Genomic DNA, 144179 nt, shown 5'->3' with positions numbered 1-144179 from the left:
AAATCTGCTGCTTCTGGCTGAACATAAAAGCCAGCCTCCCCTCAGACGGGGATGCCTGGGATGTCATTATCTCCTGCACTAGTATTTTATACACCACACAGAATGTAATCCTGATGACTGTGATTAATTCTTGAAAAATGATAACATGCAGAAAACAAACTTTCAGTTGCTTGTTTTGATCATCATAACATTCTTACTTCACAAAAATGTCTGTTTCCTGAGCAATAAGGTACTTTCAGTGGTGATAAGAAAGAGCTGAGAAAGCTGGGATTGTTGGGAAAATGTCAGAACAATCAGTAATTGAAACAGAGATGGTGAATTTTGTGTTGCTGTGCCAGAAGAGCAGTCTGTTGCCAGATAGTCAGTGATTTCCAAGAATCAAATCAACCTCAAATTCAGGTTAAACTGACAGAACAATAACACACCAACTGAATAACTATGGTTTAATGAGCACCAAAATAATGTTTGTCAATGGATGAATTCAGTTGTTTTTGCATTTTGACTTGTTCACTTCATTTTTTTGATACTGATACTTAATAGGAACAGCTTCAAATAATAAGCACAGGAAAAGGTCAGAATCTTTAAATTAATCCTCACCTTTTTGCGTTGTCGAGTAGGATGAGCATGCTGGCGCCGCCGTCATCCTGAAAACTCTCGTAGTGATGGCGATCGGCGTTCCCAATAAGATAATCAAAGATGGCAGTGTCGATGACGTCTAGTAACCTCGGGCCTGCGTCGTACGGAGGCATCTTCTTCACTGCGTCACAGTAGCTCTCATCGTACTCCCACCTGGATGTGAGAACAGGCACAGAAATCCAGTGAAATCACAGGAAAATCTATGTGGTTCATACTCAACTGTGTGCAGCTAGAAATGACAAAACTCTAGAAATACCTGCTTCAGGTTAATATGTAGGTGTAGGTGTGCGTGACAGAAAGATGCTAATTCATTTTTTGTAAGAGTGTGGTTTTAGTGTGGTGTCAAAGCTGAAAAGTAAATGAAAGGTCTAAGTGAATTTTACTTGTTCTGTAAGGAAAAAAAACAACAACATGTAGTTACATCAATATTTGTTTAATATATACGAGTTTGCTGATGTTGAGTAATTATAGTTATTTTACATAATCTTGACTTTCTGTGCTAATTGAAAAGCTGATGATGTTTGGAGCACTCAGGGGGCATCATCATTACTGCTGAGCTGAGCAGGGTCTTCCAATAACAGCTGCTCTGTGAACATATTGAGCTTCAGCTCAGCAGGAGCTCCGTCCTCTGACAAGAATCCAAACCTGATTCGAACAGTCGTTCTGTCTCTCATTGCCATGTGATATATACATCTGCTTAGTATTTAACCCTTTAACCCCTGAGACAGTATTCCAGGTAAATGTGCTGCTGTGAGTATGTGTTTGTGTTCCTTTTCTTCTGTGGTTTTGTTTCACTGTGTGGGTCAAAACAGGGTGGAATAACAGAAAAAGACAGAGAGGAATTGAAGTTTGACAGGTTTTTACTAAAATAAAGCATTCAGAATGTACATCAATAAGAGATTTAGGGATGTTTAACATCAACTGTTAATTGCAATGCACTGAACAACAACATCTGGCCAAATAGTTTTTGTTTTAGGGCTCTTTTTGTCTAAATCGGTCCATCTGCTTTTTGGCACCTGGTTGAACTCCAAAAAGCAGTTACACTTGATATAAATTGATATATTTGATACATATTTTCATTGATATATATTCTTATTTATTTGATCTTTTTTTTCTGTAGCATTATCATTATTAGTTGTTTTTTTCTTGTGGATGTATTTTGTATTTTTATTTACATGTATACTCTCTATACACCTTGCTTGTTTGTAACTTGTTGTATTGGTTAAAAGAAAAAATCTCAATAAATACATGTTTAAAAAAAAAAGCAGTTATAGGATCAAAACCCGGAAAAAACACAGTAAAAAAAAAAAAATAAAAGGAAAATCGCCACAACACTGCAAACAACAGTAAAAGCAAAAAACAACAAGGAAAATGGTGTAAAAAACAAACAAACCCAAACCATCTATTTTTATAGCAAGTCAGTCTCACTCACTGTTCTGCGTTTTGGCCCCCATTACACAGGCAGTGGGGGGGTACACTGAGCATGTTCAGATGTCTATGGATAGCACAAGGTCTATTCTATGAGCACGTTTCGAAATTTGAGCAAATGGTTGAAGTTTTAGAAACATTTAAAATAAATCACACAGACAGAACGAGCACCACAGACACGTCAGGGGTTGAAGGGTTAATATTTAATGGGCACTGGGTGAGCGTGATTTGTTGTGATCAGGACAAGTGTTCCTTCATGGTGCCATGATAATACGCTCATAGTTTGCATCTACATTAAATCATCTCTATGTAAAGTACTCACCATAGTCTAACATTCAGGGGATTTGATGACAAAAGGAGTCGAAATCAGAGCAAATTTTTTTAGATCGTACTGTGTCCACCTGTGAATGTTTGTCAGATCTCTCAAATAACACATTCACCTTTGTGTGTGATGAACTGTTGAACAACCTTAGCAGCACTTGAGATGAAACTACATTACATTATATTGCATCAGCCTGAGAGGGGGTGGGGGGTGGGGTGATAATCTTGCCAAAGGATCAAATGACTATCGTCTGCGGTGGAATCCAAACTGAACCAGTATTTTTTCATCTTGCATTAAATGTAGGACAGTTAGAATCTACCTGTTTCTGTGTGTCATGGTTGTGTGATGATGTGTATTGACTGAATTGAGATGTTAGGAGACACAGTCATGACTCTACCATCTGTGTTAATTTACGTTCAGTGTGTTCTGTACGAAAAGGTGAAACCAAAAACAATACATTCAGTTATAAATTTGTTATAAAGAGTTTAGTGAATGTACAACACAAAGGATCCACGATTTGACTATGAAATTCAAGCACTTTTAAGGGTCATTTTCAAATTTTTCCAGCACAGCACCTTATCACTGGGGTAAAATACATATCTACAAAAATACATATCCTCATGATTATTTTTTTCACTTTTTTTTTTGATCAAGATCTTTTTTAATGAAGTTTTCTCAATATAATACAAGTGCAGTGCTGAATGGTCCTTACAGAAATCTAAAGTAAGCATGGGTGTAAATCAATCGCAGCTAGCACCATAGAAAAAAACAAAACAAAAAACAAACCCAGAGCAAAACAAAGCAAAACAGAGCAAACAACAAACTGTACATAAAATAATCCCTCCTCAGTCATTACCAGTGCACTAGAAACAATAAAGGATCACTATCACGACAGAAACCTGTGACAGGAGTAAGTACAGAGTAAGCAGCGTCGGTAAACTGCACCTAAAAGTCAAGTATTTACAGGGTCTGGAATGTTTTTAGGAAGGTTTTTTTTTTTTTTCCCACTTTTTATCATGATGTACATAGTATTATGCTACATACATCTAAAATTATGTTTCATAATAGCAAAAAGTTTAGAAATTAAAGAAGAGCACAAAGTTTTATCCAACAAAAGGGAACCCACTTGGTGTTCTTCAGACACACTCACACCAAGACAAAGATTAAGAAAAAAACGTACCTGGAGTCAACCTGAGAACACCCAGTAACTTTCTTTTTTGACATAAAGTTTTATTTTTCAAAATGAATCATCTCTCTGTAAGTAGCTTTGACTTGACCTCTAACCTGGCAGAGTTAATGTTAAAAATAAATAGATCATCACAGAGTTATAATTGCAAGCACTTTCAAGCATTTAAACTAAAATTTAAGCACTTTTCAGCCCGTGAAAACACATTGAAATTCAAGCATTTTCAAGGATTTCAAACACCTGTATGAACCCTGTATGAATTGTTGAATCATTTCACACTGACATTTTTGCAAAATTTATTCAAAAGCTAGAAGAAACACTAAAATCTAGTCATGAAAGAAGCCAAAACCTAACAGTAACAGGTTTTCCTGTCCGCGAGCGGTACTTCTGTGATAGTTTCAGATTAACTACACACAGTACAGGTGACTACAGCCAACCAGGGTCTAATGTGTCCTGTTACAGTTTCACAATGAACAGGGGACATTTTTCCTATCATAAATCATTCTGAACACTGGGTTTACATAATTCACTAAAGTGTTTGTATGAACCCGGGCTCAGTGCACATCAGATATCTATATTCATGTTCTTACTGTACGTTAAAGTGGATTAACTCAACATTTTAGTGCTGACAGACTTTAGAGAATTACTATAAACTCACAAATATACTAACTTCTGTGCATTAAGCAATACTGACACTGTTATTTAATACATTCTATTTATCCATTTATTTAAGATTTTAGACCTTAAGGGACAGATTATATGAAAAACAGAAGGTAACCTCTACAACAATGACAAACTGTATAATTTTTTTGTTTTTTCTAACTTGTCTTGTCCAGCATCATAACAGCAGAATGGTAGTCTGGCTGGCTTTTGGTGCTGAACAAATTTGATTTGCCAAAGGAAACTTCATAAAGTATATGAAGCTCCCCTTGATATTCTACTGTCTTTATTATGAGTTTTGCTGAACCACATTTCAATGCCGAACCTGACATGAGCAAGAAAGAAGAAGGTGGCGAAGACCCTCACAAGAATATATCAACAATACCAACAGTAACAACCATGGTGATAATCATAATGGTAACAATAACTACTAACTGAGCAAACTGGGCAGAAGAGAAAGGAAAGAAAAAACCCAAAACAAAACAAACAAAATTACAATAAAATAAAATAAAATACATAACACCTATTAAATGATGAATATAAGAAAAGAAAGCATGAACAGAATATCATACACACCGTCTGCCCAAATAATACCAGTAACAAATCCACACATCAGTTGTTCACATTAATCTGCTGTAACAGAGTGAGAGGAACAAAGAGGGCCCTAAGGCCTGGCCAACCAGCAGACACCACAGAGGGGGGGGGATCCAGCCCCCCCCTCCCAAGAGGTGACAGTGCACCCGCCCCGAAGATGGTCAACGGGGGCCTCAGCCAGAAGCCCCACAGCAGCTGAGCACAGGCCCCAGGGGGTCAGGGACGCCAGCCGCTACACCCCCGCCAGGGGCCGGCCACCCAGGGGCAAGCAAGACGCTGATCCCAAAGCCCCACGAGCCACCCGTCCCCCCGGGCAGGGGTCCCACCCAGCACACCAGGAGCTCAGGCCAGTCCAGACAGACACCCGCCGTGGGCCAGTGCACACCCCGATGCCATGGCCAAGCACTCCAGGGGCCCGAAGGCCTGCCCCCCTATCCCTGCCCCCCGTCCCACCAACCCCAGTCCACAAACCGCACACCCCCCCAGTCCCCCACACACCCACACAAGCATATGCACACACACTCACTGACACCCAGACACACTCACCACCCATCCCACATGTTCGGCCATTCACACACTCACAAACACCTCCACCCATGCCCATACACCCACCTACCCACATGCACGCCCACACCTACATGTACACACACACCCACACATGTACCCACAACCATCCACAGCTCCCCACACCCACCTACGCACACACCTGCCTGCACCAGGCACACGTATCCGGACTGCCGCCACTCCTCAGGCAGCAAGCAGCACCGCTGCGAGTCCCCCCAAGGCGTGGCAGCCGAGCACAGCCCCAGCGCCAACTGGAGCCCAGAGCAGCAACACCAGCCGCCAGGAACCCCACCGTGGTCCACCACCCCACCAGCAACCACCACACCCCCTATGCCCGCACACACACATCTTTCCTGGTTCCAACACGTCCTGCAGTGGGCAAGAGGACAGCCAGTTTAACCCTCCCCCCGACCGCAATCCCCATGTGCACACGTCATTCATCAGAAGGCAGCACCCCCCCCCAGCAATGCAGCCAGCCAAGTCCCAAGCCAATGGACCAACCCCCACCTCCCCCCGGGGCCCCCCGCCCCAGATGGCATCCAGGAAACAGGGGTGTGGGAAGACCCCCCCGCCCCCCCACTTAACAGTGCTGTGAAGTGTGAGGTGTGTATGCAAGCAGTTAAAATTGAGGAGCAGAAACTGCGCACCGCAGAGGGTGATGTCACACGGCCACTCTGGGTACCCAGTGATCCAGCAACAGTATAAGTGACTACAGCCAACCAAGGTTATAATTGTTAATGAAAACTAACGAAATGACGAAAACCAGAATTGTAAAAACATTTTCGTTAACTGAAATAAATAAAACTATAATTAAAAGAAAAAAACGATAACTAACTGAAACTGTCTTGTGTGCTTATAAAACTAACTAAAACTATAAAAATTATGGATGAAATTCCCTTCGTTTTCGTCTTTGTCAATGTCCGATTGATATGAAATCGATTTATTTCCCTCAAGCAATTTTAGCTAGCAGCACCGTATGATATTTAATGGTCCATCACTTCTTGTCACTTGTCGTTTAGAGTTGTCTCTTCGTCCCCACTCTACCTGGAAACATGGAAACTAAAGTTGGGAGAAAGCAGCAGAATCCTGTATGGGATTTATCTGAATTCGACCGCGAAGAAGATAAAAGATATAAAAAAACTAAAACTAAACTAAAACTAAGCCTTTAGTAAATAACAAAAACTAATAAAAACTAGCAAATCTGCTCTAAAACCTAATTAAAACTAACTGATAAATAAAACTAAACTATAATGAAAAATCCAAAACTATTATAACCTTGCAGCCAACCAGGGTCTATCATGTCCTGTTACAGTTTCACAATGAACAGGAGACATTTTTCCTATCATAAATCATTCTGAACACTGGGTTTACACAATTCACCAAAGTGTTTGTATGAACCCGGGCTCAGTGCACATCAGATATCTGTATTCATGTTGTTACTGCACATAAAAGTGGATTAACTCAACATTTCAGTGCTGACAGACTTCAAAGAATTACTATAAACTCACAAATATTCTCACTTCTATGCATTAAGCAATACTGGCACTGTTATTTATTACATTCTATTTATCCATTTATTTAAGATTTTAGATCGTAAGGGACAGATTATATGAAAAATAAAAGACAACTTCTAAAACAATGACAAACTGTATAATTACTTAAACATGTACATGCTCAAAACCTAAATCCCAATGTTCTTGTTTCAGAATCATATAATGCCCCTCACCTCAAGTAAAGGGAAGCTCAACTTGATGGTAATTACATTTTTTTCAACAGTAAAATGACAAAATTAATCACGACGCCTACACAGACTGGAATACCATTTGATGAAGGTGTGATGTGTGGTGACCGAAAACTGTTAACAGCTATAATTAAATGGGTTGCATGACATCAGAGGCGATATTCAGGAGTTCTAGCCGTTGACACAAAGTTCATGTGAAACCAAGTAAACTTTTATTTACTTTTGAAGTCTATGAAGTGGACCGTTCTATTACTGCTGACCTGCTGTACACCGACTGTAGGACAGAATGGGATGAGCAAAAGTTGGGGCAATATTTGTTCCAATTCTCTGTATAATGAGCGCGACATTATATTCGTATTTACAAAAAAAAAAAAAAAGTCTGAAAAGGATCAGAACAGACACATATTCTAATCATCAATTAATACATTGATGAAAATACAGGAATGAGGTTACCTACCAACAGTCTGTTCACAGAAAACTCAGACAAACAGATTCAAGAACGGTTTTCATGCTAAAACCATAGCTGTACTTAATACAAATAAACTGAATATTCTTAGAACTCACAGTGTAATGCTGATCAGGATCAATACCTGCACAATGTGTGTGTGTGTTTGCCTTTTTTATTACTGTTTTTCTTTTTTTTATTTATAGTATTACATCTAATTTTTATATTTTTATGTGTGTTATGACCCTATGTATGTTTTCTGTTTAGTGTGTGTGTGTTCTCTCCCGTCCTGTAGATGTGCTGTGCCCTTTTTTTGTCTGTCTTAATTTTTTTGTAGGAAGCTGCTGATTGGTGGAGCGTGATTTGTCCGGCCCCTTCAAAAATGGCACTGACCTTCCAGTTCGTTCTCTCTCTTGCTTCCTGCCAGCTTCCAACCTTGTGTTCCTGTGTATGGTCGTCAGTCTTCGTGCTTTCGTGTGATACTTCGTTTGTATATAGTTGTAAATAGAGTTTTTATAAATTGATCCTTTTTCTGGTAGGGGAGGTTGGCCTTTTTTTTGTTTGTTTCACTTTTTCTCCTGTTTTTGGTTAGGGCGTTTAGGTTAGTTTTCTGTATTTTATTTCGTGCATTTATTTTGGATTAGGTAATTTAGTTTGAACCTTGTGGAAGACTTTTTGTTTGTTGTTTTAGCCGAACCCTCCCCTAACCCTCCTTTAGTTGCTGAAAATAAATATTGTGAACCTTAGTTTTTGACTGATGTGTGTGCTTGGGAGCTGGGAGGGGACAAAGAAGAGCACATTATGTTCACCCTGGTAAACCCCTAGGCTGGGGCGTAACATATGTATGCTCTTTTCTGTTCATTCTCCTTAACCCATAAGACCAAGTGCTACTTTTGCGGCAGTTCCAACTTATTTTTTTCTCTACATTTAACTTTTCTTAAAGGTGTGGGAGACTTTTGTGACCAATTTTTCATCAAATCTGTCCAACCCCAGTCATACCCTGAGTATCACAAATCCGTAATTATTATTACCTCCGCCAAGGAGGTTATGTTTTTGCCAGGGTTTGTTTGTTTGTTTGTTTGTCTGTCTGTTTGTTTGTCTGTCCGTTAGTGTGCAACATAACTCAAAAAGTTAAGGACAGATTTGGATGAAATTTTCAGGGTTTGTTGGAAATGGGATAAGGAAGAGATGATTAAATTTTGGTGGTGATCGGGGGTGGGGGGGGGGGGCACTGATCGTTAGTGTGCAACATAACTCAAAAAGTTCTGGACAGATTTGGATGAAATTTTCAGGGTTTGTTGGAAATGGGATAAGGAAGGAATGATTAAATTTTGGTGGTGATCGGGGGTGGGAGGGCCCACGGGGGTGGGGGGGTGGGGGGGCACTGATCGTTACTGTGCAACATAACTCAAAAAGTTCTGGACAGATTTGGATGAAATTTTCAGGGTTTGCTGGAAATGGGATAAGGAAGAAATGATTAAATTTTGGTGGTGATCGGGGTGGGGGGGCCCACGGGGGGGGGGGCACTGATCGTTAGTGTGCAACATAAGTCAAAAAGTTATGGACAGATTTGGATGAAATTTTCAGGGTTTGTTGGAAATGGGATAAGGAAGAAATGATTAAATTTTGGTGGTGATCGGGGGGGGGGGGGGGGCCTGATCATTAGTGTGCAACATAACTCAAAAAGTTCTGGACAGATTTGGATGAAATTTTCAGGGTTTGTTGGAAATGGGATAAGGAAGAAATGATTAAATTTTGGTGGTGATCGGGGGTGGGGGGGCCCACGGGGGGGGGGGCACTGATCAGCCTTGGCGGAGGTCTGCGCTCTCCGAGTGCTTCTAGTTCTTTCTGTGATCACTCACCTGAATCTCTTGCATCACGGTGAACAATTTCGAAGTGCCATCCACCATAAACAAACCATGTGTTTACAAATAGAGCTGGGAGGTCACTCGGGCGTCTTTGGAATTTTGTCGTGACATGCATTGTGGGAAACGAAGGCTTGTGTAGATGCCTGACAGCGGCAGCTGCTGCAGACATGACGCGGAAACGGCAGGAGCTCCCTTCCCTCTACGCATATTCCTCAAGCCGTTTGAGCATCGTGTTTGTTTCATCCATATAACATATGGTTGCGCTGCCGCTGACATGCAGCTGTGTGAAACTCCCTTTCCCACAATGCATGTCGCGACAAAATTCCGAAGATGCCCGAGTAACCACCTGGCTCTGTTTGTAAACACATGGTTTGTTTATGGTGGATGGCACTTCGAAATTGTTCACCGTAATGCAAGAGATTCAGGTGAGTAATCACAGAAAGACTTACAGATTCGTGATACTTAGGCTATGACTGAGGTTTTACAGATCTGATGAAAAATTGGTCACGAAAGTCTCCTGCATCTTTAAGTGACTGATCACTATTTAGGCTATTGTAATGTTATCCTCTGTATTTTGCATTTTTTCAGTATAAATCATGTATTTTCCTATATTTAATTCACTGATCACGTAGATGTTCATAAAAGCTCAGAGTCAGTTCAAGGTTATTTGATCAAATCAGAGAAAAATGAGGAAAAATGGACCTTTTCAGTAAAATATGTCATTAACTGAATATAAACCAAGTGTCTCCATCCACTGTCATTGATCAAACTCCATGGGTTTTACTGGTGAATCAATGTTGTAGAAGATGACGGTGTTTCTATGTTCACTACGGAGCCTCTGAACATCCAAATGGGTCATATCAGATGACCATGAAAAGATGAATAACTGCATTTTGCACCAATTATTTACATGTACTAATATGATTAGTGGATCAACAGGTATTAAACATTTTAGATCAGTAGATGCTTTTGGTCAGTGGATGTTTGGGTCTTTATGGGTTAAGGACAGCGTTCTCAGTTTTGTTGTACATGTGCAATGACAATAAAGACATTGATTTATTCATTCATTTCATCACATAATCCACAAGAATCACATCCCTGGTGAATACAGTTTCTGGAATAACGTAAACTTTTGGACTTTGAAAACATCACAACAAAATACTTAAAATGTAACTTGTGGAATGAATTAATGCCAAGTCCAACTCAAACCCAATGATTTCACATAGATGGACTTTGGGCTTAAACTTGAACATTTAAAGTCGGTGACATTTCAGTTAACATTTAGTAACGGATGGTTTTACCAGAAAAAGTCACTCCTCTGCTGCCCACGCTGGAACTAGCATGGTTAGTTAAGCGTCATCACTCAGGCATCAAGTGTTAAATGCTCACAGGATACACCAACCACAGTGACCTCCCCCACCCACTCCTCCAATCAGCCTGTGATGCTCAGCACCACAGTGCCGCCATAAACATCACACTTACCTGGCCAGTTTCCCCTCCCTGTAAGTGCGCCCCCAGGGGTGTCTGTGTTTCTGCAGAGGCCAGACGTCTGGAAGCCACAGGGTTAATGAGCCTTCCATGATCTCTCCCTCTGCACACGCTGGCTCGCTCTCCCGACAGTAGTAACACTTACCATAGAAACATGTGTTATTACCTGGAAACAAAAAAGAAAGAGTCCCAATGAATATTTATCCATAACATTCTATCAATGACTTGATTTGATACAGATGCAAACATGTGGCTGTGAGGAGGTAACACATGAAGCTGCCCATTATATTTTTATATGTTCTATACGTACTATTTCTACTTTTAAATATTCAAAAATGACCTATAATGATCATTATAGTGATTAGAATAAAGAGCTCTGAAGTTATGGCAAAGACACCAATGTATTCAGGGTTCGCACACATTTTTCAAGGTCAAATTCAAGCAAATGGTCATTTTCTAATTTTTCCAGCACAGCACCTTATCAGTGGGGTAAAATACACATTCACAGGAATACATAGTGTATTTTCCGGACTATAAGCTGCTACTTTTTTCTCATGCTTTGAACCCTGCAGCTTATACAACGATGTGGCTCAAGTATAGATTTTTACAGGATAACGGCCTCCAGGGGGCACTCTAGCAGGAAGCCCAAAAGTGAGACAGACGGGTGGAAGAGGTGATGTGCAGAGGAGAAGTTTTAAGCTTAACTTTTAACAGTCATTTTGCGTGTCATGCACAAACCCTCATCATGGAAAACACACGAAGAAATGCATAGGATGCAGCTTTTAAGTTAAAAGCAATCAATCTGGCTGTCCAAGAAGGAAACAGAGCTGCATCACGGAAGTGCCATTGAGAGCGACAACGGAAGAGAGACTGAGAAGGTGTGTGACGGAGCCTTTCTGAGCCTGTTCAACAGACACTGAAGAAGACCACTTCAGTGGTTTCAGTGCGCAGAAGGAAGATGAAGACAGCGATCAATGACTTTTCTGTTTTTTTTAACCAGCCGTGTTCCTGCCGTTTTACTGCTGCGTTACAGGCACTGTTTGAAAAAAGCAGTTAAGGTATATAAATAAACATTTAAATAATCTTTCTGTTTACCATCTCTCTGTGTATATATCTCATGTTACAACGTGGACACCTGCGGCTTATAGTCAGGTGAGGCCTATATATGTACAAATATTTTTTTCTTTTAAAATTTGGTGGGTGCAGCTTATATTCAGGTGCGCTCTATAGTCTGGAAAATACAGTATACTAATTTTCATATTTTTTCACTTTTTACCACAAAGATGTTCATAGCATAATACAATGTACATCTAACATCATGTTTCATAATAATTGCAAAAAGGTTTAGAAATTAAAGGAAAACACAAAGTATTATCCAAAAAAGGGAAGCCACTAGATGTTCTTCAGACACACTCGTACCAAGACAAAGATTAAGATAAAAATGTACCTGGAGTCAACCTGAGAAGATCTGGGAATTTTCTTTTTTGACATAAAATTTTATTTTTCAAAATGTATTACCTCTCTGTAAGTAGCTTTGGCATGACATCTAACCTGGTAGAGTTAATATCAAAAATGAATTTAAAAAAAAAATAAATCTCATCACAGAGTTATAATTGCTGACACTTCCAAGCACTTAAACTAAAATTCAAGCACTTTTAAGACCTTAAAAACACAACATTGAAATTCCAGCATTTTCAAGCACCCGCACGAACCCTGTGTATTGGACTGTACAGATATGTCCCGAAAAGATTCACAACCTCGGCCCACAGATTTATGTGACCACAAGAGGGAGTAGTGAGTCATCCTGCTGGGGCGATGTGGCCTTTGAGCAAAGAACAAGATGGGATGAGAACTGCTAAGGAACAACTTTTACAGTAAAAGAAAGTGACAAAGTCACAAAGTGAAAAAAGCTAGAAGCACTATTGTTTTCACCACTGGACACAGCTCTAAATGAAAAGAATGGAGTTTAATGATGAAATCACAGCATTTCTTCCACATGGGTGAGTTTCATAATGAGACTTATGAAGGTATTAAATTATTCTATGGTGTTATCATGTTTGAAAAGTTTGCTGTTTGTTGAACTATGGTTCAGACTGAACTGTCACAGTATTGACCTTGTTTTGACAATTCCAAACAGATCTTTAGTGCAGTTACTGACAACACAAACTGTACAGAAAACAGAGGTGATTTGTGGTTTTACTGTGGCTGTTTTGTGTCTAAACAGAGCTATACTAACAGAGCTGAAATGTAAACTATCAGCTGACAAAAAGATTATAAGACAGTGTTATTTTGACCGCCTGTAAAAGTAACCTGCTATACGTTTTTGGTTGAACAACACTTGATGATACCATAATACAGATGTGTGTAAACAATGACCTTCATACTTTATTCACTGAGTGATACATTCTGTGGATACATAGTGTTAATTCATTGGTGGTTTTGGTCCTGAGTGTGTTCTAGTAATTGACATCCCCCATGCAACAGAATTTGGAAAGTCAATACTACATAGAACCCATTAAAGTGAATAAACATCACACAGATTGTGAACGTTGTTAAGAATAAATGCAATTAATACTGTTCCTTTTAATAAATTCAGTTGGACATAGTGACTAATACTCAAACACACAGGATATATCAGCCATTTTCCTCACTTCCTCTGTCTCCTTCATGGACAGACTGCAAAAAGAAGCACAAAGTATAAGTGGCTGTTTCTCTTTGGAAAATTGTAACAAGTCCTTATCCTTTATCCACCAGCACTAGTGAATACAAATGTGTGACTAATAACTAGTATTTTGATGTTGGACACTGGGTTCTTTCCTTTAGGAGGTGACCGTCTGTGACATAACTTTGGCAATTTATGCACTGTTTTGGAAAGCCGATATTTGATCAGTAGTAAAAATGTTATAAGACATTTGATCAGGCACCTGTGTGGGCAGCACTTGAAGTTCAATAAATGTTAAAAGAGTACTATGTGTATGTGTATTAATAATTTCATTCATATTGCTGCCTAAAAATCTTAATTATGTGAGTGTTTCAATTGTATTCTATGGTCAATGTGCTTTAAAAAATAAAAAATAAAAATTGGTCTTAAATATTGTCCTCAAAAATCGGCTGTACATATCAGCCATTGACTGACCAAATTTTAAAAATCAGCATCAGCCTTAGAACACCCACATCAGTCAACCTCTACTCAGAATGGGTGGATGAAATAACAAGAGCACTGTCAAACACAGAAACAGCAGGACTGAAATAAAGAACAGGTCTGGAATGTCGACAAAAGCTCATATGTCAATGAGTGTTATGGGAGTGAGGGTAATGAGATCAGTCATAAGAGCTGTTAGAGTATCCTGACATCAACAGTAGGGTAGAAAAAGAAGAGGGAATGAATTAATAAATGAAAGAAAGAAAATGGGGGGGGGGCACATCCTCAAAAACAGTGTCTGCTTAATGTCTTCTCATAAAAAGGATTATTTATGGTAAATATCATTGCCTTGGTTTTATATAGAAATCCTCCTGTTCATAAGCCTCATTGTGAAACGAAGATGACACTTTGTTTTGGGATACAAGTAGTTCCACACACAACACACTCTTTTCTTCCTTCTGTTCAAATATGAGGAAAAACCCCTCCAGAAAAGCCCCGTCTCTGAAAAACATAGAGGAAACTTCAGAAATAGTCACAGAGGAGGAATCCTTCTTCCCAGGAAAGTGCGCATCTCTTATACTTCAATATAACTATATGGTCATACGTATATATGTATGTACTACTACTACTACTACTACACAACGTGAATAATGAGATAAGATAGCAACAGAATGAAAACAAACATTTACATGGAACTCAAAGTATTTCTGTGTTTTCTAAATAGGCAACACTTTATTTTACTTTTACTTTTAGTAGTGAAGATTTTGCATCATAGCCAGTGTAACCTTCATTTTCAAGACCCAAAAGTCATCCTGACAACATCATCCTGAGGTACTGTAAACCCTCTGAGAACAAACAGCCCTGAGTTGTAGGTCCACATCTACAACTTGTGATGGTTGACAGTAATGTATAAGAGGCTAAGACCTCTCAGCATACATCGCCTATCTACTTCAGGTCTGGTGTACTCCACCTTTAAGTAAATATTGCAAATGCTCATGAAATATGAAATGCACAGTCTTCAGCCACACAATCAAACTTTTACTTACTATCACCGTTTTGTAGTGAAGGTCAAAATCTCACCGACGGGTATTTCAAAATTAGAACAAATAAATTCTAAAACTCATGCATGACTAAAAACAAAATACAAAAATGTGTTTTTGGGTGAACATGCCCTTTGAAGTGTTTATTTATCCACCACTCATGCTGAGAAGTAGATGATACATTTGTGTAGCTGCCTGTGCTACTGTAACAGGGTTTGTTATTCTATCCACAAGCTGTAAACCATGATTTCAGAGTCTGTTGTAGAAATGAGTCACAATCAGCCGAATACAGATTGGCGGGAAGCAGCAACTTTAATAAACTAGAAAAAATTTACAGGAACACATCAAATTTGCAGCGTATACAACATGTGAGTGGTCTGAAAGCAGTACAGTGTTTCATAAAGGCTAAAAACAAACATATATTTTATAATGTTTGACCGCCTCAGGGAAATGAAGTTGGACATATAATGGTTTGATGGTTTATAATCATGCTGCTTTCTCTTATGAGACCTTAACATCTAATATTGAAAACTGTAAGACCTGACTTGAAACTGCCTAATTTTAAGTGGGTTGGCGAAAAAATTAATTCTGTACTTATTGTCATTCAGACAAAGAAAAGAGATGGTGAAAAAAAAAAAGAAACTGGAAATGTCTAAATGACATCAACAGTGGCCTGGCATGAAACCCTACTATTGCACAACTACCACTTTTGTCATTAGACCTTGTTTCTCCACCAATATCAAACTACTGGTTTTTATTACAGGCCCCCAGTGACCTCACCTGGATTATTTTCACACTTTGGAATGCTCAAAGGCTTCGGTGACCTAAGATAATCCGAGCTGCGTTACAGTGCCACACCTTCATCAAACAGGACTTGACAGTTCACATCCTGAGTGTGTTGTTTGAGAAAAACCAGAAGGAAAGGTAGAGAAGCCGAATGAAACAGAGAATGAGATTGAGAGAAAACCAACATCAGAATGAAACACAAAAGTGGACAGATGAGTAAAAAGAAAGGGAAACTATTCATATCGTAATAGCACATCCTCACCACTGGAAATGTGGAAACTCGTTAAAGTAAATGTCATGGTCATTCTTAATATGTGATATGATCTGGGTTTTAGAGGAATGTACAGATTGTGTCATGCAACAAAAAACAAAGTTGTCAATACTTAACTTACAGCATTTTGTTGCGTTTTGAGTTGTCAGCATCAATGTTGCTTTTCTATTGACTTTATAAGTTTTACTCTCCATTTTACATCTTCATTTCTATATCGTAATTATTCTTTTATCTATTTGTTTACTTCTTTGTATTTTATGCATTATCCGTTTTATCTTATTGTACAGTGTCCTTGGGTGTCTTGAAAGGCACTTATAAATAAAACTTCTTATTATTATATTCTAAGTCTCTTTATAGTCACTATTTAGCAACTGTCTGCGCTACAGTGATTAGTTTTTGACTGCTTTAACCTGCAGAGCTTGTTCATTGTGATGTTTTTCACATGGTTCCTACAGGTTTCTTCAAGTTACATTTAAGACTTTTAAGACCTTTTTAAGACTACTTAGAACAGAATTTAATGCCCATTTCAAAAATCATTCCCAAAATCACCTTTCTCAGGTGAAGTGTGGATGACAAACGGCTAGACGTGTGTTGGGCTGAATGTTCTGTGATCATTTCTCACCGGGGGCTGCAAAGTTGAGCAATAACTGGTTCCTAATTTCAGTATAAATTGTTGGGTTGAAACGGGTGGAACTGAGTAGACTAACATTACTTTCTTTGCAGCTTGGACATTTAAACACAATACAGCCAACAAGTTTATGGCAACATATCTAAAGACCTACCATATCAAATTTAATAAATTTAAAAGACTTTTTAAGGTATTAAATGCAGATTTGCAAATTCAAGACTTTTAACACTTTTTAACACCCTGTAGGAACCCTGTTTTCAGGTGACCAAGAAATAATGACGAAGAAATGATTAATCCAGAGAGTGAAGAATTACTGAAAGTCTATGATTTGCTGAATTCCAATGAGCGGGGAGTCAGATTTAGCAGAAGCTTGAGAGTTTTGTTTAGAGTGTAAAATCATTTTCAGTTGCTTCATGATGGCTACTGTCAAAATATTAAATATGATACAAAATGAGCAAAAGGCCAAGGTTCTACTCAGATAATAACTACAAAAATCCATTACACTACAGCCTGGGTAATCAGGGGAAAACTTACATCCAAGAGGTGAGACAAATTGTAATTCAGACTGTGGATCAGGATTTTATCTCAAAAGGTCATCATACGACTTTTTTAGAGGTAGTTGTAGTAACAGTGGTCTACATCCCTGAGGAGAACCAGGGCGGAGAGAACTTCATCTCAGTCCAATTTGTGTCTGCTGACTACCCTGTCCCCATTTAAAGACCTCATCCCTGAAATGTGTCAGAGCACGAAAGGTGAGGGGGGTTCTTACCTTGCGTGAGGAAGGTGCTCAGCAGCTGGTCTGTGGCAACAGGCTTGATCTCAGTGCGCAGATTTACATATCTGCCCACAACCAGAGGTGCTCTTCTGAACCCCAGGATCCTGCAGCAGACAGAAGCATTGGGACATGTTATTACAGTTCTGCCTCAGTAACAGGACCAAACAGGGTGTGATACAAAATAATATTCACATGATTACACACCTATCCAGATGAAAAGCTGCCACTTCTGCATTATGCCTGTCATAGCCTGCGTAAGGCTCGCCCTCGACTACATAGTCTCTGCTATATCTACGGGATGATGAAAGGGACAAATATCAGAAAGCCACAAAATTCAAGTTTGTCAGCCTTTAACTTAAGGATGTGTGTGAGAAACAGCCAATTTTTATTGATGCATCTCACCTCTTGGGCTTGAAGACCACTTTCTGTCCCCCGTCAAGCACAAGTAAAGCTTTCAGCTGTGTGCCTTTGTAGCCTACATCTGCTCGTTCTATCCTGGCAGTGCTGAGGGAGGTGAGAACAGCAGCCAGCTCAGGGGTCTCCTCAGGGTACACCTCTCTGGGGCCCACCCACTGACTTGCTATCTCCCACGGGGACTGGAGCGTGTGGGTAAGGCGAGCTCCCCGAGACAGAGAAAGGCCAGCTTCCATCTAACAAAAGGGGGGTGGGGGGTGGGTGACAATTTTGTGCATAATGGACCAAAATGAACATGTCTGCAACACTCAAACATAAGACTGTACTAACAGCTGCCATTTACAGAGTTGTACAACACACATTTTCCATTTAGTCAACAGCTTAGATCTTTATTTTGCCATTGCCTGTGACCACTACCAGGTAACCAAACCCCTACCTTACGAAATGCTCGGAGGTCCCTGCGGCTGGCTGCAGATCCCTCACCTCCATCAAGGAGGAAGATCTTGGCCAGGCCCAGCAGGAGGAGTACGGCACACAGCACCACCATGCGCTGTTTGAGCTTCATCTCCACACCGACCGGCCTCGACCCCCTCACCCAACGCTGTGTGTTTCCCCCGCAGCGATTCCCCCTCACCCCTGATTCATGGCCCCTGCGAAGCCCTTTTGCCTGCCCGCTCCGTCAGACAGACAGACTTTTCAGAAGGTGTAGATCTTTGCTGCCTTTGTCTAAAGCTGCAATCTGAGCAAACAGGCAGTCACCTGAAAAGACAGAGCAAGAAGATGAAATCAGAGGAGGCTGGGGGGACTGAAGAGGAGCTGAGAGAGATCTACGCAGGGAAAGGAAGAGAGAGATGAAAAGTGTACGGTCAATAATATGCAGACAGAAAACTAATTGATTTTCTGCCTCTTTAGCTTGTATCCCCTCAGGACAGACAATGACCCAGTACTGCAGCACAGATGAAGCCTGTCTGACATAACCCGGAATGACAAAGTCCAGTATAGGTGTGTGCGTTTAGAGCAAAGTTTGCACTGGCATACATTCAATACACAACACTAAGTGCTACTAAATCTGCATTTACAGTTAGGGTAGCTCTTTCGCTAACAGACTGGATTATTAAAGACAGAAATAAATACACTATTTGACAAAAAGTGTCAGGGCAATTAAAAAAAAACAACAAAAAAAAACCACATATTTAATTGCTGAACATGACATCCCAAACTTCAGGAATGCTGTTTAAGCCTCAGCTCTTGCTTTTAATAAGATCGTGGAACTTGATTACAGGGATCTTTGCTCACATTCCACCACAAATTCAGGCAGATCAGGCTTGGCCACTGGTCTGCCTTCATGTTTGTCCCAAAGGTGCTGGATGGGGCTGAGGTCAGAGAGCTGTGTAGGCCAGTTCAGTTTTCCACAGCACACAGGGGAAACCATTTCCTTATTGATTAGGCTTCATTCACAGAGGCACTCCCATGAAGAAACAGCATCTTTTTTTTTTTTTTTGCAGGCTGTTAGAAGCACACTGTTGTCATTACAAGCTGCAACACTCAGACTTCCCTATAATTACACATTTTAGATCTAAACCTAACCACCAGCTGCACACCAGTGCTAGAAGGAAGTGCAGGATCTGGAGTGTCCATATAGAGTGGAGCCTGTTTGTGCACAGATCACTGATGGGGATGACGGACATGGAGTCCTGCGGTGGTGCAGAGGGGGTCAGATGAGGTGGTGGACCCAGCACCAGCACCTTGCCTTCACAGTCTAACCTTGCAACAGGGAGACACACACTCTACTAACCTCAAATCTTCCTCATAAACTCGATGCCATGCAAATTCAGCAGATAAAACACGCTTTTCAGCCAGCTGCATCCTTTTACACGCTTTTGCCTTAAACGCTGAGAGACAGAAGAGTTAACATTCATTAGCATTACCGAAATCTGATCAAACTAGCTACCGACATTAGCAGGCTACACTGCTGTAAGTAATGACCACTGGAGACAGCTCAGCCGACAGGGCTCTGGCCACGCAGGCATATGCCTCTGCCACACAATCAGTCTTTCATTGCGTTTCTGCCGTTTTCACACCGGCGTGAAAACGGCTGGAGAGCAATAACCGCATGAAACCCACCTTAAAACCACCCAACGGCGGACCTACACAGATGTAGCCTGCTAGCTTCGCTCGAGCATTATTAGCATTACCATGTAAACACCACTGCAGCGCCGGAGTTGCATCTTCCAGCGAGTAGATAGTTGTTTTAGCCAACCGCTGGACACCTTACTGGGTAGGTTAGCTTAACTGAAGCAGCCTGCTAGCTTACAGTACGTCGTCTGTTGTGTTTACTGTTTACCCACCGAACCCCACTTACCTTCCGCCGTTCACCCCGGGACAAACAGGCTTCCAACTGTCCGTAAACTGGTCAGATAAACAGAATGTTGTTAATTTGTCCCGTTGCTAAAAGTCGCGATGGTTTTGCCATTTTCTGGATCTCCTCAGAGGTTCCCTTTCCTCCGCCCTTTTCCTTCGATTCCTTCTCTGGTGTGTGTGTGTGTGTGTCCACTTCCGACATACTTCCCCCTCCTGCACGTGCTCCACCCGGACACCAGGTGGCAGTGTGGGACCGTGAGTACGACACATGAATACGTAAAGCAAGTTTTAATGGAAACACTTATGGTTTAGAACATAGGTGTCAAACATGCGGCCCGGGGGCCAAATCCGGCCCGCCAAACGGTCCAGTCTGGCCCTTGGGATGAATTTGTGAAATGCAAAAATTACACAAAGATATTAACAATCCTTTTAGTTCAGGTTCCACATTCAGACCAATTCAATCTCAAGTGGGTCCAACCAGTAAAATACTATCATAATAACATATAAATAATGACAACTCCAAATGTTTCTCTTTGGAAATGTAAGTATTTTCATGTATTTACACTTAAAGTATAATATTGCCAAAAAATGTGAATAACCTGAAATATCTTAGGAGAAGTAAGTACAGTCTACTCTCGTTAAACCGCCCGCCATTATACCGCCATTTTCACTCACCGCCGACCAAAACCATTGCACAAAAATCCCCAATGCATTATTACCTCCGCCAAGGAGGTTATGTTTTTGCCAGGGTTTGTTTGTCTGTCTGTCTGTCTGTTTGTTTGTCTGTCCATTAGTGTGCAACATAACTCAAAAAGTTATGGACAGATTTTGATGAAATTTTCAGGATTTGTTGGAAATAGGATAAGGAAGAAATGATTAAATTTTGGTGGTGATCGGGGGTGGGGGGGCCCACTGATCAGCCTTGGCGGAGGTCTGCGCTCTCTGAGTGCTTCTAGTTCAATTAGCTACCGCCATTTCCGCCTATCGCCATCCGCCAGCCCAGTTCCATGCACAAACAACACTTATACCATTGATTTCCCGACCGTTATACCACCAGCGTGATTGCCATCGAGTACACATAAATTTTAACAATGCACTGAAACAAACGCGCCAGACGCTGATCGCGACAAGCTACGAGTAGGTCTACGGAACGGCCACCGTTCATTTATCGCAGAACACTCAGTAGGTCAGGATGTCGGGAAGAGGACGTGGGATTAAGCCAAAGCCTCAAGATGATGGGGTGTCATTTCCCGACACGGTATAATAATGCTTAAAATGTTTCCCCACTTTAAATGATCCCTTACAACATAACAGAATCAAGATTTATTTAGAAACGCAATCAGAACGGGTTAACGGAGGCAGCATAGACATCATATAGTAAAGACATGCACATTATGGACGCAACCCGTTGTAACGCCATTTTCGCTATACCGCCAATTTGGCCGTGAACAGAAGTTGGCGGTATAACGAGAGTAGACTGTACAATTTTACCAATATTCTACCTGTTACTCAATGTTTTGTGTGTTTGTAGATCCACTGTGATCTATAAGTTATAATGTACATGTGTAAATAATAAACTGAGGCAGAATATTGTTAAAATTACACTTATTTTTGTCAGTTTGTTCATGTTATTCACATCTTTTGAAAGGATAGTTTGTAGATGTAAACCTTTTCCTAATGTAAATGACCTTTTTTCACTTTAGAACATAGAGAAAATTTCAGTTGACATTATTTATATATTATTACGTTATTATTTTAGTAGTTTGGCCCACTTCAGATCAAATTTAGCCGAATCTGGCCCCTGAACTAAAATGAGTTTGACACCCTTGGTTTAGAATTAAGCACATTTAAGGAGAGAGATGCCTGAGGTCACAGGTGTCAAACATACCCGCCAAAGGTTCCAATCAGCCCCCGGGATGAATTTGTGAAATGCAAAATATTACACTGAAGTTAACAATCAAGGATGTCAAAATCATTTTAGTTGAGGTTCCACATACAAATTTGGTCTCAAGTGCAATACCATCATAATAACCTATAATGACAACTCCAAATTTTTCTCTTTTAGAGTAAAAACGTAAAATTACATGAAAATGTTCACATTTAGTAACTATGCTTTCACCAAAAATGTGAATAAATTGAACAAATATAAACAAAATGAAATGTCTGAAGAGAAGTAAACATAATTTGACCAATATTCTGCCTGTTACTACATGTTTAGTGTATTTGTAGATCCACTATGTTGTAATAATGCAAATGTATATATGATAAACTGAGGCCTAATATTGTTAAAATTGCACTTGCATTTCTTGAGACATTTCAGGTTGTTCGTGTTATTCAGTTTTAATGAAACTTTGTAGATGTAAACACTTTCATAATGTAATTTTACTTTTTTTTTTCCATTGCTATTATTTAACTGGCCCACTTCACATCATATTGGGCTGAATGTGGCTCTTGAACTAAAATGAGTTTGACACCCCTGCCTTAGTTCCTCTCTATTTACATCTTAATAAAAAAAAATTAATTCAATACAGTATCTGTTCAACGTGACCCCATGATAGTCTGCTCTTCAAGTATTATTTCTGCACTGTTTTCCCACATCAGCCATCCTTAATGTATACTTTCTTACTCTAAAATATTTTTATTGACATTTCATTTAATTATCAAATGTCCAAAGCATTAATGGAAACATTTTAGGACACTACTCACAGTTGTCCAGTAAGTATTTCCAAACCTTAAGGTCAGCTTAATGAATAAATAAATGAAGTGAAGTTTCCTAAAGCGTAATTAAAAACATTTACAGTAATACAGGTCTATTTATTTTTTGTTTACATCGATCAGCTCTAACATTCTGACAGGCTGTTATAGGTGGTAATAACAGTCATTCCAATGGGATATTTCACTGGGTTGGATATATTTGGCAGCAACTGAACATTTATTGAAGCTGATGTTTTGGAAGCAGCAGAATGAACAACATAAGGAACTGAGTGACTTTGACAAGGACCATATTGTAACAGTGATGACTGGGTCAGAGCATCTCCAAGACTGCAGGTCCTGTTGGGTGCTCCTGGTCTGCAGAGGTTAGTACTGACCAAAAATGGACTACAGAAGGATATCCTAATCTCGCGATAATTGAGGATCTCTAGGTGTTGGACAAATATAACCCAATCCATGGAGGTCCACTTGTCTACTTCAAGGACTTCAAGAAACTGCTGCTAACATGTTTGTCCAGATACCACAGCACACTTTCAGAGGGTTTGGTAGAGTCTAGGCTTCAGGTCAGAGCTGTTTTTGTAGAAAAAATTCAACAGGTGGTAATAATGTTCTGCTCTCAGATGCTCAGTTTGTTGAGTTCTAGTTGTTCTTTGAATACTTTTGGGAAGTACCAACCCTACACTCCTACACTGGGAATGAACAAGATCTGACCCAGTGATCTGACCTTCAGAATTTCTCCCTTGTTAATGTTGCTCATATCCCTACTCTTATCCATTTTTCTGTTTCTAACTCAACTTGGGGACCCACCCACTGACAGGTCAAATTGTAATGAGATAATTAACATTAATACCACTTTGTCTGTCGGTGGTCAGACTGTTAAGGCTGACTGACATATTTATGTAATGAAGCTGGATAGTGTATGCAGAATCAGCTTTCAAAGTCATCCCTATTTCTCTGCAGAAACTAACAAAAGAACTGGAAGTGTCAGTGGTACTTAACTATGTAATTAAAGATGCAAAACATGATTACTCATTGGCATGCAAACTCATTCCTCATACTGCAAATGACAAACAGGAAACACTTAAACAATGAGCATGAATCAAATGTGTGGAGTAAAAAAAGGCAGAGTGTTTATTGGTTCTCAGTCTTCACACCTGGCAGCGCATCACTCAGCAGTAGAGGTCACAGCGCTGGCCACAGTCATGACATGGGTAGGCAGAGACAGACACACACATACACAGCAAGGTAGAGGGTGAAGGTTAAAGGTCATATGCATCACCCTCGTCGCCCGCAATGACTTAAAGGTTGTTGATGTCCTTGGTAAACAGTGACTGATGCCTGTCCAGTGCAGATAGGGCGGCGCACAGGAGGCACAGACTCACACTGGTCTCATGTTTTCACCAAATCAGTCGACAAACACATTGCATAACCACACTGAAATCCCCCCTCTCATCTCAACTGCTGAACATTTTTTCATGACCGTTAAAAAGATTTCAGACGGCAGGTTCAAAGCAGTTAATACAGGGTAAATTGTGCATTTGTAGACAGTATGGTCAATATACAGGAAACAACACACACTCTGATTGAACTCAGACAAAACCATGGCATCAAGTTTCCCTGCAATAACCAATAATGATCCCCAATGAAAGGTTGCCACTGTGAATTTTCCATTGTCATAGAACTCGAGGCTTCTGACAATCACTGGGTCATTATGTTTGCACAGATTTTCATTGTCCTTGAAATCCGGTTAAAACCACAAAACATTCCCAAGTTTAAAAAGTTTCCATTATTTTGACCGTACGCTGTACAAAATAAACAGATAAAACAGAAAATGATGTAAACTCTGCTTGTAATGAGGAAAACCTCATAAAAAGCGCTTGACACATGGGTCATTCTGCAGAGAAAGAAGACCTTTACCCTCAAATAACTTCAAATAAAGCTTACAAGATGCCCAAGTTACATCTCTTGTCATCTGTTGTTTTTTTTTTCTAAGTAAATAAACTGAGAGGGAAATGTGGAGAAGGGTTTGTTTACGTCTTGGCTACTTCCATCAACTCTTCTCAGGTTCTGGAATATGAGAAATTTATTGGTGACTGTGCGTTTGCTTCACCTTTTTTCCTGACATCTCGTGTTGTCACTGATAGCTGGTTACAGTACACTTGTCTAAATATGTCACAGAAGATTCCATCCAACATCTGTACATACACACAATTAAACAATATTTTAACCCCTTTCTGTCTCACCCATTTCATTCACAAAATGTGCTTCACTTCATTTTTTTCCACTTCATGCAACATCTGCTCCATTATGCACACAAAGCTCTCCCAGGGCCCACTTTCACCGACACGGACGAGTGCAGCTTTCACTTTTTATCTGCCTCTCAAGTCCTTCCTTGTTTCCACTTCAGCATCCGGCCAGCGTGGAGTCCTAGCACGAGCTGGCGGTCAGTCACACCGATGATTAGGTAGGCGGTTACCCCACTGCTCAGCAGTGACGGCAGCCTCGAGGGATTGCCAGTCAGGGATCTGACTTGAATTACAATGTTTAAAAAAATAGGAGTATGCACAGGCACCCAAATGCATACACATACTTTAACAACCGCATTGTGCCAGTCTTTGGCTTTCTCATTCATTCATCCACAGGATCGTCCACTACTCCACAATTATATACAAAAGGAGAATCTAATGGTCATGAAACCGAGTCTCAGTTTGTGATCTTTATCTTGCCATCCCTTGTTAAATTTGAATAGCTGTTTACTGTGTAGAGGATCGTGTTTATGCATGAGTGGTGTAAAGGCCCACACAGTCTTCCCTTTGGAAAATTAATATTAACTTAAAAGAGGACTGACTGTGTCTGTGGATGCAAACAGAGGTGCAGTGCAGCACATTAGTGGGGAATCTGTTGCTCAGAGTACAGATATGTTAACCTCTCAATCCCATCACTATTTATCAACAGTCTAGAAACTCCTCTAAGCTTCACAGATCCCAGTGACAGGTAGGATATCTGTTTCAAATCAGGTAGATGAAGTACATGTTGAAGGATTGTAATGTTGGGTAAAAGATTGTGTAAACATTCAATGTAAACAGGTCTTTTAAAAAGGTTAGAATTTGTTTACTGTTAGAGGTAAAAAGTGCCCCATTATTGTCATAACTAATGCTGTCCTGATCAGCTTTGTTCATTTTGATAGAATTTGCTCCCAACAAAAACAAAACACCATTATCTGGTGTACTCTGAAACTCAGTGGAAACTGTAAATCATGCTTACACCTTATTCTGCCGGCTGTGCCCTTTCTAACATTTCGTCAACTTGAAGAATAAAACCATGACAGTGGCATCACTTGGCACCAGTTATAATTAAGGTGCTTTTGCTCTAAACCAGATGTAAATTAGTTAGGGTCTATAGGTGAGCTCAGTCCTACAATACAACAGAATAAGGGGAAAAAATAATATCTAAAAGTACATAAAACACTCAACTGCTCCAAAAAAAAGGGAGGGGAAAAAGTAACATGAAACAAAAATGTAACATTTACAAGTAACAGACAAAATTATATTGACGTGCAATCATCTACCACACTGTAATACTGTGAACTGCACCATCCCTCCCAAAATAGGAAACAAAAAACTAACAACACAAAATATAAACAAGATTAAAACAGGCTCTGTATGGCTCCAGGTAGCTTTGAAAAGTCTATCTCTAACCACATTAAGCAACAAAAAGGAGATAAAATCATGTCCGGAGTTCTCTTCGCTCGCTCTCATTGGGCTCTTTCACAGTTTCAAGTCTTTAGTGTTTTCGTGTTTGTCAATGTGGCGAACCGAGTGTTACTTTTGTAAGCTGATGGCAGCCAACTGAGAGCAGACAACACTGGAGAACGTTTGAGGAACACAAAAGTACGAAGGTGTAAAAAGGAGTAACAATAAACTGTGATCATGTCTTAGCTTAGATTTCTGGGATAATCGTACCTATGTGGAAAACAGACAAGACTCCTGTCATGTAAGCAAATGTTTAGGCCTTCGTTCCCCGTCCCCTCCTCAGTTTTATAAAGACACACACATACGTACAGACCACTTAGCGAATATATGACAAAAAGGGGATTAGGTTCTGTAATAAAAACTAGACACATTCAGGATGTGTGGGGATAGTTTCTGCTGGAATCGATTGCAAATCAGAGCCCTTATGTTTACAACAATGCAATCAAATAGCCTGTGTGTGAGAGTGCAAGTGTGTGGTTACGTAAAGAATCCCGTGGCTCCCAAAAACTCAAGTGAATGATGACACAAAGTCTGTGATTAGAGTGTGAACTGAGTCGCAAATTAAGTATAAAAAAAGTTATTAAACCCTCCAAAGTCCAGAGGGGTTAGTCCAGTTTGAGTGTGCACGTTGTTGGCATTGAATTAATTTTGTACGTCTGTACGACTAAAAAGCAGAGAAAAATCCTGCATTTGAGCATGGTGGGTACACACGTAAAAATAGTTGACCTCCTAAAAAGAAAAAAAAGTTATTTATGTCCATCCACGGACAGTCTGGGAGAGAGAAGACGAGAGGTCAAATGGCTCTACTGAAGTGCTGAACAGCGAAAACAAAAGACACTAAGAGCAAATTGGAGACAAAGCAGTGGTTGCAGGTCCTTGTTCAGTAGTCAGTACAGCCACAACAGTCACTTTATCCTCACAGTCGCATTTGTTTTTCTTTCACACACGCGTACAAGCACACACAGGGTACTCTGGTTAAGGCAGTGGTGACAGGTGAGGCTGCAGTGAGGCCAGGGCTTGAATCGGACAATTGGCGGTCAGGGCTCATGGCAGTGAAAGCTCCCACTACTGAGTCAATACTCTTCCTCGTCTCTCCTTTGCTGTTCTTCTCCTTCAGCACCAGTCACTCAAATGACATCAGATTGGCTGGCACCTGGGAACGAGAGCGTGACGTGTAAAGTGTAACATTCAACCCTGTGTGTCTGAGCGTGTGTGTGTGGGTGTTAATGCGGCTCTGTACCTGTTGCCTGTTGCTCTGACAGGCAGCGCTCAAATGCTTGAACCAAAGCAAAGCGTTCATTCTGTTCCCTGCCTGGTACTTGTAGGTGTTTCCTAGGCAACGGAGACAAAACAGAGTGAGATGCCAACTCTTTCATTTCCACCTGCTTTCTCTAGACTCTGGAAAGATGGCTCAAGTCTTGCCTTTGGCTAGCCCAAGAAAAAAAAAAAAAAAACACACAACCACAGTGGAAAGGTTCAGGACACAGTGAGCTACGTGTGCACATAAAGGACTGAGGTGTAAACATGAAGAATGCCAGATATAACAGCATGAACTCGCATACATATGGTTTGAAAGGCAACACTTGTCACAAACTTAAAAAAGACTGTGTGTGTTTAAGTTTATGACGAGTGTTACCTTTTAAAGCTACTTTCATGCTCTTTGTAATTTGCCCCTCGGGGACAAATAAAGTGTGTTGAATTTAAGTGAGTAGTTAACAAGTAAGAAGACAACATTATAGTCATGACTGTCTATTCTGCACAGTTGACACTGGACTCACTTTTGTGTGTGCACCATTTTTTTTGGTTTGACTGTTTTTATTCTTATATTTTTATTCTTGACTGTTCAAAATTGACGTGTGTATTTTACTTGAGCACCTTACAGAACGTAAAACCAGATTTTCTTGCACTATACAATGGTATTTTGCAATGACAAAAAAGCTTATCTCATTCTATTCTATTCTATTCTATTCTATTCTATGCACATAAAAATTCCACTATCATTCTAACAATATTTGGAAACAGGCAGATGTCATGTAAATATAATATTTTATTTGGTTATTCTGAATTAAACCTTTTCTGATTCAGACATGTGGGACATGCCAGCATTATTCTGGTTTTATGGGGATTCTTCAGACATGTATAAAGCACATTTAGAATCTTAATCTAGTTTGTGTGATTTATGGCAGGTTGCAACACACAGCCCCTGTTTTCGCTCAGCTGGAATAAAGACAAAGATCCTCTCTGGTAGAGATGGATGCTCCACAGATAACTCCAAATGTCTTCTTTGGAAGGAGAAACACACATACTGTTCAAGTTTATGAAAGAGGATATCATATGAGAAAATGTATAGTAGACGGTCTGCTAAATATGGAAAACTCAAAGAAAAAACACAATTACTATATTGGAGTAAGCACCACTGTGTGTAAACAGGAATGTTGGTGGAATTTTCATCTTCATTAATCATGTAAACAGCTTATTAAGTTTTAAAGAGTTTTATCATTGTCAGAATAAGGGGAAAAACTTGCTAATTGAAAATTACGTGCATATAAATGTTGTTAGGGAGACTGTTCAACTGGATAGGTAAAATGTAAATGTCAGTTAATTATTATTTCGAAACTGGTAATTACTTTTTATTTCCATTTTATCTCATTAGTATTTGTTTTTTGGTTTTAGTTGAATTTTACATTTGTATCTGTATTTATATTTTGAAGAATTAGATTAGGTTTTGTTTAGATTTTATTTCGTGTCGGCTACATAGTTTAGGTTTTTTTAGGTATTATGAACGAGGCTTTCATTTGTAGAAGCTGTAAAAGGTGGAATGAAAGAATGCATGACATGATTTGCAATATCATGGTTTAATGTGCAAAGCTGTTTCATCCTTGGCAAACTGCTGACCCCCAACAGAGCTCGGTAATTAGCACCTGGAGCTAAATTAAAAATTAAACTTTAAATAGTCCGCATTCTGCCAATTTACTCGCAGAAAAAAATTTTCACACACTAAAGAAGCTTAAATAAAGATGTGCACCTTGTAAAACTTTTTGAGGAAACACACACTTAGATTAAATAAGCTCGTTTGTGTGTGTGCGGGGTCCACTGATAGGAAAAACAAAGTTAATTTTACCTGCAACTTGGTTTAATTTCATTTCGTGTTACAATATTTATTGCATTTATCCATTTCCATGTTTTTTAATACTTCTCTTTTAAACAGTTCTTTCCCCGTGAATTTTAATCCTAGTTTTACTTTTTATTCCATCTGTTTCCAAAGTAACGGCCCTTCCATTAAGTTGGTCATTTCTGTTTCATACGATAAGGGCAGAGTGTGTTTGTGTGTTTGCAGGTCAGCCTCACCGTGCTCGGAGTCTGTCAGCAAGAACACATCTGGATGCTCAGGATCGTCTGCCATCATAGCCATTAGCCCCACCACACACACACTCTTACTGGACGTCGACTTGAACTGGGCAGAGCACAGTAGAAATAGTCAGTTTCTGTCTCACATGGACTTGAAGGAATCTAAATTCTACTTCATCTCAAGCTGAAACCAAAGAGGAAGGAATGTTAACACAAGATGTGTGCGTGTGTGTTGTGTGTGTGTGTAATCTTTCGGTCTCGCCTATAAGCCTGCATGAGCGCACCACACGGTTCTCATTAGCTCGTGAGTGACACACAGGACTGCAGTGATGTCATTGGTCTCATTATTCAATGAGTGCTACCATCTGTGTGTCCCCCCGCTGTGCCAGACCCCCTCCAGCCCCCTCCTCTCACAGACTGAGACGCATGCACATGAACACACACGCATTACATCTTGCATTTACTATCTTTCCCATATCCATTGTCCCTACTGTTTCATTCCTCCATCCTTTCTCTTCCTATTTTGTGCTCTGAGCTCCTGTAAATGTTTCTGCAAATGGACCCTTCAAATCCATGCTGTGTAAGTAGTCCCATGCAAAAACACTCAGAGACAGATACACAGTCAGCGCACTCCATTTGTTTTTAAATTATCCTCTAATTATAAGAAAATGTTTGATTTCATATCCTGTAGCTTGAACAGACTGATCTCATCAGCATTTTGGTTATCTTTCCAATTCCCCTAGTGTAAACATACTTTAAAACACACACACACACACACACACACACACACACACACACACTACAAACAAATTCACAAAGGCGTTTCAACCTGTGATCATTTTGTAATTAAACCTGCTAAGAATGCGGAAGAAATTGCTATCAGATGTCAGGTTCTGTCTCCATTGAAAACCAGGTTAGTCTCAGGGTTATGTGGTACATTTATGTCTTAAACTGCAGTTAACAACTAGAAGCACTCGGAGAGCGCAGACCTCCGCCAAGGCTGATCAGTGGCCCCCCCCCGTGGGCCCCCCACCCCCGATCACCACCAAAATTTAATAATTTCTTCCTTATCCCATTTCCAACAAACCCTGAAAATTTCATCCAAATCTGTCCATAACTTTTTGAGTTATGTTGCACACTAACGGACAGACAAACAAACAAACAAACAAACAAACAAACAGACAAACAAACAAACAAACAAACCCTGGCAAAAACATAACCTCCTTGGTGGAGGTAATAAATGTAAAGGTCTCAATGATAAACATCACACCCACTATAATTTCTATAATGGCTGCCATAACTGTGCCATTCGTGTTTGTGTGAAACAGGTATGGAAGGAGTGAGTGGGTATAGTGGGGGTGTAGACCAGTGGAAGTAAGTGTGACTTACATGTTTTCTTTCGGTGGCCTTCAGGGACTTGGCAGGGTAGTAGTAGAGCTGAGTTCCGCATAGAGCAACCCAGTATTTGGTCCAAGACGCCACCTAGAGGCCCAGAAGTGAAACCCAATCACACATTACACATAAACCAGTGAGAGATTATTTTTTGATAAGATTCTAATGGTTACCGAATGATCCTCAACTGAGACAAATAAAATGAATAAAGATTAAAAAGTAAACAGACAAGAAGAGAGGTGGAAAGGTTTTGTTCATTTTGTTCATATTTGGTTTGGCAATGAACAAGCAATAATGAGGACAAAGAATGCAAAAGGCTTTGAATCTATATATCTGAAAAAATGGCCAGATTGGGAAAATATTTAGATATTGTTACTCCATCAAACAGGCTTGTAAATCACCCACATTACCTCTGACAGTTTGAAGTTATCTTAACTGAATAAAGATCTCCAAAATTGTTTCCAGCAATAACAGAATATGATCATCTCAGAGCAAATGTAAAAGAGGTTTAAGAGGCATGGGAGAAAAAAAGTGAACATTGCCTGAGAGGAAAGACATTACACAGACTATAAGAAACAAAGAGATGTTCTGTATAAAGAGTCTCTGAGGCTCTATCTGCAGCCTACGAGCCTTTATTTCCCATCTGCACAGAGGATATGTACGGACACCACATGTGCAGTTGTGTTCATATGTATATGTGGGATATGTGTGTGTGAGTCTCACAGTTGGTTTCTTGCCCTCCTTGAGCACAGTCTTTCTTCTCAGTACACCCTGGACTGTGACTGCTCCAGGATACAAGTGAACCGCTAACTCTTCTGACTCAGCTGAGCTGCAACAGGAGGACAAAGACAAGCATTACACGATGTATGCACAAATATACACACCGTAAAATACACACATCTCAGAAGAGCATTAGTAAAGGCAGACACAACCTGCAAGGCCGCCTAAACTATGCTCTGCGAACGAGAGCATTTCTATATTTTCATCTTTTTCTGCTTCGATTCGAAAATCTGACAGATCATTTGCACTATTAGCTGCAGAACGGAGAGCAGTGATGGACAAGATGGCGTGCAGATTGTGTCTGTCTGGAGGATCAGAGCAGGAAGCCCAGTGCAGGAGCCTAAAAAGCCTGGTGGAAAGAAAGGCAGGAGAGAGACCCAACTCTAACCGCAAGGGACGTCTAATATGCAACATCCATGAGAATTGGCTGTAATAATCCTGAAGAGTTCTGTTCCTCTACCTTAGGAATAAAGTTGTAACACATGGAGCTGTGACTGTGGAAACTAATTTTTTAGCTCCAAGCTGTGAAGTGTCTTGGAAATTTATCATAAGAAGACTAAGTAGAATATAAATTCAATGTTTATATGTGTATGCGTGTGTGTGTGTGTGTGTGTGTGATGCAAACATGCAAGGAATTCAGGAAAGCAAAAGGCAGATTATAGGCTGATAATATGTGGCAAAAGGTGATTATCAGCCTAAACCACAACACACTTTACCCTTCACCTGATACTGTGATTTCACCCACTGACACACACACACAGATTATCCCAGCAGTACACGCACACACGCTCTCTAAGCACCAGCACGCGGCAACCCTCGGCGGGGACTGAGAGCCGTGAAGTGAGGATGAGAAAGGGTTCGGTTCAGGTCAGGTTTGTTCGGCTTGGAGTGTGTATACCTGCTGGGCCTCAGGACTCCTCTGTAGGGGATGCGGGCCACACGGGTCACTGGGCCCAGAGAGTGATAGAACCGAGTCCTGTTCAGAATAGGATAAGATAGGATAGAATAGGGGGGGCACGGAACACTGTTAGGGCTGTATGGGTGTTGGTTTTTCATCGTTTTCTTCCCTTCAAGTTGCATGGATTAGGGCTGGATGGAGGAGCGGTCATCTTCTACATGGTTAGTGGGGTTATTGACTAATTAGTTGACAATGTTATTCAGCAGAGTAAAGGAATGGTGTTTTGAAAAGAGATTTAGAGGATTCTTTGGGTTTTACTTCTAGGACTTGCTGAAGAGTTGCTGGCACAGGTGGACTACTGGTTAGGGGAAAATGGTAAGCGCTTAATTCATTTCAGGCTGCCTGAGAAGCAGAAGCATTTTTATAAATTCAGTAAAAGCTGAGAGCAGCAGTAGAGAGATGAGGGCATGACGGCCTTGGCTGCAAGGCAACAAGCAAGGCTGGACATGGTGTACGTGTCAGTTTTAATGGCAGATTGTTTTGCACAGCTGTGCCTTGAAGCTAAAGCTTTTCAAATATACAATGGGATCAGGAAGGATGGTATTATATGATTCTTTGCATGTAGATGTGATGAGAAAACACAGATGGACAATGTCAAGTTTTGGGCTAACCTCTCAAAAGCTGGCCAGGACACCTCTTCACTGAGCTCCGAACCTTCACTGCTCCCTGTGAACAAACAAAAATCATGCAAAAACAAATCTATGGCATGTCTTTGGAAAACTAAGAACAGAGCACCATGTCAGGATTGATGTTGTATGTCTGCGTCTTACCAAGTGAAATGCCACTGGACAGTGTTGAGCTCTCTGCTTGTCCCCTGGTTGGACTGTGGCTCTCCATCACACTATCATCTAACAGGTGGCGAGAACCGGCATTGGGGAACGTAGCACTTTTGAACTCTACCGTGTTCATCTTATGGATAAAACTATGTAGATATATGGACCAAAGAGAGAGAAAAACAGGGGGTTGAAGATTTTGGCTGTCTTTAAAAACTTCTGATTTTGTCTTTATATCCCACATTAAAAAATGTTAATCATATCCATGTTTGGCATATTTTTTTCCATCATAATTTCACCTATAAGATCTAATAATTATTCTTAAACCTACTTTTATAACATACTGGTTCCCAAAATATAAAAAAATCATCAAATCCATATAGAAAAACTACATCATTTATTCCACTTAAAACCACAAACATGTTCAATGAACCATTCAAGAACTTTGAGTAAACATAAATTGCAAATATGAATATGTAAAATGTAATATTTTTGTACTATCAAATTAAAACTATCATATCTCTAGTTTTATATGGTCTATCAACATCAAACAAAAATAGGAAGAGAGTTTCCAATCTGCACTTTTGAGTATATTGAAATAACTGTCCAGGCAATGTAGTTTTTTTGTTGTGGAGCTTTGAAATCATCCGGTGGTCTGATCACGCCGGTGTGAACATAGACCATGGAAGGTTAATGTGATAAATACAGGGCGTCTACAGATATCAAAACACTTACATGTATTATACCTTATAGATTTTTAAGATATTTTTTGCACACATTTCAGAATTAGTTTTTCACCACGCTGCATGAGAGAACAAGTGGCAATAACAAGAAAATATAAATAAATAAATAGGAGAATAAAGTGTCCTCAGACTGAACTTTACACACAACAGTTGTGCAGTAATAGAGAAGAGCACTTTCACAAAGAATGAATTGACAAAAAGCAGTTAAAAGTCAGACAAAATTAATCAGATCAAAGTTTGTGGCCATTAAAACCTGCCAAATTAATATTTAAGACAATTTAATGACTAACACCTAATATTAATAAAAAACAAAATCATTAAACATTTTTAACTTTTGAAGAACATGCAGACACCCTGAAATACTTTTCTGTAACACTCACTAATGAAAACATGTCTATGCTTTATTACTATAAAACCAAACCCAGACTGACTTGTAGCCAAGGCTGTGACACTTCCTGTGTCCATAGGGCAGCAGGTTCCTGGGAGATGGAGGTGTTGCTGGAACTTTGGTTCCTTCAGCTGCAACCACACATTTACGGCCACAGAGAGGAGATGCCGACGCTTCCTGGCCTGTCGATACAGGTGGGAGGAAGAGATAAAGAGATGAGACATAGGTTAATGCTGCTGTAGTTCTATATTCAACACCTTCTTAACATCCAGACTGCCACTCACCGGCGAGATCCTCTTTGGAGGCATTTGCTCGTGGTGTGCTGGTGCCTGGTTCAATCTTCTGTGACAACCTAAAACAACAACATTAAATTGGCTGGAGTTTATCCAAGTATTGACTGAATCCACAGGGATTCTTTAACTTTTGCCTTACTTGTAATTGTCATCCTCCACAAACTTCTGCAGCTCCTCGATATACCTGACTGAGTTGAGATACTTCTGTATATGAGGCAACACTGGGATGTCTGGGAAAGGATAAAAAGGACACAGAGCAAGTGAAAAAATAAGACTTTAGGACCTTCCTTTGGACACTGACTGTCCACTTGTAGTCTTCACCTCATGGACAGCTCTGACACCTACTGAAATCTTTACTTACTGAAAACTTTAATGAACTGGCAATCTTTGTAGTTATTTTGTTGTCTTGTTTTGATCCATGTTTGGACCATGTCTACTGTGTCCTGTCTGTACTTGTATTTTATATTATCAACAAAAATCCTTAAAAATATATTTAAATAAATAAATAAGCACAACTTACAAATACAACATTGGCCCCTCCTACTCACTGATATCCTGCCTACCCAGGGATTAATTTAGAATTTTGAGTTAAAGATAATTGGGAACTAGATTAAACTAAAAATTTCTGTCCTTTTTGGGCAGTTCAGTCAAACCACGACAAACATTATTCTGCAGAAGTCTTAACTTTTAATCTGATCGCACTTTGTCTGCCAAATTGGGTGAATAGTTTTTCAAAAAATTGGTTGGAGGAAAAAAGAAAAAAATTCAAAAAATTGAAATTTAGTCATTAAACTGTCAAATTTGAAAATAATTGGGGGAATAGTCTTCGAGAAATCAGTTAGACAAAATCTCAGACAGAATTCCTGGTAAATATTATTTATACCCCTACATATGGGCAAGTGGGGGCATCAAGAGTATGAATAACCATCAATTACAGTATGTCGGGATCATGCATATGAATTTAACAAAAAAAGTGATACTTCTACTGCTGAGTGACTTTAAACTCTTCCTTTTGGTGGTGTGTAGGTCAGATACAGAAGAGCACTGGCTTGGTAAAAAACCTATCTTGTATTTTGTTTCAACATCGTCAATTGATAATTTTACTTGGAGAAATAGAGGATATCCAAAAAGATTTGCTTGCTAATACAAGAGCTTCCCACAAGTTGAATTTAACACTTGTAAGAAAGTCATGAACGCAATCTCAGACATATTCCACATCCATACAGGAAGACAGATATAAAAGAAAACCAGCATCCCCAAATTACATTCACAGTAAATGAATGCATTCACATTCATTTCTGACTTCCCTTGCACTTACCCACATCAGAACAGAGTAACTTTCATAGAAACAATTTTAACATATTTACTCTAGATATAACTTTATTTTCCCTCCATGTATATGGGATGCAGTTTTTACTAGTGTTCTGGTTTCCATGTTGATTCTATTTTGTTACAGAGGGATCAATTCAAATGCCTCCATAAAACACAATTAGAAGCAGAAAAGGGATTAATGCAACTTTAAATTAATGTTTGCTTCAAAGTCCAACCAGAAAGACCTGCCAAAATTCTAATTTCTTTTGAAATAATGAGATTTTAGACTCTAAAGACCAGCAGAAACAGCAAATATGGTGTGGTGTGTTTATTAAAACCAGTGTGTGCATGTAAACTCACCATAAGTACAGGATCTCTGCAAGTCTGATATGATTCTGAGAAGATTGTTCATCAGGTTTGATCTCTGTTCGTTCTCCAGTATGCTGCCAGTGGAGGGGTAAGCGGAGTCTATGTATGTCAGATCAGACAGGTACATCCCTAAAAAGAAGAGCAGCAGATAGGAAAAAAATGCAAGTGTAAGTTCAAAGTAGGATAGACAGACTCTCTACTCATCCTTCAGTCAGTCACGCTCCCCAGATCGAGTCAAATCAGGAGAGAGTGTACCGTATTTGCCAAAGGTGTGACCTAAACACTAGTGGGGAACACAAGGTTTTATTTTTTCTGACCAAACACTGAGAGGTCCGCTAATTACAAAGCAAACATGTAGGCACAGTCAGGACTCGGACATAGTAAAAGGGCCAGATTTCCTTGAAGGCATGATGCAAGTGTTAAACAGCTGTGGGTTTCTGACTGTGAAGACTCGCTGGTAATTACAGACTGCTTGTTTCGTATCACACAGGCCAAAGTAGACAAGCATTAAAATCCTGCGCTGTCCTATTTGCATATATTTTGCTCAAATTCAAACAGATTTTTTTGGGCTAAATCTCCTCCCTGTGGATCTAAATGAGTGCCTTGCGCCTGATCATTTCAGCCTTTTTACCTCAAGGACACCTCCACCCCCCCCGTCTTCCTTCACTATGTCTCAAGTCTCATCTCTCTTTTGGCAGACTTGGACCACGGCTGAGATCCTTAGTCTCTCATTACATAAATATTAACGTTAAGAGACAAACCCGGGAGCAGCTTCCCACCGTTCTGAAAAGAGGGATTAACGAGCTTCAAACGTGACCTGATGGTGTACCTCCCCTTCTACACTCCTCTTTCCACCTCATTCTCTTGCTCGATGATCATTTCACACGCCAGCACCAAGATTGAGTGCAGATGTAGGAAAAGTTATCACACAGTAGACTACATGACACCCATAACCCACGCAACGCCACTCCCCCCTCATTCTTGGAAACCTGTGCTTCATTCCCAGATGTGTTCACATCACACACACACACACACACACACACACACACCCACACACACACACACACACACACACACACACATTTACAACCGTGGATTCAGAGGCTAAACACAGATGTAAAAACAAGCTATGACAACAGCGTTGCAGGACCAGATCCAGCAGATAAAAGGCCAAAATCTCTTCTTCCTCAAGATGCCATACACACAAACACAACACCATCTGATTAGAATCAAGAGAGAAAGGCTGAGAGCAGTTTACAAGCTTTTGGAGTCACAGCTGTAAGGCGGAAAGTGAGAGATGTGGAGATGAAGAGGAAGAGAAGGATCTCAAAGCTCAACTGCTATAGCTGTTCCTCTGTGAGTATGTCAGGGATAACAGCAGTTAGTCATGCACAAATCTATACAGACTGGAACAGCCACAGAAAGATGCATCCAGAGAAACTTGTGGTCGCTCATAGGGCTGGTCAGAATAATAAAAATATCAATGTATTCACAACTATGTTACAGAGAAGACATGAAAAATGACTATATATGGAAATGTACAATATTGGCTATGCAGGGTAACATCCAATTGTTCTAAATTTTACGACCATCCTCCAAGAGTCGGGGTCTGCTCCAGGTTTCTGCCTGTTAACGGAAGTTTTTCCCTCACCACTGTCACCAAGTGTTTGCTGGAGGATTCTGCTGGTGTCTGTGAATTGGCCTCAAGAGTCTGGTTTAAAGCTATACCGTATGATGTGGCATTTTTACACTTTCTTTTGTCATCTTAAAATGCTCCTAATAAGTGTGTGTCAACTAAAATGTAAAAGAAATCCGCCAGGTATTGAAACTCAAAATGTTTAATTCTCATATATTTCTGATAAAAGTCTGACCCAATCATTTTAGTCGGTCCGAATAAAATAATTGGCCGAAACTGACTGAGCCTCCTGTCAATCATCCATTACAGCCATCCAGCATCCGATCTATTATCGCTGTCTCACATCCGATATGTGTACCTCTGAATCTGACACTTCACTGGTGCTGCTTCTCCTGTCACTGACCACAGTCTCCTGTCTAGGATGTGTTTGGATAGAACTGACATGCACATGTGGAAGGGAAAAAAACTGATTTATGAACAGAAACAACAACCGAGGGGCACAAACGGGAGTCTGATTAGTGAAAGATGGAAGATAAAAGTCCGGAAGTCAGCTGTGCTGGACTGAACAGGTCTGCATAAAGCTCAGCTTTATGACGGTGGGACTCATACAGGTACATGTACATGGTGTCACACATGTAAGATGATGTAGGATGATAATTGTATGGACTATGAAACCTCAATGTCCACGGAAAATTCGCGGAGGCCGCGCGTTCAACAGTGCGCACGCCCATCCCCTGGGCACTGCAGTGAGACACTGACCCAGTACTGCACAGACCAGGTCTACTGATGGAACAGGAGCGCGGGCCCACGGCAGGTGGATGATGCATCTGATACTGAGGGAGGGGTCCGCGGACACGCCAAAACGGACCGGACCTCCACCTGTGCTTCCTCCTCCGTCGTGCATCATCGTGCATCACATGAGAGGAGGAGAGAGGAGGAGGAGCCTCAGTGCTCAGGCAGAGGGAAGGGGGTGGGGCTTTGAAGGGAGGCGGGTTGTCATGTTCAAACTTTTACTAAGTGCTGTGAGAAATGCCACATCGGTAGGTATAACTTTAAGCCAGGTTTAAATGTAAAGCGTCATGAAATAACTTTATTATGATGTGGAGCTATATAAATAAAACTTGATTGATTGATGAAAACAGTTCCATTTCCAGAGGGATGACATTCAAGTGTTGTGTGACAGTACACTGGTTAAACGTCACAACTCAAAACAACAGCATGACACATTATTTCACCACGTAAAGAGCATCTTGCAGCACAGTTTGCTGAGTTAGTAAAACAGAAAGAGAGGAGAGACTTTTTTTTAAAGATGGTTTGGTTCAGAAACAAATTACCTTAATAGCAGTACTGTAAACTACTCACAGCTGTATTTATCTTTTGTAAAATATCACTTAAAGTAACTCACAAAAGTCAACACGTTTCTGTAAATATAATCACAACTGTTTACTCTTTAATGACCATCAATGCATCTATCAAGTTTCTTGGGAACGGAAATCATTTCTGAAGGGCAAGGGTGATGAATACATTTTTGCTTTTATCCACACTGTTGTCCATAAAGTTGAAATAATTTTGTTTTCAGGACACACTCTTCTTTTTATTCATATGTGTGGTATTATTTACACACACATGCAATCATTTCAAACTGAGTTCTTGCAGAATCAGTATGCAATGATTACCCACTGAGTTCCAGTTATACTTTATCTATCAAGAAGAAATTACAATGTCAAAATCACTTCATGAGAGGAGGTAAAAAATAAATGAATTAATCAATTAATTAATAAACACACACAATTATTATTGATATATTAAAAATATTAACATTTATGGGCAACAGTGTAGACAAACAGTACACTGTATGGTGTTATAAGTAAACACTGACACTGTATTAAGGTTTTTATCTTATATCTCATCATTTGTGTTAGGCATATCAAGTTGAGAATAATCAATTCAGATTAATCACTTAAATGTTTAGTTCAGCAGTTCTCCAATCTGTTGGTAATATCCTATGAAATTAAACGTGGTGAAAAAGTGAACAACTGCTGCCAATAACAATGTCCTTGACCTTGAGCGTGTCACACCTTGAGATATTTTAATAAATAACATGATGATAAGTAGCATGTAAAGTGACTGAAGAGTCCCATACAAGTTCAACCACACCTGGAGCAAAGATTTAGTAGCAATCACACCACAAATTACATCTGTCTATCTGTGTCCTCTGTCTGCCCTCTCATACTCTGCTAAAGCTCAACAGGAAGCTGCTCAGAAAGCTCAGCAGCATTACAATCAGTTCTTACTGTTGCAAAAGGAGAAGGCAAGGAAACAGAGGATTAAGGGCCACTACCAGGAACCTGATCAAAGAAATTACAGAAGAATGGGTTAAAATTAGATGGGTGTGCACTCCACTCAGCAACAAACAATCCTCAGTCCAAACAGGCCACCTTTACTCTTCTTCTCTGAGGCCATTGTTGGGAAACTTAATGAGGCAGTCCTGTTATTCTCTTCTTCTGTTTTTTTTTTCCATCAGAGTGACATCAGAGGTAGGCTGGGCCACTCCAAAAAAACAGAAGAAAAAAACCCCTCAGCAATCTCCAACTCCACACCCTCATCCCCCTTCTCCTCCCCTCTCGTCCTCATTTCCCTCCCTCCCTCCCCTAACCTCCCCATCCTTTGTGAAAAACTCAAGGCATCAGTTGTCAGAGCTCAGTCTGTTCAAGTGGCCGGCTTTTGAACCATGCCCCAGCCTGAGCCCTAGGGCAGCCGAGTCCACGGACAGAAGGAGCACATCACTGGGACTTAGGCCTCGACAGAAGACTTCATAGTGCTGACTTCTGGCTGCGGGACAGAGTGGAGAGTTGGTGGGAAAAGGACAGTACCTCAGAGTGGAGGCAAAAGACTTGGAGAAAGAGACCAGAGAGATGAGTCCTGAGCACTGCCGGTCTGGGAAGACACAGTACATACACAGGTGAAACTATAACTGCAGGAAACACACCCCCACCACTGGTAACTAAAAGGTAAATGTTGCCTCAGTTCAACTTGTTTCCCAATTACTTTTCAGACTGTATGTGTTGTGTGTGTGCTTCTGCAAGACTGCATGTGTGTGCGTATGTATAAGTGTGTGTCTGAGCAGCTGCGAGGACTCTGGCTGAGAGGTTGGAGAGGTTAGGACGTTTCGTGACTGGAGGCTCCGTCTGCAGACAGAAACATTTAGCAATGCCTCTTTGGCTTTCCTCTGTGTCCAAAGGCTGGATAGTGATATACTACGAACAGCATGCTGAGGACGGTATAGAGTGTTTGCAGCTGAACACATGTGGAAGATATGAGTTCAGGTTGGGTATGAGTGGTGTATAGAATGACATTTGGTCTGATCATTTTGTTTTTTTCACTGTGCAGGCTACAATCTGGAAGCATAACAGCACAATATAAAACTCACTCACTCGTATATAAACTATTATTCAGTGATTGACATTTGACTTTTTCTACTATTTGTATCTAAGAAAAAATAAGCCAAAACAACTTTTATACTTGATCTAAAAAGAACTGTACACCCTACCTGCAGTGAAAGAGAAAGCTAAATACATAAAGGGAAAAAAGTGACAAGGGAGAAAAGTAGGACAACATCAGAGCCGAGCTGAGCATTCCAGCAAAACACTCGAGGGGAGACTGATCTGATCAGATGGAGAGATTTGAGATCTGGAGCCAGCCTTGTATATTTTTCTTGGCTTTTGGTTTCCTAATAGAGCACCATCTGACAGGGTGTGCAGGGATGGAGCTGAGTTAACCTGGTGGAATGAGGGTTAGATCAATAATATCGGTCCTAATGAGGTGCTGACATGTCTCTTAGCACATGCCCCATGTCTCATGCGGAGTTCATGAGATCTTATACGGAGATAAACACAAAATGTATTGTAGTTTGTTGTTTCTTTGAAGAGAACAAACTGTTTCAGAGAGGACATCAACCCTATTCACAGGCTTAATAGAGAAAAAAAAGCTAAATGATACAACATAATCCAACCCTAACCACATCCTCTATCAAATATATTCCATGGACAGAACACGCTTCAGTCACAACCTTGCCGTCACAGCGAAGGCTTTGAACACTAACAACATCAATCTGGTGCACTTCCATATCACCAAGTCTCAATTATCTTCAAATGTTTTCACTTACATCCTGGTGTGCTGGTTGGATCTGTGGAAACTATTCTGTTCGCTACAAAGCCACATCTGTGAAAGCTGTAAACGACTGCGAGAAGGACGACCGTACAAGTCATTCACACACACACACACACGCACATGCACAAAGACCTTCAAAAAGCAAGAAGGAAAATGAGGAACTGGCAAAAGTCTAAGAAAACATTTCATGAGCTTGCTCGTTTTTCAAAAAAGTGATAAATCATAAAATCAATAATTCAGTCACAAAAAGAAGAGAATGTTAAGAGGAGAAAGGAGCAGCTGTCTGAGGAATATCCAGAACATTCTGTGCTGGAGCGGCAGTATTTGGCCTTTGAGTTCACCTGAAACTCAGGCATATGGTGACAGGTCCGCAAGAAACCTTTTCTCTGGGTCATTACCACTAACCCGGACATAAACGAACCGTTCTCTTAACCCTCACCCCAGACGATAAATCCCTATAGAAAATCTGTTTGATGTCGCTCCTATTTAAAGTTTTTAAAACCCCTTGGACAAGCCTATAAATAGTGATCAGGTAGTGCGTGGACGGCTGTCAGAGCCAGTTAAACGCTGCCCTCCCCCAGCTGTCCCGTCACAGACTATGTTGTAACCCAGCAGGAGATTGATGGCTCACTCAGCCGGCACCAACTAACTGCGGTTTTGGGGCGATGGGCATGTGGCCAGTCACATCTTACAGTTTAACCCCAGGCTGTATGTCGACTCTTCACAGACACAGATGTCTGTGGACAACTGAGCTGATCTTATCGGTCAAACAGAGCCACTTATAGAAAGCAGTCACACAGATAAGACATACAGGAACCCCCTCCATACAGACAGCACTATGCCGACCACATGTGCCTAAATCCAACCACAGCAAACCTAGAAAAAATGACCTCTTCAACTCAAATAAAATCTGTAGCCACATGCAGGCCTTCTGCAAGATTTAACAAACTAAACTGTAGAATTTCAGACCATTTTTAAAGTCATTATGAAAACAATTACACACATTTTTCACATCCACAGTGGCAATAAATACAGGAAAACCACAGTCCTGGTATGTATTATGTGTAATGTAAAATTATTTATTCACATGTATGATTACACCTTTCAATCTCACTGAACTTTCATTTAGCACATTAGATAAACAGGACAGAAAAAACTTAATCCTTCTACTTCAAGAACTGGCTTTCTTCCTTAATATTTTTTTCATGAGTTGGCCCGCAGAGCAGGCTGTGCTAGTGTTAGTGATAAGTTTCGTGCTGATTTCATAAATTAATTCTGTCACTGTACAATTAATACGTCCCCCCCCCCCCCCCCCCCAAAAAAAACCCTTTTGTTAGACTGAAGTAAATGAAACTTCATAAAAGTTATGTAAACTTTACAGTCCAATCAAATTTATACTAGAAAATAAGATTAGAACATAAGACACCCTGAACATACATAACTGTCTGTAGAGTTAAATTTGTAAAAATGAAACGCCAAGGAGAAAAAGAAAAGGCAAATTTCAAAGAAAGGTCTTGTTTATAACAGCAGGGTGAAACTCAGTGAGAATCCTCCTAATGAGAGCTTGGACACAGTTGAGTGGACAGGTCACCATAGGTTGGAGGAGGGCATCCAGAAGGTCAAGCCAAACAGACGAGAAAAGTATTAAGTACGTTGAGCCAGTGAGCAGCAAGTGTGTATGTTGTGTATGAGCGTGTGTGCGTTCTTCCATGTTGATTCTACTAATAGAAAGCATGTGCAGCCAGAGGTACGGGTTTAAGGTGAGGGTGACCCGGAGGAGAAAATAAACACCAAGAAAGAATCAGAGTAGCTACTAGTTCTATTGCAAATCCACACCATCCTGCCAAACAAACACCATAAACATACTAATTGCTCATCCTTCCTGGCTCTCCTCTTTCACCTGATCCTCCTCCAGTTCTGTCCTTGTGATTGAACCCTGGAGAGGCAGCAGGGGTTTCTTCAAAGCAGAGTCAACTTTAAGGTTAATTCAGTATGAGGGGAAAACTCACCTGAATAGCCAAATGTGCATCTGATCCACCAGCTTAGGTAATAATGCACCTACTGGGGTCAACTCTGGTTTGCGATGATGTCAACTGCTACTGCTAAATATTGATATTATGTTAAGTGCAGAAAAAGGAGGTTTAGATGACGAGGGGCCAGCTGTGTATTTATTCTAGGCACGGAGGAGGTGAGGGGATGAGTCATGAAGTGATTGAAGAGAGTGTTGGGGGAGTTAAGGGTTCCTTATCTTGACAAGGTATGACAGACACATAAAAGAGAGAAGGCCCAGTGCAAACTGCGGACACCCCAAGCGCAACAACGGTGTGTTTGGGCATTTGTGTTTGTGTGTGGCGTGTAAAAGAGGAAGCTTGAGCACCGCTTTTTCCACAAAGGCCGATTGATTTCTGGGTCTGATGTGAGGGGAGGTGGGGGGGGTGTAGAGGAAGGGTGGGGCTGCACCCTAATCCTGCACACTCACAGAGGAACCTCATATGGAGACCTCTGACCCCAACATCAGCCCACATGTTTAGAGTTTCACTACAGAAGAGGGGAAAACAGATGGGGGCCACGGGGGCCTCAGGGGTTTGGGGGGCTCACTCTTTAATAATACGCATCATGAAGCTAGACCAGTCGGTAGGAAAGAAACCATGAGGGCGGGCCCTTATCTCCCAAACGCCTTAATCTCAACATGTCTTTGTTTTCCCTCCTCATCATTCATTTACATTCATTGTCCTTATGTTTTTTGATGCTAGTTCATTGCACTTTACTTTTGCTTTTATATTTGCTTTGCTATGCCTGCTTGAAAGATGCTTGAATCACTATCTCGTTTTTTATACAATGACAATAAAGTACTGAATTGAATCGATTCATTTTTAACCACAGAGGAAAGGGAAGGACCAGATCAAGTCTTGCCTACAGAGAAATTTCTATTCTACCATTTTCATCTGCTTTTAATGAACAGAATACAATTACAAATATAAAACTATTTTCTTTCCGTTGTAGTAGCAGTAGTTAATCATCATCAAGATTTCTTTAATTTTCTTGATGAGGCTTTAATGAGATTTCCTGGTTTTTATAGTGCTGGTTTCAGTATACATGGATTCTCCTCTTATTGTTCTTAATTGTTTCAAATGTCTGCTTTTTATGACTTTCCTTTACATGCTGTGTTCACCTTTACAGCCCCTGTCCTCGATAACAGCATCACACTGTGCTTTTTGTGCCCACTGATTTTTACGTCTTCTGATTTCAGCCTTTAAACCTTCTTCATAATTCACGTAACTCAGCTTCACGGACACAACAGTGGCTGATGACATCTTGTATAGATGAAAGACAGGAAGGAAGTGCGTCCCTGGCTGCGCTCTAACAGCAGGACTGGCTGAGCTCCATGTTATCGTGTTAAACAGTGCTGCGTTTATTGATGCTCGGTTCCTCGCCTCCAAATCTTCTGCTGTCCTGTGCTCATCTCCATTTTTGTTTTCTTTACTCTCCTCTCTGGCTCTTAGTTCTGACCGGTGATGGATGTGTTGGTGTGTTTCGGGGCATATTGGACTTGCTGTGGGAAAGTCTGAGGGCCAGATGGGAGACTGGAAGCTAGGGATTTTAAGGCTGGGAAATACATTGGCTAAGAAAACATAAATATATTTTGTCCAAGTCTTTTTTCTCCCCCCACTTCTTGAACTGTAATCCATCAGGCAACAAACTGACACATCGCAATTGGTAAATCACAGCAAGAGACATGCTGCAACCGGGTTCTATGAAACCCACACAAAACGGTCAAAAGATACTCCTGGCAGTAACACCGTCTCAATCCACATTTTACACCTCTCCCTGTCTCTGGCTCATCCTCGTTACCATGAACGGTCCCACACACACTACTAAATACATTAGCAGATCATATCAACAGACTCACACTTGTTTAGCACCTTTTTCAGCCAATTTGTGCTACCGCTTTCACAGACTAGCTGTGAAGTATTTTCTTGTTATGAAAACACACATAAGGATGGTAAATCTGACGACAACTGGATTTATCTGATTCAATCCTTGTCTCTACCTGACTGGATCCATTCACTTCTCCATGGCAGCAGTTTGTGTGGTATATTAATCTGTTTATTTTGGACCTCATCACAAAATTGGGCTCGTGTTCAAAGACAGCTTCTGGCAAATGCAGAGTAACCTGAGGCCACGAGTATGACATATGCCTGTCTCTCTAAGGTAAAAGCCAACATTCATTACACTGTTACCTAATGAGGCAAAACATAATTTTCCTGTCTAGTGGTAGCATTAGCATCTGTCCTCCTTAATGAGTTCTCTGGTCATTTCCCCTCTTAGGGCATGCAGAATTATTTACTCCTACATGCAGGAACAACCATTAATGTGCAATATCAGTGCCCACAAAGTCCGACAAAAAACAGTCTTTCACAGAGGAGGTGTGCAGGGAGCTGACGTAATTAAAGCAAACTGAAAAAGCCATTCAGCTGTGGACATTATCAAGGCAACAAGGGAGAGTATATGCAATAGTGAAGGGCTGACAGTATGGCCCACAGTACAGTGGATTTGTAGGAAAATACAAATAAAAGTAAATAAATCCAGATTAGTTGTTTATTAGATGAAACAACCAAACCTTCTGCTGAGGTCAACACCTGCATGGAGCGCTACAGTTTCAGACGAGGACTCTAATGAAACAGTTAACGGTCTGAACAGATCAGCAGAAGCAGAACAGCTATTTTAAAGTTGCTCCAACCATCAAAACAGTGAAAGTATTGTGTCTTGTTCGATGAAAATAATTCCTGGCAAACTATTCAGTGTTTAGTTAGAAGGACAAAGGAAGAAGGTTAAAGAATGTGTCCCAGGGCTGCTCTCATTACAGTTGTGAAATTATCATTTTATCAAAACAAACGGAGGCAAACAGTGGGGAGTGAGGACAATTAAAAAGTGGCATATGTCTCTCGATTATTAATAACTATTAGTGGGGTGAGGACCCAGCAGCGCACTTAGGAAGACATATGAAGCTCACACTGTGGCCAAAATACGGTCCTCAGCAAAAACCTTTTGTTCCATGCAAAGCCATCACCAGTTTAACAGCAGGACTAAGCCAACATAAATTTGGCGAGTTCTACCCATATTAAGTGGATATGGAAAAAGGGGTTCTTTCTTTTATCACATTAGCTTGACTTACAGCCCATTAATCTCATAGTTCTGTGCTATCTCCTGTCTAAATGATTTAGTGATAGCCTAAAAATCATGAAGAGGGAAAAAAGGAGAGTGATATGAGGAAAATGAGGTATAAGAAACAACAAGGGGAAAGGGTGAAATCTGACATGTTAGAGAAATATATAGGAATGGGAGTATGGTGTCAGGACTCTCTTCAGGATGCTGGGATGGAACGGTGACCCACCTCCAGTCCTATTTATCTCCATTTTTAAAAACCCCTATGGTCTGTGCTATCCTTAAATCTCTGTGATTTGCTCACCCTGTACAGCCTGTCACCTGTACTTTGCCTGTTCTGTCTCTGTAGCATCTCTAAACCGATATTAATGCTTGGAAACTAGACAAAGCATCAACATTAGCTGTCATCGGCGTAATGGCCTCTTCCATCTGTTGAATCTGTTTGTAGGGCTGCAACTATTTTAAAAGCTGTACTGAAATGATACATGAAATTGACATTTACCGCATAGGGACGTGATGGTGATGAATGTAATGTAAATGTAATCGCTATAACATAGGCTTTATAAATACAATGTATGTAAACTGACTGAGTGGACAGATTTTTTCCTCCAACAAAAAACTATGTCGAGGCACATTCGCAAATGTAAAAAATGTTCTCCCACAGGTGAGCACTTTATGTTTTCTGCTCAATAGCCTCCATATTCCCGGGCCTTTCGCAGTATTTGGTTTCGGTTTGTTGAGGAAGAAAAAAAAGGAGCCGCTCTGCTTGTTCTGAGGAAACACTGTAAAACCTTGTACCTTCACGACACACTGGTGACCTCTCCATGTTCCCTGGAATGTCTTTGATCTGCTGTGGTTCCATGAAAAGAGACTAGGCCCCTCATACTTAGAACCACCACCCAAAAGGAAAAATGGGGCTGAAATAGACAGGAAACGGAAAGACGAGAGGGAATGAAGGACACTGAGAAGGCAGAGATGGAAAAATGAAAGAAGTGGCAGCTGATGGATGAGCTGTAAAGTTGCCTGATGTAATCATAACCCCCTCCACCCCCACCTCCAAGTTTTTCTGAAGGGGGTTTTCAAGCAGGACTGGACGATAATGCTGAATAATCTTTGAGGCTCACAGAAAAAGCAGACAGACGCTCATACTTTGGATGTGAAGACGCACTCGAGGGCTGATCCCACTGATGCTGCTGCTAAAGCCATTAGCAGCTCTCACTGAGGTCAGCAAGGATACAGTACCTGGTAACGCTGTCATAGACACCGGCTGCTGGAAAAACACATGACCATGAAAATGAATAACGTCTCCGGATAGCCGTGCACTCAGTATTCAATCATATGGACGTACACACAAGCCACCACATCGCATTAAGTCTGCACACACACTCTACTGATCTGCAATATTAGCTACAGGATAACGCTGTCGCCTCTCGACATTGTTCCAAGTGACAGAATTGCCAGAATTCCTGAAGAACCACAGTGGCGTCATAAGGGAGACACACGGGGCCTGAGTTTCAGGGTGGAGGTAAAGACTTAATGATGTGGCACTGAGCAAAGCCCAAATGTGAACAGAGGAGGAGAAGTGGATTAAGCGGACTAGAGAGCCTTAGCTTTGCATAGGCTAAGGCCAGTGTGTTAAAGGGAGCAGTGTGTATGTGCTGTGCTGATGCATTGATGAGAAACAGAACTGGAATCAGCACGGATAAGAACAGGGAGATGGAGAACGGGGGCAACTCCTTAAATTAGACATGGCTGAAAAGAAAGCATACATTATTTTATGCTTTCATTTCACAATCCTGTGTGTCTTTCAACTGAAACACTAATATTATCGCCTACTAAACATTCCTGTTATATGTATGGAACCATGTATAGCAGTGGGAGCTCAACCATAAGTGTATTTATCCTGTGTTACAGGAGTCTGCATGGGAATATGAAGTCCGTGTGTACTGAGGAAAGAGCTGTAAATAGGTGACACTGCAGTAAAGGAAAGGAGGTTATTGACACATTTGTTCAATTCTAGGACTAAAATTCTCACTGAAACTTAAGATCTAATTCCTACACTTGTTTTCTTTCTTAACTGACGGGCTTCTGGGTAGACTGGGAAGCACTCGCCCAGCTCAATTAAATGTCAAACTGAAAGTGAATAAAGTTTTATCAACATAGAGATGATTGTTTACAAATTTATAGTGAATTAATTAATCATTTGCATGTTTTCAGGATCTTGTTGGAGTAAAAGAGTGTGGGCGGGCGTTGAACTTTTAGCTGCCCTGTTTTCTTGTTAGTGAAAATTTAGTTAGCCTGCTCACGACGGTCTGACAGAAAAACTGTACTTTCTCCCTCTGAGAAAAAAAAACAACAAAACTTGGCAGAATTCATGGAAGAATATGGCCAATGTGGTCCACGGTCCAATGGTGGTCCAGTCTTTCTGTTCAGCTCCATAACACTTTCTGTGCTGAACTGGTATCTCCAGAGACTTAATTATTTTGCACAATCCATCTAAAAAAAAGTACACATTTTAAAGTTTAAAATGTGTAAGTTTAAACGTAACTTTTGATGCATAAGAAATAACTGAAATGACCCAAACCTAAACTTTATTTTGATCTCACTGTAAGGTTTGGTGAAATATAATCTACATGGTTTAACTGGGTTTATAAATGAATCCTGGTGGGTGCAACCCTCACCTTACTGCATATTCTAGACATGTCCAGAAGTGGCTTAATAATACTGCAGTTGGAAACACTTTCATAATGTATGAAAAGATCACCATTCATGCCCGTCTTGATAGAATTTCATGTACATAGAGGTGGTAGTGATTCACCTCGCCTTTGTATAAAAAAACCCCATCATTTAGAATACGCTCATCCAAAATAGATGTGTGTAAAGTAATCATCAAAGCAGGTATGACAGATAAAGCACACCAGCAGCAACGTATCAGACCTCTTACTGGGGGGGGAAAACCAACAAGACCTCAGAGGAATGGGGTGTATGTCAGCAGGGAAACTAAATCAGACAGAAAGCAGACTTCATCCTGTTGGCTGGAAAGAAAAAAAATTGTTCTTACTTTACTTTCAATCTTTCCACACAAACAACCCAATATGAAACAATGGCCTGACAAGCCTTACAACTGCACAGAGTGAACTAACTCAAAATTAAAATTACTGATTGTCTGTGTATTTATTTGAGGACATGTCAATTACTTTTTCATTAAAACTCATATGGTACTAATTTCCTTTGCTCTGGAAAATCATATAGTCAACACCCTATCTATATACACTGACAAAGAAGTGGCTGTTTCTGAGTCTTAACTACTATGGTCTTGTATTTTCAGCAAAGCCTGGGGGGGATTTGGAGAAAGCACCAGTAGCTGTCCATCTATCCATTGAACCAGCGAGCAGCGATGCAGGGGCTGATGTGGAGCCTGTGCACCCTACTCTGCCTCTCCGTCTGGGAACAAAGTTACTGTAGGAGTTCCAGGGAAATCCAAAGAACCAAAGAGCCTTCTCTTCACAGGAGGAAGAGAGCTCCTCAGGACCCTGACGCTAAAAAGTGCTCCTATACCTTCCTGGTACCCGAGCAGAGAATCACAGGTTCAAAAAACAGTTTCTTTTAGTAAAACCTCTTTCGTCTTCATTTCCAATGGATTTAACTGTCTTGATGTCATGTTTTTCTATGTAACCTCCTTAATAATTCATGTCTGTCATCAGGTCCAATTTGTGCCAGCACAACGGGCCCTGAGCCAGACAAGGACAGAGTGACCCGTATGGACATTGCAGATGTGCGGGAGGTGCTCAACAAACAGCGGCGTGAGATTGAGACGCTGCAGCTGGTGGTGGATGTGGATGGTAACTTGGTGAATGAGATGAAGCTTCTAAGGAAAGAGAGCCGAAACATGAACTCCAGGGTGACCCAGCTCTATATGCAGCTGCTGCATGAGATCATCAGGAAGAGAGACAACTCTCTGGAGCTGGCCCAGCTGGAGAACCGTGTCCTCAACGTGACCTCGGAGATGATGCGACTAGCTTCCAGGTACAAGGAATTGGAGGCCCGTTTTGCCAACATGGCCGGGGTGGTCAACAATCAGTCCATTCTCATCAGTGCGCTGGAGGAGCAGTGTCTGCGGACCCTGGGGCGCAGTGAACTCCCTGCTGTACCCCCTCTGGTACAGGTGGTGCCTCAGAATATACCGGTTAACAGTCGTTTCACCAATGAGATACAGCGAGTCAATAACAATCGCGCCTTTCCCCGAGGATCTCGCATGGACTCCCCTACTGCAAGCCCATTTGGAATCGAGCCTCCTCCTCCACAGGGAACCCTCACATCAGACGGTATGTACCAACAGGGGACCAGGGGAACGTAACAACTCAGGGATCCATTGAGGTTTTAGGAGGTAGAGGTAGGGCTCAATAAGCTTAAAAAAATAACTTTGTCTCTGCCAAGCAAGTTAACCAATAATTTAAATTAATTTACATAATTGTGCAAACAATTACTTGACTGAAATAACTAATTTTATTCAACAGCTGGTACTGCTAACACACAGTTGGCTCATCCTTGGCATTGCTAAAAAGGCAGTGGAATCATACATTCCTATGAACTGGCAGCCTGCATTGAGCATGTGTATTAATTAGTAGAACGTAGATGAAATCTCATTGAATAGCATTAAAATGACTTAGTGTCTAATGCAAGGCATATGTGAGTCTAGATAGGTGTAATGCATAGAAAAGGAAAGACAATGCCTTGTCAAACACACTACAAAAAATCCCAGAACATAACAGTAAGAAAATGATCAAGGATCATGAGACTTATTAGTATTTTTCTCACAAAGATAGCAGACATTGACTAATTCCAACATGTGAGAAGTATCAGCCTTAATATGAGACCAATTTGTAAGGGTACTGCTAATGCTGGCTCCGAAAAAATTAGTCAGGGCCGCAGTATTTTGACTGGTGGTTTGACTACAGCGGGGAACGCTGGCAGAGGTTATGCAACCAGATGTGAAGAGGATAAAATCACTCATAACATCCCGCAGACAGAAGGAAGATTTTTTTTGTTGTTTGTATTTTTTACAAAAGCCTTTTTGATTTGTGACAAGGTGATATGATGACATACTCTATACCTGCAGTACATTTTTATATTCTTTGATGTTTACTGAAGAAAGTTCATGGAATGAATGTTTCATGCATTTGCTGTTCTATTTAATACTAAAACCTCTAGTCAAATGCATTTTCAACTCTGGTTAAAGATGTTTTCGGTGTTGCTGTTTGCCCTAACCTGGCTCCTTAGTATCCTTGGGCATAAACATACTTAATGCATAATGGCCCTGGTTGTTTAATGAATAGAGCAGCAAGTGTGGTATATTAAAACGGCCTCCAGAGACACAAAAAGCAAGTAAAGATATGGAGGATGTGGTTATGGATGCTAAGTGGCAAGGGCTCAAACTATGAGAAATAAGTGTTCTCATGGCTATTTTTAGCAGTGTATAATAATTCTCCTGCTACCTCTAATGCATTATAATGCCTCTTCAGACTTGAGAGTTCAAGTACAAACTCTCTGACTGCATATCCCATACTACAGCTGATATATTCAGTGTACAGCTCCTGCTTTATCAAAGTGCCTCTTAGCTTTTTTCTTCTTCTACAATGGCTGAAACAAAGCTGTAGATCTGGACAAGTCCCAGCAATAAATGAAGAAAATAACAAAAAACCTGGGATGGAATCAGTTTTACCATAGTGGCCGTCATAAAATTATGTTTCATCATTTAATTGTGAAGAAAATTGTCTAGATATAAATGTGCTGCAATGAATCCATTAGCTCTAACAAGAATAATCACCTTTCTCTGTTCAGTGAATTGGGAGGTACTTCACTTTTCGCCTTTACTTTCTATTAAAGTAGCACTTAGAAGTATATCGGATTAATTTATCTTTTCTAGGACTAAGCTGTGTATCTAAATCCACCAGGGAAATACATAAAACTTAAAACCTGCTCACTAAAAGGCCAAAAGCACAATATGGTATAGTTTGACCATTTCAAAACCATTACTGCTTCATTTGAAACACACTTACACACACATTTAAAGTCCTGACAGAAATATAGCCCTACGCTGGACTGTTTTAGAGGTATCTGAACTGAAGCAGTACGCTCAGCTGAGAAAACCATCTTCTGTAGACCGCTGGTCCTTGGAGGCTCCCACACAATACCTGGGTTCATACCACTTTGACTTATATGTTCACTCATGGGAAAACAGGAAAAATGTTTCCCTTGTGTGGGTTTAAGATCACCATCCTTAGTTTTAGGTGCAATGCCTCTGCATGGCTTCATTTGAAAGCCAATTCCTCTTGAATATTAATATAGTGACTTAAGCTCAGATATGTTTGCTTAACTTTGGACGATCCCAGCAAAAAGAATTGGTTTTCCAGAGAATGTGACCACAATGATACCCTCAAAACATGGGGTCTATGTTCTTTCTCCTTTTTTCTCTTGTTTGCTGTCAGCAGCCTCCAGAATAATGATGATGACTTTTGCATATGAGATAAAAAACACACACATATCAATGTCAATTTGTAACACAGCATGGTATAGTTGTCAAGGGGACAAGATTTGTTTGTAAAACAGGACAGGCAGTTTTTAGTACAATCATGATTCAGTAACAAAAATAAAGTTAATAAATCTATAATACCGTTAAGTTCCATAGTAACACCTTTTTACTTGTGAGTACAATTCATTTCAACATTTTATTTCCCTTTGGACTATTATTTTTGTCTTTTATGATGGAAAGATAGATAAATTTAAGAGGATTAGGAATACCATACTACAAATTCCTTTACAATATGATGTTGATCTGATGCAATGTGACTTTGATGTGGTGAAAGAGTATCATAATTAGTCAAATAATATAAATAACCCCCGACACAGATTCCTTCCATTCTGCTTCATTCTCATAACCCCAGGTCCCTTTAAGGACTGTTACCAGGTGCGACAGGCAGGTCACACCACCAGTGGGATGTATCTGCTGAGGGCAGACGGCAGTGAGCGGCTGATCCAAGCCTGGTGTGAACATGGTCTGGACAACGGAGGATGGACGGTTTTGCAAAGGAGGAGAGACGGCTCTGTTAACTTCTTTCGGAACTGGGAGAACTACAAGGTGAGTCCAGGGATTCTCACAAACACACAATTTAAGATGGAAATGGCAGGGTTTAGTAAGATAAGTGAACCATGAGAAAAATCAGATTATTGTTTAATTCAAACAGCCAAAATATCTTTTACACAAAGACTTAACCATAATCACAGCTCTTCCTAAGTGACCCTCAGTTCATTTTGGGGCCACAAAGCCAGCACTTCCCTCATCAGTGTAAACAGCTTAACTGTGGATTTCCTCACACTGAAGTTAGAGCCAAGAACTCAAGCCAGGGATCCACATACAAATAAATGCAATCAGAGAGCGGTGGTGGGCTCTTTTCTCAACCCTACTGGAAATTACCCCTTCATTCTCCTCAATCCCACTTCAGCCTTTGCTATTGACATGAGATCCAGGACCAAACAGAGACAGAATCACATGGATACATAGGTTGACTGAAAAAGGCCTCCATTTTCTCTGTGTTAACCATGAAAAGGTGTGAGATTTCCACTCTGTCCCAAATTACATCTAGAAATCAATACTTGGACACTAGTTGGATCAGTGACAGGAAGCTTTGCACTCATTGGCTGCATTCAACTCTGTCCAGTCTGAGCCAAATCACCACAACCCCTGCCATCTGGCAAATTCGTTTTCAGTGAGAAACCGCAGCTCACAACCTTAAAGAATTATCATCTCAATAGGAAACAGATTTCATCCCCTTTTACATGACTGCAATCGCTAGGCTCCTTTAAACTCAGCGTTCTGTTAAGCAATCATCTTACCTTCACTGAGCTTTACCGCTTGGATTTTTGGATGATTTATTTTCACTCATGCAGAATAAAATCATGTAAAGACCATAGCCATCAATATAATGGACAAAGTGCAATATATCTATCACTGTCACTGCTGCTGCTGCCTCACACATACTACCTCAACATTCATTCACCCCGTGCAATACAATCATTCCCACATGTAATATATATATATCCATCTGTGAATATTAATCATCCTATGCACTATGATTATTCTGTATATATTCAACCATCCTGTGCAATATGTTTTTTTTTATATTCTCAATTTTATCCTTTTATCTTCATATTTGTATATAAAGCTAACTGCACTGTCTTGTAGAACTCATCATCGCTTCATTGATGCCAAGCTTACGTGCAGCAGCTCTATTTCTTTCTTCGTCAGCTGGATTGATCGTTAGCCCAGAAAACATAAATTAGCCGCATCATTTTAGAGCTGCGGGATCACAGTGTGTGGAAAATAGTAGCGGCTTATTGACCGGAAATTACAGTAATTACCTGTTTGCACTGAAACAGGAGAAGCTCTGCAATCTCGTTATACATTCAGTATAATGACAATTAAGGGCATTCTATTCTATTCTATTCAGACAGACATCACCTGTTGGCCAAATCAGAGTGTCCTGTAACTCAGATTAAGTCTTCACTTTGTTGGTCTGCACTACAGTGGGATGGCATTTTAACTTAAAACTGTCCCCCCCCCGCCCCTACAGAGAGGCTTTGGTAACATTGATGGTGAGCACTGGCTGGGGCTCGACAACATCTACAACCTGGGAAAACAGGGCGACTATAAGCTGATGATAGAGCTGGAAGACTGGACGGGGAAGAAAGTGTACGCCGAATACAGCAGCTTCCGTCTGGAGTCTGAGAGTGAGGGCTATCGCCTGAGGCTGGGCACCTACCAGGGCAACGCAGGGGACTCCTTCAGCAGTCACAACGGCAAACACTTCACCACACTAGACCGAGACAAGGACGCCTTTTCTGGTAAGGCCATGTACTGACTATATATTAGTACTAATTTTTACTTTGTACTACTGGTATGAGTACTTCTAGTTCTTTTTAATTCTAATTTTAACCACAAGAAAATGACAGTATATGCTACAGTACAAGTGAGTTCCTCTGCATTTTCATACATTGACTATACAAAAATATAACCATTAACCATTATATTATTAACCATTAAATTATTATTATTTACCATGTTGTTTGGACTTTGTATGGCGGCTATTTTGGTCAGGTCTCCATTGCAAAAGAGATTCCTAATCTCAATGTGACTTCCTGGTTAAATGAAGGTAAAATAAAATTTAAAAATATATTATTATTATTATTATTATTATTATTATTATTATTATTATATATATCTATTTATTACAAAGTGGTTTAATTTTAGCTTCATCTCTGCTCTTTTATATTTAGGCCAGAACCTCAATGATTAATCAATTAGCTATCAAGTATTAAATTACTCAATGAATATTTTGATATGCAATACATGTAATTTTAAAACAAAATATGAATATTTTCTAGCTCCTTTCCTTCTCTGTGAACTAAACTGAATTATTCTAGGTTGTAGACCAACCAAGATATTTCAAGACATCTTTTACTTTGAGAGTCACTTTTTCCACCATTTTCTGACCTTTTATAAATCAAACAATTAATCCATAAGATAAGCAAAAAATTTGACCACATCAAACATCAAGGCATTTTTTGATACTCAGTAGTATTTTAGCAATCTGGTCAGTACCATGAGTTTGGAACTCTCTCTCCCAGCAGTTATGTAACAGAATGCTTTTGTTTTCTATTTCACTGATGTTGTGCCTGTTTCACTAGGTAACTGTGCCCACTTCCATAAGGGTGGCTGGTGGTACAACGCTTGTGGCCAGACCAACCTGAATGGTGTTTGGTACAGTGGGGGAGTTTACCGCAGCAAATTTCAGGATGGAATCTTCTGGGCGGATTACGGAGGAGGTTTCTATTCCCTCAAGTCAGTTCGTCTGATGATCCGACCGATCGACTAAAACCTCTGACCCTGGATCCCTCCTGAGGATCCTCACACTCCTTCCTTATTATTATCTACACATCAATAAATCCATGACTACGAAGGAAGAGACGGTGGCATGTGTTTATGGCCAGACAATAAACACTCCCACAGTCTGCACAGTGGCTCTCTGGAGTCGACTAACTGAGATGGAGATTGATGGCATTGCCTCTTGAAGTAACTGCTCTCCTGAGTCTGGACAGTAATAGCCCATCAAGCTCTCTGGGACCAATCAGTATAAGTCTTAACTGTCCTGTTTTACTTACTCTTGTTGAAACTCAGTATGCAATAAAGGGAAATGGTCATTTACTAAAGACATGAGATTTCTTCTGAGCAGCTAATGGCGACTTGTTGAACTTAGCAATACCCGTTCCAGGGGGATGTACTGGGATGTTTAGCCTAATGTCCATGAAAAATGATCCAATTTAAATTTGTGTTGCCAATTACAATAGTGGACACCCAAACGGCTGGAAGACAGGCCTTGTTAAACTAACTTCTGGGGTCTTCTATGACCCCCAAAGAACATGAACTCATGCAACAATGTGCTGTCCAATGTGCAAATGGCTGAGATGGCTTTGGTATGTAAATATCTTTGGCTTTATTTGTGAAAGTTAATTTAAGAGGTGTGATTCTACTCAGGCCAAATGTTCACAATGTTGTCACTCTTGCCATTCTCTGTTATTTATCAGTGTATTTATGGAAAATGTAGTCTGGGGGCATTTTGTATTTTAGCCCTGAAATTTACAATTCTAATCTTTTTTTTTTTTTAATCCCATTAAAGTCATTAAAACACATGAACAGAACACACACATGCACACACAAATCCAGTGTCCAGTGGTGTCTAGTTTACTAGATGATGGGGATATGCACTGCCAATTTTCATCCAAGTCAAATTAAACTCTTTTGTAAACGTTGGATTGTCTTTTACTCTTAACTCACTCTTATTGTCTGAAGGACAGAAAAATGAGTGGTTTGAGCCCCTTTTCGATGGAATATTTCCATCAGGATTATAAACTTTATATGATTAACCCTGACCTGTTGCATGATACAATGGATGGATGGAAATAATTTAAGTTTCTCTGATCTGATTTAATATGGACTAGTAAAGGCTATAGGGATTCAATAATTACAAAGAATGAGCAGAATAGAAATGACCACATTGTGTTGTATTTAAAAATCACATTCACTGAGTATTGGAAGGAACAAGGCAGAGATAAGTACTCCTTAGAAAAAGAAGGAATGCCAGGGGAAAAAACAGAAACAAAGGGAACTAAATCAAGTTAAAGGCAAAAAACAACATTCAGCAAGGAACACTTTAAAAAGAAGAATCAGAGAAACAGTGGTGGTAATAAAAGGTAAGACACATACAGGGAACAGGAGGGTAACATTCCTTCCACATAAAAATGTTAAGCTTTTCTTATCCTAAAAAACGTGCATATACTCTACAATATGGTTCTCGTCTGGAGCACTCCCCCTGAGGAGCAGTAAGTCAGAACAGAAATGGGAATCTAACACAAACACACACACACAAAACTCTTTTAAGCTCACACTATTGCGAGACACATTGAGCCAACCAAGACTGGCAAGTGGGCTTGCTGTCAGATATATAAAATACTGTGCATCCATGCAGTCCAAGAGTCCAAGTTAGATCAGACCGGTCAGACTGGCAGTCACAGAAATCAATAAATACATGACAGGCTCAAAAAAATGTACAAACAGAGGAGCCTCATTTGGCTTCTCTGTTTGACACCCAGGGCATCTTACCCCTGGTGCTGTTTATGTCCCTCTACTTTCACAAAACTAAAGCATGTTGGAGCCGAAAGGACCCTAGGGCCTCTTTCTGGTCCTTTGCAGAGAAAATGCTGACACAGCATCTATTTAATAAGCACCATTAAATTATACTGGTGCTATTATAAATACTAATAAGCTCTTGCTCAGTAATATGCCGCTCAGATTAGGCTGACACTCAACTCTCTTACACCCGTCTCAGTCGATGTTTCAGCTACATCTTTTGCACACATGTATTATGAGAGACAGTTTTCATTTTAACTACTGCAACTTTACAACAGGTACCATTGTAGGCCTTAAATCAACGTTTCTCTTGATACTTTAGTAACTATACGGGTGTGTGTAATGTTAAACCCTTTCTAGAAGCACAACAGAACATATCTGAACCAGCTTAGTGTAGAAACTAATGAATGACTGCACCTCCTTCTCTTACGTGGATGGTTTAGGCAAGGTGAAAGCAGAACAGTTTAAATCATGTGTGTTTTGTCATGGTGGAGCCATGCGTTTCTGTGGGCTCTTTGTCTCTTACATGATTAGCTTGAAAACAGGAACAGGTTCATCTGAACATATAACAGGGCAGTACTGTGGGGAGCACAGACAGGAGAGGGCTGTGTCTGCCAGGGTGTAATAGCAGGTCAGGGTTCACACAATCTCTCACACACACAATTTAGAACAAATGTATCACTGTGGAAAAACTAAAGCACGGTGACTGTGTGGCTGACACTGGGCTCTTTCTTCAACCTTGTTATCACCAGAGATAACCATCACACCCTCAAAGACGCAAATACAGCAAAGACAGAGAAATGTGAGACAGAAATGACAAAACTGTTACAAATACACGGTGTAAAAATCTAATCTCTTGTGGCATATTTTGTACACAGAAAAAACACACATGGTAATTTTAACCCTCTGCTGTGGGTTGAGATTCAATTTACACCTCGACCAGAGAGGGGAAACGCACCAGAGCAATCTTATAGTCATTACACACACACCCAACACTTACACTGGGAGTGATGCTCTGGAACGAATGCTGTGGTTTTGATTCTTCAGCTCATTCATTTTCGTTTAATCTCAGGGGAATTTGTAGATTTACGTTCAAGGGGGATGTCCGAGAAGAAGAGAGTGGCGATTTCTCCCCTGTGTGCCAACTTGGCTCAGCGTAACCCTGGGATAGCCAGCTGGTTACACATCTCACATCCTCATGCATCACTCACAGGACCGAAAACTGAAAGGAAACACCATCTCATTCGCTTTCCCAGACACAACACGAACAAAGAAAAGAAAAAGCAAAAGCAAAAAAAAAAAAAAAAAAAGACCCCTCATCCTTTAAATGGTAACCGAATGGAAAGTATTTCCCTTTTATTTACACACACAATGACGACATACAGTCAAACTGGGTAATGTGTGCCATTTCACAGCATTAGCTATGCATTTGTCTCACAGTCTGTTATTACTTCAAAACTTCCATGACGGAGTGTGATGGGAAAATGGGTGGCTAAAGGTTTCTTTAACTACTAACAGATTCTTGTACATTGTGTTTGTGCTTAAGTCTCTGTTTGTTTCTATAAACTTTGTCTAAGTTTGAATCACACCGCAGTAGCTATGATACGAGCCGGATGGTCATAAAATAAGAAAAAAAAAAATCCATGGAATCAAAGAATTTTTTGTCATCCAGTCATCATCAAGTCAAAACAAGAACAAACAGTGCAACAACAAAACCATCCACATGCACAATGGTTTCACATCAGGGTGAGTGGTTTCCCTCACTAATCTCACGCAGGGACCTGTGTGATTTCAAACTCTGGAAGCTATTGTGATGCCAAGCTGCTTATTGGGAAAAACAGCAAGGTAACAGATGATAAAACTTGACAGTCTAAAGAGTCTGGTTCCTGGGTTAATGAAGTGAGGAAAACAAAACCCTTCAGTGGGTTTCTTTAAGCCCAGATGCCTTTCATTAGATTAACCTTCAGCCCTTCAACATGAGTCTAAAGATAAGGGTTTGACAGGGAGAACGTAAGAGCATCCTGGTGTCTGTGGTCCGTGTAAGTGTGTGTATGTGTATGTGTGTGTTATGTTACCTAGGTATGGTATACAAGAGACCATGCTCTGGCTGCTTATGTAGTCTCTCAGACGTTTATAGTTGTCTTCTTTGGACATCAGGTAGTCAAGACGATCAAACGTCGCCTTGTCCTTCCGACTCAGTAACTATGAGGTAAAGAGGGAAAGAAAAGTGGTAAAGTGAAACCAATAAATCCAAACACACACCTACAACAGGCAATATAAATGAACTGCTGACTTGAAGACAGGTCTTTTCAGTCATTGTTCAGGACACTGGCATATGTTTATTTTAAAAGTGTGTTAAAATACTGCTTAATTGACAGCTGAAGTCATGTAGATATAGTCAGTAGTATCACAATAAAATGCAGAATTTAACTGCAAAACAAGCTGCAAACAGACAACAAATATAGCCTGTAATTCATTATCTTGTATTGTGTTGAATTCATAGCTGGTAGTCAAGGCTGATGACTTGTTTTCTTCCAGAAAAAGTCAAGTTGCATGCGCAAAACTTAACAGGGAAAGACACACTTACGTGTAAGACCCAAGAAAACATTGGTGTCTGCATGATAGTCTCTTACAGTCTCCGTTTCTGTTTCCAGATACAACATACCCCCAGAGTTTACAGACTAAAACAGGTCAGCAGCCTTTTCCTGATGACTCCATTTCCTATGCATCTTAAAATACTTGAGTGTTTAGTGTAGACACTAGTTCTAAACATGACAAATGTTAAATGTTTTAAAAGAATGACATATTAGTGTAGACGTAGCCACAGTATCACTGGATTTGTGTTACTTTTAATGCTATAGCAATGTTGCTAATGCTGTGTATATACTTCTCCCTTCAGTTAAGATCTAGTAGGTAAGAAGACTTTATTAAATATTACCTGCCCAGCACATCTACTGCCAAGACACTATTCTACAAGAAATGTGACAATGGCAGAAAGCCATAATAAAATCTGTCAAGATCATATGCCCCAATGTGTTTTTGTGCCGGTCTGCCCCTCTGTCTTCATGGCAGGTGCATTTTTTCATGTCCAGCAACAGCCTTCCCCGACTGGGTAAAGAATCCTCTGTGGTTTAGCGGATCTGAGAAATTTCCACCATTACATCAGAGCATCATTATGCTATTATGTAAGCTCTACAATTCCAATGAAAACACTGAAACAGTTTGGTTGTCCTTCACACGTTTGGAAGACGGACACTGATACTTGATTTCCGGTATAAATTGAATAATGACTTCAAAATGTCCCCATTACCCATGATGTGCTGAGATCTGAATTATGCTTAGACATTTCCCTGAGGCATGACTTACAACAGTAGGAAATGTCTGATTTTGTTTAGTAATACTGTCCACAGGGACTGGAGTTTGTGTCAGTGTTCTAAATGTATTTGTTTCCCTGCATTCATGTCAAGTACACTGTCAGTTGTGTGATAGTTTTGATTAACTTTTGTATCTGGTGTTCCAGTACAAATCCTTAACATCCCTGTTTATTGATGTCACTGTGATAATAAATTCAGTTTGTCTCAAAGTGGGCTTTAAATACTCACCGCCCATGTTTTGGTAAGTCTGAAGATGGGAGCACTCTGTAATCCTGACACCACGGCCATGACTGCATGGAGGTTGTTCATGTCACACAATTTCTATAAAAGATATGAATGGAAATATCAGATGAGTACAAACAATCATATAGAAATGATGACTATGTCAGACTGTGCAGTGTGTGACTGTACCTTGGCAGTGCGAATGTAAAGACTCAGCACCTCAGCCCTGATCTTCAACGTCTGCGCATGAAGGATCTCTCGAACCACCCAAAAACTTGTCTAGATAAAACACACAGATTACAACAATAAGCAAGACTTAAAAACTCCCCGAAAGCAGGCCCAACTCTGCAGTATTGGGAGCAAAACACAAAATTGATGAAACGGAAAACTTTATATTGAATATGTCACATTCTTCAAAGTGCAATAAGGATTTCAGGTATGTTGAAAGATAAACAGGGAGTCCTTCCTTGTTAAATCTCCAGACATTGAGTAGAGAGCCAAGACCTTCAGACAGTGGAGACAACTCTGGCTGAAACCAGAATCTAGCAGAGAAGGGGAGCATAGGGCAGACTGCAAACGGGAACGCTCCATTAGAGCCCATTAGAAATGAGCTCCAGAGGAAAACAAGAGCTTCAGAGAAAAATCCACTGGATTTCAACTGATTACACAACAGATAAACACAATAACTCCTAATATGTCAAGCGAGAGAGGAGGAGGAGGTGGACGTGTGCATGTGTATGTTCAGAGTACTTGGCCAGACTAAGAGTGATGTCGGAAATGTGACTCTTTAGGGAGAATACTGGAAAACCCAAGTTCTGATTACACATACACACACAGAGACAAGTCAGTGAATCAATCAGTGTTTAAGCTCTTGGGAGAGAGGCGATGGAAAGAGGAAAAGAAGAGTGAGAGAAGAGAGGAGGTAATGGGAGGGGAAGTTAGCTTCAACGCTGCGGGGCTCTGAGGGTTTTCAAAGCCCACAGCTGTCTGCACATTGTGTCCTGATAAGACTGTCTGAGGCCGACTGACCATCAGCGCTTTTACTTTTTTCCTTCCCTCTGTTTCTCAATTACTATCTTTGCTCCGTGACAGTTCCTAGTTCCTCTGTCCTGTTGGGCTTTGGTGTGTGTTTAATCGTGGTTTTTCCAGTGTGGTCAGCACTCCAACACTAAATACAGCAGACCACAGGGTGTGCTCTTTGTATCTATAAATTAACAGTGTGTATGAGTGGGTATGTGTATCTATGTCTACATTCCTGATGTACACAATGCTAACCTACAGCTGGCTCTGCAGGATTCTTTCCTGGAACCAGCCTTAAGACTTGTTTTTATTTCAGGGAAGTGGTGAAGAGCTGCAGAGTGAGGAAATAAATTCATCCAGCTCCTCTCTTACCTTCTTGCCATCCCTCTACCAAACATCATGGAATTTATACAGGTAAGGTATCTCAAGCAAACAAAGCCATATGTGTTTAATTTTCACTATTCACAAAGAGCAGTCTGTAGAGATAATGACCGAGTGATGAAAATGGACAGAGGGGACTAAGACACATAGATGATGAACCTTGACCTCTACTGGCTTGGACTTTAATTACATCTTTGCCCTGAAACAGTTCCCTTACTGGAAGCAGCAGCTCCCAATTGGATGATAAAAAGGGAAATGTTGTCACACTTACCTTCCACTTCAGTTCACTGCAGATTTAGCCATTTTAGTGACTGTAAACTTCAGTCCAGTACATGCTGCAGTTTCAAATCGCTTTACTTCAGGGCTCTGACTTTATATCTGAGGTCAATTTGGACAAAGCATGTCTCTCAAATTCACAGTACCAGTGGGACTCATTACAGCATGTATCCCCTAACTGCTCTGAACACCAGAATGGTGATCTCACACAAGTTTGATGGCAGTGCTCCACATCAGTACATCCACAAGTGTGTGTATGTGATGGCGGGGGATGGAGGGCCAGTGTAGACAAGGTTCTGTCATTACAAACCCCATATTATGTCCTGCAGCTCATCTTTGGAACTGTGTTTATGAGTGTATCAAGGCCTCCAGATGGAGCTGTAAGGCCCCAGTGCTTCAATAATCAGAACTAAGCAGAAGCAGATAGATCCAACCACATGCTGATACAGCTGTGGGTCACCTCATTTATTAACAATGGGAAGAACAGGATGGGACGGATTTAAAGATGTGGCCAAAGATAGGGAATTGTCTATTCACAAGTACAAAAAAAACCAACAGCAGTAAGACAGTCGGATCCCATCGTGTGTAGGCTTTAAGAAGTTGCCTTTGTAGTTCTACATAACCTTATCCTTAAGTTTTTGACACTTTTTTTTTAGCATTCTTCGAGCATTTGCTATTGATCTGTCTGAACCCATTCATTCTGGACTATGAAGAACAACTCTGACTTGTTGATGTGTTTCTTCAAACTAATCACAATTGTTGTGACCCACAGGATGCAACAACAGTGCAAGTGTAAAGAGAGTGTTCCACCAAATGGGTGTTACCCATCAGCCCTTGCTGCTTCATGTAGCATAGAAGGAAAAATACAGGTAGTAAAAGGAAGGAAAATGCTGACTGAAACCGACAACCAGTGGCAAAACTATTGAAACAGAAGACAACCTGTGACAGTCTGCCCTTATCTATATTTATTATTGCCCCTTAGATATTACGCTAATACGAATCATAATTTCTTCCCTGGCTTCGTCAACTGTTTTTACTCATTACACTGATTCCATGTCTCCTGTTGTGGAGAGAATATATAATCCACCATTGAAACTGCAGTATATTCTTGAATACACTGTAATTTCACAGCTAGACACCACTAAATCCTGCACGCACTGCACCCAAAGCAATACTTCTCACCCTCTTCTTTCAGGCAGGTAGGTGAGCCTACAGTGGGCACTGAAAGCTAAAGTACAAGGTACCAACAGTCCTTATTCTCAGGTGGTTATGCACTAATAAAAACATAATTATTAATATAATATACCATTTCTACACAGAGACACTAAATCCAAGGCACCACACCTTTAATGGTCTCACAGTTTCATCGGAAGATTACAGTCAAGGGCCTTTGTTTTACTTCTTTGTCTCTGCACAGAACCTAGTAAAACCACTCATTACCTGAAATCGTTGCCTTCTGCGATACAGAATGGCCAGTCCTCTTCTACATAACTGGCTCCTAGAGCGTTGTGCCAGGGAAACGAGTGAAGGAAGAGGAATATGGCTTCATCCCATACTAAGGAGCTTTGTGGGACTCTTCCTCCTTCCAATCCAAGTCCCATTATCCAAAAGCTCATTTTCCTTGGCTCCTAAATGCTGAGTGTGTGCAGCTAACATCTTGAATCACCGTTTAGGATCTGCTATACATGGACAAAGTTTCCACTGAAACACATTCTTGTTAGATCATCTCATATTTATTCTGGAGGGCAGTAAAGTGGGTCTTAAAGAAAACCTGGCAAAAACACTTTAAGGGGCTTAAAGGGCATGGCTACCCCTTACATCATTACCCACAACTTCCTGTTGATGATTTCATATGGTACTTAGGGAGGACGCCTTGCACTCTTCAGTACATACTGTAGGTACATCGGAAATTGTTCCAACAAACATGAGAAAAGCCATGAGTAAAGTCTCTAATGACGGAACAAAGGACCAGCTGAGGACATTCTGCTGCAAAAAACATAGTTTCCTTTCAGATCCCTTTCACCTGGGACTATTAATGATGTATACGACTAGTAGGGAGGAGGCATGGAGATTATTATTTGCTGCCATGACAAACAAGGCTGCAAAAACAACCTTCTCTGAGAGAGGGGTGATGATTTGGTACTTGGAGGCGGAAGACATGATGGAAAGAGGAGCCGCAATCTCTCCATTCCTAGCTCGCCAAAACTCATAAATCTTTAACTCTGCAAAAGGGACTATATCCTTTCCCTTTATGATTTTTGTGGGAGACACGTTAATGAGAAACAAGCAAAAACAGTGCATTTCTCACCTGGTTGAACCTGCGAGTGAAGGCCACCACATTTGGAGCAGAGCTGTGCTTTTCCTTTTTATTCCAGCCACAGCTGGACAGCTCCTGAAATAGAAAACAAATGAGGATGTTTGCATTATGCACAGAGCAACAGTGTGTTTTACATACATCGACATTTTTACGAAATGTACTTAACAGCCTACTCAAAGGTCAGCCTGAGGGAAATGGAAAGGAGGTAAGGAGGAAGGTAAGAATAGCTGGAGAGGGAATGAGGGTTTGATCCAGTTAAAAGTTCAGATGGATTAATGGATAGTTACAAAAACAAAAACAGAAAAGGCAATAAAGGAACACATTCTGTCTTCATTGCAAAGTTCAACAACCACAAGATCCTTTTCATTTCATTAAAAGGTAACAGTTGAAGCTTTAACATTAGTTGTGGTGATGCTGAGAAACATTCTGATGAAAGGCTTCCTCTAAAATTTTGGACACGGGAATTCTATGAGCTGAGGGGTGGGAGGGAAGTAGTTGAAGTGTAAAAAGTACTAATACCAAAATTAAACCAAAATGGTAGTGGATTGATTTATGAATTTCTGGTTTGACCAAAAGATTGAATTCATTACAGTACAACTATCAATCAGAACATAGTAAGGGTCAAATAACAGCAAAAAAGAAAAAAAACAAACACTGGCACAGACAATGTGTTCATTCAACTTGTAATCATCAAATTAAGAATCTCAGGACTGTGACAAATACTGGTCTTACAAAGTCTAAGTGAGCATCACAGCAGCAGTGTGGGTAATAATCTCAGATCCCTTTTAAAATGATACTCATTTTTTAAAAAAGGGATTTGAAAAATCCCACCAACACACAAATCTCCTCTCGTTCTGAGTGCCAGGCTGGACTCAGTTTGGCCTTGTCTGCTGTCCTCAGAATGAGGTAAAGATGAAAGACCACACAGACACAGAAAAGGGAACCCAGACCCTCCTTTGGCCCCTGTAGGCTGTCCGGCAGCCAGGGACACTGACGTAACAGAAGGAAAAATGTTGTGCAAGCTCTCCTAATCCCTGCCAGCCCTGCCTGCTTGGGCTACAATATGAACAGCTGAATCAGGCAACGGTTCCCCCACATAAAACCCCTCATGAGACTGTCAGTCTGGAAGCAACGACTTCCACCCACTGCTTCCACCTCCCTAAACCTAGACTGTATTGGGACAGGTCCTTGTAAAAAGACGCCATGCTCATTCAAAGTTGTGTCTACAGTGTATACATTACGTGAGCAAATGTGTTTGAGGCAGCCAGCGGGGTTAAATAGGCAGCCTATCAAATACAGATACTAAAAGCAGACATTCATGAGCGGGTGGGGTGATTCCTGTGGGTTCTGAATAAGAATTGGGATATACGATAGCCAAAAAAGTGGATAGTGGGGTAGGACAGGGTTAACATTTTAGAAAGGAATTCTGAGAGGACAGAGTTTAGCAGCCAATCTCCTCCTCTCTCCTCCTGATTTTTCAAGACAGCCAGGATACAGAGGTAGGAGGTTCTGACCCATCTCACCAAGGAGAACCCATTGTTTATTTAACGTCTGTCCTTTTTAAATAAGCGCTTCCCTTTTTCCTGCCATCGTGTCAATCATCCTCCCCTACACCTTTCACACGGTTGCTGATGATTCTTCAACCAGGACGTTCCATAGTCAGTGGGAGCTGGGCATGTTTGTGAGTGTCACAGCTCAGACCTACAGCTGACCACCCAGGTAGGTAAGTCCTTCATCGTGCGTGTTCTTCACTCACCAAGACCACAATATTTCAACAATCTACCCTGAATCATCAACACCAGACCACCTGGACCCGTTTTCTGATGCCACTCAACCAGTCTATCTATTCATTTTAACTCAGCTTGAAGTAGAGCCTTGAGGCTATGTACATACTATTGTTTCTCTGTTGCTGCGTAATGTCCACAGTCCAGCTGCCTCGTGTGCATTAAAGCAGCAGGGATCCCACAGGCTCTCCAGAAACTATTAAGGATTTATTTCCTTTACTTTCCTAGTGCCTTTATAGTCTCGTTTCACACTCAGGCATCACAAACTACAGTCAACACTTAGAAATCTGACAACAGTTGAGTCTGAGGAGGACGGCTTTGACGAGGCAGCTCTGGCAAGCAGAGGGTTTTAAACGCTGCAGTAAAAAACGTGCAGTAAAAAGCCTGCTTGGCCAAACCACCGCCAGCCTGTCATTTCCACATGCTGGTCTGGCTGGGCAGCATTTTCATTAAAACACAGTCCAAAGGGGCTTCTAGAAACTGGCTGTGTGCACATATGGTGAAAAAGGAGGGCTTCAAGGAAAACTGAAGGCTGCTAACCTTAAATGTACCTGAAGTTTAACTTACCTATCATGTATTTCATTATACATTCACTAAAACTAAGTGTGGAGCGTCTTCTGCTTCACAAATACACTGCGAGATGTATTATACAAAGAGCACGACAGATAACCAGCTGCAGCTAAGCCACACATTAGGATGACCTCATCTGAGATACCAGAGCCATTATTCTTGTTTTTATCTACATTGTAAACAGAAAACTCAAGTATTAGGATCCTAGATAAAATATTAAGGAGGCCATAGGCCAGGATAGGAAGAGGTGATGAAGATAGATGTAAGGGAGAAATAAGAGGGATGATGGTGAAGGGAGGAAGGAATAGTGAGTGATAAGTTGGCTCTAAGTTGATACTCAGGATAAAGATTAAGTGAGAATGATAGGAAGGAGTGCAATGGAAATTCTGCATAGATCTGTTACTAATCGGTACATCCACACAGACAAAAGGAATCCTGAACTAGCTCCCAGGAAATAGCAAAATTGCAGTGCCTGTAGTGTAGCAGATTTACATGTTTTCTTGTATTCAGGTAGAAAAAAAGGAAAAGGCTCATTAAATGCATGCTTGTTTCAGTCAGACGGATCCAGACTATTAACTCTGACCAACAACGTCTCCTTACCTTTCTGTGCACACGATGGAAAGAATTACTATTGTAGGATTTCTCTTAGGACATGTACTATATGCGATTCTGACTGAAGTACAGGCCAGCTGTCAACACTGGTAAAAACCAAGCTCAGACTGATGCACAGGCCAAATTTAGCCTGCAGATCCCATTGGCTAGACGAGTTCAGTATACGAAAAAAAGGGGTTCAGGTGAGTCAGGTCAAAAAATGACAAAGCAGCATCCTAAATTATAAATAGCGGTGTTCTGGTCTATTGTGTGCAGGTTTGTATTTCCCAAACATGCACATATGCACACAGACTACAGGGCACAGGTCCTCTTCTGCCCTGACTGTCAATAATCTGATTACTGAACAATACAACACTCATATGAAGGGCCCACAGCCTTCAATCCAGCATGAGTACTCAACAAAAACAACATGCCACTGGTAGTGAAAGCTAATCTCATGGACACATCTGGGGAGTTTAGCTGCTCTGACCTGCCCCTGTTTGAAAGTCTGGTAAGGCACACAGACTAATTAATGTGGATTTTGTGAGACAGACCATCTACAACAAAACAAAAAGAGAAGGGGAAAAAAAAACACAAAGTATGTGTATGTCAAACTATCAGGAAAGTCCTGGAATAGGCTCCACAAATAACATCACAACCAATGTGGACAAGCAGCCTCAACAGGTCAGTAGATGTGGAAATACAAGACAAAGTTGCTGGTTTATCAGGTTCTATCAGTTTCAGGTGGTTGATTAATGAATGTTGGGGCGGCGCAGGTTGGTTTTCTAAACAGGTCAGACTGATGCAGATATAAAAAAAAAAGCCTTGTTCTGAGCACCAATACAGGCTAGGTACTTAGTCTTTGTCAAGCTTAACTTCCTCAAGATATTTCAGAATATCATATAATCTAAACAACTACTTCTGAAAGAAGAATAAATATACATAAACTGGGACAAAGGAAAAACCAACAAAATGTTTTGTATTTGTTATTGTAATTTTTTGTTATTGTCATAGTGTTTGTCAACTGCCCAGTTCTTCTATTGTGTTGTTAATTTTTAAATTTTTTGTATTTATTATTTGTAATTTTTGTCATTATAATGTTATTTCTTCTAACCTGCCAGGAGTGTGGATGGAAAGTAGCCTTTGGGTATTCTGGCATATTTTACATTTACATGTACATTAATATGCACTGTCCCTTTAAATAAATAAAAATATATTAAATGGCTTATTAATGTGCACCACTGTATACCATCACAAGTCTGACTTGCACTGGGTAATTTGGTGTAAAGATGTATAAAACCCTTATTTTCCAAAGATATAGTAACAATGAATGGGAGTACAAAAGTAATAGTTATTGATTGTAATCGTTTGGTTTTTTTTTAATTTACTGACTGACCTATTCTTGTTATGGACTGTGTACATTAGCTGATTGGCCAAGTCATGTAAAACTGGGGTAAGACAATATCAATTTGCTTCTTCCTACTCTTTTTAAGCCATAAAGTATTGTTAAGCCACAATGAAAGTTACACATTTGTTTCTCTTTTTGGTTGATTTATTTCCATATATTGGAGTGTCCTGTTTAAATTGGTAATTTCTTTTGCCTACTTATATTTGAAATAAAGTCTGTCTATCTATCGGACCTAGAGATGATCCCTTATGGGTGTACGCGTCATCTTCTTGGGAAGAGATCAATCCCAGCAGGTTCTTCCTCTGAATTTGTTGCTTGTCCGTACATATAAACTCTTCTTGTGATAGGATACAACAACATACTGTTTGATGGATTTCCACTGGCAACTTTTCAGACATTGAAGCTCATACTTCAAAACAAACCCTTCTTTGACAAGGGGATCTGTTTTTTGTCTATGCTGTCAAAATACCACTTTCTTCACCTCTCAGAATGATAAATCAGTATTTGCCATCACACTGACAGACTCGTGTAGGAGAGGTTCCCTTCTGTGTTTGTTGTGCAGCAATCATCGTCCAGTGCCAACTCTAGGAAAATAACATGTGCAGACCCCCGCAGAGATCTCCTGCGCAACATTTTATGACTCTGTAACAGTGGCTGTTTGTGACAGAAACATAATATTTTGAATCATCTATTTTTTGCTCACAATGAAGGCTGGAAAACATTAAGACTACAGGGGGGAGACAGGCCTGAATATATGAAACATTACCTGCCTTCGACTCCATGACTCACTTTAACTCTGTTGGGAGAGTTTCTGCAGTGGGTGCTCAGACTTCTGAGGAGCTGACATACTTGTCAGTGGTATGCAAAATGCAATCTGATAACTATTCCCTATGAGCTGAAATAAATCTTGCCAGCCAAAGCCACTAAATTACTCACTGGCTGTTGTCATGACTGTGTGTACAAACAAATGCAGCCCCCTCCTCCCTGAGTCCCTCCTCATCACTCAGTCTCGCTGTTCTTTTCAGCCGTCATTCCATAAACTTTCATAACATCCATCAGCAGCTTTATGCCTGATCATGAAATTAGAAATAACCTACAAAAAAGAAAAGGACGAACAAAGAAAAACAGCTTTACAAAGACTAAATCTACACTTTCTCTACATATACATCATGCTACTCTCTTCCTTTTATGTTGATAGTATGGTGAGTATCTAACAATCTAACTCACTTTTAATAACACAAATAGCATCGTAAATTTTAAAAATGAGGACGATTCGGCCACAAGACCTTGTATCTGCCTCCTTCTCCCGCTCCATGATCCATCCTGTCATTTTAATGGCATGTTACTATGCAAACCAAGAGCCAAGAAATAGAGTGTCAGCTGGGGACTGCAGATTAAACATTCGTCTGCTCTGCAAAGATTATTTACACTGAAAAAAAAAAAAAAAAAAAAAAAAAAAAAAAAAAACCTAAAAACTTCTGGTGTTTTAATCAGTTATACGTGTAGTCCAAACAGACTTGCTGAAGATTCACAACTCAACAAATCAGCGGTCAGTTGTCTCGCCATCTTTTTGGACTCAGACATGAACCATGAGTATTATCCAGGAAATAAATTAGTAGTCTGATGCACAGCAAAGTCTTACGATCCGTTACTTATATATTATCAGAAACAGATGTATGTAAATTCTGTGTTTCTCTCTAGAACAGTGTGCCTGTGCTTTTGAACCAGACTGTCTTGTGGCCTTTCAAACAACTTTTGTAATCACAAATGTGACTTTACGATGAAATAAGTGGGTTATTTAGAATTATCTGCCTCTCCGTTATATTGGTTTTCGTCATATATATCCAGAGTGTCTGAGAAAGGCGAAGAGTGAATGTAAACTATGCTTCCTGTTCCATCTCCTCACACTCTTTGCCATCTCCTTCACAGTTCTCATGTATTATTTTATTACTTATGTGATAGACAGTTGTCTTTTCTTCTTCTTCCAGAAGATTTGGCCACAACTTTCAGGCTCCTCTCCATACATCTGCTCCATGTCAGTGTTGGAATGATGATCTGTTCTGCTGTGATGTTGTTTGGGGCAATTGTTAAGGCGCATGCCAGACTGTGTCGTACGCACATGTAAAAATGTTGTAAACACAAGTACACATAACAGTATTTGGACGTTCAGTCACTCTCACTACAGCTTTCCCTTCCTACCCACACATTATATTGAGACAGTTATGATGTGTTTATGGAGAACGGAAAAATTAAATCCTAAACACAGATACTACCAAGCCAAGTCATAGCTAGTTTATGGTCATTTCAGATATTTTAAGTTGTTATGGAAATGACTACAGTTTTGGAAGAACAGCAAAACACAGTCATTTTGGAGCTGAAACTGATCCGAAACAGGACATCTGTACAATTACACTGAAAGACAAACTTGGTTTAGCTACGGTTGCTCCATTACAAGGAAATTCAGAGACCTGGCAACATTTTAAATCAACGCAACCGCAATCTAGGAACACTGAGGAGTAACTTATTGGAAAATTTGATCCTTCCTTGTTTGTTATTATTCAAGAAGGAAAAATATGTCTACTAGAAACAAGGTGAGGAACATCTGGAGCCCAGCTACACATTATTAAAAGAACAAAATTCCAAACTGGATATATCTACGCAGATGTTCACACCATCATATTATTACAATAAATGAGAATTACAACATATGACATCATGGAAATGTATCCTTCAATCTCTATCCCCTTTTCACTCCCCTTCTCTACTAAAAGTAAACAATACTAGGAATATCAAAATATTTTTCCATAATAATATGCCTTTTCTCTCCAATTATATTCAAATTGTTTGCCATTTATCAGCGCACACTGCTTTTTAACTGCCATATGTTGCTAAATGGCATTTAAAGGGTGCTCAAATTCTGAAAATGGGCCATATGTCAATAAAAATATTATTGCACAACTCAAGGATTTGACCACATTATTCAATATTTTCCTATTCAGGCAGTTTACAAAGTGAAACAGCAGGCGAGCACCAGCACATGCACAGATTCACACACCTGCTTTTCACATCATGTGTCTGTGAAGAGACTGACAGCACTGGAAACTCTAGTTGAGTTCAGTTTAGTCAAGGCTTTTTTCTTGACAAGGATTTTGAGAAAAGCACTGTGAGAGCAGGAAAAGCCTCTCTAGCTCACTCTGTCCCTGCCAGGCCGCCGCTGGGTCACTGTGCATACGACACACTTGCTTGCTCTCGCCCTCCAGCATTCATCTCCTCATCAGCCCGCCCACTGACTTTCAGCCGATGTGCACACAAAACACCTTTCCGATTGCCCCCATTTGCTGTCCTTCCCCCGCATTTTCCTTATTGACACTGTAACTCCCTCCACAAATGTCATCTTGAAACTTTGGTAATAACTGAAACTGCGTTCACACCCACCTGACCCTGTAAATCTCCACCTGAAGCATTATTTTCCAAATTACTACATCGGCACTACATGGATGGATGTGTTTCATTAAGCGTATAAACCCCGCTTAGTTGGTCAGTCAGTCAACCTGTAGCCTCCAAATCATTCAAGCCAGACTGAACACAGCAGCATGTTTGCATTTGTAAATCCCCCAGTAACCTCTGTGTGAACCTGTCCAAGTGCAGTTAAGGCAACAAGGAAGGAGTCCAGACAATGTCAGAGACTTTCGCCCTAGTTAAGACACTGTAATACTGCAAAGACAAAATCTTATCAGAACTCCCCAGAGCACTCAATGTCAGTGTTTTTTTACGAACAATTCAAAGTCTGAATGATCTACAAAACACGTTTTTATCAGAGAGGATTTTATTGAAAATGAATTGAAAAATGGTCTTGGTTATGATGTAAGGTTAGGTCTTGCCAGATGTGTGTGTGCTGTTAGTTTAGTGAGTGTTGTACATGCAATACCAAGAGTCAAAACTGTACCACACTGCACCAAGTTGTGGTTTATATACTGCTTTTATAAGCCCACAGTGGCCAACCTTAAACACAGGTTACACAAGGCTGCTGTCAGAAAAGGCCAAAGGAGAAAAGACATGGGATCATGCTGACTTTCATTGAAGTAATGGATAAGGTGCTCAAGACTGAGCGAGACAGATTCTTTTTTATGTAACTGTGACATGAGGCTCTGCGTGGGAGCTCTGATCATGGCTGCTAATAGCACAGCGTGGTGGAGAATATCAACTGCACAGAAAATTTAGGAAAAAAAGGGAACAGAAAGAGAGAGGGATAGAGAGGGAAAATTCATTTACAGATATAGAGTATATACATACACATGTAAACACATACACTAACAGTACAGTGGGTTTTCCCTTGGCTTATTTCTGTCCACAATAATGAACATTTGTTTTGTGTGGCACCATTTCACATCTAATAGAATGTTTCACATTGTCACTTAAAACTGCCTCTACAACAGCAAAACATAATGTTAAAAAAACTACCCAGAACAATTTAATTCCAGTCTGTGCATCTAATGTAAAAACAAAAACAACAAAAAAAACAAAACATATACAACACCATATATGTGTGTGTCTATGTGTGTGTATATATATATATATATATATATATATATATATATATATAAGCTTTCACTTATCTACAGATTGGCTGCTCACCTCTGGCTGGATGGCTTTAAACACAGGAGCATCCATGAGGGTAATTTGGCCCTGGAAAAAGATAATATAACCTGTTAGAACAGCTGAATTCAGATTAGCCCACACTGATAGAATAGCTTTTGACCCAATATCCAAGTTACCAAACTGCCAAATGGTTCAGTAACTCTTACACATTATAACAGTCATAAATATCCATTTTCTGTCCATTAGGTTTAATGTAGAAACATTAAAGAAGACAGACAGTGCCCTCTTGTGGTTGAACAGAACAGACTAATGCTACACATTAAACTGTAAAATCTGTGTGTCTGGTTTATCTTAATCACTATGAGACAACCTATAAAAAGCAAAACAAAACTAGGGCTCAAACTGAAATATGAGTCCAGCTGGTTCAGAAGTGCTGTGGAAACTTTGTGCAGGACCAGCCAGAGGAAATCCATCACTGCCTGCTTAGTACTGCCAAACATCATCAATTATTACTGATCTAAACTCTGACCCCATTTCCTCCTCCATCATTCCATCTCCTCTTCTCTCAAGTCAGCACCAGCCCATTTGTGCTAACTGAACATTTCAGTTTTTCTCCATATGCTCAAACATGCAGGAAGACTGACAAACACATAAATATAACTCACTGCATATTCTTCAGGAGTGACCTTCAGCACGTCGAACACAACAGCATCAAAGCTCTTCTTCAGCTCTGAAGAGCCCTTATCACTGAGAGACTCTGAGCTGCTGCTCTTCTGTGCAAAAAAAGATGATGGGGAACAAGATTGAATAGATGTATGGTTAAGAAGGTTGTCAGCTGAGAGGAGGCACTGTGCATGGTGAAGTGGTTAAACGGTTTGAGTGACACTTTAACAAAAGCTATGAATAACTGGGGAAAACTTACTGTCAAGTGTTTTTTTTCAGAACTGGACTAAACTACATGGCTTCTAAAGCTGTGGTGAGGTGGAAGGAGCTCACCTCAGAGACTGTTGCAGCAGTGGTGGTGATGCTTGATTGGCCATTAGGGAGGTCCATCATTCCCACACCATCTAACTCTAGCGCATGAGACCAGTCATCATCCTCAGCAGCAGCAAAGCCCACCTGGCCCTCTGGAAACACACATAATATGCTACAGTGAGTCCATTTGCACCACATGCTGACTATTACCACTTGCATTCACAGCAGATGGATCACTTTTCTTGTGACTATAGCACCACCTACTGGCTGAAAGCTCTCGTGGCTTATTCTCAGGTTGCTTCATGGCTGTTGTATATAACGTTGATTAGTTCGACTACTGAATTCTGTTCCCCTTCATAAAATGTGTTATGAACTTGAGGTGAAGGTCAGAGTGCTGACAGGTTGAGTCGAAGGCCCAGCAGGCCTGTGCACGCCATATGGACGCACACTTCCACAGCCTGTCACTTATTCCACACATGAGAGGACAGACAGAGCTTAAGCTGAGCATTAGGAAGAGATCTCCTGTGACAGGGGTTTGGAGAAAGCACCTGTCAATTAGAGCCATAAACAGATTACACTCAATGTGAGAGTAGGTCTTACTGCCACTCAATGACAGTGTGGACTGTCCTTACCAACAAACTACTACTACAGAAAGGATGTCGAGCAGTACACTCAGCAAAACACAGATGGGAAAACAGTGATCACACATGCGAGACTCTGTGTCTAACAGATAAAATGCTATTTTCACTGACAGATGTCTTGTTAGGAGGGTATTTTAACTCTCATGTACTAAGTAATTCTTTGAGACTCTTTGACTAAATATGAGACAGTCATGAAAAATAAGGAGCTGCTTTGAATATTGAAGGTCCCCAAAGGCATGTCTTATCTAATTGACAATGCAGGACAGTGTTTTTTTATATTCAGTGATATCATTTTTTTTAATATTATATTAAGTGTGTATGCGTGTTAGAACCCATGGTTCCCCATGGGTCACACACTAGTCTAATATAAGACCATTACACAGCCTTTTAAAGTTGTGTAAATTATCTTTGTGAGATAAAACAAAAATGCAACTGTTAATTCACGTACAACATTATATAATATAAGACTATTCTATCATGTGTATATCAATGTTATATCATTGATATACCGGTTCCGATAGTCGAACCTCGGATCCAGGAGGAACAGTGCGGTTTTCGTCCCGGTCGCGGAACGCTGGACCAGCTCTATACTCTCCATCGGGTGCTCGAGGGTTCATGGGAGTTCGCCCAACCAGTCCACATGTGTTTTGTGGATCTGGAGAAGGCGTTCGACCGTGTCCCTCGTGGTATCCTGTGGGGGGTGCTTCGGGAGTATGGGATCCGGGGCCCTTTGCTAAGGGCAGTCCGGTCCTTGTATGACCGAAGCAGGAGCCTGGTTCGTATTGCCGGCAGTAAGTCAGACCTGTTCCAGGTGCACGTTGGTCTCCGGCAGGGCAGCCCTTTGTCACCGGTTCTGTTCATTATTTTTATGGACAGAATTTCTAGGCACAGCCAGGGGCCGGAGGGGGGTCCGGTTTGGGACCACAGGATTTCATCTCTGCTTTTTGCGGACGACGTTGTCCTGTTGGCCTCATCGAACCTGGACCTTCAGCGTGCCCTGGGGCGGTTTGCAGCCGAGTGTGAAGCAAGCGGGATGAGGATCAGCACCTCCAAATCCGAGGCCATGGTTCTCGACCGGAAAAAGGTGGTTTGCCCTCTCCAGGTTGGTGGGGAGTCTTTGCCCCAAGTGGAGGAGTTCAAGTATCTTGGGGTCTTGCTCACGAGAGAGGGAAGGATGGAGCGTGAGATTGACAGACCTCGGGGAAGACCCAGGACACGTTGGAGAGACTATGTCTCTCGGCTGGCCTGGGAACGTCTCGGGGGTCCCCCCGGAAGAGCTGGAGGAGGTGTCTGGGGAGAGGGAAGTCTGGGCATCCCTGGTTAGACTGTTACCCCCGCGACCTGGCCCCGGATAAGCGGTGGATAATGGATGGATGGATATCATTGATATCTCGGTTATTAGCGATATATCGAATGTCTGCTTTTTTTTTTAGCCCCCAGAATCGGCATCGGCCCCAAAAATCCCATAGCGGTTGGGCTCTAATGCGTGTATCCATCTGTCTTTTTGTCTGGCTCAAGTCTCAGATCGAAATGGCTTGTGCTTTAAGAACCATTAGCTTCCTTGAGGTTGCGTTCTGCTGAGCTGAACGCAAACAACACTACATCATGTTAGCCTCTCTCACATTGTTTGACAGCAGTCTATAATTGCACAGGAAGCAATTGCTTGGCTGTGTTTACAAGTCTAATCTGTCTGTTATTTAGAGAGTTACAACATGCACAATTACTTTTCCACTCATGCATTGCACTGTTGTCCTGCAAAACAACTCATATGATAAAGTCTTTCACAGTGTTTTATTGTTTCATGTAAAGCATATTTAACTGTCCCCATGAATAAAACAGGCTACGCAAATAAAGTTGCCTTGCCTTACAATAAAAATGGCAATGAGTCTGGGGTCAGTGCTGGAGGTTGACTGATAGCAGTTTATTAAATAAATAAAAGGTAGTTTAGCAGGAAAGGCTGTTGCTTACTCACAGAACCAGACAACAAAATCTGTCATATGAGAAAGGAATTACTTTCTTTTTATTTTATTTATTTTTCCTTTTCAGGACATTAAGCATTGTTAAAGAGCCACAATAAACTTGCTATACATTTGTGTGATATTTGTTTCTTTTTTGGTTTATTTATTTCCATATATTGGAGTGACCTTTAAATCTGGAATTTTCTTTTGCTTACTTATGTTCAAAATAAAGTCTATCTATCTACAGGGTGGGGAAGCAAAATTTACAATATTTTGAGGCAGGGATTGAAAGACAGTGTATGACCAATTAGTTTATCGAAAGTCATGAGAATTTATTTGCCACAAGAAAATTTACATAATAGAAAATGTTTTTATTCTATGTGTTCCTCCTCCTTTCTCAATAACCTGCCTTCACACGCTTCCTGAAACTTGCGCAAGTGTTCCTCAAATATTCAGGTGACAACTTCTCCCATTCTTCTTTAATAGTATCTTCCAGACTTTCTCATAATAGTTTTGCTCAGTCATTCTCTTCTTTACATTATAAACAGTCTTTATGGACACTCCAACTATTTTTGAAATCTCCTTTGATGTGACGAGTGCATTCAGCAAATCACACACTCTTTGACGTTTGCTTTCCTGATTACTCATATGGGCAAAAGTTTCTGAAAAGGTATGGATAATAGTGTTAGGTATGATTATGACATCAATATATGTTTGGTTTCAAAACAATTGACGTAGTGCTTGCAGAGAAAAAACAACTAAATGTTCATTGTAAATTTTGCTTCCCCACCCTGTATATGTGTAATATGGCAATGAAAAGGACAGTTTATTTTGACATGTGGAAGACTGTTATGAAATGCAGTTTATTTTGAAGTGTAATACTGCTATGAAATGTTTATTATTTGCTGAGTTCATTTTCAATGTGGACAGAGTTTATTTTGTTATTATGTATAATATTTTTTCATTTTGTGCAGGACTGGTTAGAATTCATTCTGAAATGTGTAAGATTTGTTAAGTTACTTTGCGGAACTGACGTGGGACTTTATGGTAAGTAGAAAAAGATGGGGTAAGGGGGCAGGAGTATATAAGTTGAACTTCAGCCCACTCATTTTCAAATGTTTTTTTTTTTTTTTTCCCTCCACATTTTTCCTTGTTTTTGGTTTTAAATGGTAATATTCAAAATAAAATAAACAAACTTTGGCTTTATTAACTGAACATTTGAGGTACTAAATATCTAGAAAAAATAATAAAAATAAAATCTGGATAACTGAATGTCAATCAGCTTATTAATCAAGGTTCATTTACTGTCATTCATTGAATGTAGCACATGAAAGAACTAAATGTGTACTCAGGTCCTAGCAATAAGGTAAGAAATAGGAGCACAAAATCTAGATTTGAGCAAACCACCTTCAATAATTTAGGAGAGAATGATATTTGTTTTTTAAGTTATCATTTTCTTTAAAAGTCTGGTTTCGACCAGTGATATATGTAAGGTGTCCTGAGATAACTTTTATGATTTGGTGCTATATACATAAAAACTGACAGATTGATTTTTTTTTTATATATACAATATTTCTATATCATCATTATTATTATTATTATTATTATTATTATTATTATTATTATTATTATTATTATTATTATTATTATTATTATTATATTATCTATTTAAATGTCCATAGTTCCAAAATGCTGTTTAGCTTTTGCCTTTGAGAGCCAAGTCAATGATATTTTGTCAAAGGCCCCATTAGTGCACATTAATCAACTAAAGCCATAACAGCCAAAATGTCCATTTCAAATGTGTACACCTGACCATAAGTATTCATTTAAAGGGGTCATGTTTTGCTAAACCCACTTTTATTAGTCTCTGGTACATTTATTTGTGTATTTGGAACCTAATAGTTCAAAAAGTTTGAATTTGAAGCCTCCAGGTTCTAGAAAGCTACCTTTATATTAATTCCAGCAAAAATCAAGTGGATTTCTACAACCCGTTTTAATTCCTGCTTAATTTGTCTATACCTAGTTACATCATGAGATTTGCACATATAAGGTCAAGACTTCAGACGAACATTTCTCCGAGTACGACATAACTGTTTGTACACAACAGCGGTTGTAGTCCATACTGAAAATATGTCCACACTTCAAGCCGATTTCCTAAAATGTTCAGTTGTTGGTTGAACGGGACAGAGCAGCACAGCCAACAACCTGGAGGAGGTGAGGTGTGAAGTGGCTCATGTGCATTTAAAGGGCCAGCGCTCAAAACAACCTTTCTGGTGTCATTACTCAGAAATAGGGTTGAAGATGGACCTGTGGAGTTGAATTAATGAAGAATTCAGACCCAAGCATAGCATTTACAGTTTATGAAGACCACAGGGAAATGTTTTAAATGCATAATTCCATTTTTAAAAAAAAAGCTAAATATCACTCCTTTAAAAGCAGTGTCCTCAGTAACTAGCATGTGTCTATTATTTTACAGTAACTCTTCTACAGTCCACTCCACTGTAACGTTATGTTCTCAGCCACTCATCCGTGTTCAGATGAGGATGTACTTACCAGTTGTGTGTCAGATGTGCATAGTGCAGGACTTGAGGTCAGCCTGTTGTTCTGTCGTCGTCTATACAGTCCTGTATTTCTCTGAGATTGACTCCTGCCGTCTGTGTGAAAGTGAACAGAACAAAAGAAAAGAGGGGGAGGGAGACGATGAGATTTTTGAGAACATGAGGAAAGCCCACACACCCATGAGTTTCAAACTAAATTCAATAACTCATCTGATTTCATTTGAAAGTGTTAAACAGATCACCAACATTAATGAGGTTGTTACTGTTAAACATAAATATGATCAATTCCTGGTAAAACTGCCTTCACACATGCAACCAGCAGAGCTTTTTCACTAGACCACAGACCACAAAATCGATGCCAGTAGGACATTTTATAAATTATTTGGATCAGTTAGTTGCCAATGGTTAACATTACACTTCTTAGCTGAAACTGAAGACTTTGGGGAACTTCGGGGAATAGCTGACAAAAATATTTTTTAAAAATGCACCCAGATTTCTTAGAAACCATCAGATATTAAGTTACTCTGATGTTCAGTGATCAAGATTTATCTACTATTTGCTGTTTAATTATTTAGGTATTTATTACTTTGACTTACACATGCAGGTCATCACATATCAAATTAATTCCCACATAGTGATGTTGATGGTCGATGAATTTATTCAGAATTTAGAATACCCTTTATTGTCATTGCGTGTACAATGAAATTAGGAGTGCTACTCCAGTCAGTGCAACGATATTAATAAAACACCAGTACCTCAGAAAACAAGAATAGGGCAAAATAAAATTACAAAAAGTAAAAACAAGACAAGAAAATAAAATTTTACCAAAGTAAAATAAGAGTAGAGCTAGTTAGAATAAAAAAATAAAAAAGACACACGATATTTACAATATTAACAGTATGTGACAGTATGTCTACAATAACAATATTAACAGTATGTATTACCTATGAAAACAGTACGTATATCTATGAACTCAAGTCTATATACAGGGTGTCCCATAAGTCTCCATATATAGAAGACATAATACATTCCATACATATATGGTTCTAACATGTATTTCTTTATATTTCTTCTTTATAGTTCTTCAGCAGACATGCATTGAAATGTGTTCCTGACAAAATGGCAGTCATATAGAGCATATTATATAAATAAAAATGGTTTATGTCAAGAAACGTTTATTTTTCCTATGTATGGAGACTTATGGGACACCCTGTAGAAATACCGCATTTATGTTAAATAAATAAATACATATTGAATAAAATATTGCATTGTTGCAGAACAGAAGATTATTGCATGACTTACTGCACATAATTCACATTTTGCAGGGTTATTGCACATTAATGGAAGTGATTGTATGAGGATACATTGAAGGAAGTGATTGTACGTTGATAACTGATGAACAGTTTTTCTTATCAGTCAGGTCAGCCTCTACATACTATATCAGCTGCACTGCCAAAAGTGAAAGCACTGATGTTCATGTAATGATTTATTATATTACTACTTTCCTTTCTTTTTCAACTGAATCTAAATTACAACAATCACAGCACATTACCTCAAACAAATCTGTTGTATATTATTAACTTGAAGGTTTCAAGTCCAACATGAAAACTGTGCAGAAGTCTGCATTTGAGTTTGTTTTCTTGTTACATGCACTGAAAACAACAACTGATTCAAGAATACTCTGTCTTTACTACGCCATACAAAAAGGAGATACCTTCACAATCACTGTATGTCAACTACTTACATCTTGCAGTAAAGGTCTTAATTTTCCATGATTTTCAGAGAGCAAAACATCAGTTAATCAAATTAATTCTATATTATTCAGCTGTGGAATTATTTATAACACTGAATCATAAGTAGTAATAAATCACTTTAAAGAAATTTTACATTAAATCAGCCACAGTGCCCAAAATAGACACTTTTTTCAGTAAAGGCTGATATTACATGGCTCACATTAGCCAGTAGGTGTCTCACTACACTAAGAAATGATAGCCTGCCCTGGACTCTGTGGGACTGAGATTAGCTGCAGACAAATGCTGCATGCTGGCAGACAGCAGTTGGCCTTTATCCATCAGGTAGAGGCTAAGATCGTCTCATCCCAGTTGGGCTCTTATCATGTGGTTAGGGGTACAAAGCACATGGGGAGAACAAACAGTGGATACGATTACCATTGAACACAATAAACTTTAAACCCTTGCAGCATTCTTTCATGCAGAGCTCATACTCGCCCAAGAAAACAGTTTCACTTGTGTAGAGTGTAAAGCAGTGTCTCTGTGAAGTTAAATGCAAGACTAAAAACAAGCCTACACTGTGTCTGAGCAGCTTATTGAGAAAAGTCCCAGCCCATCCTAGAAAACATGACCTCCCAACTTTACAGGTTTTATGACAGCCACACCTATGGAACTTCAAAAAGATGAGGAGAGACGATCACCTTGTCTTGTGATTACTACCCTGCCTATCCATGACCAGAGCTCCCAGTGGAAGAATCCAACCCTCTGCCTCTGCAAACATCCACATTCACCTCATCTGACAGCCAGCTCTAATGTGTTGTTTTTGGTGATACAATTATGCATGGTTGAGGGCTTTGCTTGCTGAAGTTCAGGTTTGGGGAATGGCCTACAGTGGGAAAATGTTGAGTTACTGCCTGACCAAATTTCAGCATCACAGTGATAAGAGTTTGTAATAGACTACTGAGTTTAAGGGAGGAAGCAGTATTATAAAAGAAGAATGACAGAAAGTGGAAGGATTCGTGTTGGAGCATGTCAGGGAGGATATGTCACTGTAAAGCTAAATGTGACTCATCATAGCAGGTGCTGTTGAATCAGGCCTCTCTGCTTGCTCTGCCTCCTCTATTCATGTTCCCAGGCTACTATTCAACATTCATTCGCATGCTGCAGTTCAAACAAAAGCACTGGCTTCCTAAGAGGCAGAGGCCTCGCAACTGAGGAGCACAATGAATATTACCAAGTGTTTTTGTACCGCTGTGCACATTTGTGCAAATCTTAACACAGTATGTGGAGTGGGTGTGTCTGTGTCATGTTTATCCTGCTTATCTCCCATCTCTTTATTTCACACCATAACTTCAATAAACTGAAGAAATTTCTGACATCCTCATCCTCTTCCATCCATAGTAACATCAGAATATTCTTAACCTGTGAAATGCACAGGATAATTTCAGCAACACCAATTATTAAGCAGCAGGGCATATTTCTCACCACACACACACACACACACACGGAGTGTAACATGATTGTGGCTGATAACTCAATGCTTTTTAAAACTTCATTATCTTAAATAACATACTTGTCTTTCTTTGCACAACATAAGTTATATTAGCTGGTTTTCCACTAGTACACATTGTGTCACAGATTTTACTGGATAATGAAATGTGGATCATTTATTATTTTATAGTGGTCATGATAAAACTGCAACAACGTGACACGGATGGACCGGTGTAGGGGAAACACTGGCTTTCATACAGATCACCAGACTGCTCTGAGCCTTAATCTCATTTACTTTTGTACATGTACACATGTTTACTTTTTGCTCCATCTGTCTTAGCACGAGGTGCAAGCTACAGTACAGGCACATACACACAGAGGATTAGTGTGTTTTGTATGTGTAGCCAAAGTTTGTGTGTCCCTTTACAGCACTGAACCCCAAGTGTGATCAGGAAAAAGTCACAAGCTGTGAGACTGTGAATAAAGGACCAGACGTGAGATTTGTGTAACATTCAGCACTAACAGAGTGTTGGGTGATTTCAACAGTTTGGACAACTCTGCCAGTCCCTGCCAGCAGCGCTGCTGGCCTCTCCTCGACTCTTAAACAGGCCTGAAAGCGTCGCTTCTCAATCTGTTCCCACTGTTCACAAGAGGAAAAGAAATGATCATCTCCTTCAAGCTCAGCACAACTCAAAGATAAACCTAATTCATTCAAAACAGTCCAGGTCTGCTGAGCGGAGTTCAGTGATGTCCATCTAATTTGTATATGACAATGTCCAGTGAAACATCACAAAGGACAAAGACACTAGAGATAGTGATCATCTTATGGTTTACCCCAGGGGTTCCCAAAGTGGGGTATGCGTACCCCAGGGGTACTTGAAATTTTTTGGGAAAAATACATTAAATAAGGGTGTATTCACACCTACTTCATTTGGTCCATATAAAATGGACCAGAGTTCGTTTCCCCAGAAAGTCCGGACTTTTTTTTTTTTTTTTTAGGTGTGAATACAAATATGCGAACTCTGATTCGAATCAAACAGGTGGACCGAGACAACCTCTTCTAGGGGCTTCCAAACGGACTCTGGACCGGTTCACTTCTGGTGTGAATATAACTGGCCTCGGAGCTGAAACAAACCAAGGAATGTTGCGCCTTTTTGTGCTTGACAAGCCACTGTAGCCGCTGGAAATAGCCGAGGTTCGCGGGTGGTCAGAGCTAATAGCAGCCGCCATGAGCCGTGGACAGACGTGGAGCAATGAGGAAACTGAATGTCTCATTGACATTTGGTCAGATGCCCATATTATGAAACTGGTTCCAAATGAGCTTTTCTTGACAGTTAACATTATTTTTGTAAATTTGTGTCTGTGAAAATAGAATACATATTCCGAAAATGATTACTGTATGTAGGACCACCACGTTTGTTTTTATCAACACTGGCTGTCTCTGATTCACCCCGCCCACGACTTTTCTGTCCAATGCCAGCACAGTTCGTCACACGCATGCTTCTGTTCACGCATTTTGGTCAACTAGCAGAAAGTGTAATGAGAATGCAATCCAACCCAAATGAAAAAAATAAAGTCCACATTCGATCCGAATCAAATAAGCGGACCAAAGGACTTTTCAGGTGTGAATACATCCCAAGTCATCATGTACCAAATACAAAATAAATAATGAGATTTAATGCTGAAATGTAAAACAAAATACATTCATATAATAGTAGCTAAAGTAGCTAAGTAATTATTTTTTGTTGATGAAAGATTAATTTATTAATTAATTTACTTTTAAATCTGTGTTTTTATATATCTATTACAGTTAAGTATATGTTTGTTTACAAAGTTTTGAAAATATAAACAGACACCTTTGGCACAGGAACAAAATGCTGAAGTGAGAGCTGGGGGGTACTTGGGTAAACCACTGGTCTACCCCAAGCTTTCCCTCAAACTTTTAAAAGTTTCATTAAAAATAATCTAGTGTAAATTAATTACTTAATTTCTACTGGGTTGTAAAAGGTTGTTTTTTTCTTCACTAAATTGGGTGCAAGGAGGTATTATTAAACTTACTTAAGGGAGCTATAATGCTCTAAATGAATTTAATTACTCATAAATGTCCACCTATTCTATAACATATGTATGATCTGAAGGAACTTTATGTCTGAAATTCATACACATAAGAAATAAGTTTGGGATTATCCTACTTATTGCATAACTTTTTACTACAAACTCAATCATTTGACAAAGCATATTGATATGAAAAAATATTTAGGCTACCTGATGTGAATGTTCAACTACTGTTGTCCATTAGGTTCCATTTGGAACTGCATAGCATACATTAATAATAGAGTACAGAAGGTGGTTGGTGACAAATCAGAATCAACAATTTCAAAGGCAAATAATAAATAGTAAAAAAAATATTCAGTAAATATATTCTCCGTGTTATAGCAGAGACTCTAAAAATGCATGTTGTGGCAGTTTGCACCTCACTGTTGGTGTGGACCACAGGAACCACCAGACCTTACTAATCACTGCAGAGACATTTAAAAAGAAATCAACGTTTTTTTCTTCTTTTTCTGTTTCACAGTGCTTTATAATAAACCCAGTGTCCATGCACTGCACAAGCGTGTGTGCTGTCTTTAGCCCAGCAGTGGCAGGACTTGATACATTTATAAAGCATGGCTGCAGATGCACCAAAGTCACCGAGCCAAAGTGGGTCAGTGTGTTGCGCTGAGCGGTGAGGGATGTGACAGCCCATTAAGCTCTGCTCTCTTCTTTTTCACCGCTTTAGTTCATGCAAACTCTAGCCTAATTTCACAATACGTTCAAACTAAAGCTTTGTCCTCCAACTGGGTAAAAGTCAAAAAATTAAATCTCCTTTTTTTCCCTCAATATTATGGATGAATTTACCATTTCAATCATTTTCTGGAAATAAGAACTGAGGACAACCTGATTCAAATACTCTTTGCTAAAACTACATGCCACGTTACTGAAGAAACACATTACCACAATATTTTTCATGATTTTCAGAGATTAAAACCTTGATTAAGCAACTGATTCAATAAACTGCACAACCATATTCGGGCTATACTACAAAGCCATGGGTAGCTGCAGCCTTATGCGCAGCCACTATGCATACTTGTATGTGCGTATGTGATGTCTGCATATGATTAGCCTCATAGCATAATTGCCAAATTGTGATATCTAAGTATATTTACTGTCCTAACACTGCTGATTCATTTTACATCACTGGCTATAATCTGAAGAAAAAAAAAATATGACAAGCAATTATGCTATGAGGCTAACAATATGTTGGCATGTTCCATAGAAGCGCAGTAGAAAACAAAGAACGTTCACGTTAGTTTTAGGTGTGAAATGTCCTCACTCTCTTTGAGCTTGAGTCAAACCTCCAGGGGTGAACACTATTGATCTGGCGCTAAAAGGTCCCAGGCTGATCACACACACTCTCTAATAACCTGCATGTACACATGTGGCTGCATGTCACAGCAGTTCAATATACACAGCTTTCACTCAGCAGGTTGGCTGTACAAGCAGAGGTTGGTGGCGCTGCCTGCAGAGAGACAATAGTGGGCGGGTGTGTGTGTGTGTGTGTGTGTGTGTGTGTGTGTGTGTGTGTGTGCGCGTGTGTTGCTGTCGAGGGAACATGACTAACAGCTCCTTTACACCATCACTTAACATGCCGCTGATGTTCAAAGCCTGGTGAAGGTCAATAAGTGTGTAGTCCCATGCTAATCTGAAACAGTAGGACTAGAGAAAAGAACAGTAAATATGGTGAGAAGGGAAAGCAAAACCTGTATGACCGTATGGATACTTAATAGTATAGTGTGTAGCCCTGTGCTTTGTTTGCTCAGATTTTGAACAGTTTTTGCCCAAGGCTGTCCAACTGTCCTAATGGAACAGGGTGTTTCTCCATTTGAAACTCACAAAACTGGTTCATTTTTTAATGAAATATCCAACGTTTGCCACACCACACACGCCATATAACTATGCTGGTGCTCCTGCAGCTTATCAGATACTGAAACACAAAACAAGACACTTACAAGATAAAGGAAATAAATGCCTTTGTTTTCCATATACTGCTCTAAGCAAAATCCACACCAATCCTGATTAATACAGCGACATTAAACTAAAAAAAAAAGGAGAAAATCGGATTACACCGTCATCATTTCACAGTAAAAGCATTTTTAAAGAAAATCAATATGCTGTAAACTCAGTGAGTGACACTGGTTTTTCCTCTGACAGTAAACCAACTGTGCTCTTCTCACTTTCATTTTGAGCCATCGGCTCATCATGAATATTTAGACTCATCTCTGACAGGAAAAAGGATCCTCTATTCTGTAGAGACACGTTTCTGATTGGCTGATTTGATTATTTTTTATAGTAGATGTGCTGATAAATGAGATCTCTCCCTGCAGCTCACACCTATTGTGAGCTGCAGGCCATTTGATTACAGTGTATTATTACTATTCTGTTCAGCTAACATAAACATCCAGAGGAGGATCCATGTTAAGTAGTAATGTCATAAACACACACACACACACACACACACCTAGACCTCATTTACAGAGTTTTGTGTACCCTGTTTGTGAAATTCCACTAGATCTAAATTAGTGTCGCAGCAGCAGCTTGCACCGTGGGGTGTGATTATGCTTTTTTTAGACACACTTGCCTCTCTCTTTCTCCCCTTCTCCCTTTATACTTTACAGCTTTACAGACAGGCTGTTCAGTGCTTCTGTGTTTTCTCCTGGCACATCCCGTAGAGACACACTTGTACACTGACAGACCTAGAAGATAACAAATATAGTCCACAGCTTTCTCTAACCCGGCCTATGACCACAGCTAGAGGGTGCAGCTCAAATGAGAAATACAACTAAATCACCTCCCACAACTAAGGCAAGGTTCATTTAGCCTCAATAACAGTATCTCTTTATCTCTAAAATGCTCAAATGAACCAAAGCGAGGTGCGGTGCCAAGCCTGTGAGTGGTGGCATGTGGCAGGGTCCCAGAGCAGCGCACTGTCAAGTGTGGGCAGAGCGCTGGCTTACAGTTTGTGTGTATGTGTGCTGGATTCAGCCTGATTTGTGGCCTAAATGGCAGCGGGCAGACAGCCCAGCCCAAGTTCAACTTTGCTGCTAAAGACTGGACGATCTCAGCTTGGTGACAGATGAGTTGGGGGGGAGGAAAAGGGGTCGGAAGTAGAGGAAATGCAGCGTTGGCAGGAGTGCTGATGTCTGTGGTCTTTCCCTGCACCGACTATTAAAAAGGAAAGGGCAGGCTAACAATGAAGGGCAGCAGAGTAGTCACTCAGAGCAGCAGCGTTTAAAGGAAACAGATATGATCTCTATGTCTTCCTCTATGAGTCTCGGTGGATTGGCAAACGTTAAACCACAGTAATAAAACCTCTCATCAGATGCTGATCAGACGTACGACCCCACAGACCACTTGGCAAGTTGAGCTGTTCAAAATGACCACATTGATATATTCTGTAAAGTCAAAGAATAAACAATTTAAATCAAATGACCACATAGAAAGGACTGTTTTAGTCCATTATTAACAATTATGCACAATATTGGTTTATTTTTCTGTTTTAATTTTGAACCTTTGTTCAAATTTTCAATTTAACACATAAGAAAATATAAAATTATTAATCTATACAAATTAAAATTAAATACTCACTCTTCACTGTTTGACATAAACAGAAGTCTGACTTTGTAAATAAATGTAAGACTTTTCATACACAAACCCTGTCCCTACAGCAGAGGTAGCCCATCATTTAGACTAGCACCACACTTTGTTTGATTCATGTTCGTTAGTGCTGATATTGAGCAAATGTCCTGCCTGCAATGTGCTGTGTGGTACTACACAAATACAATTATCTGCAATATGGCCAAAAATGATACAAAAAAACAATACAAAAAATATACATCTCAGAATTGATGTTGACAATTATTACAAAGATTTTCAGATCACTACTTCTTTCCAGTCTAAAGGCAGATTTTGGTCATGAGTGATAGTTGAAGAAACCAATACATGATCATTTGTCATTATTTTGTTATTTGGTTTCATATTTTAGTTTTGCTTTTTTTTCAAAACAACAAAAACTATATATTTTGCATTTTCTTTGACAAAAAAAAAGTATAAAATGATATTGTGGTGTTCATAGGCACTGATCTCAGCAAACAAATAAGTACCAGGTTCTAGCTCAGTGCGAGAGTGATTTTGCATTATGGGTTCACTAAAGTACAGGTCAACTGACATTTTTTTCCTTTTTTTTTTTAAATGTAGAAATAGTGATAGTATATGACAGGAAAAGCATTAGCTGACTAATCGGCCAGCATCATCATTTGTTGGGAATTAACTATTTTTGATTTTATCAGATGTCAGAAGATGGAACTAAACATCCAAGACAAAGTAAACAAGACCTAAATTAATTAAATTCCTAAAACAATAAATCAAGACCTTAACATCAAACTACCTGTAAAAAATCTAGGCATGGTAATTTTGATTTTTTTTTTAGGCTATTAATTTCCTTTAAAGTTGGCAATGCCATTAGAAAAGCCGGATTTTAGACATCAACCACTATCAGAGTCAAGTCTGGACATCCTGATAGGTCTCTGAGCCACGATTTAACAGAACAATATACACCTTATCATGCACTGGACACATAAACCTTTATTATTGTTAACATGTCACTATGTGCACGTGTCCTGTCTCTATTAGTACAAAACCCAACACAGCTTCTCTCCAAGTTAAAGCCTTAGCAGCTGAACCTTAACATCGACTGTTTGAGCAAAAACAGCTTTATCTCCATCTCTGCATGCCACCAAAACATGTTTTCTCTCCCACCTTCACATCATCTGAGCAACAAAAGACAGACACAGCCTTTCACAAGACTATGTGACGGATGGACCCTCAGGGCTTCGGAGTGAGACACTGACTTAGGAAACATGGCATGCTGCAACCTGAAAAACCATACAATTATGTGTGAGAGAGCGCACACGCACACACACACACACAAACACACACACACACACACATATAAATGCCAGCAATTCTGGTTTGAACAATACCCTCTTTCTAGAAATGACAACTCTGTAATCCAACCAAAGGAAGTTGGAAGAGTTTCTACTACAAGTACATAGGCGATGCTGCTCAGTCAACACAACACAGGGCGTCCTCTCATACTGTACAAATACCTGCTGGAATCAAAAGGACCACCTTTCAGAAATATTTAGGTCTTTTAAGGATAGAAATATGAAACAAAAATAAGGATGGCTTCTGGAGCTGAAATGTGTAGGCCATTAATCAATCCTCCATATGTGCCAGGCTGACATGAAACAGCAGCTCACAGGACAAGGAGCTTGTCCGCCTACACGTTAACACTTGAAGCACAAAAGCTGCAATATTGTGACAAGCAACATAAGTGAATGAAACAGACAGCTCTGAAATCTTGACATCAAAATTGAATATTTAAAAAAACAAAAACAAAACTCCAGTGCCTAAAGAGTTAATCTGTCTTCTTTTAAACTAGCCTGCTCTTCACTGTCTCTTGACCCAAAACAGCGGCACACTCGTTATAAAAAATAAAACAGCCTACAGTAGGTAAGTTGTGGTTAGTTGTGTAGATCCAAAAGCTTCTGTCATAGCTTTGTGTTCATGATCCATTTAACTTCTCAAGTATTTAGTTATAGATTTGTTATGAGTCAGAACTCAGACCTTTGAATGTGCTTAATAGAGCAAGACTGAGGTAACGTGCCTCCCATGCAGCCTAACACACACACACACACACACACACACACACACACACACACACACTGTACTGAACGCATGACTTCCTCTAACATGGCATTGCCTTGTCTCCAGGGCCTGATAAAACAGCCAATTACAACTTAAAAACACAATGGGAGAGCTACTGAAAGGGGCAGGAAGAAGGAGAGGAGAGGGGCCGAGGAGAAAAACAAAGCATGTGATCAAAGTGTGTCAGTCGTCCAACACCTGTGTTCAGCGTGGGCGTAAGAATGAGAGCCAGAGCAACAACATCCAAAGATGGTCAAAGAGGGACAACACACACAGTTGTTTGCTCTGAGAGTTCACTGGGTCAAAGGTCACAAGAGAATAAAATATGACACCCAGTCAGTGGTCAAGAGAGGGGGAAAAAAGAGAGATATAGAAAAGGGTAGAATGCTGTGAGACATGCAAAGAAAATGAAACTGGGCTTTTTGGAAGTTAAAAGAAGAAATAACAAGAGTAAAGGAGAAACCCCGACAGAAAGCAGTGAAACCAGAGACAGATTTTGCCTAATGTGGACATGGCTGCTTCTTTTACTTATATGGTGAGCACTTACTACTCCCATCTGATAACAGCTATAAAAGATTGATTCTTTCATCTTCTCACACGAGGCAGAACAATGTTACACTGTGTGCTTCTTCCAGTTAGGGTGTGTGTGTCTCAAAGAGAGAAAGCAGGCCAGAGAGAGAGGGAGAGGGAGAGAGGGAAATCGAGACTGCATCGAATGGAAGCGGAGCAACAGCTGAGAGTGAAACAGCTGTATCTCTTCAACAGGCCTGCACGGCTCCCCTCCCCCTCCCCTTCTCCTACATCCCCTCTCTCCCTGAATGAGCCCCTCACACCCCTTTCTGATCCTCCTCTCCCACAGAGCAGCATGGCCAGAGGCTGCACTGTCTGTGTGAACGACTTAGAATGCATGGCCGAATTACACAGACAGTACTGGTTGGAGCCTCTGTTCTGCTCCCAGAAGACAAGTACAGACAGGATGCATGCGCTAAACATTCATCTATTGACTAAAAATAGGAAAGACATTGTTTCCAGGGGCAATATCACCCTCCCTCCTCCCAAATCCTTCCAGCCCTCCCCAGTTTACCTAACCATAGCTGTGAGAGAACACACTCAATCATATTATGCCCCCACATATGAAGCAGAATTAAATCGCATATGTCCTTCATACATGTCCTTCATGGTACATGCATGTCAGTTTGTCAGTTGCTGATATTTTTCTGCTGCAAACTGTGCAAGACCTTGAACACAACAGATACCTCACCTGTCCATTTTCATTGCTGTACTCATGTTAATAGGTAAAGAGGAGTACCGCAGGCTGCTCGAGAGGCACATAACAAGCTCATCATTTAGAAACCAAAGGATCTGCCTTTTCCACATGTGAGGTAATGGCAAAAACAGACAGAGAAAAGCTCTGTTAAAAATCAAACTGACACCAAACTGGCAATATTTCACATAGCTGACCTTTCAGTATCATTTCAATGTTTCAACTACACCTAGATATGTGGCAAACTTGAAAAATAAAGGATTCCAGTGTGCGGTTACTTTCACATTACTGCTTGGAACTCTTGACTTTTACACATTAAATATATATATATCAAAAGCAAATCATATTGACATGCATATGTTGAGAGGACACAAGTGAAAGCAGGTTACCGTATATGCCATGCACTGCCAAAAATGTTCCAAGAGGTAGAAGCACTTGAATTCCATCATCTCCAGGTTAATCAGACAGCTAAGAGAAATACATAATACAACACATGCCTCCTGAATCTGGCATCTGAATTGCATTTGATCTTGCTCTGATGCAAGATCTGGCAAAAAGCTAAAACATGGTTTTATGTTCATCTTATGTATGATGTTTTTCATCACTTGGACAGCACTTTGACAAAGCATGGATGCATGTTTTGTTCACATATAACATTTTATAAATATGTTATCTTATGTAGCTAGCTGCTGTAGTTTTGTATGCTGGAAAGAGTTTGTTTTTTTTAAGAGGAACTTTTTAGGCCTGTTATTTTACTACTTGATATGTAATCTTCAATGCACGACATCATGTCCTAAAAATGTTCAAATAGCTCAGATTTTTTAGAGAGATACTGACCTGGACACATGTTGAGTAGGATCAGTAAGTGTCCTTCTTGATTATGGAATTTCCTGTCACATGATCTTCTTTTGCAATATTAACAAAATAGCCTCTCTACAGGTGGTTACATCATCTTGACTATTCATTAAGTTTGCATGACTGTTAAGATTCCCCAAATAAGTACTGAAATTTAAATAATTGTTCAAAAATGCCTTCAATTTCTATGACATGAATGTAATGGGAGACTATGCCAAACTACATTCAGAAGCATTTTAATCCAAATTTTGCACTTTTTAATCAAAGTAAATTATTTGGTACAAGGTTTTTATGATTACACCACTAAGACATTTTCATGCAAAACTCTTAAATACACACCCAAAATAGAATGAATCTTTATATCTACCATTCAAGACTACTTTTAAAAGATGTCTTTGAGCATTCTGTAAAGTTATTTTAAACTTTTAAGTCCTTTAAATGTACATAAATTGCTGGGATAAAAAAAAAAAAAGGGCGTCATGTCACTGACCCAGTTATTGTGTAAACAGGCCACCTTTTATTTGTTGCACATATAATTCAGGGTATGATGTTCAGGGTATGACACACACTGACGTTTAATTGAAATATTCAGAAAATGCAGTAAACAAACACCCGGCTTGACAGTTGGTGATGTATAGTGTGTAGATGCAGGCATGTGTGTGCAAGTCTGTCTGCATGTCAAGACGTGACTTGTGTGAAACCTGACAAAGGCGACAGGAAACAGGTTGCCTCAGCCACAGAAATCTCATTGATTTCTAAGAGATGACACAGAAGTGTATCGTCTTGAAAAGTGAATCATCACCATTCACTCATCGCACAGGTGCTCAGTGGTAAAAGGAAGGGTGAGAGCAAAAAATACGGGGAGGGAAAGGCCTTACATTGTTCTTACAGACAAAAAACAGACTGTTTACTTAAGACTTGTAAAACTTTTTGATGTGGACAAGAGATAATGCTCAGAGAACAAGACACAGAAATTTTACAAACAAAAAAAAAAAAAAAACCTAAAACAAAAAAGTATGTAGGATTATGTTTGTATGCATCTGATCTACTGTCTTTGGCAGGGTTTGGAACTGGGTTCACAAGTTTCCATGACATCGTAAAGGCTCAGCTCTCAGTTTAGCTCCCAAGCCAAGACACCCAGGGTTCACACAGATAGATGAGGCTGTGTCCTCGTCTCCAGAGCTGATACAGAGCGGTGGATCAGGACAATATGCAGGGGAAGTGGAAGGGTGCGGCATCTCTTTGTTAATGTACAATTGAGCCAGTGTGAGGATTATGGACTGTATGTAAGCAGAGTTTTAACTCCATGGCTGTCATTGTGCATCTCTACATTAAACCATCATCAGTCCTTTAATAAGACTAGAGAAAATACATTTGTCTGTAAAGAGAGACCACCAATCATACAAGTGTCCCTTATGGCTTAGGCGTATTTAAAAGCCTCTTTTCTAAGACTGCTGAATGCAAGTGCAGTCACTCGGCTACTGGTCTGTCTGTCCATGCTGTCCAGTGAATTTACAAGCCGTGGTGAAATGGATTATGCTCGATGTCTGCTCAGTTTTCAGTTGATTAGACAAACCTGGCTGAGTCGAATGCAATCTCATACAACAGAATAAATCTAAATATTCCATGAAGCAGATTATTGCTGCCTTGCTCTACTTTCAGATTAAACAGGTTATTAAAAAAAAAAAAAAAAAAAAAAAAAAAAAAAAGAACATCCCAGATATGCAGAGTAAAATGCCACATGACACAGAGTGCAAGAGCTCAGCCTGAAAGTATCAGGTGGAACAAGTCTCTCATAGCTGGCATTCTCCATGCCTTAAAGGGTAGCTCCTTTTACTATACCCCTGCCCCTGAACTCACCTTTGACCCCTGACCTCATGACCCTAAACAACTACAACCTGACAAACCAATTGTGGCTGGCAAATGGGTGAACCAAACTAATGTTGCCCTTAAAAGTACAGGCAACAAAAAGCCTGCAATAAATCCATCCAGGAACTAATTCAATAAAGCAAATAATTTGTCTATGAACCTTCATAGAAAATAACTCAACAACAACAACCAGCTAGATTTGCACTTTGACAGTTTTCAGTCAGAGGGAGTGTGTGGTGGAATTCAAGGACACATTTTTTACTGCAGGCTAAGAGCTGTTTGCAACTAACTGAAGTATTACAAGGTTTCCTAAAAGGATAGAAGCTACTGTGGATAATGATGATTTATCCAGCATGCTTTACTGCACAGATGGCACACGGTGCATTTACAAAACACTACTAAACAAAATCCAAACGTGTAAAGCCTATACTACAATACACACTGGCAGTATTTCACTCATGGGGGAGGCCTAATCACCAATAGTTTAGAGCAGAATCAACACTAGGTGATGCAATGCACACAAACACAGTCACATGAGTTTGACCGAAACCCAGGCAGGGAAGCCCGGGGGGTTCCTCAAATTTTTGATGAGTCACCAAAAGAGGAAAGAAGGTAGATGATTAATGTTAGCTGGGGCAACATACTTTGTGGTGGTGTAATTTTTGTCCAACTACAAACATAGTAATAGAGTAGTATCACCAGATCTGATCATTTAACAGGCGTCATGGAAAGTACAACTAAAACACCAAAAACCCCGTCCATCAAATCCCTTTTAAAGCTTCATTTTTAAAACAATGCAGACCATAGACCAACTAACACGGTTTTGTTTTGCTTTGTGGTTGAGTGATGAAGATTGATAAAATCTGCCTGTTTAAGCAAAACCTCTGTCACAGTTCAGTGCAGCTCCAGAGACCCATAAAGTGTTTACAAGTTACTAGTCACTCACGTATGTTGCACCAAGTGTCAGATAGAGAGTTTTTGCATGTCATGGTTTATTCAGAACAACATGACATCATGACATGCCACTTTAAATTGGTGTGTTATCTGTACACATTGTAATCTTTCCGCATGTATGTTCATGCCGTTATTAGCCCCGTCCGACCTAAACTGATACGTCAAATACTGAGGTTTGCACTGAGGAGGCATTGAGGTTTAGGGTTAGGGGTTTGGGTTATGTGAACCAGAGATCTTGTCGTAAATTGACGCTGAATAACACACAAAAGTTCGACAATGTGTAGGTATAGCACGTCAAACGCCATAAGAACTGGCATGACATACAACGCCATTTATTGAGATCAGTCTGTTAAGAAATGCTCTGTACAACTTTGTCATGTTGCATCAGTATTAAACTAACACAATTAAAATATTTTTGCTCAACATATAAAAAGCAATGCTTTCAGGACAAATGTATGACTCAAGGTTTTGAAAAAAGCATGATTTCTGTGTCATACCGACATCAGTGATCTGAAATGACAGATTGACATTTTTACAAGAGATGCCTGAAGACAAGAATGAGAAGGAAGCAGAAAGCAGGGGGTGGTGAATGTAGCGCATGGAAGGTGTTGATGACACATTGCCTGATAATCAGTAAGTACAAAACATGGACAAATAGAATAGAAATGAAAAACCACTCAGTTCAACAAAGCACTGTAAAAAAAGAACATAATAGCAGACACAAAAATCAGACGCTAAAATTAGAGAGCAGTAATAAACATAAGTTGCGCTGTAGTTCACTCGCCTTCATGTGTGAGCCACTCCCATTGATGGTTCAGGCTATGGTGTTCTGCTCCAGGCCCTCTGCCACAGCTGAAACTATTGTGGTATATGTTCAGCAGGATGTGTGTTTGTGACATAGAGGGAGATTCAGCCACCAATCATGATCGTCTACTTCTAAGTGCATAAAACATTCCAGTTTTTTGTTGCTATTCCCAAAAAAAATGACACTAGCTACAATGTTGTTGGCATGGCTAATGAAAAAGAATATTCCACTAAGGCTATCGACACCAGTACTAGTACTGATTCTTCTTCTTTATAGTGGTTCCTACACAATACTTTTCAATACTCATTTCCCTTTTCAACAAAAAGAAAATTACCATACAACACAAGGCACAAATCTTTAGTTTTATTTTACGCTTCATGTGCATTTTTCCAGACTCAAAGCAGGTCTACAAAATAAAAAAGCCACATGAACTGATGCTAATGAAATTTAGTAAGTATTGGAATTCTATATCAAACTATACCACACAATACAAGTGATTTTTAGTATCTAAGCAATTTAACCGGTGCCCTATACAAGCCCTATATTCCACTGATATGAATATCAGTAATTCTGATATTAAAATAAACATAAAATAACAACACAACCTTTAAAGATCCTTTAATTCAACTAAGCTATAGCCTGCACTGTGATACAAACATTCAAAAACCTGTTAAAAACATTATCAAAGATGTGGATTTTGAGTAGGCTTTTCCAGTTTGTTTTTTATTTGTCTGTGGATTTCTACCACAGCTATCCAAATTGCTGAGGTTTTGGTATCAAACACATTAAACTGAAGATAAACAGGGAAGAGGATGTGTGTTGTAACTGATACATAAATGTCCAACTCATGCTCCTATAACTTGAATAATATCCCATGTGTCTCAATAGAAATATGCCATTTACATGACAACTATCCACTTGAGAACCTTGTTATATTGAAAATACGAGTGGACTATTCATGCCAGTTAAAGTATACTTTAGTCTGTGTATATTGTCTGTTTCAGCATTGTTGGTCTCACTCCTCTTGTTGCCCTTAACTTCTCCAAAACCAGAACTGTGATTACAACAGAGCAGGAAACATATGGTTAACATGCTAATACATTAAGATGAGTTAGTGTTGCACTGCTTCCTCAAATGTAGTTCTGTGTACAACACAAAAAGTACATTGCTCAATCTACATCATGAAATGTGGTGCCTGCCTCTGAGATTTCTCAAGTGAAAGCTAGGGAATGCATTATCCAAGTCTTTTATCTCTTTCAGTCAGTCAGCTGCCAACAAAGCTGACAATTCCAAACACCCACTTTAAGTACCAGCAATATCAGAAAGATGGCATATATTAATACATTGGAACCTACAATTATTCAAAACAACTTATGTAACGCAAAGGCTTCTATTAGTCGGATGGTAACAAAGGCATGGATGGTGTTATTAAGTTAACGGGAAAAAAAAAGCACAGATATCTCACTGTGTATGTGTACTTATAGAAACAGAGCCAAGGCTGGGAAGGAATGGAAAGAGAGTGTGACGACATGTGACTTCGCAATTCCATCTGTGCTGAATGGATGTGCCAGACACACACATAAAGTTACCCTGGCAACTGAGCAACAGCATTAGTTGGAGGTCACACGGAGAAAGAGCTTGATACAGACAGAAATGCTTTCAGAATATGTATAGCACCCCCACAGAGGCCAAAAGATGACTAGTTTCTCACTAGGAAAAATGATGAAAAGAAACTGCATACAGATTATAGTGACTATATATTTTTACACAGCGTACTGCAACTAAGAACATTTCACATAAATGCTGTAGTGAATGTGATGTAATGCAGATCAGAGAAACATAACCTGAGAAAGACCAGGGGTTGCACTTGATGACGCAAAAGCCCTGCGGTGTTTTATCCCTTTCTCTTGTAAACACACGGCTCTGATTCGGAGAGGAGAGTTTTATTTCACACACACAGATGTAATCTCTAACTAATCACATTTGCAGGTCTTGGACAGCACAGTTACACCACAGTACTGAACAGATGGGCCCACGTACACTTGGCATCTCTGGGATTAGCCTAGCCCGGAAGGTGGAGGTGGTATGTAGAATTACCGGGAGACAAGCTCAAGAAAATAGTCTGTGTTCAAATTACATGGAGTAGAGTCTTTTCCAAGGGGGTTTAATCAATCAGAGATGGAAAACTGAAATTGGCTTTGTGTGTAGTGAAGATACACCATCTAATGTTAGCTGCCTGGCTGCATCACAACTACACAACAGGAGTTTCAATGAAGAACCGCTGCAAAAACAAAGTATTAAGCCATAGATAATTATGTGCTATACACAAAGTGATGTCACCAGAAATAAAAACATCACTTCAGCCAAGTAAGCTTCAGCACATCCTCCAGGCGCACAGTGTTTCTGGCAAGCAACAGATATGCAATGTGACGTTTTTGTTTACAGTCAGGAAGGGAGACAAAGTACAAGATAATTCAACGCAGAATTTCTAAACATGTAAAGGGTTGGGAAATGTGTTACTTAAAGCCAATGGGGAACATCTTGTCACTGAATAAAATACTGAATCAACTATATTTTATTGGATTAAGTTCTAAGCTCCAGTATTATGGCTACTTTGTAAACCTGACCACGGTCATATAGATGAAACACAGCTTCTGTCTGGACACAGTCTGAAACCATCCATTACTAATAAAAATCAACAGGATTTCCAGTTCAGATTCTTACATGTGGGGGACTGGGGTCCTCCGGCCAGTGGAAGAGAATTACATTTCCTACCCATTCTGAACTGAACTGTAACTGTAGTTTTATCCAACCACTGTATCAAATAATGCTTTCAGAACTGGTATGCCTACTAGTGTTAATGCTACCCAATGAATAAATTCTGCATCTATTCAACTAAAGAATGCAGCTTGAGTTAAATGAGACAGAATTTTTCAGTCTTTTCTGCATAACACGACACCACACTAGTGTAAAAGCATGCCAGTCATGAGTATGAACCGGTGACCTCTGGGTCATATGTTAAGTGTTGAGAACAGCAGCTCCACACAGCGACACTAAATATCAATATGGAACATTCTTTAGAGCCCTTTAAAATTGGGCAAGAGGAGTGAGGAACAGCAATGTCACAGAGGACACAGGCAAAGAGTGCACGTTCCAGCAGAGGGAGGCTTTGTCTCTATCTTGAAAACAGAGTAACTGATAAAAGCCACTATTTCAGCCTAAAACTACGACTGCTGGTAGAAAAAGTCCATTCAATAATGTAGGCTCCCAGAACAAGTACATATCTGTCAATATTCTTGGCTCTAATTACCCAGAAAAAGTGTGTGAGGGATTTTACTGAATAAATAATTATGGAGTTATAGGATATAGTCAAGTCAGACTTGGACTGATTCTATGACACTGATGTTTGTTATCAATTCTCCATTATTAATGATCCATTTATCAGTAAAAGTTACACATACACTCAGCTGCAAGTACAGCAGTGGCTTACAGCTTTGGTTTAAACAAATGTAGGATCTGTGTACTTTTTGGAACTGTCTGATGTAGTTTTAAAAACAAGAATACAATTTCAACAATTTTTTAAACATATATCACTCATGAAAACAAGATTAAATTAATAGAAATGAAAACAAATAGGGGGGGAAAAAAAAGGAGAATGGTGCTGATGAGACTCAGAGATGCTGCTAAGGCCTAATCTGACAAATATCTATCAGATTTACTTGGACACCAGTGTTCATATTCATACTCTAGCTAACCTTTATTTATATCAGACTTTAACAATAGCAGACTATCAGTGTCGACTCCTCTATACAAATGAGACCGGTGTTCGCTGCCTCAACAAAGATATACCATGACAAATCAAGGCAGGCAATGGCTGTGCGCAGCATTGTTCGTGGGTGAGCCCACGCCACACCCAAATCACTCCCCGGAGGGTAAACGTGCGTGGGGTTTCACCGCCAGTGAACTGTCCACGGCGGGGACCCCCCGAGTGGGTATGACTGCTAACGAGCTCAGCTGGGCTAACAGTGGACAGCAGATAGGACCAGCGGACACAAAGTACACCGCTGCCGAAACAAAGGCAAACTATGATGCGAATATAGTAAACAAAGTCAGAATGCAAGGGAGGAATCATAATTCGCTAACTCACTGACTCACCCCGCTCTTTTTCAGACACTACGCATATTAGCATGTTGCAATTCTTGCTAGCTTAACTACATTAGCTTTCTGAGGGAGCGCACGGCTTCATATTAGCATCATATCAAACTCCTCGGGGCTGCTTGAAGGTTTGTAGTAGGGGGACTGTGTTTTCACGTGGCCAGAGCTGATAAAATAAAGTCTAAAACAGCAATGCAACCAGCTACAGAGACTCTTTATAACTAAACAAAGCCACATTCACTGTCTCCGGATTCTCATTGCTGTGCGTATCTCCTCTTGATGGATGCCGATTTAGTTTGATAAAGGAGCATCCTGCACATAAAAACAAACACACCCAAACCGTGCGTGGGGCTTAACGCTGGGTTAGCTAGCTAACTCGACGACTGAGGAGCCTCTACATAACACTGCAAACAATAACAAACTTAGTTCCGTACCAAACTGTAACTCACCACCGAAGTGCGCCGTTCGCCGGTGTGTTGTGCCGGTATTCCAGCGGGTTCATCAGCAGACAGCGGGAGACAGCGGACCGCTAACAGTTGGAGCTAACCTACCGCTCAAGACACAACGATGCGCCCTGCAACAGCTGTGTTCTGTTTTGAATGAGGGCTGAGGAGACGCACGGCCAACGGGCGGAGCTAGCATCGTTCAAGCGGACCAGTCCGCCCTTCATCATCCCGACAGGCTTACCGGAGTTCACCTTTAGACAATGACAAACTTTTCTTCTAGCATTATATGTACGATGCGGATATATTATCGATAAAAACCTGACAGATGGGACTAGCGTATGTTCTGTAGTTCCACATTTGATGATAAAGATAGCCCGCGTCCCGGGTGACTGGAAAAGGGCGCAGAACTCATGTGTTTGTCTCTGACTCCCTCTTGTGGTCCAAACACCGCTTTGACAGCAGTAAATATAGAGAATAGAATGAAGCTCTGCACTCAAAAGCATACTACAAAAGTCACATATTTCTAAATATTATGAGTGAATGTATAAAATGTAGGCCTTGTGCAGTTTATTATTCCCTGTTAATGCGACTGTCCCTGTCCTTACTGTTCCTTACTAGTTGCTGTTATACTTTTGGATTCATGTTACTACTGTGTTCATGTATATGCTGCATTTGACTGCTGCAGATGGTTTAGGTTGAGCTCATTTTTAACAACTTTACTATTTCTGAGTTCAGAAATAGTCCTGATTTCATATTTCAGCTTTGTGAGAATGCATTTTACACCTCAATGGGGGTTTTAAAGAGGTGATTTAGTTTAAGTAAGAGAATTATCTTAACCCAGAAACTGATCATTCCTAGTCCTTCATCACAAAATCAGAACATCTGGAGACTCATGGTTTTCACTGAAGGATATAGAAAAACTGTAGTCTGAAACATAACTAAAACTGTCATACAAATGTAGCTGAGTAAAAATTTGAATATTGGCCTTTCAAGTGGTCAAGCAGAAATATAATGCTACATAAAATGGAAATACTCTGGTAATGTACAGATTCATACTTAAATCCACTCCTTAAGGTAATGTAGCCACATATTCCCATTGTTCACAATTATAATATTTTATCCAACTCTGGTTGAAAAATACACCACTGACTTGGTAATCTTCTACCTGGTTTGCAGTTTTATAAGAAATTAATAAATAGAAATGTAGAAGCATACAGCATATAGTACACACATCATACAGTACAACCTTTTACCACTGACATACATTGTATATTCTGATCTCGATGGGAAACAAAATAATCTGAAGGTGATGTGATGACAGTTCAAATTGCAGACTTTCGAAAGCATCACCACAGTTTCACAAGAATCCTGATATTTTTATTTTATATGTCTTATGCAGTTATTTCATTTTAACTAAATTTACCCATAAAAATAGACAGGATCTGCTCTCTTAGACTGTGACAAACTTTAATATAACTAATCTTATCAAACATGAACCCTCTGCACCTCTAAGCAGTGTTTGCTTCTGCATACAAAGTTGTTCATGTACACACAACCACATTTAAGCAAACCAAAAATATATATTTGTGTGTATGTTTTCACTCCCCAAATTTAAGTTGCCTTTCCTTCTCCAAACCATGAAGCTCTTTTGCACGATTCTTCAGTTCTTCTGCTTTCTTCTCATCCTTCTCTGTTCCATCACCAAGTTTGTACATGCGACTTGCATTGGCACAGCCCCACACATGTCCCAGTTCACAAGCCTTGTTGGCATACTTCAAAGCTAGAGTCATATCAGGCGCCAGCCCTTTGGAATTGCCCTCAATATACAGAGCACTGAGGTTAAAACAGGAAGGAGCAAAGCCACCAGCACAGGCTTTCTCATAGTACTGACGAGCTGCTCCAAGGTCAGGTCCTCCTTCCGCAGCTCGTCCATCGTGGGCTAAAAGGCCGACATTATGACAAGCATCTATGGACTTCTTTCCTCCAGTATTACAGGAGCGCAGAAAGCACGAATAGGCTGTTTTTAGACATGCAGTTATTCCACCTAGTGAAAAGATTTAGAATGCAGAAAGAAATTTTAATGGATTTCAGGGAAGTAATATGATAAAATACACAAATCACTCATTTAAAAATTGGTTAGTTTTGGAGCTGATCCTTTATCTACAGAACTGGAAAGATTCTTATAATTGTTGTTTAAACTCTTTAGAACAGTGATACAAATCTTAATATGTGCAAAATTTGGTCTTGATGTATGAACTTAAAAAACAAAAATCTGAGTTTGCACGTTTACATTTCTATTTGTATAAAATATTAATTAATTTGAGGTGAATTTTCAGTCCCAGAAAACGAAACAGAACACATGAGAGCTTGTAAAAAAGTGACCTTGCATCACTCAATTTTTACTCTGAAAATATTCACATTCCATAACTATGAAAATAAATTCATGATTCCACATTTAGGAACTTGCAGTGATGAATTCAAGAGGCCAGATGACAGTGCACCAAATTTGTAACTGTGAGTGCCGATTTCAGTATTCACTGTTCACTGCCTTTCTACTAGCTCTTAACCCTTTATCGGGCAAGTGACTATTTTGGTAATTTCCACATACATTACAAGATAGTGACAGCAACAGTTATAGTGAGTCAACAATGTCAGGTCCAATGCGGTCTACAGGGTCTGCAAGGTCCACCTCTGCATGAACAGTGAGTGTACCTGCTTTGTTAGGTACCATGAAGTAATGATACTAATGTAAGGAATGATATTCAAAGGGATAATGTGGATGTGGACAGGTGTCTGGATCACCACTTATAAGATAAGATAAGATAAGATAAGATAAGATAAGATAAGATAAGATAAGGCTTTATTGATCCCACCATGGAGAAATTTAACAGTATACAGCAGCAATATGCAGCACGCCAGTGCAAAAGAAAAGGCAGGTAGAAATACGTTCTTAAAAGTATAAAAATTTAAGTATAAAGTTTTTTAAAGTATTTACATATTTACATAGTGATTGCACATATACATGATGTGATATGGGGGTGTGTTGGTCTAATGTTCTTAAAAGTGATGTTCTAATGATCTGAAATACATGTTCCTTTCATCTTATGTGTGTTTTTTCTTGTATTTTTTATAAAAACTTCTTGGATTTTTTTTGACACTTTCAGGTAAGGAACCAAATATGATAACGTCATTGATCTTGATTTTCTACATAACATAAAATTTTGAAAAATTTCACAACACACAAGTCTTCTTAGGTCCTCCAATAACATGCTAAGGTTGAAAATTTGAATTTCAGAGTATTTCTATGAGTGTCCTATAAAAGGTAATTGCATTTTCCCCACTGACTTCATATTCAGCTTACATGTGTGAATATTTGATATGAGTGAAAATTTAACCCATAAAGACGCAAATATCCACCATCAGCCAAAACCACCTACTGATGTTAAATGTTTAATACCTGTTGTTTCACTATTCCTATCAATCCATATAAATAATTGGTGTAAAATACAGTTTGTCATCTTTTCATGGTCATCAGATATGACCTATTTGGACGTTCAGAGGCTCTATAGTGAACGTCAAAACACCGTCATCTTCTACAACATTGAGTCATCAGTAAACCTATGGAGTTTGATAAATGATAGTGGATGGAGACACCTGGTTTACGTTCAGTTAATGATAAATTTGACTGAAAAAGTCCCTTTTTCTTGAGTTTTCTGTTTTGTTATAATAACCCTTAAACACAATCTCAGCATGATGATTAAAGTACATGATCCATAAATTAAATACAGGAAAATACCTGGTTTACACAAAAAAAGCATAATAGAGAGGATTATATTTTGATAAATGGTGATAAACCACTTAAGAAAGGTTCAATAGAGAGAAAAATTATTTGGGAACTGACATAAAAGTAGTGCTGAGTCTGTATGGGTTAAACAGAGAAGTTGAGATTTCTATTCTTCAAGTTCTCATACTATGTCTACAACTATTGTCATTCACACCCTGTATATGCATACCTTTGCCTGTGACATAATAAGCTCCCAGTTTATAGCAGCTTTCCCCGTGTCCGTACGTGTCACAGTTATGTTTGAGCACTTGTGCCGTGGATTCATAGTTTTTCTTCACCACTTCCATATAGTCGGCAAGCCTTTGGCATCCTAAGAAAAGACATGGGACAAGAGAAATGCTATGAGCCATGTGTGTAGTGTTTCAGCACCACTGACCTGTGAACAGCGCAGGTCTTTACCTTCAGGGTCCTTCTCTTTGTAGCACTGGAAGCTAAATTCAACTCCTATGTTGTCCAAAAACTGCTTCACTTCTTTCTCGTCTTCAAAGTTTATGAGTCCAGCCATGTTTAAACCAGCAATTCAGCCTTTTTTTTTTTTTTTTTTACCTTAATACTGATTCACGTGTTACAGAATTCAATCCTACCACATCCGATCAGTGCTACTTATGACCTTGCTGTTTGGTACATTACCCAATGAGCGGATTTATGAAACGCTTAAATTACAAAATTTCGAAATGCCGTTAATTGTTCAATTGTATGTAGGTCCACTATTCTAACGCGTACTATTATTACTCATAAATTTTTTTTCCCATTGAGTATGAGATAAAGTAACATTTCCACACAGATATCCACGCGTACTCCTCTTGGTGGCAAACACTTCCCGGAATGAGTGCACTTTCCTTTGGGCTTCCGTAGCCCCGCCCCCCTCACTAATGTACTTCCGGTGTGTTGACCTTTGTTTACTGTCTGTCTAGTCCGTCCAGTCAAAAATAGACTTAACTATACGCAAGGAAAAACTATACTCTCAGCGCGGTTCCTAAATCAAGAGCGGTGGTCGCAACAGTGATTGGTCGATATCTGTTAAACATGAATCCCAGCACGGCCGACAGCTCTCAACACATTTGCAGGGAAAGCGATTTTCCTCAACGGAGGCAACAACAAGTGAGCTAGCTAGCTTGTCCACAGCTAATGATCGTAGGTGCTCGCTCGTCGCCCTTTCCTCCTCATTTCTGTCAAACGGATTAATGTAAGACTGGCTTATTAGACAGGTGACCAGTGCAAACTTAAATCGAGGAAAATTGTGCTGGTCGACGACAATAACGCAGAAAGGCAGTGTTGCGTGTGGAAAAATACCTCCTACATTTGCATAAGCTAAAACTTCATTTGTTTTTAACCATGGCCATGGCCGCTAGTTTTCTCAGCACGGTAAGTGTATTTGTAATGAATTGTTATTCTATGAAGTACTCTCACTTAGTTACGTAGATAAGTGGCATATTAGATGTTTATTTAATTTACCAGACAATGTTATTCATCCCATTTTATCTTCAGGATGAGGCGTCCCCAGCGGCTCTGACAGACCTGTGCTTGACTTATGTCAGCCAGAACCTGGAGTGTTTCTGTGTGAAGCGTCCTGATGGCTCTCTGTGCTTCAGAGAGGCTGTGCTCTTCCCACAGGAGCTTGCAGACCAGCTGCTGGCTAAGATGGCCACTGAAGGTAAATGGATAGCTGGATTGAAAGATTTGGCGAAGTGTAAACATGTATAACTGTAATGTAGATCTGTTTAAGTTCAGCAGCTTGGTAATATGTTTGGTCTTCAGCCTTCAGTTAATGTAATAATATCCAAGCTGAACCCCACCCTCAGTAAACAGGAAACACAAAAGAATTGTGTAAGGCTTAATCTTGTTCAGTCCTTCAGTGATCTGTAAGCTAAAGGGTAATGTGTTGTGCTTTGGACCACAGGTCTGCTGAATGACAGTACAGTGGGTATATTTCGAAACTGTGAATACCTGCGGCTGAGGCGAGCATGCATACGTACAGCACGTATCTCTGCAGAGGCCTTTCAGAGAGCCCTCTGTCCTCACAGACTGTTGGAGTTGGATGCAGCCAGGGTGAACGCAGACCTCACCATCCCTGATATTCTTCAGGGACTGGCCACCAATAAGTACTGTCAGGTAAAATTAACACGTGTCATGATTTAAACACATCCTATTAAAATACCATTCTTAAATGAATTAAAACATTTGATGTTTTGCTCAAATTTTCCACAGGAGTCTCTCCAACGACTTGTCTTAACGGGTCTCACCATGTCTTCCCTGGAGGAACCAATCCGGTATCGCTTCAGCTCCCTCCAGGCTCTGCGTTCTCTCTCCCTAGCCAATGTAGATTTCTATGACTCTGGGTTGGTTGATGTATGTTCCCTGCCTCGTCTAGAGAGCCTTGACCTCTCCAACACTTCTGTCACCAACCTGAGCCCACTGCTGGGCCTGAAGGAGAGGTTGCGCTCACTAACTTTACATCAGCTGAAAAGACTAGAGATGAGCACTGCCCAGTTGCTGGGGGTCATTGGCCAGTTGGATGTGTTACAGGTTAGTTGAAGCTGAGTTTCCTCAAAGCAAATCAGCACAGAATTTTGGCATGTAGATCAGTGTAAATGCTAAGTATGTCTTGATTTCATCATCAGTCCATCTGTCACATGATTTCTTTTATATATCATGTGTATATATATTGTGCAATATAAAATTGTGTGTATATATATTGTGCAATATAAAAGTATATTAAAAAAAATTAAAACAAAAAATGTGAATATTGAGAAATCAGAAATGGTCAACACTAGAAGCCCCACCCTCTAAGTTCCTCACTTGTCAGGAGGTACTGTGTCCTGACTGAGCAGAAACTTTTTTGGAAATAAAAGTCCCTGGAACTAAATTTAGACTCTGCTACCTCTACTGTGGTCTTCCAAAGGGTCTTTGTTATTTATGTGGACACCTGACTCATATAGCAACTGTCATAAAACTCATTTGTGTTGTACTAAAAGTACCCTTGTGTAATTCTTAAACCAGCACCTGGACATCAGCGATGATAAGCAGTTTACCTCTGATGTGGCTCGTCAGCTGCTTGGACACCCAGGGATCCTGCCTGCTCTTGTGTCTCTGGATGTTTCAGGGAGGAAACAGGTATGCATTTATTTATGAGTATTTAACTACATTTAAACAAAATAATTTTAGGCTATAATGCCTAGTTGTTGATTCTTGTTTGTGTGGATGTTGCAGGTGACCGATGCAGCTGTCAAGGCATTTGTCGAGGAGAGACCAGGGATGACATTTGTGGGACTTTTGGCCACAGATGCAGGGTTTCTGACTTCCTTTCTGGAGAAGGAAATCTTAAAGTAGGTATAACTGCACGCTACAGTCAATTAACTGCATGCAGAGTTGCAGTTGTTTGCAGTTGTGCTAAACTGTGTTTGTGTGTGTACAGGTAACAGGAGAAGCCAATGAGACCCAGATCTGTGAAGCTCTGCGTCGCTACAGTGAGAGGGAAGGTTTTGTGAGAGAAGCTCTATTTCATCTGTTCAGCCTGACACATGTCATGGAGAAACCACGACCTGACATCCTCAAGGTTCGCCTACGTAGTTTTATTTTTCAGTACTGTCACTTTCCCGATTCCATGAATAAAGTGTGGCTTCTTTCCCATATGAAACCTGGATATATGTTTTTAATAGTCCTGTAGTGTTTTTAGTTTATCGTCTTCCTGTATTTTGTGTTTTGTTTTGGTAACATATTGGCTTATTATGCTATTTTATCTTTATTGTTTCTTTTTTTACTATTTTAATGCTAGGATTAACTCTTTTAATGTTAATTACTTCATGTAGCATTTTACACATGAATTTTACAACATAAATAAAATGTATTATTATTATTATTGTTGCTATTATAAGGAAATAATCTATATTATGATACTGTTTAATAATGCATATGACCACAGTCTAAACCACATATCATATAAACATGAGAAAGTCTCAGAAACCTCTAAGCCATAATCATGTTCTCTTACTCCACACTACAAGTTCTTCATCCATCGAACTTATCATGATATTACATCTCTCTTCTCTGTGGGTTTTCTAGCTGGTTGTTTTGGGCATGAGGAATCACCCTGCCACTCTGAATGTCCAGCTGGCTGCCAGTGCCTGTGTGTTCAACCTTACCAAGCAGGACTTGGCAGCAGGAATGCCAGTGCGACTGTTAAGCACCGTCACTCAGCTTCTACTGGAGGCCATGAGGACTTTCCCAAACCATCAACAGGTAGCCTTATGTTCAGTCACCTTTTCTAGAGAAAATACTTAAAGCATGGCATGTCAGTCACAGTCAATAATAACAACGGACGTGTTCAAGATGAATTACATCTGAAAATGTTTGATTTCTTTCAGCCACACAGGAGGAAATATTTGTGTCAAATAATTATACATTAACTTTCTGTAAATCTAGTGGAATTACTCCATACCTTTGGTTATGATCAAAGTTATCATAGGTTGCTAGGACATTGGGTTGCTGCGTAGCAATTTAGATAACACAGGAATATGAGATTAGCTTCACTATGTTTGACAACGATGGAAAGTGTTTTAAGTGTTTTCATTGTTTTTAACATGGAGTTTCAATGTACAGAATATTTCTATCTATAGCAATTAACTATCCCATGGTCTCAGTATTTACAGTTGTAGTTAATGCTTGAACATGGCCTGTAACTTATAGATAGCAAGCTGCTGACTCGTCCACATGCTACACTTGATGTCAAAGTAAGCTGACTGCTCCTCACACCTGACACACCGTGTCCCCACAACAGGAAAATGTGGCAACACGGCACATTTTGCATTACACAGACAGTAAGCAGAAAAAAAAAACAAGCAGCTTCAGTTTTTATTTTGTTTTTTCAGTCCTGCACAAACTCCAAACCAGAAATGTGAGAGTGATTCTCTATGGTACTGACATTTAAAAAAAAACAAACACATAGAACTAATAAAAGGAGGGGTTTGTTCTGTCATCACTAATGTCAATCTGGTTTCTCTCTTCAGTTGCAGAAAAATTGCCTACTGTCACTGTGCAGCGATCGCATTCTGCAGGAGGTCCCATTTAACAGGTAACACACCTTTTCCAGACCCTTCAGCATTTTTAATTTAATTGTAATATTTGGTTGTACAGTAGATTTTAAAACAATATCTTCCACTTGGCATTGATTGAATGTCACCAAAGTAGAAAACCTGAAAAGAACATTGATCAACAGGTGATAACCGGATTATAATTGGCATTGTTTACAGTAGAAATGCTTCTGCTTCCTGTCCCTGTTTAAGGTTTGAAGCTGCCAAACTTGTGATGCAGTGGCTCTGCAACCATGAAGACCAGAACATGCAGAGGATGGCTGTGGCCATCATTTCCATACTTGCTGCAAAGGTATATGTTGTTATACACAAGTGGTGTATGTGTTGGATTATTCTGAGAGGTTGACAAGAAAATGTTTGTCCTTTCAAGTTGTCCACGGAGCAGACAGCTCAGCTGGGAGCAGAGCTGTTCATAGTGAAGGTAAAGTTCCTTCAGCTGTATTCTCCTCTGTCATTACTAATTCACCAGGAAAGCAAATATTCATGCTGATATGCCCTCTTCCTCCTGCAGCAACTGCTTCACATAGTGCGTCAGAAGGCAACTCAGGGTGTGGTGGACGCCACCCTCAAGTTTACACTAAGTGCACTGTGGAATCTCACTGATGAATCACCAACAACCTGCCGTCATTTTATTGAAAACCAGGGGCTGGACCTGTTCATCAAAGTTCTAGAGGTACACCCAGCATCCATGTACATAAGCAAATAAACAGTATGTCAGCACAGCATACTAAACATCTCCAGGTTGATTACCACACTAGCTAATCTTCCAACTTAATCACATATTGTTCTGCAAAAATATGTATGCCTGTGGGGCAGAGTGACTCACCGGTTTTGTATCCATACCCCCCCCCCCCCCTACACAACCACTCTCTGCAGTCCTTTCCCAATGAGTCCTCGATTCAGCAGAAGGTTCTGGGCTTGCTGGTGAGTTAACTCATTTTCAGAATCATAAATACTTTAAAGGTTTCAGGGGAAATTGCATATATTAAAACTTCATAAAACCACAATCTGAAATGTTAATACATTTAAGATATTAGGACATCATTCTTCCTTGTTCACCTTTTGTTGTGAAGAACAACATAGCAGAAGTTGGAGAGCTGCATGGAGAGCTCATGGTGCAGGGGTTCCTGGACCACATTAGCAATCTGCTGCACAGTCTAGAAGTGGAGGTCAGCTACTTCGCCGCAGGCATCCTGGCACATTTGACATCCAGAGGGGAAGAAGCCTGGACGCTAAGCCCAAGTCTTCGATCATCACTACTCGAGCAACTGGTAGGAATGAGCAAAACTATTCTAAGTTCATATTAAATTATTATGAAAAGGTCTGTTAAGTTTGATGGTTTGTTTTTCCCTATAGCATAATGTCATTACAAAGTGGCCCACACCAGAATGTGAAATGGTGGCCTACAGGTGAGATCCAGCTTTTCTACAAGAAACAAGACTCCGTAGAGTTTATTCTGAATTGTATAAGAGTTGCTTTATAGTATAATGATAGCACGAAAGTTAAGCCATATTTTTTTATAGTGACCTGCACTGTAGGTTTGTAGGAGTTGTTGAAAAAATAATTTCAGTTTAATTTGTCTTATTAGCCAGGAGATGTGGCATACACTGTAAAACAAATATTGTTCTTTTTGTCCTGTAGGTCATTTAACCCCTTCTTTCCTCTTTTGGAGTGCTTTCACACCCCTGGTGTCCAGCTGTGGGCAGCCTGGGCCATGCAGCATGTCTGCAGCAAGAACGGTAAGAATCACATACATACAAATTTAACAACATCCATGGAGTCTCTTTACATCTGCAGTTCCCGCAGTCATAGGGTGTGATGGGATGATTAATAAAATTATGTAAATCATATAATCTTATGCTCTCAACATATCCCAGCCCAGTTGAACATGACATGACCAGTGAACACACAGAGTATGCAGACCATTACCAGAGTAGCTGCTGCAGTACTAGGCTTCCACCATAATCAATGAAACTACACCAGGATGGAAGTGGTGTACATGCAGCACCAAGATCTACTCTGCAAATGTAGAAGTACACCAGGCTTTTACTTATATTTTATGCAAGATACTTTACATGTAAATGGGTCAGAAATGGTGTATTATATATTTTTTAAAAATTAAACTTGCACCATATTTTGCCAGAGCCAACTGTCTGTTGCTTAGTAACTTCAGTCCACTGTAGTCTATTTGTCAATTTATGTTAACATACCTTTCAAAGTGATGTCCTAGATGTCCTCCAAAAACTGAAGACACAAGGCAATTTCAAACCTAAAGCTTGCTTTGCTGCTGTCTTGTTTTGTTTGGAGCAGCTTTTGTAGCACATGCTCCAGGCATAGCTAGTAAAAAGTTACATGAATTGGCTTGTTTGCATGATTTTCCTGACACCTTAACTCATGATTTGACGTATTATTGTGTGTCTGCAGCCTCTCGATACTGCAGTATGCTGTTGGAGGAGGGTGGTCTGCAGCAGCTTGAGCATGTTCATGCACACCCACAGACCCACAAAGACGTCAAAATGCTGGCTGAGAGCATTCTGGACAGCCTCCAACGCCACCGAGCACGCACTGGCCAGCCAGCAAACACACACATAAGCCGCCGCCCACCAACACAATAACCTCACAGAGGTGAAGACACATTTAATGTGTATATACATCATTGGCTAGTGAGGAGCTAGAGTACTGAGTTTAGAGATGATCCAGCCAGTGGGGAGTAGAGGCCATAGTGACAACAGGCAGCTCAGATTAGAGCTATGTTAAAAGTCCTATTTTACATCTTCCATCTTCTCTTTCAGAAAATGAGGCTATCTGAACAAGACAGAGGACTTAACCTGGGTGCCACCACATGTGGGTTCTTCTTTGTGCGTGTTACTTACTCCATGCACTTGATCAAGAATCCCTAAATTGTACACTTCAAAGGACAGAAGCTACGCAGCTCTTTGCACACACTACATTCTTATTTATTTTCATTTGTTTCAAATAAAAATACTTTTATGTGTGCTAATCTTGTGATGAAAAATGCAATTATGAGAAGAAAAGATGTTTAGTTCATATCTTAGTCTGGCATGGGCATCATGATGACTTTCCTACCAAAAACACATCGGTGCACACATGGAAATCTCAGTTGGGGACTGAACCCTAAATACTCATATGCTCAAACTTGATTGTTAGGTTTAATGGTTCTGGTCGTCCAAATTGGTCAAATAGCTCATTATCTATACGCATGTCGCTGCTGTGAGCTCAAGCATGCTGGAGTTTGTCTGAATGCTTGTACAGTTCATTTTAGGAATGCCTGCTTGTTTGTTTAGAGCAGTGTTCTGGTCACTGAAACTCCACGCCTGTGGCTCTGCAATACTACTGTTGCTCTTCTCTTCATTTAGTCTTTTTATCAGCTAATGCCTTTGATTTGATGTGACAGGACACTTGCCTTGGGTGTATTCAGTGGGTTCAAATGTACCAAACGTTACAGATGGAAACCTAAATTATGAAGAGGTTCTCTCTTTTCTAAAGGTTTGTCAGCCCTGAATAAGTCATTGGATTTGTGCTGTACTTCAGAGGATCCAGGGGAGAACTCGGTTAACTAGTTCAATTCAGAGATTAAGTCTGGGAAGCGCAAGTGGCCTTTCTAGACACCAATGGCAATAAAGATGGGGTCATTATAGTCAAGATGGACATACAATATATGTGTATTGAGTGTCATCTGTTTTCTCTTTGATCAAAGTGTGTATATAACATTACGTTCACTGTGCTTCCCAATGCATTAAGTGTCAGAGAAAGCACTTCAGTATGAGCATGTATGTACGTCTGTACAATTATCAACATTTTAAGAGTGTATGTTACATGTAAATAACAGAAAATGAGTGGAAAAAGTACCTCCTGTTTAGGCCTGGTTGAATTGGCTGCATGCATATTATTACACTGTTTTTCTTCTGCTTGTCTGATTAAGGATTTATATTGACATGAGAAAAGAGAGAGGAATATTATCAGAATTAAACTGTTCTGAACCAACTGACATTGAAATATGTAACCTCCAGGAAGCTATTATTGCACATACTTGTCAGAGAAGCCACCGTCTAACAATTATGACACTAGGATTCTACTTATTTTAATCAAAACTCCGGATTCTTGTCAAGGCCCTGTATCGCTACTCTATGCAAGCGTAAGTGATGTTGCTATGAATTGTCCAACACTAATGGTACAAGTATTGTGCAGGCAAAGTGGATTTTTGTTTCAGCATGAATAACTGACAAAAGGTGTGTAAATAACTTGTATGTTTATAAAGGTCAAGATAATATATGATACTCTAAAATAGCTAAATTGTCCACCCTTCACCTCATCTGCTTTACTGGGCAAAGAGAGCACATGACAGAAACCTGCATTTAATCTTTTTCTTTTTCTGTTGCTCTGGATAGCTTGGATTGTTTATTTAAGCCCTTGATCATTCTGGATGAAGACCAGTTTCAATTATAATGTGGAAAAAAAGAAAAAAAGTCAACATACTGTTGTGTGTGCTATGACTGTGCCATGTTGCTGCTGAGAGTCATGTTTTCAAGTTTTAAAAATAAAGAATGTACATTCCCATAAACTGGACAGATGGTTGAGTTGATCTTTCAGTCTTTCCCAAAGAAGAGGTTCCTATCACTTGTCAGATATGAAATATTTAAGTTAATAAAGGGTCCAATCAAGTGAAAGTGAACATCAACATGAAAAAGTACATTTACACACATCATTTATCAAGTGAGCTTTTTTTTTTTTTTTTTTTTTTTTTTTAGCTAAAAATCTCTTTTATGGAATTGTTATCCTTTTTAAAATACCACTCAGTACAGGAGAAGTTCTGAACCTTCTGCTAGGCTGCAATAAATTAACAAAGACATGCATAAGACTGTCTATTTGAGAAATTCAATTCTGAATGATGAAATTTGTGAATTCATACACTGGTCACATTTAAAGACTATCTGTGAACTGTACAGAGAAATTACTCAATTTGTAATTTACCTCTATGAGTATGGACCACCACAAGTTGTAAATAACACTGTGTTATATTAAATACATTAAATAAAGCATTGTGATTATATCTGGCTTGTTTTAAAAAATAAGTCAACATTTTGAGTGATGTATACAATGGTAAAGAGTCATCCACATGTTACCACATTCTCATGTCAATAAAACAGACTTCTCAATATTTTCCTCCAAAATTTATTTTCAGCAGTTGAACAAAATATCTAAAATGGTTTTGTCCTACTTGATATCAATTTCTGTCAAGAACTGCGTGTTTTGAATGTTTGCGTGAAGCCTAAAAAATTGATGTTCATTCTAAGTCCACATGTTACCGAGCAGTAATTTGACATTTTTCACCAAATTTTGTTATACATAATGTCTTATACATACCTACTCAAATATGTATAATACATGCATATAAGTTACTCTGCTTACATGACAGAGACTACTGAACACAAAATGTGTCTACATGTTACTGCTTGATTGGACCCTACAGGGTGGGGAAGCAAAATTTACAATATTTTGAGGCAGGGATTGAAAGACAGTGTATGACCAATTAGTTTATTGAAAGTCATGAGAATTTATTTGCCACAAGAAAATTGACATAATAGAAAATGTTTTTATTCTATGTGTCCTCCTTCTTTCTCAATAACTGCCTTCCCACGCTTCCTGAAACTTGCGCAAGTGTTCCTCAAATATTTGGGTGACAACTTCTCCCATTCTTCTTTAATAGTATCTTCCAGACTTTGTCGTAATAGTTTTGCTCATAGTCATTCTCTTCTTTCCATTATAAACAGTCTTTATGGACACTCCAACTATTTTTGAAATCTCCTTTGGTGTGACGAGTGCATTCAGCAAATCACACACTCTTAGACGTTTGCTTTCCTGATTACTCATATGGGCAAAAGTTTCTGAAAAGGTATGGATAATAGTGTTAGGTATGATTATGACATCAATATATGTTTGATTTCAAAACAACTGACAAAGTGCCTGCTGAGAAAAAAACAACTAAATGTTCATTGTAAATTTTGCTTCCCCACCCTGTATAGTAACAATTGGGGAAAAAAAATCTTAGTGTACATGTTTATTGTAAGTTTATATAATGTTATGGATCAAGTTGAAATGAGTTGTTATTGGATTAGTCTCACAAAAGCACACAGTCACTGACACTGGCTGGACTGCACAAAGAAAATCAATGGGTGTTAATTGTGTATCAGACATGAGGTTATAGAGAGCAGTGTTCATGTGACATTTAATAAGTCAGTTTATTCTCCTGTGTACCGCGGGGGTCTCTTTTCTATAAAGGCTGCCATACCCTCCTGTCTGTCCCGGGTTGGGATGACCTAGAAAGGACAACAAGTGATGAGCCAACACTCTTTCAAAGCTGAATGTTACTTAAATTTTATGCTCTGCAAATAAGATGCCCTCCTAATAGGATTTTCTGCTCTTACCCGGGCATAGCACATTCTTTCTATTGCCATTGCTGAAGTGATGTCAACCTGGAAGAGACAGATTTCAGTGACTACTTAAAAGTGTTATTTGAAAAAAAAAAATTATAAAATAAGAATCATGAGTCACCTCAACACCTCTGTTCATTGCTTCTTTTGCCATCCGCACAGCTATAGGAGCCTGAAAAAAGACATAAACCACATGAAGGAGCTGGAGACTGATAAGTTTTATAAGAGGACCCTTTTGGATTCACTGGCAACGTGGCCTTTGCTTAAAGGGTCAAAACACAGTAATGTCCCATCAGAGAGCGAACTTTAATTGATTGCCATTCCAACATTTATTTCAATAAAAAGTAGCTCCGTGTTTTGGATAATCCCTTATGGTCCAACTAAAGCAAAAAGGAATTTAAAAGTAAAAATGTAGGTCATTTAGCAGCACTAATCTGTCAAATTGTCTCTAAATGTTCCATCAGAGAGATTTCAAATACCATGTTTTGACCCTAAAGTAGTTTGAAACAGTGTCAAAATAAATATGCATATTGCTATATTCATTTATTCATTTGACAGGGACAATCCAGTCAAACATAGTTACAAGTTTGCAGCTGATGTGATGCACATAGAGTTTATAGTTAGTGCTAATTCTCAACTCCAGTCCCCGGTTGGGGTCTTCCACAACATTGCAGTACGAGTATAAAAAATACATCATTTAAAACGATCATATTATACATAAAAATATAATATATATAAAGTATACATCATTTAAAGCGGTCATACCATACAATTCGATAATCCAGTGTTGCATTTATATATAAGGCATTCATTCACTCACTCACTCTCCCACACAATATACACAATATTTACAGATGAGAACGGTTGTGTTTTGTCTTTAACCAGGTTTTGGTTCTGGTGGTGAACATCTTAAACTCTGAGATGGATTTTATTTCTGATGGCAGTGAGTTCCAGAGTTTAACACTCTTACAGGAGAAGGATTATTATTATTATTATTATTATTATTATTATTATTATTATTATTATTATTATTATTATTATTATGGACATGATATGATGAATAACCAGCAGAAGTTACAACCAACCCAGTGGCTGCTAACACTGATTACTGCCACTAGGGAGCGCTGAGGTTAGTCATACAGACTGGTTATTGAGGGGTCAGCAGAGTGCTCTGTGGACCTAAACTAGTCTCTCATTTCTGGCTGTGTAAGCTGAATAAATTAACAATAACAGAAATAACAATCCTCATATGTTCTTGTTACAGTGCACCCTAAAATCTGCAGTTTGTGTGATTAGACAGTAATAAATCTGCTATGGATTTTACATTTATGTTTAAGAATTTTGCATATGCTGTTTGTTCAACCTATCTTGGCCACTATATACTCACAAATGTACTGTGAGAGTTGGTATCACAGCTGAAAAATTCCAATTAATAAGACATTTAATCATAAGGTCATAAGTTTTAAATGGGGTAGTGTGAATGTCGTCTCTAGTTTAGTTGTTTTGCATGTGGAGGTTTCCAACTCCCATTAGAAAATAGTTGCTTCTTCTAAGGGGCCTCACTTAGCGTAGAAACATGCATATAATCAGCTGAATGCCCCTCACCTCACCCTCCCCTATGGTGGCCATAAATAAGCATAAGGGTCATACTGGAGCTGCTCTTTGTTGTTTTTTTTTCTTGTTTTTAGGTTGATGAGTATTTGCTGTGGTCCACACATATACACAGCACTTGACAGTAATGCTTTTTATTGCATGTCACCACTACAAAAGAGAAAAAAGAGATGAAGACATCACTTCTGAACTACTGTAGAAACATGGTCCTCATGTTCATTCTAAGGGAACAAAAACACAATAATTATCATTAATCTAACATACATTCAATTGGAAGTATTTAATCCATTTCTGTAATTCATCCTACATCCCCCACAATCTTACACACTGAATGTTTACTTGAATAGATTCTAAAAAGCCAAACACATCCCACACACATCCACAGCTTTACACCGCCTCTTATCACCTACTTCACTTCCATTCATTCACTCATCCACACCAGCAACATCATGTGTCTGTTGTGCTATTTGTGGTCCATTTCTCCACTTGACTGCCACTCTGGCCCTGCCGACTACGGGCATCTGAACTGGAGTGAAAGAAATATGGAACGACAGAAGCCCCGAGAGAGGGAAGAGAGGAGGGAGAGATGGTGACGGAGGGAGGAGAAGGGAAGGTGGGAAGAAAACTGCAAGAGAGGAAGGAACAGACAGAGACGAGTAATGCTGCCTTCACATGCTATCGGGAAGATGATCATTTCCACTCATGAATTCGAAATTACCAGCGTGTTGAGTTCAAGTCCTTTTGTTGTTGTAGCAAAATGAAAAATGGCTGACACATAATTTACCTGCTACTTGGGTAAAACAGTTTTGGACGTGTTAATTCATCTGCTACAGCATTTTTTTTTTCATTCATTCATCTTCTGAACTTTACCTCTGAGGGTCACAGGGACATGTACACACTGACACATATAGAAATGAACAACCAGTCACTCACATTCGAGTCAAAACACAGAAATGTCCCGTCAGAGAGCAAACTTTAAATTATTGCCATTCTAATATTCATTTCAATATAAAGTAGCTCCTTGTTTTGGATAATACCTTATGGTCCAACTAAGGGAAAAATGAATTTAAAAGTAAAAATGTGGGTCATTTAGTAACACTAGTCTGTCAAATTGTCTCTAAAATGTCCCATCAGAAAGATTTTGAATACCATGTTTTGACCCATTCACACCTATGACCAATAACCAATGAACCTATTAATGCATGTCTTTGAAAGCTCGATTACCCAGATAGAACCCACACACAAGGAGAACATGCAAACTCCACTTTTTTTTTGGCAAAATCTTTTTTTTTTGCAAATTGTGTCCACTATAAATGTGCAAAATCATCAGCTAACAGCAGCAGAACATTAATAACAGCAGTATTTATCACATGCGATTAATCCCTCGTTGCTCTTCGCCATTTGTTGAAAAGTTCAAAGGTTAGTTTCACCTCTGCAACTCGTGTATCAAAATTTTTTCCCAGTTCCCCAGTGGAAAATATGACACGAGGGGCATTTATGTGCAATTTTTGAGTTTGTAAGTCGTATTTACAATAGTTCCCATAGCACATGAAGGCAACATTAGAAGCAGAGCCAATTGGGTTGTGGAAAAATGGGGAAATAATAAAGAGGGAGAAGTAAGAGAGCTGGTCCTTGCCTGGAGGAGATGGAGGAGGAGGAGGAAAAATGCATCAGTATGTGAGCTGTAGCAGAGAGAAAAAGTGTTTTTGTATTCTAACCTGGGGCAGTATGTCTCTGGCCAGGCTGAGTGCCTCTCTGTAGGCAGCGTCTCCTGTCTGGTTCTGTTCTACAGCTCTGTTTACGAGCCCTATCTCCAGAGCAGTCTGCCCTCCCACACGCCTACCTGATAACAGACAGAGAGAGAGAGAGTGATACAAAAGCCTCGCCAAAGGATAGGCATAGGCAATACGACGCCTGTAATAACATGTCAGTGTGTTTGCGATTCCACCTGTGAAGATGAGCTCTTTGGCCAGAGTGATGCCGACCATCCGTGGCAGACGCTGACTGCCACCTGCAGGAGAAACCACTCCAAGGTCAGCCTCCTACAGACCATTTATCTCAATACTACACTCAGGACTGTGCAAGGGCATTTGGGTGTGCATGTGTGACCTCTGGTTTTCTTACCGGCCCCTGGGAGCAGACCCCGTGTCGTCTCAATCAGACCCATCTGTGCAGAGTACGCTGAAACACACACACACACACAGAGGACAGTTGAAGGTCTGCTGCATGCCATTAAGCTGTGCGGGGCGTTAACTCTGACTGATGCCTCTGTCAAAGCGGTACAGACAAACACCTGCTCACCTAGCCTGTCAGAGCTCAGCCAATCGCAGAGCAGCCAGAAATGATCGGAACAATCACATGCAGATTTAAAAACATGAACAGCTGGGCAGAAGTGTGTGACCTCAGCACCTCTCATTAGCCTGAGCCCATCAAAAGAACATCATGTCTCAAAAATGTCAGCTTCTTGGCAGCTAGAAGACATTATTGTATTTCTGTGGCATATTTACATTGTCTTAGAATACATTGTTTAACAGACATTTTTGTGACTCTGATCATCTATTGAAGCATTTTTACAAACAAATGTTTCTAAAAATAAAAAATAGGACCAATGGCCCTGTAGCTTACTGACCAAATTAAAAGCTTTGGGAAATGTGTCCAGATGCCATTTATTATCACCCAGTTATGTGTATTTATTATATTACAGAAATAGCTCATGTTTTGATCATATTCCAATCAGATCTGTAAAAAATTCAAATTCCAACTTGATATCATTGACACTTACTGATTTATTGCATCAATCCACTTCCTATCTGTTATAATGAGAAAATTTTTCAAAGTGGCACCAAATCCAGATCGAAATAATTTCAATACCTTGTGTTGACATCATCATAAAGAAGCTGTATACCAAGTTTGAAGTCAATCAGAACTGGAGTTTCGGAGAAAAAGACGATTGAAATTTTTTCCCCATAAGAGCCCATGTTAAATTTTCCGTAAGTTCCCAGATCCAGAAGAAGATCCTGATCAGCATGTGGACATTATGTTTTGGTCATCTCCCCATCAGGGCTGGACTGTAGAAATTTCAACTTGATATCATTTATATTTACTGAGTTATTGCATCAATCCACTTCCTATCTCTTATGATGGGGAAATTTTTCTAAGTGGCACCAAATCCAGAATCAGATCCGGATCCAAATAATTTCACTAGCTTTTGTTGACATCATCATAAAGAAGCTGTATACCAAGTTTGAAGTCAATCGGAATAGTAGTTTCGGAGAAGAAGACGATTGAAATTTTTGTAACAGACGCCGACGACGGACGCCGCATGACGACAATAGCTTACAGCCTGTCAGCCAGTAAGCTAATAAAAAGGACATAAAATGAGCACTGATCATGATTTTAATGGATCTGCCATACAGATTAGGATTTCTTACCTGGTTTAGTATATTTTATTTCAGATTTCAATCTTAGATATGCATAAAATGATTATACTTTATACTATACTTCTGTATGCAACATTATTATTAATACTAATACTACACCGTGACAATATTCCATTTAAAATTCAAATACTTGTGTAATTATAAGTATGAATACATTATGCATAAAATATCCCCAGTGTTTTACTGTTACATATGATGCTTTTTGGATTCATTTTACGGGTAAATTAATGTAGATGTTGCATTTTACTGCTGTGCACATTAAAGTTTCAGTTCATTTTAACCACTCTATACACTGTTGATAGATTAATCTACACCAATGCATCATGTATTCTATAAGATCATCAACATGTATAAAAAGTTGATTTTTCATGACCACAAAATACAACAGAGATTTATTTTCCAATTAATCCAAGATGTTTTTAAGACTTTATCACAAATATTTAAAGTCCCCACGTTTGGAAACATGTGGTTTCACTGAACAGGTTAAAGTGTAACTAAAGCTGTTATACTCCAGTGCATGTACCTCAAATTTACAGTTAATGTAACACAGCTCTAGTAAAAGTATGCAGACACACTCTACTGCTGTTTATATTTAAGTAGAAATCATTTTTGCAGGACAGATAAGATAATCATGTTCTGAAAGAATATACAGAGTAAATCAAATCATAAATTATACATTTTACTTATATAGCAGTTTTTGCTGAAAGATTTCACAAAGTGTTTTCCATAAAATCAGGGGTAAATACATAAGCAGTAAAAACACACAGGTTTAAAAAACACACAGCTACAGCTACAAACACAGGCATAAAAATAGAAAAACAAATGGTCATAAAACCCACCATTAACTAAAAGCCTGTCTAAACAAGTTCTTCAGTTGCTTCTAAAAAACTCAACTGAGTTTAAAGTGTGAAGTGTGAGTGGCAGGTATTCCAAAGTCTCGGAGCCACAGCTTGGAATGCTTGATCCCCTTTATTTTTGAAGTGAGTGCGGGGGATAACCAGCTGACACTGACATGTGGATCTAAGAGCCCGTGGAGGGTTGTGCAATATTAGCAACTCGAAAATGTAGACAGGGGCTTGACCAGTGAAAGCTTTAAAAGTAAGAACTAAAATTCATTCATTCATCTATCCATCTTCTGAACCCACTTTATCCTCACTAGGGTCGTGGGGGGTGCTGGAGCCTATCCCAGCTATCTATGGGCGAAGGCGGGGTACACCCTGGACGAGTCGCCAGTTCATCACAGGGCTGACATATAGAGATGAACAACCAGTCACTCTATGGGCAATTTTAGGTTGACCAATTAACCTATTAGTGCAGGGGTGTCAAACTCATTTTAGCTCAGGGGCCACATTGAGCTAAATTTGATCTGAAGTGGGCCGAACCAGTAAAATAATAATATAATAATATATAAATAAGGTCAACTCCAAACTTTTATCTGTTTTAGAGTGAAAAAAGTATATTTACATTATGGAAAGGTTTACATCTACAAACTATCCTTTCAAAAGATGTGAATAACATGAACAAACTGAAAAAATGAGTGTAATTTTAACAATATTATGCCTCAGTTTAACATTTACACATGTACACCATAACTTACAGATCACAGTGGATCTACAAATACACAAAACATTTAGTAACAGACAGAATCTTGTTAAAATTGTACTTATTTCTCTTAAGACATTTCAGGTTATTCACACTTTTTGCAAAATTGTACTTTGTTTTAGTGTAAATACATGAAAATATTTATATTTACAAAGAGAAACATATGGAGTTGTCATTATTTCTATGTTATTATGATAGTGTTTTACTGGTCCTGCCCACTTGAGATTAAATTAGTCTGAATGTGGAACCTGAACTAAAAGGATTGTTAATATCTTAGTGTAATTTTTGTATTGGGCGACACGGTGGTGCAGTGGTTAGCACTGGTGCCTCACAGCAAGAAAGTCCTGGGTTCGATTCCAACACCAGTTGACGGGGGTGGGACCTTTCTGTGTGGAGTTTGCATGTTCTCCCCGTGTCTGCGTGGGTTCTCTCTAGGTACTCCGGCTTCCTCCCACCACCCAAAGACATGCACTGATAGGTGAATTGGTTAATCTAAATTGCCCATAGGTGTGAGAGTGATTGTTTGTCTCTATATGTTCAGCCCTGCGATGAACTGGCAACTTGTCCAGGGTGTACCCCGCCTTTGCCCCTATGTAGCTGGGATAGGCTCCAAGTGACCCCCGTGACCCTATTGAGGATAAACCGGGTTCAGAAAATGAATGAATGAATGAATGAATGAATTTTTGTAAGTAAGTAAATTTTATTTATAGAGCACTTTTCACAGACAGAGTCACAAAGTGCTTTATCAATTCAAATCAGAATCAAATTAAGTTTACAGAGACCCAACAGAATCCTTCAGGAGCAAACACTTGTGATTGGTGACAGTGGCGAGGAAAAACTTCCCTTTAACAGCAGAAACCTCGAGCAGACCCAGACTCCTGAAGGATGGCTGTCTGCCTTGACCAGTTGGGGTTAAAGAGAGAGAGAGAGAGTAAAGGAGGAGAAAAGAGAGCGCGATAGAGATATAGAGAGACTGGGGGGGGGATGACACATGGAGTACGTTATGATGAATACATAGTGTAATCAGTCTGTGGTGGTCCTGGGTCAGGTGGGAGACTAAAAAGCCTTTTTGAACAGGAGGGTTTTGAGGTGTTTCTTAAAGCTCTCTACAGAGTCCATGGACCGTAGGTGTAGAGGCAGGTCATTCCATAGACGTGGTGCCACAGCTTTAAAAGACCTGTCACCGCGTGTGCTAAAACAGGTCCGTGGAACCATCAGCAGGTGCTGTCCTGAAGACCTCAAGCTACGAGTTGAGCTGTAGGGTTGGATCAGGGAAGCAATGTATGCAGGGGCCTGGCCATGTAGGGCCCGGAAAGTTAGCACAAGAATTTTGAAATGAAGACGATATAGAACAGGGAGCCAGTGGAGAGATTTAAGGATGGGAGTGATGTGGGTTCTCCTGTTTGTGCGGGTCAGGAGCCTGGCAGCAGAGTTCTGGACAAACTGTAGACGGGCCAGCTCCTTCTTGTTTAAGCATGTAAACAGGCTGTTGCAGTAGTCTAAGTGAGAAGATACAAAAGCGTGAACGATCATCTCGAGCTCATTTGTGGACACCATAGATCTGAGTTTGGAGATGTTGCGTAGGTGGAAGAAACAGTTTTTGACTAGGGGTTTGGAGTAGAATTCTAAAGACATGTCCTGGTCAAAGATGACACCCAGATTCCTCAGTTTGGTCTTTACCGAGGAACTCAGGTCTCCAAGGTGATGTTTGATGTTTGTATTTCACAGTCATCCCAAGGGCTGGACTTGGACCCTTCGGTGGGCCAGATTTTGCCCCTGGGCCACATGTTTGACACTTGTGTATTAGTGCATGTCTTTGGATGGTGGGAAGGAGACGGAGTACCCAGAGAAAACCCATGCAGACACCAGAACATGCAAACTCTACATAGAAAGGTTCCTAGTTGAAATCAAACCCAGGACCTTCTTGCTGTGAGGTGACAATGCTTTCCACTGCACCACTGTGTCGCCCTAGAACTAGCATTTAAAAATTAAATCATTAAATGCATGAGTATGTGTAAACTGAAGAGAGGAAGGGCCTGTCAGTCCAGAGAAATGGAAAGCTGATGCTGCAATCCTTCCCTCCACTGATCTAATATGACTGGACTGACGACACCCGTGAAGACAATATGACATCTCCCTTCCAACCTCATTAATATCCCATAAATGATGGAAAGGAGAGTGGTGAGTGTATACCACATGACAGCTCCACAGGTTTTGGTTGGTAGGTGAAGGGGCAGAGGTCACTCACCAGCAGTGCGGAGGTCACAGGCCAAAGCCAGCTCCAGTCCTCCCCCCAGGGCCACGCCATCCATCGCAGCAATGGTCGGTACGGGCAACAGCGCTGCCAGGGAAGGTCAGGACAGGTCATATGTCCACTGTTTTATTCATATACCTGAATCTTAGTCTCTCAACTTTCTGACCCTTTGATGTTTCCATCTTACCAATCTGAGTCATGAGGCTTCGCAGGCTGTGAACGAACAGATCAGACTCAGTGTTGTCCATCACAGATCGCTCTTTTAAGTCTGCACCTGAACATACATCAAAACATACACCATCAGATACAGACTGATTCAATTTACAGTTATTCATAGAATGCACTGTTCCAAAATTAAACGGCAGAATATCTGAATCAGTGCCTCCCATGTGTGATCGGGGTAGCAGTGTCAAAGGCTCACTTTTACATTTATTCTGGCATTGCCCAATACGAAAAAGAACTCTAGCGTGACATATTCAGTTGATTTTCAAAAAAATATAAAATTAATATTCAACCAGACAATAATGTGGCTCCATTTGGCTCTTTGGGCAGCACCACAGGCCTTCCCTCACACTGTAAACAGAGTCTCAAAACTGGAAGTCTCCATCACCTCCGTGCTTCAAGAGATGACTTAAAGGAGTGATATTTTGCTGTTTAAAATGGAATTATGCATTTTAAAACATTTCCCTGTGGTCTACATAAACTGAAAATGCTATGCTTGGGTCTGAATTCTTCATTAATTCAACTCCACGGGTCCATCTTCAACCCTATTTCTGAGTAATGACACCAGAAAGGTCGTTTTGAGCGCTGGCCCTTTAAATGCAAATGAGCCACTTCACACCCCACCCCCTCCATGTTGTTGACCATGCTTTCTGTCCCATTCAGCCACTAGTGTTCATTAATACAACCAACAACTGAACATTTTAGGTAATCAGCTCAAAATTTGGACATATTTTCAGTTTTTACTACAACCGCTGCTGCTGACAAACAATTATGTCATACTCAGAGAAATGTTCATCAGAAGTCTCGACCTTATATGTGCAAATGTCATGACTTAACTAGTCATAAAACGTAACAAATTAAGCAGGAATTGAAACGGGTTGTAGAAATCCACTCGATTTTTGCCGGAATGAATATAAAGATAACTTTGCAGCACCTGGAGGGTTCAAATACAAACTTTATGAACTATTAGGGTCTAAATACACAAATAAATGAACCAAAGACTAACAAAAGTGGGTTTAGCAAAATATGACTCCTTTAATGAAATGGTCTGTGCTGCTAGGAGGGAACAGATTCACTTTGGTAAAAATAAATCACCAAGTTACTATGAAAAATATGGAGAGATTTCTTGGTATCATTGGAAGATGCCAAAATCTCTGTTTGAGTCATGCTGCTGTCTTATATCCATTGCTCTTCAGATGCAGATCACTATGTAATTTAAATTGTTTTAATTGTACTTCTCCCAAGAATTAGTTTTGTGTTTTTCCTTTTCTTTTCTATCTATCTATCTATCTATCTATCTATCTATCTATCTATCTATCTATCTATCTATCTATCTATCTATCTATCTATCTATCTATCTATCTATCTATCTATCTATCTATCTATCTATCTATCTATCTATCTATCTATCTATCTATCTATCTATTTTTAGTTTAAAAAAGAAAACATACCTGACAATTTTGCAGGCTCAAGTTGCTGAACCTGACGTAATTATTGTAATTACTTTTAGCTCTGCAAAATATTGTTTTTTTATTGATCATCATGGTAACAATGTCAGGGGTGAAGTGTTTGTTTTTTGTACTCTATGTATCTGTGAAAAAGTTCAAATAATATATATATATATATATATATATATATATATATATATATATATATATAAAATAAAAAAAAAAAAACATACACCCTCACACATCATTTGCACAGGCTTTGATCACTACTACAGATACCTGTCAGGCATCAAATGTAAAAACACTAACCTGCACAAAAAACCCCTGGTACTAAACTCCTGAAGACCACCACTCGTACCACTGAGTCGTTGGCCAGACTGGACACCAGCTCCCTCATCTGCAAACACAGGACACAGTCGCCGTCTCAGAATGGTAAATGGATTTCATTTATAGAGCACTTTTCTACCTTACTGGCACTCAAAGTACTTTACAGAGTTTCTCATTTCTACACACACACACACTCTCATAGAACAGTGCAGCAGTGACTGGGAGCAACTTGGGAAAACTTCAACATGTTCAACAGAAGGAGCCGGGGGTCGAATCGCTAAGCATCCACTCTGTGGATGACCCACTCAAGTAGAGCTCAGGAGGAGGAAGAGGTGAAGTAGGGTCAGGAATTAATAGAAATGTTACTGAAATTGCAATATGGCCAAGTGAAAGGGGAAAAAATGAGTGAAGCTTAACCCTTAAAGACCTATAGCTATTTCTGTGGTCATTTCCAAATACATTTTTATCTACATTTGACCTTTACTAAGTGATTTATCAACATTAATTATAATATTATCTCCTGCATTTTGCATGTTTTAGTGAATATCAGATATTTATCTATATTTAAGTGCATTTTCACACAGCGTACTGCAGTCCGTATCCCAGTACGCTGGACCCCAAAGTCTGCTTAATTTTATCCATGTGAATGCAACCGTTCCGTGCTCGAGTACCGTGCCCGAGTCCAGTTGAGAAGGTCGTCCTGGGTCCAGACTGCCCGTACTCCAGCACGGTACATTTCCATGTGAATGTGGTCTGTGCCTGAGTCCAGAAATGACCTAATCACCACTCTGACAACGGAAGTAGACCCTCGTTGTCCCTGATATATCACCAAGTGGTTTGTTTGATAAGGCGAGCCCATGCTGCGTGGATCCGAGGCTTTTTCAGGAGACAACAGGGGCACCGTCTATGGTCTCGTGGTAATTACCATACCATACCATACCAACGTTTTTTTTTTTAACCCACCACCACCCCTCTGCAAGGGACAACTTTATTTTTTAATTGCAGCTTGTGCTTAACAAGTGACCAGTAACAATTTCAAGTTTATACTCCTATTGTCATCCATTCCTTGCTAGTACACATATATATAGAGGGAGGGGTTCATATAAACAAAAGTGCATAGGGACAGGACTTAACAAAGAGACAGATTGACACACGACAGTGGGACAGAACAGACATAAGACAGGACAGTGGGACAGAACAGACATAAGACAGGACAGTGGGACAGAACAGACATAAGACAGGACAGTGGGACAGAACAGACATAAGACAGGACAGTGGGACAGAACAGACAAAAGACGAGCTAAATGGACGGACAAACTAAGTGGTTTCCCTTAGAGATACTAATGTCGATCAGATGTATTGCATTGTTGTAAGTGTGGTATGTGTGTACATTTATGTTAATGATGAGTGGGAGTGAGGTGTGGAAGTTGAATGCTGAGATAGAAAAGTTGGTGTTGGGGGGGGGTAGTAGAAGGGGCAAGGGGGTATGTGTTCTGTTCTGATGATATATGCGGTTTTCGTCTGTGTTTGTTTTAAAAAAGTTATGAATGGGTTCAAGTTGTTCTCAAAGGTTGACATATGCGTCTTCTGGAGCGCATTATTCTTTTCCATTGAAATATATTCAGCCATGAGGTTGGTCCAGTGAGTGATATGACATGAATTTTTGGATTTCCAGTTTTGAAGAATTACTTTTTTGGCGACAACTAGAGAAATGAGTAATGGGTTTTTGAATCTGGATGGGAGGTGTACATTGGATATGTTCATTCATTCATTATCCTCCGCTTTATCCGGGGCCGGGTCACGGGGGTAACAGTCTAATCAGGGATGCCCAGACTTCCCTCTCCCCAGACACCTCCTCCAGCTCTTCCGGGGGGACCCCTCGGCGTTCCCAGGCCAGCCGAGAGACATAGTCTCTCCAGCATGTCCTGGGTCTTCCAGAGGTCTCCTCCCGGTGGGGCATGCCCGGAACACCTCCCCAGGGAGGATTGGATATGTTGCCAAGCTTTATTTATAAAGCCAAGCTTTTTTTAATAAAGCTTGGCTTGATAAACTTTATTTATAAAGCACTTTAAGATCTTTACAGCTGGCCAAAGTGAAGCACATGAATCATAAAACAAGGAAATAAATAAGTAAAAACTGTGATAACACAGGGTACAAATTAATCCACTTCCGTTGTCGCAGTGGGCCACTTCCGGACTCAGGCACGGATCGCATTCACACAGCAACGTACCATGATGGAGTCCCGGTAGTCCAGACCCAGAACTATGTTCTCAACTGGACTTGGGCACGGTACTCGAGCATGGAATGGTTGCATTCACATGGATAAAATTAAGCAGACTTTGGGGTCCAGTGTACTCGGATACGGACTCAAGTAGGCTGTGTGAAAACACCCTAATTTATGCTAAATTTAGCAGAGAATTCAACGATTAGAAGACAGGCATTAAACATACGGTCCGGGGACCAAATCCAACCCGCCAAAGGGTCGCATCCGGCCTGTGGGATGAATTTGTGAAATACAAAAATTATACTGAAGATATTAACAATCAATAGTGTCAAAATCATTTTAATTCATGTTCCACCTACAGATCAATTAGATCTCAAGTGGGTCAGACCAGTAAAATATTAACATAATAACCTATAAATAATGACAACTGCAAATTTTCTCTTTGTTTGGGTGTAAAAAAAAAAAAAAATTATTAAAAATGTTTACATTAACAAACTATACGTTTACAAAAAATATGAATAACCTGATATGTCTTAAGAAAAGCAAGTGCAATTTTACCAATATTCTGTCTGTTACTAAATTTTTTGTGTAATTGTAATGTAAGTTGTAAAATGCACGTGTAATGGATAAACTGAGGCAGAATATTGTTAAAATTGCTCTTGTTTTTGTTAAGACATTTCAAGTTGATCATGTCATTCAGATTTTTAAGGAAACTTTGTAGATGTAAACACTATCATAATATAATTTAACTTTTTTCAATTATCATTTTACTGGTTAGGCCCACTTGAGATCATATTGGGAAGAATGTGGCCCCTGAACTAAAATGAGTTTGACACCCCTGGGTTCAAACACTGCCACAGAGAAAACTGAAACAAATGACTTTTCAGTAAAATATACAATTAACTGAATATAAAAATAAGTGTCTACTACCACTGTCATGAGTCAAACTCCATGGGTTTTACTGGTGAATCAGCGTTGTAGATATGACAGTGTTTCCACGTTCGCTCTGGAGCCTCTGAATGACCACATGGGTCATATCTGATGACGGTGAAAAGCTGAGAAACTGGATTTTACCTGAATTTTTTCAATATATTGATAGGATTCATGGTTGAAAATGTATGAAACCTTTTAGATCTGTAGATGCTTTTAGTAAATGAGGGTTAGATGAAGCATAGTGGTGCAACAAGGAGTAAAATGCGACTGTGAACACTTGCCACTAAAACGGTGACTCATATCAAGGCTTTTGTTCTTTAATATTGTTCAAACCCAGTCGGGCTTTGTTGTTTGCATTAATAGTAACATTCATGATGCTGACTCACTCTGTTCTATTATAACATGTTCTTATTCATGTTCTCTCTAATGTTTCCTGTCGGTGTTATTTAGTGCATAATCCAGTGGTTCCCAACCTTTTTTGGCTCGTGACCCTATTTTAACATCACAAATTTCTGGCGACCCCAGACATTCAAAATGGAGACATTTTTTTGCTAAAATTAATTTGTTTGTGATCATGTAATAGTTTGCTATACTACGATGCAAATAAATGTTAATTTTAGACAACATTTAGTCTATATAATGTATATTATTATGGATGGAGGCAGAAAAGCCAGGTGTAGATTACTGCACAAAGTGAGAATTTGATTTTCCTTGGTCAGGATATGTACAGTCAGTCCAGCTTGGATTTACAAGGCTGACAATTAATACTGAAAAAACTAACTCAAACTATGAATTATGAAAGAGCTGCAGCACCTGAAACCGACCACAATGAACATTTTAAAGACAAACGGGTGATTCTCTGAATTCGGTGCCTTTTGTGTCCCACAGATTTACCTTAAATATTTTCACATACAGTTAACCACAAAATGCATTTTTAAGTCAGAAATGGAAAGGCCCATGTGTCTTTGACTATAACACACAAACATACTGTGAAAATCATGTTTTTGTTTGTTTTTTTTATGGATTGCTGAAAGTGTAGAGGTCAGCCAAATATGCATGTCCCGAGTGACTAAACTTATATTTTTATTGGATTTAAAACCAAGAATAAACAGTGGTATGCCAGAGTTTTTTATATTGATGAAATGACCTGATTTTTTACTTTAACCTACATAAAAGAAATCTGAGAAAAACACACAATTTACTAATAAAATATCACTATTTAATCGTGTCCCTCAGTTTCGCTCAACCCCGTAACAGAACACCAATTCCCCCCTTTTTAAACATAATAGTTCAGTCCAACTTCCTCCGCACCCAGGAAGTGACATCACTCAAGTCTTCTCCAACTGACACTGTAAAGAGAGGTAGGTATTAACATTAGGGATGTCCGATAATATCAGTGGCCCGATATTGGCATAAAAATGTAATATCGGTGAATATCGTTATCGGTTTTTTTGCCTATCATTAAAACCGATAAAATAATGCCTTGATTTCACTGGCATTTACTGAGGCGTGAATGAAGCATTGTTTGTAGCTGAAAGAAATGTGCAGTTTTCAAAATTGTACAGTAGAATTGCCACACTGTAATAGACTCATGGAGGGAGGGAGAGAAAATAAATAAATATGGCATTTTTTCCACAACTTAAGTTGAAGTATGTATTCTTTGCACAGTGTTTACATTTTGAAAGCCTTGTAGCATTTGAGAATGCATCCAATGGGGCATCACAATAAAATGAGGCATGATGTGTTAATTCCATGACAGGAGATATGTGATGTTACCTAAAATTAGTTTAATATCCCACATATATCGGCAGCGGTATTGGTAGATATCGGAATCGGAAATTAAGCATTTGACAATATCGGTATATCGGTTTTTGGCAAAAAACACCACTATCGGACATCCCTAGTTAACATGCTTTCTTTCTTATATTTCATTGTTTTTATTGTCAGACTGGCATTGTCAAGCTCACCTGTTCAACCCTGTTACGTGTATGAATGATATTTAATATTGTTTTGGAAAAAATCAAATGATGTTGGTAAAATATATTACATTCTTGTTTTCCTCATGCCATGTGGTGTCCCATATCCCAGCTAATGGAGATTTGTGGCTACTTTCAGCTAAAATCATCAACCCCGTAACATTCAACCCCCATAACAAAATGGCACCGAATTCAAAGACTCACCCAAACAGTACCACAGTGCTTCAGTTTCAGCTTCACTGTCTGTCATGTCTTTTATGTGTTGTGATTGTCTCTCTCAACTCACCATATATTGTTTATTAGTAAGTTTATTTTTATCAATTACTGGAAATTTCAGGGGACCCCATTTGAATTCCAGGCGACCCCACATGTGGTCCCGACCCCAAGGTTGAGAAACACTGGCACAACCCTTTCATTACTGACACTCATTTATTGATGTTGATTTGATTCAGAATATGAAGTGTGTCTGCATGTGAGTGTGATGAAAATGTGTACTAACCTGAGACACAAACACATGGCCCAGGGCATTTCTTGCTTTGTGTCTGCACATCAGTACCTCTACTATCCCTGGAGAAAGTACAAACAGTCATAAACCAGTGCAATCTTCCATTCAACACATTCAAACTGTACACATTGTATTTGTCGCCTGCAGACTTTATGTCATCTAATGATGATGAAACCTCCCTGACAGACTCTAATCCTTAAAATTTTACTTTTTGATCCATATGGATTCCCGTTTTATTATTACCGTCGTCTTCTCCTTCTAACCGCCTCAGATCCACCTCTACGGGACCTGCCGCCACCTCCGTGTGCTGCCGGCGGCTCTGTGCGCCACTGGGCCCGGTCACAGGGCCCCCACCTCCGGCCAGCAGCCGCGCTCCGCTCCGGTGGACCAGCCGGAGACCCGCGGGCAGACACACACCCAACAACCCAGACCGAGCCGACACACACCTGCCAACAACGGCTGTCATGTTTGCGGATCTGCCGGTGTTTGTTGACAAATGCAGGAAGAAGTGTCAGTGTTACAGGAAGTTTTGGAAGGTTTCTTCCTGTAAAAGGAGGAGGGACTTAGCGACAAGTTCGGCTGAAAGTTTAACGTTAACCCAGTGGTTCCCAACCTTTTTTTGACTTAGGACCTCATTTTAACATCACACATTTCAGGTGACACCAGACATTCAAACAGAGACTTTTTTTTTTTTTTTTTTGTGCTAAAATTAATTTGTTTTTGATCATGTAATAGTTTGCTATACTATGTTTCAAATAAATGTTAATTTTAGACTACATTTAGTCTATATAATGTATATTATTATGGACGGAGGCAGAAAAGCCAGGTGTAGATTACTGCAATAAAATGAGAATTTTATTTTTCTTGGTCTGGATGTATACAGTCGGTCCAGCTTAGATGTACAAGGCTGACAATTAATACTGAACAAATAATAACTCAAACTATGAATTATGAAAGAGCTGCAGCATCTGAAACCGACCACAATGAACATTTGAAAGATAAACAGTACCACAGTGCTTCAGTTTCAGCTTCACAGTTTGTCATGGCTTTTATGTATTGTGATTGTCTCTGTAAACTCACCATATATTTTTTAGTAGTGAGGTTTTTTTTTGTTTTTTTTTTATAGATAGATAGATAGATAGATAGATAGATAGATAGATAGATAGATAGATAGATAGATAGATAGATAGATAGATAGATAGATAGATAGATAGATAGATAGATAGATAGATAGATAGATAGATAGATAGATAGATTTTTTTTTTATGAATAACTAGAAATTCCAGGCGACCCCACATTGGGTCCCGACCCCAAGGTTGAAAAACACTGCATTAACATAAGGTAGTCTACAGGTAACCAAAAACATGTGAAAAATCTTTAATGTCCCCAAAGGGCAATTTGATTTGCAACAGAAGTGTACATATCAACAAAACAATCAATCTCACATAGTACAATAAATACAGTAAATAAATAAATAAGTCATCATAGTTAATGGTGCATCGTTCCCAACAGGCTCATCTACAGGCTATTTAAAAACTTAAAGGCAGATGGGACAAATGATTTCAGATATCAGTTTGATTTGGCTCTGCAGGCGAAAGTGTACCTTTTCTTAGATGGAAGAAGCTGAATCTCTGCATGAAGAGGATGGAGAGGGTTTGCCAAAATGACCTTTGTCCTCTGAATGGCTCTGGCTTGATACAAATGATCAAGGTCATTCAAGCCAGTGCCAATTGTTTGTTGTTGTTGTTTTGTTTTTGGTTCATGTCAGATCATTCTGTGAGGGGTATTGTTTTTGGTTTGGTTTGTTTGTTTGTTTTGTTTTGTTTTGTTTGTTTGTTTGTTAACACTCTAGCAGCAAAATTATTGGTTGAATTCATACCAGATTGGGTTTATAGATTGTCTGTGACCCAGAATAGATGTCATTACATTTTGGAAAAGTAGGTCAAAGTTGAAATTTTTTATGATTTTTTTTTTTTTTGGAACATATTTTATTTAAATAAATGTGCATCATATTTTACATCTTTCAAACACCTCAGAACACTTGTGCTGTGAAAACAAATGGCAGCTCGGCAGCCACTACAGTAGAAGACAGTGGAAATCCTGAAATTTCAATCTACACATCCCAAAAAAAAAAAAAAACAGACAGTGAGACTTACAATTTAATACTGCACCTTAACAATCATTCATCGACATAGTATTTGTCCAAGCGAAATGGCTGATTGCTGGGGTCCAAATATCACTAAACTGATCAAATTTCAAATGAAGTCTAGCTGTGATTTTCTCCATTAAGTATATATTCTTCAAACCCTCCTGCCATTGCTCAAGTGTAGGGGGCAGTACTTTGAGCCATGACTTGGTTATCATTTTCTTTGCCATTAATAAATGAATTTGTATCTGAATTTGTAATCTTTTTTTTCTCATTTACTTATAATAGGTGAAATTTCACATGTCTGTAGCAGCAAAACTATTGGTTGAATTCATACAAAATTGGGTTTATAGATTGTCAGTGACCCAGAATAGACGTGGTTACATTTTGGGAAAAGTAGGTCAAAGTAAAAAGAATTTATGATTTTTTATGAAATTTTTCAATCTTGTCATGGGCAAAATTTCAAATCTCTACAAAAACATCAATTTTGTTTCAATTTACTCCATACTTGGCACATATATAGAGGCAATTGTTATGTTGACATCACCACACGCATAGACATGATGACATTGGCTGAATCGATGCCAAAATAAGCTACATTATGTGTAAGGGGCGGGGTTTGTCATGCCTGAAACCACTTGTTTAAGCCAGAAATCGTGAATAAATAATACAATAAGTGATTTGGTGTTGTGTTTATTGCTGGTAAAGGAGGTTTTGATTTGCACTCCCTGGTACTAGTCACTATTTCACTCCTTAAACGTAGTTCTTTCACTTCCTTAAAGTGCACAAATAAAAAAATATCCTCATTTCCCTCCCTATTACGTAGATTTACATTCATTATGAAACCTTCAATCCAAAGGCCTTCTTCCTTAACCTGAACCACAGCTTAAGCTTTGACACTTAAACTGAATCCTTTACATTAAGACTAAGAAATATATGAAATATTAAATAAAAAAAGCCTTATTATTCCACTGGAGACCTTATCACTCAACAAAAAGTCAATATGCAACCTGTTTGGTTTTTGTGATGCGTTCATTTTAAGTGTGTTTCCCCACTCACAGATGGAATATAATATTGATAAACAACCAGTATTTTTAGATCAAGTTTTGTCTTCACCTCATGTAGCCAGAAAACTATAACTTATGTATCCATCCAAATCCAAAAAATCACCCATCACATCAAAATACAATCAAGATGTATTTTTTGGTCACATTCCCCAGCTCTGCTCTCTCTAGGGCAGGGGTGTCAAACAGGGGTCCAGTGCAGCTCGTTGGATGATGCAAAAATTACTTTGAAGATACTAACAATCAAGGGAGTCAAAATCATTTCAGTTCAGGGGCCACATGCAGCTCAATTCCATCTCAAGTCGATCGGACCAGTAAAACATTATCCTAATAACCTACAAATAATGACAGATTGTGATGAGTCTGTGTTTTATGGTTTAAAAAAAAAAAAGGAAAATTACATGAAAATGTATATACACTGCAAACAAAAAGTTAAGGAAAATTTTTAATTTTTGGGCCATTTTTATCAGTTGGGATTCTTGCACAGCGCTTTTTACTTTTGTGTGTGTGTGAATTGAATTGAAACAAATTTTTTTTAATGACCAGATATAGTTTTATTTACAAATGGCAAAAATGACCACAAAAATGACCAAAAAAAAAAGAATTATCCTCAACTTTTAGTTTGTAGTGTATTTACAACCTCACAAAACATATGAATAACCTGAGCAAACATAAACAATCGGAAATGTCCTAAGAGAAGTAAGTGCAATTTTAAAAATATTTTGTCTGTTACTAAATGTTTTGTGCCTGTGTAGATCCACTCATCTGTAAGCAGTAATGTACATGTGTAAATGATAAACTGATGCATAATTTCGTTAAAATTGCATTTATTTTTCTTAAGACATCACAGGTTGTTCATGTTACTCATATTTTTGTAAAGGATAGTTTGTAGATGATATTTTCAGAATGTAATTTTATTTTTTTTCACTCAAAAACAGAGATAAAAGATTGGAGATGACATTATTTATAGGTTTGATGTTATTATTTTACTGGTCCAGTCCGCCTGATATCACATTGGGCTGTAAAATGAGTTTGACATGTTGCTGCTTTGGGATTTAACATTTTGGTCACTACAGACTTCTCACCCTATGAGTGGGTTTCCATTTTTGGGATCTCATAAATCTAGAAAACCATCCCCATATACACACCGTCTCCCATCTTGGTGCCCCAGCGTCCAGCTAGAGCAGCCAGACAAAGCAGGTGTTGAGGTAAGGTTTTCCGTCAGGCGGCCCCTGTCTAGTCTGACCATACATTATTGAGCAGGTCTTTACGGGTTATGCAATTACTCGGCCAGACAGTGGCTCTGATGGCACAACAGTTTGCACAGAAAGAGGCAAGTCTCTATATTTGATCCATAATATTTAATATAATTATGAAATATTACACACATACCTTCATTTATGTCAATCAGATTATTTCCAAGCTTGTTTGTTTTGTCCATTTTACTGCTGCATGACTTTGTTTACTCCTCCTAATTAACGTGGATGCCAGTAAGTCTCGGCAGTGAATTATATCTATTTGTAACTGAGATGTAAATTTATTTAAGTGCTAAGAGATGTTGGATGTATATGCTCCAGGATGATCAAGTGGTTTAATGAAGGGAGGATGGGGCAGATGCCAAGTGTAAGAATTAGTTGAATCACAGTTATGGTTAAAGTGTCCTGCACCACTGTCCTTGGAGAGGGAGGGGTTCATGGGAGAGATGATGGTGTGGGAGCGGGAGGTAATCCCATGGTCCCATTAGGCCTCTGGTTCTTAAAAAAAAAAGAAAAAAAGAAAAAAAAATCTACTGAGTATATCTGACCATCACAAAGAAAGAAAGAAAGAAAGAAAGAAAGAAAGAAAGAAAGAAAGAAAGAAAGACATACCAGTATGACCAGTATGATATTAAAAAAATCACCTACTGAGTATATCTGACCATCACAAAGAAAGAAAGAAAGAAAGAAAGAAAGAAAGAAAGAAAGAAAGAAGAAAGAAAGAAAAGACCAGTATGACCACTATGATGTAAAAAAAAAATCACCTACTGAGTATATCTGACCTCCAGAAAGAAAGAAAGAAAGAAAGAAAGAAAGAAAAAAAGAAAGAAAGAAAGAAAAGACCAGTATGACCACTATGATGTAAAAAAAAATCACCTACTGAGTATATCTGACCTCCAGAAAGAAAGAAAGACAGACAGACAGACAGACAGACAGAAAAGTCTAGTATGACCAGTACGTTGTAAAAAAAAAAAAATAAAAAAAAATCACCAACTGAGTATATCTGACCACCAGAAAGAAAGAAAGAAAGAAAGAAAGAAAGAAAGAAAGAAAGACCAGAGTGATGTAAAAAGAAATTAAAATAAAAAATCACCTGCTGAGTAAGAAAGAGAGAAAGACAGAAAGAAAGAAAGAAAGAAAGACAAGACCAGTATGACCAGTATAATATTAAAAAATTCACGTACTGAGTATTTCTGACCATTACAAAGAAAGAAAGAAAGAAAGAAAGAAAGAAAGAAAGAAAGAAAGAAAGAAAGAAAGAAAGAAAGAAAAGACCAGTATGACCACTATGATGTAAAAAAAAACACCTACTGAGTATATCTGACCTCCAGAAAGAAAGAAAGAAAGAACAGAATGATGTAAAAAGAAATAAAAACAAAAAATCACCTGCTGAGTAAGAAAGAAAGAAAGAAAGAAAGAAACAAACAAACAAAGAAAAGAAAAGACCAGTGTGACATAAAATGTGACAGCTAGATGCCTTGAATTGAAATGTTCCATCTGTTGACGTGTAGTTTGAGAGGTAAAGCGAGAGACTTGGAGTTTTGGGTTTGTTTGTAGCTTGTATTGCAGTGGAGTGAAATGTTACCTCACGGATTTGATGAGCAGGGGTTTTGGATCTGTCTGGCAGGTGTTTGTTCCACCTCTCATGTGTACGTGCCTTGAGATGGAGAACTGACGGTATATGACACTCACTGTTTATGTATGAGGCTGTGAGTGACAGAACCTGAGCCGACGGACCTGGACTGACACTACCAGTGGATCCCTGAACAGGACTCAGTCTGCACTGAAACACACTCTGAGAAACAGCCGCTGTTTGACCCCAGACTGTCCAGATTACAGCTATTACAGCTCAGAACAAAGGGTAGAGAGGATCTGGTACTGTCAGTGGGGTTGGTAGACAGTCCTGCCCTATTTTTTCAAAATAAATGTGTGACTTACAAAAGGGTGGCCTCTGAGTATACTCCTTTTTTTTCTCAAATTTTATATGCGGACTATAGCATTTATTAATGTGAGGACCCACTTTAATTCTCTGGCTTTTAACTGCGCCTGAGTTGTGTGGTCCTCTGTGTCTTTTATCTATCTATCTATCTATCTATCTATCTATCTATCTATCTATCTATCTATCTATCTATCTATCTATCTATCTATCTATCTATCTATCTATCTATCTATCTATCTATCTATCTATCTATCTATCTATCTATCTATCTATCTATCTATCTATCTATCTATCTATCTATCTATCTATCTATCTATCTATCCATCCATCCATCCATCCATCCATCCATCCATCCATCCATCCATCCATCCATCCATCCATCCATCCATCCATCTATTTATTTATTTATTTATTTAGATTTTATTACTTTTAACTATTTGATTTTATTGTTTTATTTATACCATTGTTGTAGTTTTATGTACTTATTTATTGTTTTTGGTGTATTTCTTTTAATTGTTTTATTGTTTTTATAATGTGCAGCACTTTGGAAACGTTCTTGTTGTTTAAATGTGCTACATAAATAAATAGGATTGGATTGAACGTGATTTATAATATATTATTAAACAGGAATACTACAGTTCAGTAAAGCTATTGTCTAAATATGAGCGCAACACCATCACGTGTAGGATATTTTATTAAAGATGCTGTGTGTATCTGTTTGATTTATCTACACTGTTACCCCATTTAGTTGGAATAAAATATTTTTCACTCTTCTCATAAAATGATAGTGAAAATGTGATTTACTATTGATAAAGTGTAACTGGGACTCAGTCTGTAATCACTGTATCTGTTTTATCTATTTATCTGGGGGTTTTTTGTCTTTTTTTTTCCTCATGCCTATACTTTTTATTGCTTCCCTGCTGTAATGCTTTTAATGTTTTATGTAAAGCACTTTGAATTGTCTTGTACATGAAATGTGCTACATAAATAAACCTGCCTTGCCTACCTGGTCAAAGGTGATTATTGATGTGTAGAAATAGGAATAAAAAGAGGAATGTGTCTGAAAACACGATTATTCTAACTTTATGCATTACTTATTTATTGCATACCTAACAGGGTAATGTGTAAACTTTAAGACATTTTATTTCAAAAACAACCTTCTCAGTGCTGAAACCCTGCATATAATACAGTTTTATGACATTTAAAATCACAAACATCACAAAAGCAGCATGTCCTCCACTAATGTCAGTCATACAGAAGTCCCCCTCCCATCCTGCAGGGGTCAGCCTTGTATTATAGGGTTAACAGGGGCTTCATTCTCTTTCCCTTTGCTGCAATGGTCTATGCAGTCACAACTTATGACAGCAACTTGTTGGCCATTCGTCAATGTCTCCTGTGCAGCCCACACTGACAGGGATGCACAGCTGTGGTTCAACATGAGTTCTCTTCATAAGACATGACTCTTCTCCATTCTGCTCTCCCTCTTTTGTCTCATTCCTCTTCCTCTGCTCCCAGAGGAGGGGGTGAGGTGGAGTGACAGGAGCAGTGAAGGTGGCAGAGCTGTGTGGAGACAGCCTTCCAGACTCACACTTGTCAAAGCTTGGGGTTGAGTTTGGGCACAGAGGCTGATGACAGGCCACGAGGCTGGGCATGAGTCAGAGGGAGTGAGTGGCGTCCTGTTACTGGATCTGTCTGTCAGGACTCCGACTCCACAGTCTTATCTAGACTGCCTTTGACCTTTACATCTAATGTTTTGTTACATACTTTAAATATAGCGTAAAACATTTATCCTAAGTGTCTGTCAGGAGCTCCTGTTTACTCATATGAGGAGCTCATTTTCTTATGTAGCCACAGAAGAAAACGCAACTTGTGCAATGATTTCAGTTTGTAGCAGCTACTTGTCATCAAATTAAA

The 144179-nt window shown here is 39.6% G+C and overlaps 6 protein-coding genes across 10 annotated transcripts in view; 2 read left to right on the top strand and 4 right to left on the bottom strand.

Annotated features, from left to right (window-relative positions):
• The window catches only part of fam20b (FAM20B glycosaminoglycan xylosylkinase), a 23250-nt gene extending 2697 nt beyond the window's left edge, over nucleotides 1-20553 (bottom strand). Inside the window, exons 1-7 of the mRNA XM_030131997.1 lie at nucleotides 20351-20553; nucleotides 18425-18747; nucleotides 17977-18224; nucleotides 17779-17865; nucleotides 17569-17678; nucleotides 10927-11098; nucleotides 598-789 (exon numbers count right to left, since the gene is read on the bottom strand). Coding sequence (XP_029987857.1) covers nucleotides 598-789; nucleotides 10927-11098; nucleotides 17569-17678; nucleotides 17779-17865; nucleotides 17977-18224; nucleotides 18425-18553 — 938 coding nt within the window. The 5' untranslated portion in view covers nucleotides 18554-18747; nucleotides 20351-20553. The remainder of the gene's footprint in view (nucleotides 1-597; nucleotides 790-10926; nucleotides 11099-17568; nucleotides 17679-17778; nucleotides 17866-17976; nucleotides 18225-18424; nucleotides 18748-20350) is intronic.
• A 3614-nt stretch (nucleotides 20554-24167) lies between these two features.
• ralgps2 (Ral GEF with PH domain and SH3 binding motif 2) lies at nucleotides 24168-104290 on the bottom strand. 3 transcript variants are annotated; one of them, XM_030131992.1, is made up of 21 exons: nucleotides 103921-104290; nucleotides 82553-82653; nucleotides 77422-77552; nucleotides 77091-77198; nucleotides 76462-76512; nucleotides 67465-67548; nucleotides 63669-63758; nucleotides 63486-63578; nucleotides 61959-62085; nucleotides 37160-37297; nucleotides 35628-35718; nucleotides 35480-35547; nucleotides 35239-35377; nucleotides 34062-34213; nucleotides 33903-33957; nucleotides 33232-33309; nucleotides 32277-32382; nucleotides 31551-31643; nucleotides 30162-30267; nucleotides 28054-28145; nucleotides 24168-27966 (listed from the first exon to the last, which is right to left on the bottom strand). In XM_030131992.1, exons 3-21 carry the CDS (start codon nucleotides 77479-77481, stop codon nucleotides 27937-27939), a joined length of 1761 nt encoding a protein of 586 aa, XP_029987852.1. In that variant the 5' UTR covers nucleotides 77482-77552; nucleotides 82553-82653; nucleotides 103921-104290; the 3' UTR covers nucleotides 24168-27936. The 3 variants fall into 3 exon arrangements, with proteins under 3 accessions (XP_029987852.1, XP_029987851.1, XP_029987853.1); XM_030131991.1 differs by having other exon boundaries at nucleotides 103936-104290; XM_030131993.1 differs by lacking the exon at nucleotides 33232-33309 and having other exon boundaries at nucleotides 103936-104288.
• Nucleotides 41485-59007, top strand: angptl1a (angiopoietin-like 1a). Of its 3 annotated transcripts, XM_030131995.1 has the most exons (7): nucleotides 41485-41815; nucleotides 50055-50133; nucleotides 51469-51727; nucleotides 51845-52465; nucleotides 55085-55278; nucleotides 56771-57041; nucleotides 57885-59007. In XM_030131995.1, the coding sequence occupies exons 3-7, from the start codon at nucleotides 51538-51540 to the stop codon at nucleotides 58070-58072; spliced, it is 1464 nt and encodes a 487-aa protein (XP_029987855.1). In that variant the 5' UTR covers nucleotides 41485-41815; nucleotides 50055-50133; nucleotides 51469-51537; the 3' UTR covers nucleotides 58073-59007. The 3 variants fall into 3 exon arrangements, with proteins under 3 accessions (XP_029987855.1, XP_029987856.1, XP_029987854.1); XM_030131996.1 differs by lacking the exon at nucleotides 50055-50133 and having other exon boundaries at nucleotides 41485-41766; XM_030131994.1 differs by lacking the exon at nucleotides 50055-50133.
• Nucleotides 104291-105290: 1000 nt separating the features above from the next.
• Nucleotides 105291-108627, bottom strand: coa7 (cytochrome c oxidase assembly factor 7). Its single transcript, XM_030131999.1, has 3 exons — nucleotides 108176-108627; nucleotides 107946-108086; nucleotides 105291-105976 (listed from the first exon to the last, which is right to left on the bottom strand). Exons 1-3 carry the CDS (start codon nucleotides 108279-108281, stop codon nucleotides 105531-105533), a joined length of 693 nt encoding a protein of 230 aa, XP_029987859.1. The 5' UTR covers nucleotides 108282-108627; the 3' UTR covers nucleotides 105291-105530.
• A 19-nt stretch (nucleotides 108628-108646) lies between these two features.
• zyg11 (zyg-11 family member, cell cycle regulator) lies at nucleotides 108647-117453 on the top strand. The gene is given in 19 exon segments (XM_030131990.1): nucleotides 108647-109141; nucleotides 109265-109430; nucleotides 109677-109888; nucleotides 109985-110302; nucleotides 110777-110890; nucleotides 110987-111065; nucleotides 111068-111102; nucleotides 111192-111332; nucleotides 111839-112015; nucleotides 112783-112847; nucleotides 113059-113158; nucleotides 113237-113287; nucleotides 113378-113539; nucleotides 113743-113790; nucleotides 113940-114137; nucleotides 114223-114275; nucleotides 114508-114605; nucleotides 115291-115491; nucleotides 115659-117453. Coding segments are annotated over 18 exon segments (2238 nt in total). The 5' UTR covers nucleotides 108647-109111; the 3' UTR covers nucleotides 115482-115491; nucleotides 115659-117453.
• Nucleotides 117454-118817: 1364 nt separating this feature from the next.
• On the bottom strand, nucleotides 118818-136382 carry echdc2 (enoyl CoA hydratase domain containing 2). The gene is made up of 11 exons (XM_030131998.1): nucleotides 136104-136382; nucleotides 135855-135922; nucleotides 130205-130292; nucleotides 128413-128499; nucleotides 128220-128312; nucleotides 123054-123110; nucleotides 122878-122940; nucleotides 122648-122772; nucleotides 119440-119490; nucleotides 119313-119360; nucleotides 118818-119204 (listed from the first exon to the last, which is right to left on the bottom strand). The coding sequence occupies exons 1-11, from the start codon at nucleotides 136324-136326 to the stop codon at nucleotides 119127-119129; spliced, it is 981 nt and encodes a 326-aa protein (XP_029987858.1). The 5' UTR covers nucleotides 136327-136382; the 3' UTR covers nucleotides 118818-119126.
• Nucleotides 136383-144179: the final 7797 nt, after the last annotated feature.

Source organism: Sphaeramia orbicularis, chromosome 4, assembly GCF_902148855.1.
Source record: "Sphaeramia orbicularis chromosome 4, fSphaOr1.1, whole genome shotgun sequence".
NCBI lineage: Eukaryota > Metazoa > Chordata > Actinopteri > Kurtiformes > Apogonidae > Sphaeramia > Sphaeramia orbicularis.
Note: the sequence above shows the minus strand (reverse complement) of the source record. Positions and strands in the feature narration are given on the sequence as shown.

Excerpts from the sequence above, each read along its gene's own strand:
- angptl1a (XM_030131996.1), top strand. The coding sequence starts at position 51,538 with ATGCAGGGGCTGATGTGGAGCCTGTGCACCCTACTCTGCCTCTCCGTC. Across the intron at positions 51,728-51,844 it reads ACCCGAGCAGAGAATCACAG|GTCCAATTTGTGCCAGCACA; the intron begins GTTCAAAAAACA and ends GTCTGTCATCAG. Across the intron at positions 57,042-57,884 it reads AGACAAGGACGCCTTTTCTG|GTAACTGTGCCCACTTCCAT; the intron begins GTAAGGCCATGT and ends CTGTTTCACTAG.
- ralgps2 (XM_030131992.1), bottom strand. The coding sequence starts at position 77,481 with ATGATGGACCTCCCTAATGGCCAATCAAGCATCACCACCACTGCTGCA. Across the intron at positions 62,086-63,485 it reads GACTTACCAAAACATGGGCG|TTACTGAGTCGGAAGGACAA; the intron begins GTGAGTATTTAA and ends TTTACCTCATAG. Across the intron at positions 31,644-32,276 it reads AGGAGGGCAAGAAACCAACT|GTGGCGTCTTGGACCAAATA; the intron begins GTGAGACTCACA and ends CTGGGCCTCTAG.
- coa7 (XM_030131999.1), bottom strand. The coding sequence starts at position 108,281 with ATGGCTGGACTCATAAACTTTGAAGACGAGAAAGAAGTGAAGCAGTTT. Across the intron at positions 108,087-108,175 it reads CAAAGAGAAGGACCCTGAAG|GATGCCAAAGGCTTGCCGAC; the intron begins GTAAAGACCTGC and ends GTCTTTTCTTAG. Across the intron at positions 105,977-107,945 it reads TTATTATGTCACAGGCAAAG|GTGGAATAACTGCATGTCTA; the intron begins GTATGCATATAC and ends TCTTTTCACTAG.
- echdc2 (XM_030131998.1), bottom strand. The coding sequence starts at position 136,326 with ATGACAGCCGTTGTTGGCAGGTGTGTGTCGGCTCGGTCTGGGTTGTTG. Across the intron at positions 122,941-123,053 it reads GGGTCTGCTCCCAGGGGCCG|GTGGCAGTCAGCGTCTGCCA; the intron begins GTAAGAAAACCA and ends TTTCTCCTGCAG. Across the intron at positions 119,205-119,312 it reads AAAGAATGTGCTATGCCCGG|GTCATCCCAACCCGGGACAG; the intron begins GTAAGAGCAGAA and ends TGTCCTTTCTAG.